Source organism: Lepus europaeus, chromosome 20 (assembly GCF_033115175.1).
Source record: "Lepus europaeus isolate LE1 chromosome 20, mLepTim1.pri, whole genome shotgun sequence".
Taxonomy (NCBI): domain Eukaryota; kingdom Metazoa; phylum Chordata; class Mammalia; order Lagomorpha; family Leporidae; genus Lepus; species Lepus europaeus.
In genome coordinates, this window is record NC_084846.1 from 2,058,668 (window position 1) to 2,189,566 (window position 130,899).

At 40.5% G+C, this 130,899-nt stretch overlaps 3 protein-coding genes and 1 pseudogene across 3 annotated transcripts; 1 reads left to right on the forward strand and 3 right to left on the reverse strand.

Annotated features, from left to right (window-relative positions):
• Nucleotides 1-18,199: 18,199 nt before the first annotated feature.
• LOC133749992 (vomeronasal type-2 receptor 116-like) lies at nt 18,200-39,053 on the reverse strand. The gene is made up of 9 exons (XM_062179365.1): nt 38,964-39,053; nt 38,751-38,846; nt 38,423-38,586; nt 35,155-35,440; nt 33,980-34,786; nt 33,068-33,295; nt 32,604-32,727; nt 31,649-31,651; nt 18,200-19,134 (listed from the first exon to the last, which is right to left on the reverse strand). Exons 1-9 carry the CDS (start codon nt 39,051-39,053, stop codon nt 18,200-18,202), a joined length of 2,733 nt encoding a protein of 910 aa, XP_062035349.1.
• A 10,483-nt stretch (nt 39,054-49,536) lies between these two features.
• Nucleotides 49,537-50,248, forward strand: LOC133749221 (ADP-ribosylation factor-like protein 5A; annotated as a pseudogene).
• A 2,162-nt stretch (nt 50,249-52,410) lies between these two features.
• On the reverse strand, nt 52,411-59,335 carry LOC133749993 (vomeronasal type-2 receptor 116-like). The gene is made up of 5 exons (XM_062179366.1): nt 59,054-59,335; nt 57,912-58,718; nt 57,000-57,227; nt 56,536-56,659; nt 52,411-53,345 (listed from the first exon to the last, which is right to left on the reverse strand). The coding sequence occupies exons 1-5, from the start codon at nt 59,222-59,224 to the stop codon at nt 52,411-52,413; spliced, it is 2,265 nt and encodes a 754-aa protein (XP_062035350.1). The 5' UTR covers nt 59,225-59,335.
• Nucleotides 59,336-85,537: 26,202 nt separating this feature from the next.
• Nucleotides 85,538-101,087, reverse strand: LOC133749994 (vomeronasal type-2 receptor 116-like). Its single transcript, XM_062179367.1, has 6 exons — nt 100,774-101,087; nt 97,043-97,334; nt 93,806-94,612; nt 92,806-93,033; nt 91,611-91,742; nt 85,538-86,470 (listed from the first exon to the last, which is right to left on the reverse strand). The coding sequence occupies exons 1-6, from the start codon at nt 101,085-101,087 to the stop codon at nt 85,538-85,540; spliced, it is 2,706 nt and encodes a 901-aa protein (XP_062035351.1).
• Nucleotides 101,088-130,899: the final 29,812 nt, after the last annotated feature.

The following is a 130,899-nucleotide window of genomic DNA, read 5'->3' on the forward strand; positions in this document are numbered from 1 at the left end:
CAAACACCGGAAATCAATCCAAACATATACAGCCAACTTATATTTGGTCAGGGATCCAAAACCAATTCCTGGAGCAAGGACAGTCTATTCAACAAATGGTGCTGGGGAAACTGGATTTCCTCATGCAGAAGCATGAAGGAAGATCCATACCTTACACCTTACACAAAAATCCAATCAGCATGGATTAAAGATCTAAGTCTATGACCTGATACTAGCAAATTATAAGAGAACATCAGAAAAACCCTACAAGATATAGGCACAGGCAAAACTTCTTGGAAAAGACCCCAGAGGCACAGGGAGTCAAAGCCAAAGTTAAGAATTGGGATTACATCAAATGAGGAGTTTCTGTACTGCAAAAGAAACAGTCAGGAAAGTGAAGAGACAACCGACAGAATGGGAAAAAATATTTGCAAGCTATGCAACCAATAAAACTTTAATAAACAGAATCTACAAAAGAGATCAAGAAACTCCACAACAACAAAACAACCAACCCACTTAAGAGATGGGCCAAGGACCTCAATAGACATTTTTGAAAGAGGAAATCTAAATGGCCAACAGACACATGAAAAAAATGTTCAGGATCATTAGCTATCAGGGAACTGCAAATCAAAACCTCAATGAGGTTTCACCTCACCCCAGTGAGAATGGCTCACATTCAGAAATATACCAACAATAGATGCTGGAGAGGTTGTGGGGAAAAAGGGACACTAACTCACTGTTGGTGGGAATGCAAACTGGAAAAGCCACTGTGGAAGTCAGTCTGGAGATTCCTCAGAAACTTGAATATAACCCTACCATACAACCCCGCCAATAGCTAAGACCTGGAATCAACTTAAATGCCCATCAACAGTAGACTGGATAAAGAAATTATGGGATAAGAGAGATGGGGCAAGATGGCGGAATAGGCAGGGAGCACACTATTAGTCAGGGGGAGAGAGAGAGTGTAATATAAGTGGAGATACTGCAGGGTCAAGGAAGAGTAGGGGAAGAAACAGCAGAGGAAACTCTTCCGGAACTAGTGATTCACAGTGGACCTGCGTGGAGAGCGTGGAAGCCCAAGTTCGGTACACCTGCGGCAGACTCAACGCACCAGCGCTGGAACGCGAGGTGAGCCGAACCTCAATAGCCCGAGACACCAGCAGGCAAGCGGAAAGAGGAGGCTAGAGGGAACAAGGCTTGAAACTCCGTGGGGAAAAATTCACCAGGCTAACTAGAAGAGAGAGAGGAAAAAAAAAGTGACCGATACGGACACAAGTTTCTCTCTCTCCGCTCACCTCTCAAAGGCGAGCAAGACAAAGAGCAGGCGCCATTTTGGACATACGTCATAAGCAGGGCGACCTCAGGTCTGCACCGGCCCTGAGCCTAGCAGAAACACCTGACTCTGGGGGGAGGGGTGAAATAACAGGAGATTAGGATCTAACTTGTCAACCCAATGGGAGACTGCAGGAGAATTGGAGCCCACACTGAGGGCAGCAGAGATTCCCTGTGTGGTCCTTGGGAAAGAGCTTCCAATCTCTGGCTCCTGTAGGTATATCATTTGCCTGCTAACTACCTCCAATTACGTTCAGCTGTGCGGAATTACTTCCCTTTTGAATCAAAAAAAGAGAGATTTACCACGCCTAACCTGGGAGTGTCACCTTTGACACACCCTCAACCCTGAGGAACCAAACAGAGCTCTCAGTCCACACTCATCTCAAGCCTCTAAGGCTCCACCAAAAGCAGACAGTCCACTTAATATAGAGCCATAGTGTAACAAGAAAAAACACCACAGTGAAGAAACCAAATATCTCCAACATGCCAAACAACAAACGCAAAAACCAAGCTAACAAGAACAAGGAAGACACTATGACGCCCCCAAATGAAAAAGACACCCCAATTCAAGATTATGAAGATGATGAGATTGAAGAAATGCAAGAAGCAGATCTCAAAAAATTGCTAAGAACATTAAGAAGTTCTCAAAAACAAATTCTTGAACTACAGAAAGCCTTAATGGACAAGATAGAAAATCTCTCTCATGAAAATGAAATATTAAGGAGGAATCAAAATGAAATGAAACAACTAGTAGAACATGAAACTGTGATAGTGACGAGAAATCATAATGAAATGAAGAATTCAATAGATCAAATGACAAACACATTAGAGAGCCTTAGAAACAGAATGGGTGAAGCAGAAGAGAGAATATCAGAATTAGAAGACAGAGAACAGGAAAGGAAACAGGCAAACCAAAGAAAAGAAGAAGAAATTAGAAATCTAAAAAATATTGTCAGGAATCTACAGGATACTATTAAAAAACCTAACAATCGGGTTCTAGGAGTTCCTGAAGGCATGGAGAGGGAGAAAGGATTAGAAGGCATTTTCAGTGAGATCCTAGCAGAAAATTTCCCAGGTTTGGAGAAGGACAGAGGCATCTTAGTACAGGAAGCTTATAGAACCCCTAATAAACATGACCAAAAGAGATCCTCACCACGACATGTCGTAATTAAACTCACCACAGTGAAACATAAAGAAAAGATCCTAAAATGTGCAAGAGAGAAACGTCAGATTACTCTTAGAGGATCTCCAATTAGACTCGCAGCAGACTTCTCATCAGAAACCCTACAAGCTAGAAGGGAATGGCGAGACATAGCCCAGGTACTAAGAGAGAAAAACTGCCAGCCCAGAATACTATATCCTGCAAAGCTCTCATTTGTGAATGAAGGTGAAATTAAGACTTTTCATAGCAAACAGAAACTGAAAGCATTTGTTGCCACTCATCCTGCCCTGCAAAAGATGCTTAAAGATGTGTTACACACAGAAACACAGAAACATGGTCACCAATATGAAAGAAGGTAACGGAAGGAAACCTCACAGCAAAAGATCACAGGAAGCTCAATTTCTCTTTGACATAGAATTAAACTCTGATGCTCTGTTAAAGCAATGTGTTAAAGTAATCTCTTATGTTCTCTCAATGTCTGTTAAATTCTAATTGTTCAAAAACAGGTGAATTTTTATTAAGAGCTATGGGTTATTTAAATATGTGCTTATTTTCAAAGATTTGAATAATCACCTTGTAACAATGATCAAATTTGTTCTATGTTATTTCATGATTTTAAGGAATCTTATTTCAACCAGATATTTTGGATTTTGAGCCTTCTTGGCATTCTTGACAGGCATTCAGAAAATCAAAGTTTCAAACAATCTGGACTCTAAAATTTCCAGTAAATCCTGGGCTTTGGTTTTTCCAGATTGGGCCCAACTGAAAAAATCGAAGGACCTATGTCTCTCACCTTATAGAGACACCAACTAATCAGGCTATTTGGAGTATATTGGAAGTACTGTCAAGATGTGATGTGGTACCAAACTTTAAGTTTCTATAATGGAAAATGCTATTAATACAAATGTTTGAGAATTAAAAAGTCTAATGATCTTGTGTTACTAGACATGATAGTTATCTTAATGAGAAAGCCCCAGAGGCCTAAAGGGTTAAATACTTGTAAAATCCTACAGGTGCTTTCAAAAATACTGTGAAGTAAGCAAGTGAATCTTGTTGGTTGATGAGTTTATAATTTTAAACATGGCGACTTAAAGTCTTTTGTCATCCACAGTTATATAGAATTTGCTGCTCATAAAACTAAAGTGTTGTTGGTTCTGTGTTTAGCTGTCCTCCTATAGGTTCCTATGGACTTTTTCCAGCCACTTCTATTGTATTCAGTACTTTGGGATGGCTCTGTAAACAGATGAAGCCAATAATGTATTAACAGTACCAACTGAGAGAAAGTATGGTTAACTGAGGTTACTAAAAACAAAAAGCAATTCAAATCAATTGGCAATCGACAAAAAGAGTTAAAGATTTTAAAAGCTATTATTAAAATTGCTATATTGGTCTATTATGCTATGTTCTATGTGTGTACATATTGTATGTCCACATGGGGGAATTTTATTAAGAGTTTTGTTTTAAATGGCTTATAGATAAGATTGTCCATAAATTTAAGCTGCTAAAATCAATCAAAGATACATTTTAATTTGTGTGACCTGAATCTGTGTATCATATGTTTTAAACGTGTTGGTAGAAAGAAACTAAATACATTTTATATGGTTGTGCTTAAGTTTACTGGCTAAACAAACTACACCATGTTAGATATTTAAGAGGTGTTTTCAAATACATGATTCTTAAAATTTATAGAAGGCATTGGACCTTCTGGTAAATGTTTTCTTAAGTTGTTATCTAATGGTTGAAACGGTTTGCTAAGTATTCATGTAATATTGCTATTGTCAGCAAGCGATCTAGGACTTGCTCCCATATTTCTCTATTCTAAGCCCAACTTGTTCTTTTATTTCTCTATTCTCTTCAAGGTAGGAAACTAATTGTATTATGAAGGAATCTGTAGGACGCACAATTTAATCTTTAGACCTTATAAAAGAGATGGCTAACATTTTTCTGTAATAGCATAGCCAAATAAGAACTTAAATAATAACCTCCCTTAGGATGTACCCCATGTGAAGAGATAGATAGGTCTGGGCCTCTTAACTTACAAGGCCTAAAGCCCACCAGATTATTATCAAGCCCCTTCTTTCAGGTTCTATTTGCCTCTCAATCAGAAAAATTACTTGTAGCTTAGACAGCACCTTTCTTAGCTCCTCTAATAATGACTCTGTCCTTTGTTCTAGGCTCTGTCTAGTGCACTTGGGCCTCATTCCTTTTTAATCATAACCTCTACTCTACCACCAATGGCTCTACTCCCAACCTGTGTGTACTGATGGTCCTCTTCCCCACTTAATGCTGTATAATTGTTCAAACCTGGTAAATGCCACTCTTAGGATCATTGGTTACTATCCTCAGTCTGTCTTTTATGACCTTGTCTAAATATGATCAGAGTCGGCAAACTTGGAAGGCTTCCCTAGTCTTGGCAACTCATGACGATAGCCTAGGGTGGTTACTGGCACCATAAACTAGAGTGTCAATTTGTTGGGTCAACAACAGGAGCCACTGTGCACTTGCTCCTCATGTGGGATCTCTGTCCTTAATGTGCTGTACATTTTGATTTAATGCTATAACTAGTACTCAAACAGTATGTTTCACTTTGTGTTTCTATGTGGGTGCAAACTGTTGAAATCTTGATACTAAATTGATCTTCTGTACATAAAGAGAATTGAAAATGAATCTTGATGCAAATGGAAGGGGAAAGGGAGTGGGAGAGGGGAGGGTTGTGGGTGGGAGGAAAGTTATGGGAGGGGGAAGCCATTGTAATCCATAAGCTGTACACTGGAAATTTATATTCATTAAATAAAAGTTAAAAAAAATTATGGGATAAGTACTCTATAGAATACTATACAGCAGTAAAAAATGAAATCCGGTCATTTGCAACAAAATGGAAAGGAATCCGGAAAACATCATGCTGAGTGAAATAAGCCAGTCCCCAAGGGACAAATATCATATTTTCTCTCTGAAAGGTGATGACTAACTGAGCACCTGAAAGGAAAACTTTTGGAGTGAAATGGACTCTATGAGAAACAGTGTCGTTATCAGCCCTTGTCCTGACTGTTGAGGAACAATTTATTACTTTATTCTTTGAGGATTTTTTTTTGTTCTACTTAATAGCATTGAATGAACTCCTTAATTAACACACAATTAGTTTTAGGTGTTTAAATTTAACTGTAGCCTGGCGCCGTGGCCCAACAGGCTAATCCTCTGGTTAGTGGCACAGGCACACCAAATTCTAGTCCCTGTCAGGGCGCCGGTTTCTGTCCCAGTTGCCCCTCTTCCAGGCCAGCTCTCTGCTATGGCCCAGGAGTGCAGCAGAGTATTGCCCAAGTGCTTGGGCCCTGCACCCCGTGGGAGACCAGGATAAGCACCTGGCTCCTGCCTTTGGATCAGCTGGTGCACCGGCCACAGCGCGCCTGCCCTGGAGGGTGAACCAATGGCAAAGGAAAAACTTTCTCCCTGTCTCTCTCTCTCTCTCTCTCACTGTCCACTCTGTCTCAAAAATAAAAAAAAATAAATTTAACTGTAAAGAGGGAATAACAGTGGTAATAAGAAAGGGAGGAGATACACAGTTCAGCACATGCTCACTCAGACTTACCACTAATGGTAGAGTTCAAAACCTGCCAGGGGATTCCAATTCAATCCCATCAAGGTGGCATGTACCAACGCCATCTCACTAATCAGCGTGATCAATTTCAGTTCATAATTTATCATAATTATAGGACTAAGAGTCAAAGGGATCACATAAAGAAGACTAGTGTCTGCTAATACTAACTGATAGAATTTAAAAGGAGATAATGGGCCGGCGCTGCGGCTCACTAGGCTAATCCTCTGCCTTGCAGCACCGGCACACCAGGTTCTAGTCCTGGTCGGGGCACCGATCCTGTCCCGGTTGCCCCTCTTCCAGGCCAGCTCTCTGCTGTGGCCAGGGAGTGCAGTGGAGGATGGCCCAAGTGCTTGGGCCCTGCACCCGCATGGGAGACCAGGATAAGCACCTGGCTCCTGCCATCAGATCAGCGCGGTACGCTGGCCACAGCGCACTACCGCGGCGGCCATTGGAGGGTGAACCAACGGCAAAAGGAAGATCTTTCTCTCTGTCTCTCTCTCACTGTCCACTCTGCCTATCAAAAAGAAAAAAAAGATAATGATCCAACATGGGAAGCAGGATACACTGTAGACTCATAGAATGGCAGTTTCCTAAATAGCACTCTAGCCTCAGAATCAACCCTAAGGCATTCAGATCTGGCTAAAAATCCCATGAGAGTATTTCAGGCATGGAAAGCCAAGACACTCTGGCAAAAAAATGAGCTAAATGAAAGATCTCTGTGAGTGAGATCCCAGCGGAAAGAATGGGCCATCAAAGAAGGAGGTAACTATCTCTGAAGGGAGGACAGAACTTCCACTTTGACTATGGCCTTGTGTAAATAAGATAGGAGTTCGTGAACTCATGAGGCTTCAATAGCCTTGGCAGCTCATGACAAGAGCCTTGGGTGATTACTGACATCATAATTAAGAGTGTCAATTGTTAAATCAACAACAGGAGTCACTGTGTATTTATTCCCCAAGTAGGATCTCTGTCCTTAATATGTTATACTATGTGAATTAATGGTATAACTAGTACTCAAACTGTACTTTATACTTTGTGTTCCTGTGTGGGTGCAAAGTGTTCAAATCTTTACTTAGTATATACTAAATTGATCTTCTGTATATAAAGAGAATTGAAAATGAATCTTGATGTGAATGGGATGGGAGAGGGAGTGGGAGATGGGATGGTTGTGGGTTGGAGGCTGGTTATGGGGGAAAAAAGCCAATCTAATCCAAAAGTTGTAGTTTAGCACCCACATAGATTCATCATTTTTTTCCTTAAGTGTTTCTCTCATATTTACCACTTTTACCTTCTACATTCTTAATGCTGAATTTGATGGTTTCTTATAGCTTGTTGTGAATTCCCCAAATGTAGAACTTCAGTCTTATTATAGGGAAGTATATATTATATTTGCACAAAAGTATATAGAATCTGAGGTTATACATTTCTGTCTTAATTGAATTTTACCAACACACTCTTCTGAGATTTTTTATAATTTCTATATAACATCTAGCTTACTGTAAAGCAATTTCAAAAAATAAAAACATGTGGATATTTGAGTTGTTATGTACAGAGTTCTCTGTGTGTACAAGGAACACACACAAACACTTACACTCAGTCTGCATCGAGAACACTGTCTCCAATGGACTCTGTCCTGGACTCTCTTCTCAGGCTCAACACACATCAAATGAAATGTAGAAATAAATATAAGTGTGTTGTAGGATTAATGTCATAGCAAGCAGAAAAAAGCTAAGGAAATCCACAACACAGAGGTGATCTAGCATGTCAGCCCTCACCATATCAATTCTCAGTAACTCCAAATTAAATACGCTGGTATGTAAAGTCTACAATAGCACATTTTTATTATCCTTCCTGTATTTTGTCCCACCCAAGAAGCTCCACACCATCCATCTTCCAGCCATACAGAATCTTATGTAGCTTGTCTGAATATAACAGAAAATGAATTTTGCTAGTTTTGCCACATATGGTAATGTACCAAGAATCTGTTTCTACCATTATCCATCTAACCTAGGACTAATACTGCTGATTACTGGGAAGAATCCAAGATGGTTGAATAGGGAAGGGCTTACTGTTCCAGGCTAGGTGTAAACAGTAAAAGTGGAAGGAATACATTCTCAGGGGAGAATTAGAGTGAAAATTGCAGGGGGGATTCTATGGAAGGAAGATGCTGTGAATCGGCGTGGAAGGTGCAGACACGCAGTATGATCAAGGACACATCACAATCCCAGCAGCCAAGAGCCGGAGAAAGCATCAGCTTGGGAAGGGAGGGGAGACTACAGTGGCCTGGGCCACTGGTTACATAACTGGAAGGAGAGCTCTCAAGAGTCAAACACCTGATAGAAAATGGGAGACTATGGCTACATATCCTTCCAGATACATTTTACAACTTACATTTTAAAAAGCAGAAGGAAAAATAAAAATATCATCAAGAATGGGTATAGGAATTAAACAGACATTCCTGTACAAGTAGATGATGAAAAGGCATTACCAAGGGTGCTAATCCACAATGAACTTGGAATAGTATTCAAAGCCACACAGAGATAGCACCTCACATCTGCTCCATTGGCTACAATAGTTTTTGTTTTTAAAGATTTCATTTGAAAGGCAGAGTGAGAGAGTGAGAGAGTGAGTGAGGGAGAGAGAGAGAGGCAGAGAGAGAGAGAGAGAGAGAGAGAGAAAGTGTCTTCCATCCCCTGGATCACTCTCTAAATGGCCACAATGGCCAGAGTTGAACCAAACAAGTGCAGGAGCCTGGAGCTTCTTCCAGGTCTCCAATGAGGTGCAGGGTCCCAAGTTTTTGGGCCATCTTCTGCTGCTTACCAAGACCATAGCAGACCTAGATTGGAAATGGAACAGCCAGGACTGGAACCAGTGCCCATATGGGAGGCTGGCACTAGAGGCAGAGGCTTTACCTGTTAAACCACAACACCAGCCCAATAATAGTTTTTACATGAAGTCTGTATACCTTAAACTAAAAGATAAATAACAGAAAGTGAAAAAAGTAAAAATTTTTAAAACTTTAAGGGTACACGTCACGCAATGGAAACAGTTACCTGCCAGGAAGAAAACACCACCTTTGCCCCATTGCTCATGGCTGCATTTCTAACTCTTGTAGAAGCAGCTCACCTACAGTGTGGGCCACAGCATACACAGCATTGTCTATCCTGTAACCCCCATCACTCATGGTCATGTCAAAATCATGCCAAAGCATTCATTCCAAGGAGGCATTCAGTGGACAGTATTGCAAGGTGTTGCAGGATACCCCCAGAAACTGAGCAATGAAAAACATCAACCAGAATCTATTTGGAAGGGTTAGCTTTCTATAAAGTTTCAAAACCAGCAAATGAGTGGAACAGGAAATGGAATGGCATGAGCAGGAATTGGAATGAGTGGAGTAGGAAATGTGTTTCACTAGTGTCAAAATCCCACTGGGAAATGGGGACCCAGATTTTCCATGCCATTACATATTCTCATGTTTGAAAGTTCACGACTATCAGACATTTGCTGTCAACGCAAGATTAACCACATTTGATGATGAAGTCCTGATCAGTATATGACATGGCCAGGCTGTTGCATAATTTGTCTTTCCTTGAGGCAGGAAAAATGTTTTTGACAGACACTAACCTCATGTATCTTGATCCTAGTCCCTCAGCTTCAGCAATTCTGAAAAATAAATTCCTGTTGCTAAGTCACAAAGTCATGGTATGGTGTTATATGGAAACTGACTAACAACAATGAAATGGGGATGAATGCTAGTTAATTTCATTTGTGTCAACAGCTGGTTCTCCAAAGTCCTTGGAGTTTGTATTTGTAGCAAATGCCAGAAGAAGCTCTGGAATGTTCTGTCTAAATTTTATGCACCATGAGGAAAAGAAACTGATTTTCCAAGGAAAGCATGATGAAGTAAATACAAATCACTCTTGGTGAGTTTTTGCACACGTTCCATTCATGGGCCAAAAATGGTTATTTATATTAGAAAACATTAAATGACACCCTGAACAGCATCAACATGAACATGACTCAGAACAAGGTCACAAGAATGAATAATAACTCATCTGAAGGCTATGTGGCCAGCAAAGGCAGGATATCTAAGTGTGGAGAATGGTGGAACACAAGGCTTGGCATTTATAACAGTTAAGCCTCTCCCTTATCAAACCTGGGCATCAGCTCCCATCCCGAATCAGGAAACTAGCTCAAATTCAGAGCCTGAAAGTAGGAGAATCATGAAAATGCAAAACATTTAGAAGACTTCAGAATCACAAACTGGGGAGCTTCGAAGCACTATAGATCAAAAGGCACTGCACTAGTGAAGTTGAATGGCTGCCATCTATTTTAAATGGAAATCTGAAAAGTATGTTCAAATAAATAATTACTATTAGTTGTAGTTTTAAAACCAAATAGCTCTTATTCTTTGAATATTTCCTCCAGACCTGCATGCAACTCATCTTGAAGGCAAAGGAAAAACATCATGCATTTTTTTTGACAGGCAGAGTGGACAGTGAGAGAGAGAGACAGAGAGAAAGGTCTTCCTTTTGCGTTGGTTCACCGCCCCCCCCCAAATGACCGCTATGGACGGCACGCTGTGGCTGGTGCACCATGCTGATCCATAGCCAGGAGCCAGGTGCTTCTTCTGGTCTCCCATGCGGGCACAGGGCCCAAGGACTTGGGCCATCCTCCACTGCACTCCCGGGCCACAGCAGAGAGCTGGACAGGAAGAGGAGTGACCGGGACGGAATCCGGTGCCCCGACCGGGACTAGCACCTGGTGTGCCGCCACCACTGCAGGCAGAGGATTAGCCTATTGAGCCATGGCGCCGGCCAATATCACGCATTTCTACAGGCACTGACTCAAAATTCCTCAATGTTAGAACACAGGTGTCCCTTGTATTTCAGGTGTCCTGCGTGTTCAGTTGTGATGAACAGTCTACTTCATGTTGACGGCTTGTTCGTGATCTCTTTGTGCCTGACAGGAAGGTGCATCTTTCAATTGTTGGCACAGGATTTTAAATGTTTCCAACATATCAAATGGTAAACTTGTCTTTCCAAGTGTCTTTTTATTATTTATGTTGCTTTCTAGGTGAGAGAAGTTGAAAATTCTCCTTCTAAGCAAAAATGTAGTTTATGCTCTATATTCTTCCTCTTCTTTGTCATTCGTCCAGTTTTCCTCTGTTTGCTCTGTCCTCTTCATCTCCTCCTCCTCCTCTTCTCTAGACAGCTGAATATGATCTCTACCAAACAGGCTTTTGCTGACAGTTTCCATGTGGATAGGATATATCATTCCATCCTATATCTCTTTGAACAGGTAATCAGTAGTAAGAAGATAATCTGACACTGTGAATTCCAACAGTTGGGGGTTGAGTGTCTAAAGCAGTTATTTTAAACTTAATATTGCTTTATTCTGTTGTCATCAACAATGGTTTATTTTGCTGCACGAGTCTAATGAGGCTGCTTTTTAAGGCCCTTCTTGCATGATTTTTCACCTGTGAAGTACCTGTGTTCTTATCGTGGTGTTTTCCTCCAATTAAGAACTCTGTCAGCTGGCGCCACATCTCACTTGGCTAATCCTCCACGTGCAGCACCAGCACCGCAGGTTCGAGTCCCAGTTGGGGTGCCGAATTCTGTCCCGGTTGCTGCTCTTTCAGTCCAGCTCTCTGCTGTGGCCTGGAAGGCAGAGGAGGATGGCCCAAGTGTTTAGGCCCTACACCCACATGGGAGACTAGCAGGAAGCACCTGGTTCCTGGCTTCAGATCAGCACAACATGCCAGCCACTGTGCACCAGCCATAGCGGCCATTTGGGAGGTGAACCAATGGAAAAGGAAGACCTTTCTCTCTGTCTCTCTCTCTCACTAACTCTGCCTGTGGAAAAAAAAAATCTTCGTCAGTTTCTCCTGGTCATAGGATGATCCCATGTTGAGGGAATTCAGTTTTTCTCCATGACTCAGAGTTTATCTGTGATTCCAACTTTAAATTGCCAAAGTTTGATGGGGACCTACAGACCAATCTTCTCCTTTTAGGATAGCTCTTGGGCTTTGTCTGTTGTTGGTTCATGCAAAAATGTTCAAGAGTTTGCAATCCACTCCCTTTCTTCCCGGTATTTTCTCCTCAATCAAATTCAGCAAAGTAATCCAAATTATACTTTTTAAAAAGACCTTGAGGTTTTGTGGTAGAAACTCTCATGCTTTCTTTGCGAAGAGAGAGAAAGGTATTACAAATCAAAGAACTTGGATTTTTAGTAAATTAAGAATGGAAACCCGGAAACACAAGGAAGCAGAATTGGGCAGAGGCTCCTACTTAGCACATATGGAGCTGAATGCCATGGCCACCCCCAGGTCTACTATATAAGACCTCACAGAGTGCATCCCAACAGTCTCCCTGTTTCATGAAGTGCTGAAGGTGATTCTGAGGGTTGAAGAAACAAGGAAAACAAAGTAACTTCCTCTTGAAATGCTAGAGTCTCCGTGAGGTAAGACTTCCTATTCCAGAGTAAAAGAATTCCACAATATACTGCACGACTGAAGATGTAAATTTCCAGCCCAAGGGAGACAAGGTGCATTACATTACAGGATTACTAGGTTTCACCAAACTGGTGGGGAAGAAGCGGGAAGGACTCTCCCTACTCATGATACCTCAGGGGACCCCCACACTCAACCATCCCACTCCTCCCCAGGTCTCACAACTTGGGACAGAGCCTAGGAGGGCCTGTTGAGCTGCAGAGCAGTGAGGAGCCCACAGTGGGCAGTGGCATGAACACACTTTGCTCCTCTGCAGCTCAGCCCTCGGGGGCAGCACACATAAAGCCCCATATCCTCATATTCTGCACCAAAGAAGGAAGGTGGGGGGGGGGCTCTTCTCATTCCCTATGCCATGTGGCCCATATTCCTGTACAGGACATGTTTCCTGCCTCTGTCCTCTCATGAGAAACCTGTGCTCACAGTGCTGAGGCTCCTGACTTTGGCTGCAGATCAATGTGGGGATATTTAATGGCTGAGGTGTGGATCTCTGTGCACTTCAGCTTTCACTCTGGAGGAGCTGACCTGAGAGGTTCCACAAGACAGAGCCCTTGGGACCACTCCCAACCCCCTTAGGTGCATCCACTGCAGTCTTGCAGGCAAGGACACATCCATCCTCTGCCTCGGGCACCCTCTAGTGCCTGAGGGTGGTATTGACCCTGACTGAAAGGAAGGAAGACCTGGACATTCAGAGCATCTCCAAGTCAAGAGTGGGTGAACTGAGACATCCAAGAATAATGGAAGGGATCTCCATGGGAACACGAGATGGTCCTGCAGAAATAAATGTGTGTGTACAAAATGTCCCAAAGACAAATTATATAGGAGTTGCCTGTAAGCAATGGGAAGGCAGTTGGTTTTCCTTTATCCTTTTTTTTTTTTTGACAGGCAGAGTGGACAGTGAGAGAGAGAGACAGAGAGAAAGGTCTTCCTTTTGCCGTTGGTTCACCCTCCAATGGCCGCCGCAGTAGGCGCGCTGCGGCCAGCGCACCGCGCTGATCCGATGGCAGGAGCCAGGTGCTTCTCCTGGTCTCCCATGGGGTGCAGGGCCCAAGCACTTGGGCCATCCTCCACTTCACTCCCTGGCCACAGCAGAGAGCTGGCCTGGAAGAGGGGCAACCGGGACAGGATCGATGCCCCGACCGGGACTAGAACCCGGTGTGCCGGCGCCGCAAGGCGGAGGATTAGCCTAGTGAGCCATGGCGCCGGCCCCTTTATCCTTTTTTTTTTGTACAGGCAGAGTTAGACAGTGAGAAAGAGACACAGAGAGAAAGGTCTTTCTTCCATTGGTTCACTCCTCAAATGGCCACTACTGCCAGTGCAATGCACTGATCCAAATCCAGGACAAACCCGGCACCCCAACTGGGACTAGAACCCGGAGTTCCGGTCCCGCAGGCGGAGGATTAGCCTAGTGAGCCAGGGCATTGGCTGGTTTTACTTTATCCTTTGTATATACTTGGATTTATTTGCCTTAAGGATACTACTGAACAATAACTGGGAACAGGCCAATTTCACATTGATTGCAAAAATCAATGCAAATGCATTTCTTTTTAATCAAATAAACAAGCCTATTAAACAACAGACAACTCATGAAAGGCAAGTAAGGAAATAATATACTATTCAGATAATACATAAACATATGTTCTAGCTATGAATGATAGAAATTATAATCAGAGATATCATTGGCACATTAACTAAGGACATAGTTTTTGCATCTAAAAATAAAAACTTCAGTTCCAGTGATTTTACCTTTACACACACTCATACACACAATTGTTTTAAAATGCAAGGACTCAGTTACCAATTGACATGCATATTAGAAGACACACATGCTGGGACCGGTGCCATGGCTCACTTGGTTAATCCTCTACCTGCGACACCAGCATCCCATATGGGCGCTAGGTTCTAGTCCTGGTTGCTCCTCTTCCAGTCCAGCTCTCTGCTGTGGCCCAGGAGGGAAGTGGAGGATGACCCAAGTCCTTGGGCCCCTGAACCCACATGGGAAACCAGGAAGAAGAACCTGGATCCTGGCTTCAGATCGGCGCAGCGCCGGCCATGATGGCCATTTGGGGAGTGAACCAATGGAAGGAAGATCTTTCTCTCTGTTTCTCTCTCTCACTGTCTATAACTCTACCTGTCAAAAATAATAAAAAAGAAGACACACATGCTAATGGCTATTCATACACAATTGAGTATGACCCAGGAAGTGTTCCTATGTTCTGACACAACCACATAAAGTTATGATATCTCCCACCCAAGTGCTTCTCAGGCTAAAGACCCTGTTGGAGGCTTTGGGGAGAAATAAGTAATTCTATGCGTAACTTACTACTGAGTTCAAGAGGATGGGGACATTTAATTTAAGATGCCTCAACTGGGGACATGGCTCTCAAAAGGTGGTTGGAATCAGCGTGATCTGGTGCTTCTCCACTTTAAGAATACTGGAACCTGGAACAGGTATGTTAAGTTTCCACCTTGAGTGCTGGCATCCCACATGTCGATGGCTTGAGTCCTGGCTGCTCCGATCCAATCCAGTTCCCTATAAGAGCTAAAGGAACTGAACAACAACAAACTACACATCCAGTTAAGAAATGGGAAATGACTTCAACATGATTTTTCAAAAAGAAGAAACTGAAATGGCTGGCCAAAGGCACTTGAAAAATTCTCAGGATCACTAGCCTTCAGGGAAATGAAATCAAAACCACAATCAGGTTTCACTTCACCCATCAGAATGGCTCTCATACAGAAATCAACTAACAACCTGTGCTGGAGAGGATTTTGGGGAAAAGGCACCCTAATCCACAGGTGGTGAGAATGTAAACTGATGCAGCACTGTGGAAGACAGTATGGAAATCTCTAAGAGCTGAAAATAGATCTGCCATATGATCCAGCCAACTGACTCCTGGGAATTTATGCAAACAAAAGGAAATCAGCATTAAGAAGGGTGATATGTATCCCCATGTTCATTGCAGCTCAATTCAAAATAGCTAAAATATGGAATCAAGCCAGATATCCATCAACTGATGACTGGATATAGAAACCATGGCATATATACTAGGAATATTAATCAGTAGTAAAAAAAAAGAAATCCTGTATTTTGTGACAACATTGGTGGAACTGAAAACCATGATACTTAGAGAAAAGAGCCAGTATCATAAAAGTCATATACCATATGTGTTCTCTTATCTATCCTAACATGTGCCCAAAATGTATCATATTGGAGTGAAATTGATAATTTGTGAGTCCATGTTTACTTATAGCCTTTGTATCCATTTTTGTGGAATAGTGTTTGTTTCTTCATACCCTTTGTAGAACATGTTACATACGGTAGGGTTAATCTCATGAGTATAAAGTAAACTAGAATATAGTTCCTTGAGGGGCTGGCACCATGGCTCACTTGGTGAATCTTCCACCTGCAGCACTTGCATCCCATATGGGTGTCAGGTTCCAGTCCCAGTTGCTCCTCTTCCAGTCTAGCTCTCTGCTGTGGCCCGGGAGGGCAGTGGAGGATGGCCCAAGTGCTTGGACCCCTGCAATCACATGGGAGACCAGGAAGAAGCACATGGCTCCTGGCTTCAGATCGGTGCAGCACCAGCTGTAGCAGTCATTTGGGGAGTGAACCAATGGAAGGAAGACATTTCTGTCTGTCTCTCTCTCTCACTGTCTGTAACTCTACCTGTCAAATCAGAAAAAAATAGTTCCTTGCAAAAATTAAGAGTGGGGATAGGAGAGGGGGTTGGAAGAAGTGAGAGATTGTGAACACAAGGGAGTGTTAGGTGGGAGGCATTGCTATGTTACTACATCTGTACATATGTAATTCATGAGACGTGTACACCTTAACTAAAATTTGAAATATAAACATATTGAGTAACTTACAAATAAGAAAATATATTTTAAAATGCAGATGTACCATCAAAATATAAGTAGTTCATGAACAATGCAGATAGGATATAAGGGACATTTCTGCACAGATAAATATATGACCAGAGGGCATTACAAAGGATGCTAATCAGCAATAAGCATGGACAAACTATTCCACACCAGAAGGAGCCGCCACTTCACATCCACTCCATGGCTCAAATACATTTCAAACTTTTCAAAGTGATGGAGAAGCCATAGAGAATTTGGAACATTCAAACCATGATAGTGTTACTGTTACAACACATAGGGTATGGAAGACAGTTGTCACCTCCTTAGCAAATTCAACATAAAGTTCATTTATGACCAAAACATTTCATACCTAATAGTACATTCACAAATTATAAAATACATAAAAATCTTTGTACATTAGTGCTTGTCTCCACACAGCCAAGGTTGGAAACAACACACAAGTGAGTATATGGTTAACTGGAGACACATAACTCAATGAATTAAGACAAGGAATTATCAGCCTGTCGTGAAAAATGTAGATACCTGAAATAATGTGGATTCCCCATGAAAAGGCCATGCAAAATGAAAGGTTGCCTAAAACCACAGAATCCAATACTTAATTTATAAAAAAGCCTGCAGGACCATAAAATCTATAGAAACAGAAACAGATTGGGGGTTGTGTGACAGGCAAGAGAAGGAACTGCAAGTAACCATAAATGGATAAGGAATTTGATTTGTAGTGATAAAATATTTTAAAATATGACATAGATGATTGTCACACAAAAGAGTGAAATGTCTAAATGAAATTAGTTCAGTTTAAAAATGTTACTTTGTTGAATTATTTTCTGCTCAAGATTAAAAATCATTTTCTTAGGTTTGGTATTGGCAAAAGTAAATCTAAAGCCAAAATCAATAATAAACAGAAATGAACAGGTGGAAAAGAAGTTTGCAGAATCCTTCTACCTACATATAATGAAAACTTGGTGTGTGATTATCACATCATTTCAAATCAATATGAAATGATATATAATTAAGGAATGTCTGGACAATGTGTTATACACATTAAAATGATTTAACATGTCTAATGGTTGCACTGAAAATATTCCAACTCTATTATAAAGCCCACATGAATATAGACTCTAATGAATGAAAACAGTAAACAAACTTATAATTCATTTTATTAAAATATGAATATTACAGTGTTGACTAGCTGACAATGCAAATAAAGAAATACAATTTTCATGTAGAGCCTTTATCTGAGCTGTGCTGTGTTTGTGAACATAAAACCCAGGCTAAGAAATTTATACACAGCATTATTTTTGAAGAGGAGGATTGGGGCCAGTGTGAGGGTATAGTGGATATAACCATCACCTGTAACCCCGACATCCCATGTGGGTGCCAGTTCATAACCTGACAGTTCCACTTGCAATCCAGGTCCCTGTTGATGATCAAGAGAAAGCAGTGGAAGATGGCCTACACATTTCCATCCCTGACACTCACAGGGAAACCTGAATTGATCTACGTGCTTTGGCATGAACCATCATTAGGCCACTGCAGATATCTTCAGAGTCTATCACAACATGCAAGGTTTCTTCCACTCTCCCTTTCTTTTCTGTGAATTGGTTCTTCAGAACAAAAATATTTTAAGAGAAGTATAAATTGTTCATAAGGAGGTTACATTCTGCAAGTTATTTTATAACATCAGAATGCAAAATTGGCTTTATAAATCTTACTTTCTCTCCATTGAAAGCTGAGAGCCTTACGAGCTACTCTTCAGAACTTCTGATTCCTTGGGAACTATTCTATCCCTTAATCCTTTCAAAGCATTCTTCTCAGGTCTGCAGAGAATAACGTAGCACTTGGGGAGAAAGATGCAGCCCAGGAGCCCTGCACTGGAGGCCAAGATGGAGAAGACCTCCACAGCCACCATGACCTTCCCCTTGGTGCTGTGGTAGACAGGCAGGAAGGTCACCCAGACACTGCAGAACACCAGCATGCTGAACGTCAGGAACTTGGCTTCATTGAACGTGTCAGGCAGATTCCTGGCTAGGAAAGCCACAGTGAAGCTGGCCAGGGCCAAGGAGCCCAGGTAGCCCAGGACACAGTAGAAGGCAGTGACTGAGCCCTTGTTGCACAGCAGGATGATGTGGCCATGCTCAGAGTGTGCATCTGTGTCAACAAAGGGAGGAGAAGTCCCAAGCCAGATGGCACAGAGAGCCAGTTGGATCAGGGAGCAGATGGGAATAATGGAGTTAGGTGCCCCTGATAGCAGCCAGTGTCTCATTCTTCTCCCTGGGGCAGTGACCTTGAAGGCCAGAACCACAGTGATAGTTTTCGCTAAGACAGTGGAAACAGCCACAGTGAACACCACTCCAAACGTGGTCTGCTGGAGGACACAGGTGGCTGTACTGGGACGACCAATGAACAGTAAGGAGCAGAGGAAGCAGAAGATGAGGGCGATGAGCAGGATGTAGCTGAGACAGCGATTGTTGGCCTTGACTATGGGAGTGTCTCGGTGCTTCACAAAGACCCCAAGAACAACAGTGGTGAGGACAGAGAAGCACAGAGCTGTGCAGACCAGGGTCATTCCTAAGGGGTCATCATAAGTCAGGAAGGCCACAGCTTTGTGCAGGCAGCGGTCTCGCTCTGTGTTGGCATATTGATGATCCAGACACTTCACACACTGGTGCATATCTGGTGAAAAATTGCATAATAACATCATCCAAAGTTCAGTTATTTCTGATTCACAAAGTCCTTCTGGAATTCCCAACTAGCTATTTCATTTTTATTTTTTTCAACTTTATTTAAGAAATACAAATTTCCAAAGTACAACTTTTGGATTATAGTGGCTTTCCCCCCCATAACCTCCCTCCCTCCTTCAACCATCATATCTCCCACTCCCTTTCCCATCATATTCTTCTTCAAGATTCATTTTCAATTATCTTTACATACAGAAGATCAAGTTAGTATAGTTTAGGCAGATAGTCCTTATTTGATGTTTAAGACAGCTTACAAAAATGACATCTAGGACATTACCGGCCATTATTAATGCCCACCTTCCTCCTGTGAGCCAGAGTTATTACTTCCTATCCCTAAGTGCCTTCCATACTGATGAGTACATGCTGTTTTTGTCCTAACAAAGACCTAAGGCTTACTCCCTGAACTTACTCATGGTGCTTTAAAAACATACCTTAACATGTTTCATATTAACACCACAAATTCCTTCATCATGGTTTCTTCAGATTGGGAAGTAGGGATCAAGATGCCAGGGGATTCCATGTGTGGTGAGGGCTACTCTGCCCTTTACATGGCACATTCTTGCTGCATCCTCACTTTGAACAAGAGCAAGCTGCAGACCTTGTTTTTTTATTTTTAAATTTTTATTTAACATATGCATTTTTTCATAGATAGAACGTTAGGAATATAGTGATTCTTCCCCCCCCCATAACTTCCCTCCCACCCGCAACCCTCCACTTTCCCACTCGCTCTCCCCTTCCATTCCCATCAAGATTCATTTTCAATTCTCTTTATATACAGAAAATCAGTTTAGTATATATAAAGATTTCAACAGTTTGCCCTCACAGAGCAACACAAAGTGAAAAAATACTGTTGGAGTACTAGTTATAGCATTAAATAACAGTGTACAGCACATTAATGACAGAGATCCTACATGATATTTTTTAAAACAATTGATTAATTTTCTATGCAATTTCTAATTTAACACCAAGTTTTTTTTTTCATTTTAAATTATCTTTTTATACAGAAGATCGATTCAGTATATACTAAGTAAAGATTTCAGCAGTTTGCACCCACACATAAACACAAAGTGTAAAAATACTGTTTCAGTACTAGCTATATCATTACTTCACATTGGAAAACCCATTAAGGACAGATCCCACATGCGACGTAAGTACACAGTGACTCTTGATTTTTTTTAACTTTTATTTAATGAATATAAATTTCCAATGTACAGCTTATGGATTACAATGGCTTCCCCCTCCCATAACTTCCCTCCTACCCGCAACCCTCCCCTCTCCCACTCCCTCTCCCCTTCCATTCACAGACTCTTGATGTTGATTTAACAATTTAACACTCTTGTTCATGGCGTCAGTAATCTCCCTAGGCTCTAGTCATGAGTTGCCAAGGCTATGGAAGCCTTTAGGGTTCGCTGACTTCAATCTTATTCCGACAGGGTCATAGTCAAAGTGGAAGTTCTCTCCTCCATTCAGAGAAAGGTACCTCCTACTTGATGGCCCCGTTCATTCCACTGGGATCATACTCGCTGAGATCCTTCATTTAGGTCTTCTTCTTCTTTTTTTTTCCCAGAGTGTCTTGTCTTTCCATGCCTAAAATACTCTCATAGGCGCTTCAGCCATATCGGAATGCCTTAAGGGCTTATTCTGAGGCCAGAGTGCTATTTAGGACATCTGCCATTCTATGAGTCTGCTGTGTCTCCCCGTTCCCATGTTGGATTGTTCTCTCCCTTTTTGATTTTTTTTTGACAGGTGGAGTGGATAGCGAAAGAGAGAGAAACAGAGAGAAAGGTCTTCCTTTTTGCTGTTGGTTCACTCTCCAATGGTCGCTGTGGCCGGCGCATCTCCTGATCCGAAGCCAGGAGCCATGTGCTTCTCCTGGTCTCCCATGCGGGTGCAGGGCCCCAGGACTTGGGCCATCCTACACTGCCTTCCCGGGTCATAGCAGAGAGCTGGCCTGGAAGAGGGGCAACCATGATAGAATCCAGCGCCCCAACCAGGACTAGAACCTGGTGTGCCGGCGATGCAAGGTGGAGGATTAGCCTGTTAAGCCAAGGCACCGGCCCCTTTTTGATTTTATCAGTTAGTATTAGCAGACATTATTCTTGTTCGTGTGATCCCTTTGACTCTTAGATCTATCAGTGTCATCAATTGTGAACTGAAATTGATCACTTGGACTAGTGAGATGGCACTGGTACATGCCACCTTTATGGGATTGTATTGGAATCCCCTGGCACATTTCTAACTCCATCATTTGGGGCAAGTCCGATTGAGCATGTCTCCAATTGTACACCTCCTCCCTCTCTTTTTCTCATTCTTATATTTAACCAGGTTCAATTTTCAGTTAAGATTTAAACACCTAAGAATAATTGTGTATTAATTACAGAGTTCAACCACTAGTACTAGAACAAAAAATACTAAAATGGATAAAGTATTACATTGTACATCAAGAGTCAGGACAAGAGCTGATAAGTCAATGAATCTCATAGTGTCCATTTCACTTCAACAGGTTTCCCCTTTGGTGCTCAGTTGTCACCGATCAGGGAAATCAAATGATATTTGTCTCTTTGGGACTGGCTTAATTCACTCAGCATGATGTTTTCCAAATTCCTCCATCTTGTTGCAAATGACCGGGTTTCATTGCTTTTGACTGCTGTATAGTATTCTACAGAGCACATGTCCCATAATTTCTTTATCCAGTCTACTGTTGATGGGCACTTCAGTTGGTTCCAGGTCTTAGCTATTGTGAATTGAGCTGCAATAAACATTAATGTGCAGATGGCTTTTTTATTTCCCAATTTAATTTCCTTTGGGAAAATTCCAAGGAGTGGGATGGCTGGGTAGAATGGTAGGGTTATGTTCAGGTTTCTGAGGAATCTCCAGACTGACTTCCATAGTGGCTTAACCAGTTTGCATTCCCACCAACAGTGGGTTTTTTTCCCCCACATCCTCTCCAGCATCTGTTGTTGGTAGATTTCTGAATGTGAGCCATTCTCACCGGGGTGAGGTGAAACCTCATTGTGGTTTTGATTTGCATTTCTCTGATGGCTAGTGATCTTGAACATTTTTTCATGTGTCTGTTGGCCATTTGGATTTCCTCTTTCGAAATATGTCTGTTGAGGTCCTTGGCCCATCTCTTAAGTGGGTTGTTTGTTTTGATGTTGTGGATTTTCTTGATTTATTTGTAGATTCTTGTTATCAACCCTTTATCTGTTGCGTAGTTTGCAAATATTTTTTCCCATTCTGTCGGTTTCCAGGAAATTAGTGATTCTTTCCCCTACACCATCCTCGTTCATCCCAACTCCCATCCCATCTCCCTCTCCCTCTCCCAACTCCTACATTATGGTTCATTGTTAGTTTGATTTTATATACAGAGGCCCAACTCCATAGTAAGCAAAGCTTTCAACAGTTTGTATCCATGCAGACACAGAACATATAGAGTACAGTTTAGGGAAAAATTTGCAGTCGATTCTCATAGTATAACTCATTATGGATGGAGGTCCTACATGGGGAATAAGTGCACAGTGACTTCTGTTGTTCCTTTAGCAATTAACACTCTTATGTATGACATCACTGACCACCCGAGGATCTTGTCATGCATTGCAAAAGCTATGGGAGCCTGGGCGGAGCCAAGATGGCTGATAGTGAGGACATGCACCAATAGTCTGGGAAAATTTAGTTTCATAAAAGTGGAATTACTGTAGCCTCAGGAAAAGACTCAAGAAAAAAACTGCAGAGAAAACGCTTCCGGATCTAGTGGATGTGACACAGAGGACCTACAGGGAGCCCACTGCGTGGAAGCCCCACCGTGGGAGCCGAGCCGCAGAATCTCTCCAGTGCGGGAACCAGAGGTAAGACAAAGACATCAGAAACCCAAGACATTGGTGGGGAAAGACAGAGGCCTCTCTCTTCACTTGAGCAAAAAAAGAGCAGGCACCATTTTACATATGTAAAGCGGCGATGAGTACACAAACTCAGTAACTTTGGGTCCATGGTGAAACTTGAGAACACATTGAGGGCTGCATAAACTCTTTGTGTGGTCCCAGGGGTAGATCAAACGAATACTCACAGAGGCCAGATTTCAACTACCCTCAATTCCACTCAGCCATTTGGAATTACTTCCCAACTGAGTCAAAGGGAGAGAGAGAGAGAGAGAGAGAGAGAGAGAGAGAGAGAGAGAGATCCAGCAAGGAGCAACGGAGAGAACAATCTGGGTGAGTCACTTTTTGCACAGCCTTAAACCCGAAGAGTCAAGAAGATTTCTGGCCACACCCATCACAGCCTCTAAGGATCCATCAAAGTAGAGAGCCCAGTTAGAGGCATAATATAACGAGAAAAAAACACCACAGCAAAAAAAAAAAAAAAACCATAAATTATCTCCAACATGCCAAGCAACAAACGTAGAATCCGAGGTAACAAGAGCAAGGAAGACACTATGATGCCCCCAAAATGAACAAGACACCCCAATGCAAGATTATGACAATGAAGAGGTAGAAGAAATGCAAGAAGCGGATCTCAAAAAATTGCTAAGAACATTAAGAAGTTCTCAAAAACAAATTCTTGAACTACAGAAATCCTTAATGGACAAGATAGAAAATCTCTCCCGTGAAAATGAAATATTAAGGAGGAATCAAAATGAAATGAAACAACTAGTAGAACATGAAACAGTGATAGTGACAAGAAACCATAATGAAATGAAGAACTCAATAGATCAAATGACAAACGCACTAGAAAGCCTTAAAAACAGAATTGGTGAAGCAGAAGAGAGAATATCGGACTTAGAAGACAGAGAACAGGAAAGGAAACAGTCAAATCAAAGAAAAGAAGAAGAAATCAGAAATCTAAAAAATACTGTCAGGAATCTACAGGATACTCTTAAAAAAGCCAACATTCGGGTTCTATGAGATCCTGAGGGCATGGAGAGGGAGAAAGGATTAGAAGGCCTTTTTAGTGAGATACTAGCAGGAAATTTCCCAGGTTTGGAGAAGGACAGAGACATCCTAGTACAGGAAGCTCATAGAACCCCTAATAAACCTGACCAAAAGAGATCCCCACCACGACACATTGTAATTAAACTCACCACAGTGAGACATAAAGAAAAGATCTTAAAATGTGCAACAGAGAAACATCAGACCACTCTCAGAGGATCTCCAATTAGACTCACAGCTGACTTCTCATCAGAAACCTTACAAGCGAGGAGGGAATGGCGAGATATAGCCCAGGTACTAAGAGAGAAAACCTGCCAGCCCAGAATATTTTATCCTGCAAAGCTCTCATTTGTGAATGAAGGTGAAATTAAGACCTTTCACAGCAAACAGAAATTGAAAGAATTTGTCTCCACTCGTCCAGCCCTGCAAAAGATGCTTAAAGATGTGTTACATACAGAAAAACAGAAACACGGTCACCAATATGAAAGGAGGTAAAGGAAGGAAACCTCACAGCAAAAGATCACAGGAATCTCAAACCATATATTAGAAAAAATCTTTGGCAAATGACAGGGCAAATTTACTCCTTCTCAATAGTGACATTGAATGTTAATGGCCTGAACTGTCCAGTTAAAAGACACCAACTTGCTGACTGGGTTAAGGAACAAAACCCATGTTTTGCTGCTTACAAGAAACTCATCTTTCCAACAATGATGCATACAGACTTTAAAGTGAAAGGCTGGAAAAAGATATACCATGCCAACAGAAATGAAAAAAGAGCGGGCGTAGCCATCTTAATATCAGACAACATAAACTTTACCACAAAAACTGTTAGGAGAGACAAAGAGGGGCACTATATAATGATTAAGGGATCCATTCAACAGGAAGATATAATGATTATCAATGTATATGAAGCTAATCACAGGGCACCAGCTTATTTAAAAGACTTGTTAAGGGACTTAAAGGGAGACTTAGACACCAATACAATAGTTCTGGGGGACTTCAATACTCCACTCTCAGAGATAGACAGATCAATAGGACAGAAAATCAACAAGGAGACAATAGATTTAAATGACACTATAGCCCAAATGGATCTAACAGATATCTACAGAACATTTCATCCTACACAGAAAGCATTTACATTCTTCTCAGCAGTACATGGAACCTTCTCTAGGATTGACCACATACTAGGCCATAAAGCAAGTCTCAGCAAATTCAAAAGAATTAGAATCATACCATGCAGCTTCTCAGACCACAATGGAATGAAATTGGAAATTAGCAACTCGGGAATCCACAGAGCACGTGCAAACACATGGAGATTGAACAACATGCTCCTGAATGAACAATGGGTCATAGAAGAAATTAAAAGAGAAATCAAAAATTTTCTGGAAGTAAATGATGATAAAACCACAACATACCAAAACCTATGGGATACAACAAAAGCAGTGTTAAGAGGAAAGTTTGTATCAATAGGTGCCTACATCAAGAAATTGGAAAGGCACCAAATAGATGAGCTTTCAAGTCATCTCAAGGATCTAGAAAATCTGGAGCAAACCAAACCCAAACCCAGTAGGAGAAGAGAAATAATTAAAATCAAAGAAGAAATCAACAATTTGAATCCAAATAAACATTACAAAAAATCAGCCAAACGAGGAGCTGGTTTATAGAAAAAATAAACAAAATTGACAACCCATTGGCCCAACTCACTAAAAAAAGAAGAGAAAAGACCCAAATCAGTAGGATCAGAGATGAAAATGGAAACGTAACAACAGACACCACAGAAATAAAAAGAATCATCAGAAATTACTACAAGGACTTGTATGCCAGCAAACAGGGAAATCTATCAGAAATGGACAGATTCTTGGACACATACAACCTACCTAAATTGAGCCAGGAAAACATAGAAAACCTAAACAGACCCATAAATGACACAGAAATTGAAACGGAAATAAAGGCCCTCCCAACAAAGAAAAGCCCAAGGCCAGATGGATTCACTACTGAGTTCTACCAGACATTGAGAGAAGAACTAACTCCAATTCTTTTCAAGCTATTCAAAACAATCGTAAAAGAGGGACTCCTCCCAAATTCTTTCTATGAAGCCACCATCACCTTAATTCCTAAGCCGGAAAAAGATGCAGCAGAGAAAGAGAATTACAGACCAATATCCCTGATGAACATAGATGCAAAAATACTCAATAAAAGTCTGGCCAATAGAATGCAACAACACATCAGAAAGATCATCCACCCAGACCAAGTGGGATTTATCCCTGGCATGCAGGGATGGTTCAACATTTGCAAATCAATCAATGTGGTACACCACATTAACAGACTGCAGAAGAAAAACCACATGATTTTCTCAATAGACGCAGAGAAAGCATTTGACAAAATACAACACCCTTTCATGATGAAAACTCTAAGCAAGCTGGGTATGGAAGGAACATTCCTCAATACAATCAAAGCAATCTATGAAAAACCCACGGCCAAGATCCTATTGAATGGGGAAAAGTTGGAAGCATTTCCGCTGAGATCTGGCACCAGACAGGGATGCCCACTCTCACCACTGCTCTTCAATATAGTTCTGGAAGTTTTGGCCAGAGCTATTAGGCAAGAAGAAGAAATTAAAGGGATACAAATTTGGAAGGAAGAACTCAAACTATCCCTCTTTGTTGATGATATGATTCTTTATTTAGGGGACCCAAAGAACTCTACTAAGAGACTACTGGAACTCATCGAAGAGTTTGGCAAAGTAGCAGGATATAAAATCAATGCACAAAAATCAACACCCTTTGTATACACAGGAAATGCCACGGCTGAGGAAGAACTTCTAAAATCAATCCCATTCACAATAGCTACAAAAAACAATCAAATACCTTGGAATAAACTTAACCAAGGACGTTAAAGATCTCTACGATGAAAACTACAAAACCTTAAAGAAAGAAATAGAAGAGGATACCAAAAAATGGAGAAATCTTCCATGCTCATGGATTGGAAGAATCAATATCATCAAAATTGCTGTTCTTCAAAAGCAATTTATACATTCAATGCAATACCAATCAAGATACCGAAGACCTTCTTCTCAGATCTGGAAAAAACGATGCTGAAATTCATATGGAGACACAGAAGACCTCGAATAGCCAAAGCAATCTTGTACAACAAAAACAAAGCCAGAGGCATCACAATACCAGAATTCAGGTCATACTACAGGGCAATGGTTATCAAAACAGCATGGTTCTGGTACAGAAACAGATGGATAGACCAATGGAACAGAAGAGAAACACCAGAAATCAATCCAAACATCTACAGCCAACTTATATTTGATCAAAGATCCAAAACTAATCCCTGAAATAAGGACAGCCTATTCAATAAATGGTGCTGGGAAAATTGGATTTCCACGTGCAGAAGCTTCAAGCAAGACCCATACCTTTCACCTTACACAAAAATTCACTCAACATGGATTAAAGACTTAAATCTACGACTTGATGCCATCAAATTATTAGAGAGCATTGGAGAAACCCTGCAAGATATAGGTACAGGCAAAGACTTCTTGGAAAAGACCCCAGGAGCACAGGCAGTCAAAACCAAAATTAACATTTGGGATTGCATCAAATTGAAAAGTTTCTGTACTTCAAAAGAAACAGTCAGGAAAGTGAAGAGGCAACCGACAGAATGGGAAAAAATATTTGCAAACTATACTACAGATAAAGGGTTGATAACCAGAATCTACAAAGAAATCAAGAAAATCCACAACAACAGAACAATCCACTTAAGAGATGGGCCAAGGACCTCAATAGACATTTTTCGAAAGAGGAAATCCAAATGGCCAACAGACACATGAAAAAATGTTCAAGATCACTAGCCATCAGAGAAATGCAAATCAAAACCACAATGAGGTTTCACCTCACCCCGGTGAGAATGGCTCACATTCAGAAATCTACCAACAACAGATGCTGGAGAGGATGTGGGGGAAAACAGACACTAACCCACTGTTGGTGGGAATGCAAACTGGTTAAGCCACTATGGAAGTCAGTCTGGAGATTCCTCAGAAACCTGAACATAAACCTACCATACAACCCAGCCATCCCACTCCTTGGAATTTACCCAAAGGGAATTAATTTGGCAAATAAAAAAGCCATCTGCACATTAATGTTTATTGCAGCTCAATTCACAATAGCTAAGACCTGGAACCAACTGAAGTGCCCATCAACAGTAGACTGGATAAAGAAATTATGGGACATGTACTCCATAGAATACTATACAGCATTAAGAAACAATGAAACCCAGTCATTTGCAACAAGACGGAGGAATCTGGAAAACTTCATGCTGAGTGAATTAAGCCAGTCCCAAAGAGACAAATATCATTTGTTTTCCCTGATCGGTGACAACTGAGCACCAAAGGGGAAACCTGTTGAAGTGAAATGGACACTATAAGAAACAATGACCTGATCAGCTCTTGTCCTGACTCTAGATGTACAATGTAATACTTTATAATTTTTTAGTATTTGTTGTTGTTGTTTTTCTAGTACTAGTGGTTGAACACTGTAATTAACACACAATTATTCTTAGGTGTTTATTTTTAACTGAAAAGTGATCCCTGTTAAATGTAAGAGTGAAAAAGAAAGGGAGAAGATGTACAATTTGGGACATGCTCAATAGGACTTGCCTCAAATGGTGGAGTTAGAAATACGCCAAGGAATTCCAATACAATCCCATCAAGGTGGCATGTACCAATGCCATCTCACTAGTCCAAGTGATCAATTTCCGTTCACATTCGATGGCCTGGATAGGTCTACGAGTCAAAGGGATCACACAAGCAAGACAAGTGTCTGCTAATACTAACTGATAGAATCAAAAATGGAGAGAAAGATCCAACATGGGAAGCGGGATACACAGCAGACTCATAGAATGACAGATGTTCTTAACAACACTCTGGCCTCAGAATCAGCCCTTAAGGCATTCGGATCTGGCTGAAGATCCCATGAGAGTATTGTAGGCATGGAAAGCCAAGATTCCATGGAAAAGAAAAAAAAGAAGAAGACCTAAATGAAAGATCTCTGTGAGTGAGATCCCAGTGGAAAGAACGGGACCATCAAAGAAGGAGGTACCTTTCTCTGAAGGAAGGAGAGAACTTCCACTTTGACTATGACCCTTTCAGAATTAGACCAAAGTCAGCGAACTCTAAAGGCTTCCATAGCCCTGGCAACTCATGACTAGAGCCTAGGGAGATTACTGATGCCATGAATAGGAGTGTCAAATTGTTAAGTCAGCAACAGGAGTCACTGTGTACTTACATCCCATGTGGGATCTGTCCTTAGTGTGTTGTCTAATGTGCAGTGATGCTATAACTAGTACTGAAACAGTATTTTTACACTTTGTGTTTCTGCGTGGGTACAAACTGATGTGATCTTTACTAATTATATACTGAATCGATCTTCTGTATATAAAGATATTTGGAAATTAAAAAAAAAACCTGGTGTTAAATTGGAAATGGCATAGAAAATTAATTAATTTTTTAAAAAAATATTATGTAGGATCTCTGTCTTTAATGTGCTGTACTCTGTCATTTAATGCTATAACTAGTACTCCAACAGTATTTTTTTCATTTCGTGTTGCTATGTGGGGGAAACTGTTGAAATCTTTACCTAATATATACTAAACTGATCTTCTGTATATAAAGAGAATTGAAAATGAATCATGATGTGATTGGAAGGGGAGAGGGAGCGGGAAAGGGGAGGGTTGCGAATGGGAGAGAAGTTATGGGAGGCGGGAAGCCATTGTAACCCATAAGCTATACTTTGGAAATTTGTATTCATTAAATAAAAGTTTAATAAATGAAAAAAAAGCTATGGAAGCCTTTTGTGAACATAGACCAAGTCAGTATTTTGACATGGCCATAAGCAAAGTGGATGCTCTCTCTGCCCTCAGAGGAGGGAATATCTTTGTTAGATGACACTTTCTTTCCTTTGAGGTCTCACAGAGATCCTCAGCATAGGCTTTTTTTGTTGCAGAGTGCTCTACTTAACTCAATTTTGATTCACTAATGTCATTATACCAACCCAGTAGCAGCTGAAAATTATGCCACTTGTATATCTTCCTTTTTAGTAAGTTGCATATCTTTCTTTTTTGATAATGCGCACAGAGCAGTAATTTCCTGCAGAAGTTACATTCTTTCTTCAACTTTATATCTAATCTTCAACCATAAGTTCCATGGTTTTTAGCATTCTAAAATACTCTTTTTTAAAAACATTTATTTAATGAATATAAATTTCCAAAGTTCAGCTTATGGATTACAATGGCTTTCCCCCCACAACTTCCCTCCCACCCGCAACCCTCCCCTTACCCGCTCCCTCTCCCCTTCCATTTACATCAACATTCATTTTCATTTCTCTTATATACAGAAGATCAGTTTAGTATATATCAAGTAAAGATTTCAAGAGTTTGCACCCACATAGAAACACAAAGTGAAACATACTGTTTGAGTACTAGTTATAGCATTAAATCACAATGTACAGCCCATTAAGGACAGAGATCATACATGGGGAGTAAGTGCACAGTGACTCCTGTTGTTGACTTAACAATTTGACACTCTTGTTTATGGCATCAGTAATCTCCCTAGGCTCCAGTCATGAGTTGTCAAGGCTATGGAAGCCTTTTGAGTTCACTGACTCTTATCATATTTAGCCAAGGTCATAGTCAAAGTGGAAGTTCTCTCCTCCCTTCAGAGAAAGGTACCTCCTTCTTTGATGACCCATTCTTTCCACTGGGATCTCACTCACGGAGATCTTTCATTTAGGTCATAAAATACTCTTTAGGGTTAAAAACTGATCCTTCTTATTGGCATTTTTGAGTTGTTTTGTTCTTTGTTTACAATTCTTAGATGACTTAGATTTTATTAAATGTTTTTCTTCAGTTATGCTAATTCTTATTACTATTTGTCAGGGACTATAAACTGAATTACATTGCATGCAAAGCTTGGGGAATGATGTAACCTATTTAAAAAAATACTGTCAAATTTACCTTGTTGAGATTTCAAATGTGTGAATTTATTTCAACAATAGTGTCTTACAATTTAATTTTGCTCAACTATCTGGCAGTATTTGATCAAACAAGTTAAGATGATGCTGTAGAAAAAACAGAATTTTTGCACTCACCTGTTCCCTACAGGAATTCAAACCAGATTTCGTTTCCTATGTGAATGTTTGGCAAAAGTCATCTGAAATTTTTTTTTATCACAATAAAAGTATTGGGAATTATTTTAATAACTGTGAGGATATTTGGATTTTTCAAATATTTCTCAATATATTTCATAATATTCCTATCTGGAAATTTCTGAATTTCTTTGGTATCCTTCAATGTATCACCATTAAATAATTAATATGTTTTAATATTAGTATTTTTTACATCTGCAGAGACTTCCTCAGCTCTCTTTGTTCATACACACAACACACACACACACACACACAAAGCGTAATCTTGTTTTTCGTACTGTTCCTTCTTGCTGAGGTTCATAAAATTTGCTTGTTTTTTGATTACCAACTTTAAATTCTTCCAATTTTTATTTACTTCAGTTTCCTATAATGTCCACATCCTATCTTTAAGGACTTGTGTTGAATTTGCTGTCATTGACCTATCTTGCTATGCATACTTTTTACCATGGATGTCAGCCTGTGTTCCTTTGAAATAGATTTTATACATGTGTACATGTCTGTAAGCATATGAATGTTCTTGAGGATTCATATTTTGAGCAGCAATGGTTTTTCTCAAAGGCTAAGGGTAGCCCCATTTAGGATATTTTATGAGTATTGTCCCTTGTGACATAATGTCTGATTTCTAAGATCATTCTGCACATAACACATAGTACATTAGAGTTGTGCTTTCTCACTCCAAGCATGCTGCACCTCAATTTGGTGAAAGCACTTTTATCTATACATGAACAAGAAACACAGACATGAATTTACCTATACTGAATTAGCACATATACCACACTACTGCCAGGGATTGTACTCTGTTGACAGAATCTGTCACTTTCACCACTAAGATTAAAAAATTAGAATGATACTAAAAATTTGGTGAAAATAACTACACATGCAACACAAGCAAAAATTGAAAATCTTCATGATACATGTGATGATAGCCTATTCCAGCTTCATGGAACAAATCTGAGAAATCCTACACTGCTTTATGGGGTGAATATTCTCCAACATTGGTTTCATTCATTTTTTACTATAAGTATCATCCTGAACTCCAACATGGTCAGCCTTCCAGGGACACTTAGTCTTTCATATGATTTCACAAACACTACATGAAGTAGAGTGTAGTGTGGGAAGTTTTATTCTTTTGAGGATTATTACTGATTATAAGGATTAATTTCTACTGAAGGAGGGAAGGATTTTCTCAGCAGTCATATTCCACATTTTATATTTCCATGGAGAATTGGAAATTCTAAGAAACAGGTGTTAACTTCTCCACGAGGGTCGCACTGACTTACCTGTCTGATTGGAAATCTCATTCTCAAGACAAGGTGTGCAATCAAAACAACAGGTAGGCTTTCCCTCCAGAGGGGCTTTCCTGAATCCAGGGCTGCAACTCACACTGCATACTGAGCGTGGAGTCTGAGCAAAATCAGATGAGCATTGGTCAGAGTTGGGACTGTTTCTTAAGTTCCAAGTAGAGGGTTTTCAAGTCCTGCACAACCTATTCACTTAAACTGTAAACACCGATTTCTGACACAATGACAGCATGCAATTTGATTTTCTAAAATAAATGGAATCAAAATATGTGGAGGAATAAGTGTGTGTACTGTCCATCCGCAGACATAAGAAAGTATTTATATTGGAAGAGGAGTGGTTAAGGTCTCTAAATGTCTAATTAATAAGCCATGTTGCATAAATCCCCATACCAGTTTGGGGGTAACAATGTGCATTGTGAACCTTATGATCAGATCCAACTTACCTCTGTAATTCCTGTGGCCCACTCTATCAAATTCTCAGAGAGAGACAACTGTTGGCTCTGTGGAACATATGGGGAAAATTTTCCTACTGTAACCTTATGTCCAACACCATACGGAAAATTCCAAAAGTTGAGAATGTCGTATTCAGCTTCCAAATTTCTCTTTTGATTCAAATTCACTAGGTCACCAGCAGAATTGGTAAATTGGAGGTTCTTCAGAAATGGGTGCAACTGAAAAAATGCATCATATTCTCATGAAGACTGCCCAAGTGAGAACACACCAAACCCAGGTTAGAGAAAGCCTCTCTTTGTCTGTGATCACAAATAAACAAAGGAACCTTTTTAGAGCCTCCCAACAAAATAAAATAAAATAAACCTGATGAGAACTACATCAAAGTAAGTATGACTTCACTCATTTTCATCCAAAAACAAGGGCAATCAAAAATATCGAGCTGTGAGATTCAGACCATTTCCAACTGTGGAGTCCAAGCTACCAACACTCACTTATTTTCTCAGTGTACCTAGGACAACCATCTGTAATAAAGTTAGCAGAATAAAAAATTGTGCAAATTATATGAGATCTATTCATTGTAGATGAACATCCTCAGCAACAATGGACACTAAAATATAATTATTATACTGCTGACATTGAAAACAGAATGACACTGTCTAGGTATTTCAAATCCAAATTTAATTGACAGGATGGGTGAGTACTCTTTAACACAGCATTAATGCTTATCCAAGTTACTTTCCCACTTGTCAATGGAACCCTGTTTTTAATGACATATAACAGGCACAGGCTCATTTATATCTTGTGACTGCAGAAAGGATCCTAAGCTACTTGGTTTGAGCACCTGCAGAAGCTCTTAAGGGGATCACTTCAGGAGTACATGTCAAGCAATGGAAAAAAATTACCTGCCAGGGAGAAAATGCCACCTTTGCCCTCTTGTTCCCTGGCTGTAATTCTAACTCTTGTAGAAGCATCTCATGTACACTGTGGGCCACAGCATACACAGCATTGTATATGTTGTAACTCCCATCACTCATGGTCATATCAAAATGATGAAGAGCCAATGATTCCAAGGAGGCATTCAGTGGACAGTTCTGCAAAGTTTTGCAGGACGCCCCAGAAACTGAGCAACCAAAAGCCAATGACCAGAATCTAGAGAGGTAAATGTCTTCTGGGTATTTGGAAGGGTTGGCTGTCCGAAGAAAGTTTTTGAAACCAGAGATCTCACTACGGTGGTGTGAAAAGATCAGAGTCCCATGGAATGAGTGGAGCAGGAAATGTTCCTCAGAATTGGCAAAATCCCATTGTGAGGTTGTGACCCAAACTTTCCATGTCATTAAACGTTCCCATGTTTGAAAGCTGACGCCTATGAGTGAATCAGTTTCACAGAAAAGAATCACCGCATTTGCTGATGATTTTATGATTTGGATGTGATACGGCCAGCGAAATGAAGAACGTGACTTCTCAGTGGCTGGGATCAATTCCACAAAGTCCACACAGATGCCATTCTTCTGCAACTCGACTTTCAAATCAGACATAAACTGAATACCTTTGGGGAGGTCTGAGATGGCCAAACCCACCCAGGTCCAGCCAAAATGAAGCATCAAGGAGACCATGCCAAGGGCCAGAGAAGTGTCTTTGGGTGCCATCTGATAGAGGGAAGGAAACTGACCACTGTCACTCAGAAGAGGTTCAAAAGACCCAAGAGTCAGCTAAAGGAAAATGCAAGAAATCTGTGTAAGGTTATTGCGATAGTGTGTAATCTTATTCTTGAAAAAATCAAGCAGATGATGGGAGTGTCAGAAGATTTTAGAATATTTCATTTTTCTCATCCCTCCTGCATGATAACTTCCTAGTTCCCAAGACAGTAGATTCACAGCTTGAGGGAAACATTTCTCCTTTTCACTCACCCACACCTCTGCTTCAGAACAAATGTGGCTAATCCATCTATCCTCTGCATTCCTTCTGTTTAGATCACCCACTGTGGCAAATGTATAAGGTCACTGTCGCTTAAATGTTTGGGTTAAATAAGTCACCTTAGTTGATGTTCTTTTTCCCTCTCTTTTCCTTACACACTCACCTGTGGAACTTTGTAGAGTTCCAGCAGTGTCCCCATTTGGACAGCAATGCTGGTTCCTGATATTACGGCTACAGACTTGCTCTGTTTCCTACATGTGTAATTAGGAACGTCCTTTTCCAGGCCCGCAAGCCAGATGAAGGGATTCTCTATCACCCTCATGTCACTGTGCATGACATTATAGAGATCAAATCCCAAGGTCATGTTGGGTAAAAGATGAGGGTTCTTGTTGATCTCCTCAATAGCAAAAACCAAGGCCAGAACATACTGGTAGTTTTTGGACTGAAACCTGCATGAAGGGCACAAGGATCTTTAAGGGAGAAGCCTCAAATCCAGATTATCATCAATTCTACTGCATTTACTGTGACCGATGGATTGGTCATGGCAAAACATTCATATGTTCTAATCCTTATCTGTACATTTGCTGAGGACAGCGTGTTAAGAGTGTCATATTTGCAGGAAACGTGTCCTCACCAGAACAAAGGCTGCTACTCCCTTGATCCCGGTCTCCCAGCCTAAACAATTCTGAAAAATAAGATTTGCTTTTACACTATAATGCCTTTGGTGTGATATCACATGGCTGTCCATGCAGCCAAAAAATATGATATTTTTTAATACAAACCTCATCAATTTAAATCATATCTGGCAACACATACCTCTTCTAAGTTTGATATTTGATATCTAAAGTAAGTACTATGATAGGCTCTGAATGCCCTTTTCAAAGTTCATGCACTCCCAGAAAGAACATTCAAGTTGTCAAAGAAAGCTTGACAAGTAAGGCACATCATCTTTAGCACTGCCTCTACAAATATTCCTATGTTCACAAACTACAATGCTGCTTCATCTTATCACATCATTAAATGCTTCTTCAAATAGGAATCCTATGATCCTAAGGCTGCAGATTGTAATGGGCAAAGAGAGTAACTCAACTGAAGGCTATGTGATCAGAAAGAGGAAGAATGTCAGAGTACTGAGAATGGTAGATGGAAGTCTGGATTTTATCCTGAAAAATCTCTTCCCCATCAAACTCACCCATCAACTACCATCCCAAGCCAGGAAAATGAAATCAGATTCAGAGCTTGAAAGAAGGAAAACAGTGGAAAGGGAGGAGCACTTTAGAGAAGCCTGAAATACTCCCTGGGTGGAATTGAAAGGCTTTATAATTAAGACAGTCATGCATTTATTTAGAACACTAGGTATATATTAAAGTAAATCATTATCAGTGGTATAAGTATGTACTCCAAACTGACCTTATTCACCCAATTGTCCCTACAGAACCAAACATAAATAGCCTTCCATGCAAAGAACATGATGCATTTCTACTTTCTGGGATCTGACATTTCACAAAGAATGTAAATGAGGAGCCCCTTGTATGTATTTCAGATGGCCTGTGTGTTGAGTGTCCATGAATAGACTGGGTCATATACGCTGCTTGTTAAGGGTCACTGTGTAATCCAGAGGAAGTGACAGTTTTTCATTCCTTGGTTCATGTTGCAACATAATATATATGTATGCATGCATATTATATACATATTCTCTCCATATATTTATGTATAGGTGTTCCATTACCATGTAAAAAGTAGCTCAATATCTATTGTTTTACATATATCTAATGTCTTACAATATTTGTTATCCAAATGTCATTCATACTTTGCATGTAGAATGAAGAAATTTAAAAATTCTTGCTGAAAGTATCAAATAATATTCTGTTTTGTAGTTCACATTTCTCCGTTCCTTTCCTCATTCTTCTACATTTCCATCAATTCCCCATTCTCTCATTTCTTTCTCTAGCTCTCATTGGTAGCAAAAGGTCTAAAAGGTTTTTTGAGACACTGGGCATTTGTGAGAGTTGCCCTTTCAATCTGTTTTATGTTGTGTTCCTTATCTTTAAGAACAGTTTATCAGAAAGTATTATATATTTAAAGTCGCTGAATCTTATATTGGAGGGTATAGTGTCTAAATCTATTGATAGCTAAATACTACTTGTATTCCCAAGTATCATTAACACAGGTATTTTCTCCTGGGTTTGCTAAGATTTGATTATGATCTCTGGTTTGCATAGTATACATCTTGGAGGAACCTGGGCTCTATTCATAAAATCTATTCCTGCCACTGGAAATTTACACTCTTCTGGTCTCCATCATTTAGGGTACACTTAAAGGATGTACTACATGAATAGCCATGCATACCACTACTACTAATAAATATTTCATGATTGGGATGCCATGTGCGCATATCAAATTAGGCAAATTTATAAAAATCATGTGAAGTGAATAAGATCATTATACCAAGCTAGTATCCATTAGATTTTTTTCTGGATAGAATTTAGGACAAATGCCTAAAATACTTGATCAGTTGCCTCACCTTGGTGGCACCAACTATACTTCTCAAATCCATTAGCTTTAATGATACTGCAATGATCTATGTCCTAATATCTACCTTCTATCAAAGATCTATGTATCATCAACTTAAAGCTTGTAGCATTACAGTAGAAAGCAATTAGAAATTACCACCAAAACAAACAGATGTCAGGAAAACAATTTCACTGTCCTACAAGATACTATATTCTATAAGCATGACATTTTCATATATAAATGTATATTAAACATTTATACTTAGGTACAGGTAGAAAGTATCTTAAAGAGGGGCAGAAGCAGAGTAATCCCCCTTCTGAAATGTATTTTCCCAGAAAAAGAATGAGGGGCACATCCTCAGTGTTGTAGATTCAATCCAATAACATTCTTATGGGTATATTCATCAATAAAATATAATTATTATTATACTTGTGGCCTGAGATTACTTTTACTTAGCAAAATCTTACTTTCTTGAATATCTTTTCTCCTTTTTGACTGTAGAAGAAATGAAGTGAGCTCATGGCCCCAAATCTAATACAGAGCAGAAAAGTTTGTGAACACATGTGGAAGAGCTCATGTAACTCAGGTTTGTTCATTACAGTGCATGGGTTCTGTAAGAACCTGCTACTGAGGCACAATAGGGCCCTGAGCTGATGAACGTGGACAGGGACGGACAGGAAGATCCTAACCAGACTCTCCTTGCTCCTATGATGAGATAGCATTTCCCTGAACAATGCAATGTGCCAAGCAGAAAGCAATGTCTTCCACATGCCCCGAATTAATTACAAGAACTTTTTAGGTGGGACAGAAATGGAAAGGGCAGGGATACACAATGCATATGTTTATCCACCTGTAGACGCAATAATAAGCATCTATTACGTAAATCAAGGAAAATGATTATTGCAAAGAGAACTTACTGTGTGAATGTGAAAGATTTTTTGATAATATTTATCATAATGTCAACGAGGTGTATGTAAATAGGGAAAAAGGCAGCAATCTCAATATCTCCATCCTTGTAATAACTCCGTTCCATCTGGAGAAAGCAGATCTGATCATCATGACAAGTCACAAGGAGATACAGCTGCAAAAAGAGCAACAGAAAAATCAAAGGAAACATCTTCAAAGTCTGTTAAAAACCTAGGACACAACCGCAGAGGAACATGAAGGGTCTTGCAGGTGCATACAAATACCGTGTGTGTGTGTGTGTGCCTGTGTGTGATTCCTTGAATTAAGCCAATTTAATACTGCTTGATCTGATTTCTTTCCACTAGCTGTCCATTCATCCTTTTGGGGATCTGGAACCCTTTCTGCCCTGAGGCTCTGCAGCTCAGGGCTTCTGTCCTGGTGAAAAACACAGAAGGAAAACATGTTTGTGAATCATCCTCTTCACCCCAGGTGCCAGTATTTCCTCCAAGTCCAGGGATACAAAGACTCAAGGGCATAACTCCTATTAGTTACTTTTGGTCCATGGGCTTTGTCAATAAACTTCTCCATGAACTTTTGGCAAATATGCACCTGGATTGCATCAGAGTGCACGAAGGAAGGCATCAGGTGAGTTTCTCAGTAAGGTTTCAGACCAGAAAAGTCCAATGTAACACACTTCCAAGACCCAAAGAGCAATGAGGCAGCCTCCACACTCCGTGTTCTGGTGAGCCACCCATCGCCTTGATGCCACACAGACCCAAAGCAAATCCTGTTTACAGTGACACCCAATAGGCCTTGTGGGTCTCAATCACTGTGGAACCAGTAATCACCCTGAATTCAGAGGTTTCATTCTGTATGTCAAATCATCACATCTTCAGTTGTAAAATATGAATCCTTCCACATTGCTGTTATCCATGGTAATCTCATGGTAATCTGTTTTCACACCTACAACCTTGGTTAATGCTCTCATGAGAACTAGGGACTATTTGAGGATTCCTCACTTTTTACTATAAGGCAGACAGTATCAGCCAGAAGTCACCACTTTACTCCCACCACTACAAACACCAAGGGCAGGATGATGCATGCAGACACTTGTACTTCTTGAACACAAGTGACTTTAAGGACTCATGTAGGACACCATCAGAGCAGCTATGGACTTTTAACACTTTGCAAAACCAACAGACTGCACAACACGACTGAACAAAATGGATAGCATGTCTTGTAAGCCATAAGGATGATCAACACTGACTAATCATTTGTGCTGGCATATCAGTGTGAGGTATTGCTAATGGAGTAAATCTAATGAGGAGGGAAACAAGAGAGCATGGAAGAGAACTCTATTATTCCACTCCAAAGTTTTCTAAACTCAAACTGCTATCATTGAGATGCTTACTATTTTAAGCAAAACACATTTTCCATTGCCTAGTCTGATGCCATTAGTGAGATTTTGAATGGCGGCTCCTGCAAATTGAGATGAAGTATCCACACAAAACACACAGAATTCACTGACTTGCATAAAAATGAAATATAATGTCTTGATGAGTTAGATTTATTACCAGTGCAATGATGAAACTCGTTGTCTATTTAGTTAAACAAGAAAAGTAAATCTAAGTCAGACAGCAAACATCTCCTGTTCTCTCTAATGTGTAGAAACTAAGAGTAGAGTCAATTTGAATGCACAAGAATCACTGAACAAAGGTTGGGAATGGAAAGGATGAACTCCATGCAATGAGAAATCTTTGAAAATTTATTGAAAATGTGTGTTATGAAACATTATGCATGAATTTCAAAAAAATTTGCACCCAGTTCTATTCATTTTTTGCTTAAATGTTTCTCTCCTATTTATCATTTATTTCCTATGTTCTTTTTTCACAGAAAACTTTTATTTAATAAATGTAACTTTCAAGAGTACAACTTTTGGATTACAGTGGTTCTTCCTCCCATAACAAACCTCCCACCCCCAAACCATCCCATTTCTTACTCCTTTTCTCATCCCATTCTTCATTCAGATTCATTTTATTACCTTTGTATACAGAAGATCAACTCTCTACTAAGTAAAACTTCAACAGTTGGCATCCACACAGACACACAAAGTATAAAATACTGTTTGAAGATTAGTTTTACCATTAATTCCATAGTACAACACATTAAGTACAGAGGTCCTATATGGGAGCAAGTGTACAGTGACTCCTGTTGTTGATTTAACAATTGACACTTATTTATGATGTCAGCAATCACCCGAGGCTTTTGTGATGAGCTGCCAAGGCTATGGAAGGCTCTTGAGTTCACAAACTCCAACCTTATTTAGACAAGGCCATAATCAAAATGGGAGATGTCTCCTTGCTTCAGAAAAAGGTACTTCCTTCTTTGATGGCCCATTCTTTCTGATGGGATTTCACTCACAGAGATCTTCCTATCAGGCATTTTTTTGCCACAGTGTCTTGGCTTTCAATGCCTCAATTCCTCTCATGGGCTTTTCAGCCAAATCTAAATGCCTTAAGGGCTGATTCTGAGGCCAAAGTGCTTTTTAGGGCTTTTGTAATTCTATGAGTCTGCTGTGTATCCAGCATCTTATGTTGGATTGTTCTCTCCTTTATAATTCTATAATTATTATTAGAAGACACTGGTCTTATTTATGTGATCCTCTTGACACTTAATCCTACATTCATGATCAATTATGAACTTAAACTGATCACTTTAACTAGTAAGATGGTATTTGTACCTGCCAACTTAATGGGATTTGGAGTCCCATGGCACGTTTTTAGCTTTACCAGTAGGGATAAGTCCAAGAGAGTGTGTGCCGAACCGTGCGTCTTCTCCCTCTCTTATCTCACTCTTATATTTTTTGAAAGACTTATTTTATTTATTTGAAAGACAGAGTTACAGAGAGAGGTAGAGAAAGAGAGAAAGGCTTTCCATCCACTGGTTCACTCCCCAGATAGCTGCAATTGCCAGAGCTGCACCAATCAGAAGCCAGGAGCCAGGAGCTTCTTCCAGGTCTCCCACATGGGTTTAGGGGCCCAATGACTTGGGCCATCTTCTACTGCTATCCAAGGCCATAGCATAGAGCTGGATCCAAAGAGGAACAACCGGGACTCAAACTGGTGTCCATATGGGATGCCGGCACTTCAGGCCATGGCTTTAACCTGCTGTGCCACAGAGCTGGCCCCTCCCACTATTATGTTTTACAGGGATCAATTTTCAGTTAACTTTTTTTTAAAGTTTTATTTAATGAATATAAATTTCCAAAGTACAGCTTATGGATTACAATGGCTCCCCCCCCCCATAACTTCCCTCCCACCTGCAACCCTCCCCTTTCCTGCTCCCTCTCCCCTTCCATTCACATCAAGATACATTTTCAATTCTCTTTATATACAGAAGATCAGTTTAGTATATATTAAGTAAAGATTTCAACAGTTTGCCCTGACATAGCAACACCAAGAATTTTCAGTTAACTTTAAACACCTAAGGATAATTCAATGTTAATTCAAGAGTTCCACTAATGGTATTAAGTAGAAAAAGAAAATACTAAAAAGGTCAGGACAAGCACTGATCAAGTCATTGCTTCTCGTAGTGTCAGTTTCACTTCTACAGGTTTTCTTTTAGGTGCTCAGTTAGTTGTGACAGATCAGGGAGAACATAGGATATTTGTCCCTTTGGGACTGCCTTATTTCACTCAGCATGATGTTTTCCAGATTCCTACATTTTGTTGCAAATAACCAGATTTCATTTTTTGTTTTTACCACTGTGTATTATTCAAAAGAGCTCATAACCCTAGTTTCTTTATCCAGTCTTTCATTGATGGGCATTTAGGTTGATTTCACCTCATCTGTCAGAATGGCTCTCCTACAGAAATCAACGACCTGTGCTTGAGAGGATTTGGGGGAAAATGTACCCTAATACACAGGTTGTGGAAAAGTAAACTGATGCAGTCATTGTGGAAGACAGTATAGAAATCTCTGAGAGCTGAAAATAGATCTGCCATATGACCCATCCAACTGACTCCTAGGAATCTACCCAAACAAAATGAAATCAGCATGAAAAAGAGTCATCTATACCCTCATGTTCATTGCAGCTCAATTCAAAATAGCTAAGAAATGGAATCAAACCAGATATCCATCAATAGCTGACTGGATAAAGAAACCATGGTATATATACTCTAAGATTAGTAATCAGCAGTAAAGAAAGAAAAGAAATCCTGTCTTTTTAAAAATACTTTTATTTAATGAATATAAATTTCCAGTGTACAGCTTATGGATTACAATGCCTTCCCCCTCCCATAACTTCCCTCCCACCCACAACCCTCCCCTCTCCCGCTCCCTCTCTTCTTCCATTCACATCAAGATTCATTTTCAATTCTCTTTATATACAGAAGATCAATTTAGTATACATTAAGTAAAGATTTCAACAGTTTGCACCCACATAGAAACACAAACTGAAACATACTGTTTGAGTAATAGTTATAGCATTAAATCAAAATGTGCAGCACATTAAGGACAGAGATCCCACATGAGAAGCAAGTGCACAGTGACTCCTGTTGTTGACCCAACAAATTGACACTCTAGTTTATGGCACCAGTAACCACCCTAGGCTGTCCTCATGAGTTGCCAACGCTATGGAAGCCTTCCAAGTTTGCCGACTCTGATCATATTTAGACAAGGTCATAAAAGACAGGGTGAGAATAGTAATCAATGATCCTAAGAGTGGCATTAACCAGGTCTGAACAATTATACAGCATTAAGTGGGGAAGAGGACCATCAGTACACACAGGTTGGGAGTAGAGCCATTGGAGGTTGAGTAGAGCTTATGATTACAAAGGAATGAAGCCCAAGTGCACTAGACAGGGTCTAGAACAAAGGACAGAGTCATTATTAGAGGAGCTAAGAAAGGTGCTGTCTAAGCTACAATTAAGTTTTCTGACTGAGAGGCAAATAGAACCTGATAGAAGGGGCTTGATAATAATCTGTTGGGCTTTAGGCCTTGTAAGTTAAGAGGCCCAGACCTATCTATCTCTTCACATGGGGTACATCCTTTTTTTTTTAAATTTTTTTTTGGACAGGCAGAGGACAGTAGAGGGAGATAGAGAGAAAGGTCTTCCTTTTTGCCGTTGGTTCACCCTCCAATGGCCGCCGCGGTAGGCGCGCTGCGCTGTTCTGATGGCAGGAGCTAGGTGCTTTTCCTGGTCTCCCATCGGGTGCAGGGCCCAAGCACTTGGGCCTTCCTCCACTGCACTCCCTGGTCACAGCAGAGAGGTGGCCTGGAAGAGGGGCAACTGGGACAGGATCGATGCCCCAACCAGGACTAGAACCCGGTGTGCCGGCGCCGCAAGGCGGAGGATTAGCCAGTTAAGCCACGGCGCCGGCTAAAACATGGGGTACATCCTAAGGGAGGTGTGAACCTCCTAGGGGAAAGCACTCTGTTGACTTTCATTACTTGGCTGGCCTGGGAGGAGAGCTGGCCAGGTAAAGGCAGGTGGCATCTCTAACAAGAAATTTACAGTTCTGCCTGCAATGTTGCTGACCCTACTTGACCATCCTCTCAGCTGCAGTGGTCCATTTGGAAGTTGGGCTGAGTGAAGGGCTTTTCAGTTTAGAGCCAATAAGATCTGTGGCTCTGACCTGGGCATCCTTTGACTCCAGGGCAGGTCCATTTCCAGTGATCCAACTCTTGGCAGAGCTGCCAGGGCTCTTCACAAGCTGACTTCTGCTGAAGCCCAGGCTTACCTCATTGAAAGCCACTTCAGTGGACTGGCCTGTTGGGTCTCCTTGAGGGCAGATCACTGTACAGATCAGCCAGTAATAGGCCTGCCACCCATTGCTTCTGATGCCTAGCTTTCTTTTCCTCCCGGTTTGTGTTAAAGCAGACCAGAGGATGCAAGTCAAGGGAGTGCCCAAGTCCCATCTCTAATCTTCGGTGGCCTGAACTACAAGTCTGTAGTCACAGGCATGTTCTGTAGCAGTTTTTCTAAGGTAGACAATGCCCATGAGGAAAATTATATTCTCACTTAAAAACTTTCTTTCCCTTTGGTCTGAAAGGGAGGTTTTTTTCTACTTACTGTATACTTCGCTGAAGGCAAAGTAAATCTAGCTATGGGATTATTATTTAAGCTCTTATTTTGGCTATGCTATTACAGAAAAATGTTAGCCATCTCTTTTATAAGGCCTAAAGATTAAATTGTGCATCCTACAGATTCCTTCATAATAGAATTAGTTTCCTACCTTGAAGAGAATAGAGAAACAAAAGAACAAGTTGGGCTTAGAATAGAGAAATGAGGGAGCAAGTCCTAGATCGCTTGCTGAAAATAGCAATATTTCATGAATACTTATCAAACCGTTTCAACCATTAGATAACAACTTAAGAAAACATTTACCCAGAAGGTCCAATGCCTTCTATAAATTTTACGAATCATGTATTTGGAAACACCTCTTAAATATCTAACATGGTGTAGTTTGTTTAACCAGTAAACTTAAGCACAACCATATAAAATGTTTTTAGTTTCTACCAACAAGTATAAAACATATGATACACAGATTCAGGTCACACGAATTAAAATGTATCTTTGATTAATTTTAGCAGCTTCAATTTATGGACAATCTTATCTATAAGCCAATTAAAATAAAACTCTTAATAAAATTTTCCCATGTGGACATACAATATGTACACATGTGTAACATAACATAATAGACCAATATAGCAATTTTAATACTAGCTTTTAAAATCTTTAACTCTTTTTGTACATTGCCAATGGATTTGAATTGCTTTTTGTTTTTAGTAACCTCAGTTAACCATACTTTCTCTCAGTTGGTACTGTTAATACATTATTGGCTTCATCTGTTTACAGAGCCATCCCAAAGTACTGAATACAATAGAAGTGGCTGGAAAAAGCCCATAGGAACCTATAGGAGGACAGCTAAACACAGAACCAACAACGCTTTAGTTTTATGAGCAGCACATCCTATATAACTGTGGATGACAAAAGACTTTAAGTCGCCATGTTTAAAATTCTAAACTCATCAACCAACAAGAGGCACTTGCTTACTTCACAGTATTTTTGAAAGCACCTGTAGGATTTTGCAAGTATTTAACCCTTTAGGCCTCTGGGGCTTTCTCACTAAGATAACTATCATGTCTAGTAACACAAAATGATTAGACTTTTTAATTCTCAAACATTTGTATTAATAGCATTTTCCATTATAGAAACTTAAAATTTGGTACCACATCACATCTTGACATTACTTCTAATAAAATCCAAATAGCCTGATTATTTGTTGTCTCTATAAGATGAGAGACATAGGTCCTTCGATTTTTTCAGTTGGGCTCAAAATGCAAAAACCAAAGTCCAGGATTTACTGGAAATTTTAGAGTCCAGGTTGTTTGAAACTTTGATTTTTGAATGCCTGTCAAGAATGCCAAGAAGGCTCAAAATCCAAAATAACTGGTTGAAATAAGATTCCTTAAAATCATGAAATAACATAGAACAAATTTGATCATTGTTACAAGGTGATTATTCAAATCTTTGAAAATAAGCACATATTTAAATAACCCATAGCTCTTAATAAAAATTCAGCTGTTTTTGAACAATTAGAATTTAACAGACATCAAGAGAACATAATAGATTACTTTAACACATTGCTTTAACAGAACATCAGAGTTTAATTCTATGTCAAAGAGAAATTGAGCTTCCTGTGATCTTTTGCTGTGAGGTTTCCTTCCTTTACCTTTTTTCAAATTGATGACCATGTTTCTGTGTTTCTGTGTGTAACACATTTTTAAGCATCTTTTGCAGGGCAGGATGAGTGGCAACAAATTCTTTCAGTTTCCGTTTGCTATGAGAAGTCTTTATTTCACCTTCATTCACAAATGAGAGCTTCACAGGATATAATATTCTGGGCTGGCAGTTTTTCTCTCTTAGTACCTGGGCTATGTCTCGCCATTCCCTTCTAGCTTGTAGGGTTTCTGATGAGAAGTCTGCTGTGAGTCTAATTGGAGATCCTCTGAGAGTAATCTGGCGTTTCTCTCTTGCACATTTTAGGATCTTTTCTTTATGTTTCACTGTGGTGAGTTTGATTACAACGTGTCGTGGTGAGGATCTCCTTGGTCATGTTTATTATGGGTTCTATAAGCTTCCTGTACTAAGATGCCTCTGTCCTTCTCCAAACCTGGGAAATTTTCTGCTAGTATCTCACTGAAAATGCCTTCTAATCCTTTCTTCCTCTCCATGCCTTCAGGAACTCCCAGAACCCGATTGTTAGGTTTTTTAATAGTATCCTGTAGATTCTCGACAATATTTTTTAGATTTCTAATTTCCTCTTCTTTTCTTTGGTATGCATATTTCCTTTCCTGTTCTTCATCTTCTAAGTTGATATTCTCTCTTCTGCTTCGCCCATTCTGTTTTTAAGGCTCTCTAATGTGTTTGTCATTTGATCTATTGAATTCTTCATTTCATTATGATTTCGCATCACTATCACAGTTTCTTGTTTTACTAGTTGTTTCATTTCATTTTGATTCCTCCTTAATATTTCATTTTCACGATAGAGATTTTCTATCTTGTCCATTAAGGATTTCTGTGGTTCAAGAATTTGTTTTTGAGAACTTCTTAATGTTCTTATCAATTTTTTGAGATCCGCCTCTTGCATTTCTTCTATCTCATCATCTTCATAATCTTGAATTGGGGTGTCTTTTTCATTTGGGGGCGTCATAGTGTCTTCCTTGTTCTTGTTACCTCGGTTTTTGCGTTTGTTGTATGGCATGTTGGAGATATTTGGTTTCTTCACTGTGGTGTTTTTTCTTGTTATACTATAGCTCTATGTTAACTGGACTGTCTGCTTTTGGTGGAGCCTTAGAGGCTTGAGATGAGTGTGGCCTGAGAGCTCTGTTTGGTTCCTCAGGGTTGAGGGTGTGTCAAAGGTGACACTCCCAGATTAGGCATGGTAAATCTCTTTCTTTCATTGTTTTTTTTTATTCAAAAGGGAAGTAATTCTGCACAGCTGTACGGAATTGGAGGTAGTTAGCAGGCGAATGATATACCCACAGGAGCCAGTGATCGGAAGCTCTTCCCCAAGGACCACACAGGGAATCTCTGCTGCCCTCAGTGTGGGCTCCAATTCTCCTGCAGTCTCCCACTGGGTTGCCAAGTTAGATCCTAATCTCCTGTTATTTCACACCCCCCAGAGTCATGTTTTTCTGCTAGGCTCAGGGCCGGTGCAGACCTGAGGTCGCCCTGCTTATGACGTATGTCCAAAATGGCTCCTGCTCTTTGTCTTGCTCGCCTTTGAGAGTTGAGTGGAGAGAGAGAAACTCGTGTCCGTATCGGTCACTTTTTTTTTCCCTCTCTCTCTTCTAGTTAGCCTGGTGAACTTTTCCTCATGGAGTTTCAAGCCTCGTTCCCTTTAGTCTCCTCTTTCCGCTTGCCCACTGGTGTCTCGGGCTATTGACATTTGGCTCACCTCACATTCCAGTGCTGGTGTGTTGAGTCTGCTACTGGTGTCCCACCTTGGGCTCCCACGCTCTCCATGCAGGTCCACTGTGAATCACTAGTTCCAGAAGAGTTTCCTCTGCTGTTTCTTCCCCTACTCTTCCCTGAACCTGCAGTATCTCCACTTTGTTAAACTGTCTCTTCCCAGACTATCCGTGTGCTCCCTTCCTATTCTGCCATCTTGCCGCTCTCAGAAATCCTGTCTATTGCAAAAAAATTGATGCAGCTGGAAACCATGATACTTAAGAGAAATCAGCCAGTATCAAAAACAGACATAAACCCTATGTATTCTCTTACCCTTCATTACAAATGCCTGAAAGCAACATTGGAGTCAAATTGACAATTTGAGATTCCATGTTTTTTTTATAGCCTTTGTCTTTATTTTGAAGAATAGCTTGGTTTCTTCATACCATTTGTAGAACACATTACATACGGTAAGGTTAATCTCTTGAGTTAAAGTAAACTAGAAAGCAGTTCTTTGCAAAAATTAAGAGTGGGTATAGGAGAGTGAGGAGGAAGAAGCATAAGTTTGGGGCCAGCGCTGTGGAGCAGTGGTTTAATGCCCTGGTCTGAAGTGCCAGCATCCCATATGGGCACTGGTTCAAGACCCAGCTATTCCAATTCATGTCTGGCTCTCTGCTGTGGCCTGGGAAGGCAGTGGAGGATGGTCCAAGTCATGGGAGACCTGGAAGGAGCTCTTGGCTTTGAATCTGCACAGCTCTGGCCATTACGGCCAATTGGGGAGTGAATCATCAGATGGAAGACCTCTCTCTCTCTCTCTCTCTCTCCCCCCTCCCTCTCCCTCTCTCTCTCCCTATGCCTGCCTCTCCTCTCTCTGTTTAACTCTGACTTTCAAATAAAATAAATAAGTCTTTTTTTAAAAAAAGCTTAAGATTGTGGCCAGGATGAATGGGTAGGTGGGAAGTATCTCTGTGCTCCTAAAACTGTATATATGAAATTCATGAAACTTATATACATCAACAAAATTTGAAATATAAACACATTGAGTAACTTACAAACAAGAAAATATATTTTTTAAAAAGCAGAAGTAACAACAAAATATAATTCATGAACAATGGGAATATAATATGATGGATATTTCTGTACAGAAAAATAAATGACCTAAGGGCATTACAAACAATGCTAATCAGAAATAAGCATGGACAAACCATTCCACACCAGAAGGAGCCTCTACTTCACAAACACTAACTGGCTACAAAAAATTTCAAAGTTTTTAGGTGTCGGAGGTGCCATAGGGAATTTGGAACCTTCAAACCATGCTAGAAAGTTACAACACACACAGTATGGAAGAGTTGTCACCTCCTTAGCAAATTCAACATAAAATTCATTTATGACCAAAATGTTCTACATCTAATAGTACACTACAAAATTAGAAAATATGCAAAAATCTCGGCCACCGCAGCCGCCGGAGAGGAGCTGGGGGAGGACGGTGGCCCGCGAGGCTCGCCGCAGACAACGCGGTGGCGATGTCCGTGAGCCAGGCGAGTGCCGGGCGGTAGCGGCGGGGCCTCGCGTGCGGCAGGAAGGCCTGGGCTTCGGCCTCCCTCCGGTTCCCTGGAAGCGGGCCGGCGGCCAGCGCGGGAGCAGCAGCAGAGGCGGAGGCTCCAGGGCGTCTCTCTGCCCCTCCGCCTGAGCCCGGGGAGGCCAGGCGCCCCGGGCGGCTGGAGGGGCTCCGCTGCCCGAGAATGGAAATTCTCTTCACCAGGATGTGGAGACTGTTCAATCACCAGGAGCACAAAGTTATAATTGTTGGGCTGGATAATGCAGGGAAAACTACCATCCTTTACCAATTTTCTATGAAGGAAGTTGTACACACATCCCCTACGTTAGGAAGTAATGTAGACGAGATAGTGATTAATAACACACGTTTCCTAATGTGAGATATTGGTGGCCAAGAATCTCTTCGTTCTTCCTGGAACACTTACTATACTAACACAGAGTTTGTAATAGTTGTTGTGGACAGTACAGACAGAGAGAGGATTTCTGTAACTAGAGAAGAACTCTATAAAATGTTAGCACATGAGGACTTAAGGAAAGCTGGATTGCTGATTTTTGCTAATAAACAAGATGTTAAAGAATGCATGACTGTAGCAGAAATCTCTCAGTTTTTGAAGCTGACTTCTATCAAAGATCACCAGTGGCATATCCAGGCCTGCTGTGCTCTTACTGGAGAGGGATTATGTCAAGGACTTGAATGGATGATGTCCCGACTTAAGATTAGATGATCTCTACTGACCTCGTCTTACAGACTTTGTGTAAACAGTGTGCTGGACTTCACCTGAAAGCTGCAAAATTTAATGGTTTAGGTATATTTATAATAAACTGATTTAAAGATTTTCTATAAGAAGAAAAATTCAGACCACTTGTTTGAAAACAAAGATGAAGTCTCACCTTCCATTTTACTTTCTCATTATTCCTTCCAAAGTAAGTTATGAAAGCTGTGATTGACATTTTTCTCATAATGAATGCTCTCAGGACATTGTGTAGCCTGTGGTAAGTACAAAGGGAGAGGAATGCATTTTGAACTTCTAAGAGCTTTAGTATCAGTATAACCCTCCCTTGTTGAATGTTGTTATTTTCTTGTTCCATTTAGTCAAACTGCAAATCACAGATACTAGGTTTCCAATATTTTAAAATGTAACATTACTTACGAAAAGTATTTTGTGTATGTATTGTATATATACCTCAAGTCAAGTTAATGGCTTTGGTTTATGTGCTAAAGAAAAGCAAGTAACACACAAATTAATAATATTCTTGGTTATAACCATAATGAGATGAGCACTGGCATTGGTAGTAAGTGCCATTTTGTATGTTTCCTCTTTGTTCTCTGTATTGTACTAACCAGCCCCCAAATCATGGAGCTACTTTAAAAAAAAAAGGAAAAGTAAAAAAAAAATCTCTTGTACATCAGTGTGTGTCTCCAAATAGCCAAAGTGGGAAATAACACACAAGTCAGTGTATGGTTCACTGGAGACACAGAACTCAATGACTTACTACAAGGAATTATCAGTTTGTCATGAAAAATGTAGATACCCGCAATAATGTGGATGCCCATGGAAAACACCACGCAGAATGAAAGGTCACCTAAACCCACAGAGTCCAATGTTTCATTTATACAAAACACTCAGGACCGTTAAATCCATGGAAACAGAAACAGACTGGTGGTTGAGTGACTGGCAAGAGAAGGAACTGAGAGTGACCATTAATGGATAAGGAACTTGATTTGTAGCAATGAAAATATTTTTAAAATATGACAGAGGTAACAGTTGCACAAGAGAGTGAATGGTCCAAATGCCATTACTTCACTTTAAAATTGTTACTTTTTGTTGAATTATTTTCAGGTTGAGATGTAAAATTACTTTCTTATATCTGGTGTTGGCAAAAGTCAATCTAAAGCCAAATTGATAATAAACAGAAATGAGCAGATGGAAAAGAAGTTTGCAGAATCAGCTACATATAATGAAAACTTGGTGTGTGATTATCACATCATTTCAAATCTATATGAAATGATATATAATAAAGGATTTCCTGGATAATGCATATACATATTAAAATGATTTAACATGTCCAATGATTGCATGAAAATAGTCCAACTATATGACAAAGCCGAAATTAATAGACTCTAGTGAATGAATGAAAACAGCAAACATGTAATTCATTTTATTAAAATACAAATATTACAACGTTGACCAGTTGACAATGAAAATGCAGAAATGAAAACTTTCAAGCAGAGCCGTAATCTGAGATGGGTTTTATTTGTGAACATAAAATCCAGGCTAAGAAATTTGTACACAGTATTATTTTGAAGAAGAGAGGAGGATTGCAGCCTGTGTTGGGGTGTAGTGGATATAACCAACACCTGCAACCCCGACATCCTATGTCGGTGCCAGGCCATGTACCGGCTGTCCACTTGCAATCCAGCTCCCTGCTAATGATCCAGAAAAAGCAGTGGAAGATGGCCTCTTGCCATCCCTGACACCACATGGAAACCTAACTGAGCTCATTTCTTTGGCCTGAACTAGCATTGCACCACTGTGGATATCTTCAGAGTATATCACCAGATGGATGCTTTTCCCCCCCACTAGCTCTGTTTGTTGATTGGTATTTGAGAATTAAAAAAGTTTTTAAGAGAAATGTAAGTTGTTCATGAGGTGATTAAAATGTTCAATTTATTTTATAGCATCAGAATGCAAAATTCAGTTTTGTAAATACTAGTTTCAAATCCTTGAAACTGCAAGAGCCTCAAGAGCTTCTCTTTAGAACCAAAGCTGGACCACTATAGATATCTTCAGCATCTATCAGCAGATGGAAGGTTTCCCCCACTCTCCCTTTCTTTTCTGTGAATTGGTGCTTCAGAATGAAAACATTTTAAGAGAAGTATAAATTGTTCATAAGGCGGTTATATTCTGCAAGTTATTTTATAATATCAGAATGCAAAACCATTTTTTGAATTTTAGTTTCTAACTATGGAAAACTGAGAGAGCCTTAAGAGCTACTCTTCAGAACATCTGATTCCTTGGAAGCTATTCTATCCCTTAATCCTTTCAAAGCATTGTTCTCAGGTCTTAGGAGAATAATGTAGCACTTGGGAACAAAGATGCAGCTCAGGAGCCCTGCACTGGAGGCCAAGATGGAGAAGACCTCCACAGCCACCATGACCTTCCCCTTGGTGCTGTGGTAGACAGGCAGGAAGGTCACCCAGACACTGCAGAACACCAGCATGCTGAAGGTCAGGAACTTGGCTTCATTGAACGTGTCAGGCAGATTCCTGGCTAGGAAAGCCACAGTGAAGCTGGCCAGGGCCAAGGAGCCCAGGTAACCCAGGACACAGTAGAAGGCAGTGACTGAGCCCTTGTTGCACAGCAGGATGATGTGGCCATGCTCAGAGTGTGCATCTGTGTCAACAAAGGGAGGAGAAGTCCCAAGCCAGATGGCACAGAGAGCCAGTTGGATCAGGGAGCAGATGGGAATAATGGAGTTAGGTGCCCCTGATAGCAGCCACTGTCTCATCCTTCTCCCTGGGGCAGTGACCTTGAAGGCCAGAACCACAGTGATAGTTTTGGCCAGGACTGTGGAAACAGCCACGGTGAACACCACTCCAAACGTGATCTGCTGGAGGACACAGGTGGTTGTGTTAGGACGACCAATAAACAGTAAGGAGCAGAGGAAGCAGAAGATGAGGGCGATGAGCAGGATGTAGCTGAGACAACGATTGTTGGCCTTGACTATGGGAGTGTCTCGGTGCTTCACAAAGACCCCAAGAACCACAGCGGTGAGGACAGAGAAGCACAGAGCTGTGCAGACCAGAGTCATTCCTAAGGGGTCATCATAAGCCAGGAAGGCCACAGCTTTGTGCAGGCAGCAGTCTCGCTCTGTGCTCGCATATTGATGATCCGGACACTTCACACACTGGTCCATATCTGGTGAGAAATGTACAGTAACATCATCCCACGTTCAGTTATTTCTGACTCACAAGGACCTTCTAGAATACCTGAGTCCATGTAGGTAAATACTCCTTATTTCTTGTTGAAGACAACATATAAAAATGACATCTAGGACATTTTTGGCAATTATTCTTGCTCTTCAGGGACTGGCTAGTGGCTCAGTAGGTTAATCCCTTGTGGGTGCTGGTTCTATTCCCAGCTGCTCTTCCAATCCAGCTCCCTGTTATGGCCTGGGAAAGCAGCAGATTATGGTCCCAGTCCTTGAGCCCCTGAACCACTGTGGAGATGGGAAGAAGTGCCTAGCCCCTGGCTTTGAATTGGCACAGCTCCAGCCATTGTGGCATTTGGGGCATAAACCAAGAGATGGAAGAACTTTCTGTCTCTCCTTCTCACTGTCCGTCTCTCAAATAAATAAAATTTTTTAAAAATTAAAAATAAAAAATAAAATTTCATGCCCATCTACCTCATGTTAATCAGTTATTTACTCTCCCTAAGTACCTTACATACTGATGAGTACATTCTCTTTTTCTAAGAACAGAGCCCTAAGACCTACTCTCTGAACCTATTCATGTTGCTTTAAAAACATCTTAACCTGTGTCATTTTAACACCACAAACTCATTCTTCATGGCTTCTTAGGATTGAGAAGTGATGATCAAGGTACCAGAGGATTCCATGTGTGGTGAGGACTACTCTGCCCTTATACATGACACATTCTTGCTGCGTCCTCACTTTGAACAAGAGCAAGCAGCAGCCCTTGTTTTAAGGGTTCTATTCACTCAATAATATCATGACCTAATCAACCAGTCAAGGTTCCTTGTGTTTGTTTTTAATGAAAGTTATTTTAACTATTTTTAATTACATGAAAGCAGAGTTACAGAAATAGGAGAAGTAGAAGGAGGAAAGAAGAGGGAGAGTGACAGGGGGAGGAGGAGGAGAAGGGAGAAAGAGAGAGAGGAAGAGAGAGAAAGGGAGAGAAAATCTTTCACCTGGTGGTTCATACCCCAAATGAGTGCAATGGCTGGAGCTGGGCTAATCTGGAACCAGTAACCAGGAGTTTCTTCTGGATTTCCCAAGTGGGTGTGGGCCCAAAAACGTGGACCATCTTCTGCTGCTTTCCCAAGCATCAGCAGAGAGCTGCATTGTAAGTGAAGCAGCTGGGACTGAAACTGGTGCCATTTGTGATGCCTGCATCACAGGTAGAGGCTTAACCTGCTATGCCACAGTGCCAGCCCCAGGTTCCCACTCTTAATATCATGGACTGGAAATTTGCGAATTCTGGGTGTATAGAAAGCACCCGATGATCTCCCTGAAGCATAACTCTCTGTGGTAGGATCTGGAAGTCATTCTAAAGGCAAGCTTGATTGAGAGACTACCATTAGCAAGGCTATGGGTTAAATTCTAGAGAAACATGAAGAGCTGTACACTTGATATCAGGTGGATTAGTTGCCACTCTTGAGCAACTTCCCATCAATGAACACACTGGGATGCTGCCTGTAATCCAAGTCAGTCTGTAGATCACCTTGAACCCTACTGGCATATTTCCACTTTCCTTTTTATCCTTGAAAATGAATTTTCTCTCCACTGTGTCAGTATCCTCTTCTTTTCTATATATTGCTCCAACAATGTCCCATGTCTCAACTTGCAGATGTCTTCCAATATTTAGTTAGTTTCACCTTTGGATATCTCATACATTTCACATATTATACATGCCATCTTTCAAAGCTTCATTTTCCAGAACTGCTAAGTGACAATAACTTTTCTGTGTGTTTAACCTTGTATTCCAGCACTACCTAATCAATCACTGATACACTGATTTAATTACACAATCCCATTATCATTTTAAAACAAGGCCACTTTTATATCTTCATTTCCAGTAAGTTCCATGTCTTTATATTTGGATAACATGCAAAGCTGAAAATTGTTTACCACAATAAAAGTATTGGGAATTATTTTAATAACCATGAGTGTATTTGTGTTTTTAATATATTTCTTAATATGCTTCATAATATTTCTCTCTCAATCTTTGAATTTCTTCTGTATTCTTCAGTGTATCACCATTAAGTGATTATATTCTGCTATTAGTATGTCTTACATATGTGCAGAACCCCTTCCGCTTTCTTTGTAAACACACACACACAGTAACCATGTTTTTCTTATTGATCAATCTTGCTGAGTTTCATGAAGTTTCCTTGTTTTATATGATAATCAACTTTAAATAATTCTAAATTATTCTATTTTAGTTACTTCTTTTTCCTTATAATATCCACATCCTATCTTTGAGGGTTTGTGTTGAATTTGCTTTCATTGACCTATTGCTATGCATATTTATCACTGTGAATGTCAGCCTGTGCTCTTTCAATATAAATTATATACATGAGTCTATGTCTGTATGCATATGAGTGTTCCTAGAGATTTATATTTTGAGAAGCACTGATTTTTCTCTAAGGCAAAGGTTAGCCCCATTTATGATATCTGATGAGTATTATCCTCAGGTTGATATACTGAATAATTTCTAATATAGTTTTCCATTGAACACACAGCTTGTTTAGCGGTGTGCTTCCTCACTTCAAGCATGCTACATGTGAATTAGGTGAAAGCACTTTTATTTACACATGCATAAGAAACACAGATACAAAGTTACCTACAATGAAGTTGCACATAGCACATCTTACACAGATTGTACTCTGTTGCCAGAATCTATCACTATTATCACTAATTTTCAAATTGGAATGATACCAAATATATGGTGAAAACAACTAATCATCCAACACAAACAGAAATTGGAAAATCTTCATGATACATGTGATGATGGCATATTACTGCTAAGTGGAATAAATCAGAGAAGTCCCACATTGATTTATGGGGTGAATATTTTCAATGTTGGTTTCTATTCATATTTTACAACATATATCATCCTGAACTCCAACATGGTCAGCCTTCCAATGACAATCAGTCTTTCATACGCTTTCTCAAATAATTCATGAAGTAGAGTGTAGTGTGAAAACTTTTATCCTTGTGAAAATTATTATTGGCTATAAGGATTAATTACTACCTGAAGGTGAGAATTTTCTCAGCAGTCACATTCCACATCTTTTATTTCTATAGAGAAGTGGAAAATTATAAGAAACAGCTGTTAAGTTCTCCATGAGGTAGGCATTGACTTACTTGTCTGATTGGAAATCTCTTTCTCTGTACAAGGTGTGCAGTGAAAACAACAGATAGGCTTTCCCTCTAGAGGGGTTTTCCTGAATCCAGGGCTGCAACTCACACTGCATACCGAGTGTGGAGTCTGAGAAAAATCAGATGAGCATTGGTCATAGTTGGGACTATTACTGAAATTCCAAGAAGAGTGTTTTAGATTCATGGACAACCTATGCACTTAAATTGTAAATTGTAATACACTGACTGCATGCAATTTGACTGTTTCCCATGAAACAGATTCAAAACATGTAGAGGAAGAAGTGTGTGTACTGTCCATGCTGAGACAGAAAACACAAAAAATACTTAAATTGGAAGGGGAGTAGTTTAATGTCTCTAAGTGTCTTTTTAATAAGCCATATTGCACAAATCCCCATACCACTTGGGGGTAAACATGTGTACTGTGAATCATATGATCAGACACAACTTACCTCTGTGATTCCCGTGGCCCACTCTATCAAATTCTCAGAGAGAGACAACTGTTGGCCATGAGGAACATATGGGGAAAACTGTCCTACTTTAACCTTATATCTAACACCATCTGGAAAATTCCAAAAGTTGAGAATGTCATATTCAGCTTCCAATTTTCTCTTTTGATTCAAATTCACTAGGTCACCCACAGGATTCGTAAATTGGAGGTTCTTGAGAATTGAGTGTAGCTGAAAAAAGGCATAATATTCACATGAAGACTGCCTAAGTGATAACACATAAAACTCCTATAGATTAAGGTTCTCATCATGTGTAAATCACAAATAAACAAAGAAAACTTATTATAGTCAACCAACGAATTAAAACAACCTGATAGAGAATTACATCAAAGTAAGCATGATTTCAGTCATTTTCATCTAAAAACAAGGGCAATCAAAATATCTAGCTGCAAGATTCAGACAATTTTAAACTGTGAATGCAAAGCTACCAACACTCACTTATTTTTTCAGTGTAACTAGCACAACCACATGTAATACGAAGCTACCTAAGAAAATTTGTGCAACTTATATGAGATCAATTATGTTCACTGTGGATAAGCATCCTCAGCATAATCTGACACCAAGAAGCAATTATTGTACTGCTGAGGTTGAAAACAGGATGACACAGTTTAGGTATTTCAAATGTCAAAATTAAGTGGACAGGATGAGAGAATGCTTTTTAACACACAACTCTGATGCTTATCCAAGTAACTTTCCCACTTGTTAATGGAATCTGGTATCTGATGACAAATTAAATGTAGGGGCTCATTTACATCTTGTATTTTGGAGGAAGGGTGCCAAACTACCTGAATATTTGCAGAAGCTCTTAAGGGGATCACTTCAGGAGTACATGTCATGCGATGGAAAAAAAATTACCTGCCAGGGAGAAAATGCCACCTTTGCCCCGTTATTCACTGGTTGCATTTCTACCTCTTGTAGAAGTATCTCATGTACGCTGTGGGCCACAGCATACACAGCATTGTATATGTTGTAACTCCCATCACTCATGGCCATATCAAAATGATGCGGAGGCAACGATTCCAAGGAGGCATTCAGTGGACAGTTCTGCAAAGTTTTGCAGGATGCCCCAGAAACTTTGCAACCAAAAGCCAATAACCAGAATCTAGAGAGGTAAATGTCTTCTGGGTATTTGGAAGGGTTAGCTGTCCGAAGAAAGTTTCTGAAACCAGAGATCTCACTACGGTGGTGTGAAAAGATCAGAGTCCCATGGAATGAGTGGAGCAGCATATGTTTCTCTCCACTGGCAAAATCCCATTGTGAGGTTGTGACCCAAACTTTCCACGTCATTAAACGTACCCATGTTGCAAAGCTGACACCTATGAGTGAATCAGTGTCACAGAAAAGAATCACCACATTTGCTGATGATTTTATGATCTGGTTGTGATATGGCCAGCGAAATGAAGAACGTGACTTCTCAGTGGCTGGGATGAGCTCTACAAAGTCTACACAGATGCCATTCTTCTGCAACTCGACTATCAAATTGGACATAAACTGAATACCTTTGGGGAGGTCTGAGATGGCCAAACCCACCCAGGTCCAGCTGAAATGAAGCATCAAGGAGACCATGCCAAGGGCCAGAAAAGTGTCTTTGGGTGCCATCTGATAGAGGGAAGGAAACTGACCACTGTCACTCAGAAGCGGTTCAAAAGACCCAAGAGTCAGCTAAAGGAAAATGCAAGAAATCTGTGTAAAAATTAAGCATATAATGGAAGTGTCCGAAGACATTAGAATATTCATTTTACTCATGTCTACTACATCAGGACTCCCTAGTTCATGAGGCATTATACTCAGAAGTCAAGGAAAACATTTCACGTTTTAACTCACCCACATCTCTACTTTAGAAGAAATGTGGCTACTCCAACAAATTCCTGCACATCTCCTCTTTACATTACACACTTTGGTAAATGCATAATGTCTTGGTCTTTTCACCTTTTGGGATATAACTAAGGCACCTAATGTGATGTGCTTTTATCCCTCTCTTTCCCTTACACACTCACCTGTGGAATTTTGTAGAGTTCCAGCAGTGTCCCCATTTGGACAGAAAAGCTTGTTCCAGATATTACTGCTACAGACTTGCTCTGTTTCCTACATGTGTAATTAGGAACGTCCTTTTCCAGGCCTGCAAGCCAGATGAAGGTATTCTCCATCATCCTCACTTCACTATGCATGAAATTATAGAGATCAAATCCCAAGGTAATGTTGGGTAAAAGATGGGGGTTCTTGTTGATCTCCTCAATGGCAAAAACCAAGGCCAGAACGTACTGGTAGTTGTTGGACTGAAACCTACATGAAAGGCACAGGGATTTTTAAAGGAAAACATCCAGTCCAGATTATCATCAATTCTACTCGCATACTGATATAAACTAGACTGTCAAGGACAAAAATTCATGTTCTAATCCTTCCCAGTACTATGACTATTATATCATTGTGAGGTAATTAAGTAACATAGATTCTTTATTATACATCTCCTATGAATGAGATTAGTGTCCAAACGGGAATGCGGACAGAGTTTGCTCCCTCTCTTCTGGTGAAGCCTGTCATATTTGTAGCAGTGCACACGCCCTCACCAAAACAAAAATTGCTACTACCTTGATCCTGGACTTTCAGTCTAAACAATTCTGAAATATAAAATCCACTTTTACACCATAGCGTCTTGAACATATTATCACATGGGAGTCCATGCTGCCAAAGAACATAATCTTATTTTTGGATTCATAGCTCATCAATTCATCTATGGCAAAAGCTACGTCCTCTAAATTATTTGATTTAATTCTAAAGTAAATATTACAACAGGCTCTCAATGTCCTGTCAAAAATCTTCACACTTAGAAAGAAGATCCAAGTTGTAAAAGAAAGCATGAACAAAGAAAAGGCACACCATCTTTAGCACTGTCTCTATAAATGTTTCCTATATTCACAATCTACAATGATTCTTCATCTTATCACATCATTAAATGCTTTTTGAAATAGGAGCCATATGATCAGAAGGCTGCAGGCTGTAATAAGAAAAGAGAGTAACTATGTGATCAGAAAGAGGGATGATGTCAGAGCACTAGAATGGTAGATGGAAGTCTGCAATTTATCCAGAAAAGTCTCTTCCCCATCAAATTTACCATCAACAACCATCACAAGCCAGAAAAATAAAATCACATTCAGAGCTTGAAAGGAGAACAGTGATAAGCGAAGAACACTTTAGAAAAGCCTGAAATACTCACTGAGTGGACTTGAAACACTAGACTGCAAGATCCGTAACACTTTTTTTAAAAAAGATTTATTTTATTTATTTGAAAGACAGAGATACAGAGAGGTAGAGACAGACAGAGAGGTCTTTCATCAGTCAGTTCACACCCCAGATGGCCACAATGGCTGGAGCTGAGCTGATCTGAAGCCAGGAGCCAGGAGATTCTTCTGGGTCTCCCACACTGGTACAAGGGGCCAAGCACTTGAGCCATCTTCTGCTGCTTTCTCAGGCCATAGCAGAGAGCTGGATCCGAAGAGAAGCAGCCCAGGCTAGAACTGGCACCCATATGGGATGCCAGTGTTTCAGGCCAGGGCATTAGCCCACTATGCCACAGTGATGGCCCCGAGACCCATAGCACTTTACAATTTTGACAGTCATCCATTTATTTAGAACACTAAGCATATGTTAAAATAAAACATTACCATTGGTATCGGTATTTACTTCCAACTAGCCTTTCTCACTCAATTTTTCCTATAGAATTGAACATAGTCTCCCATGCAAAGAACTCAATGCATATCTATATCTGAGGTCTGACATTTGAGCAAGAACCAAGATGAGAAGCCCCTTTCAGTTTTTCAGAGGCCCTGTGTGTTGAGTATTGAAGAGTAGACTAGGTCATGTTGACTGCTTGTTATTGGTCACTGTGTGCTAGAGAAGTGACAGATTTTCATTTTTTAGTCCATTCGTTTTGCTGTATAAGTATGTATGTATGTATACATATCTTATTTATAAATAGTTGTCTATAACCATGTACAGTTGCTATATATAGCTATATATATAGTTACTATAAATATTTGTTTTCCAAATATCTGATGCATAGTTTTTATGTTGAATGAGAACATTTGAAAATCCTTGCTAAAAGGATCAAATAATATTCAGTTTTGTACTTCATATTTCCCAGTTCCTCTCCTCATTCTTCTACTCTTCCCTCAATTCCTCATTCTCTTTATTTCTTCCTCCAGCTCCCCTCTGGAAACAAAAGGTCTATAAGCCTTTTGGCACACTGGGTATTTGTGGGAGTTGCCCTTTTGTTCTGTTTTATAATGTCTTCCTTATATCTAGGAACAGTTTATCAGTAATTATTGTATATTCTCAAGTTGGTGAATCTAACAGTGGTGGGTATAGTGTGTAAATGTATTTTTAGTTCAATCTTATTGCTTTTTCAAATGTCATGAACACAGTTGTTTTCTCCTGGGTTTGCTGAGACTTGACTATGAGCTCCAGTTTGCATGTCATTCATGTGGGAGGAACCTGGGCTCTATTCATACAAGCTTTTCCTGCTACTGAAAATTCACTATCTCCTGGTCTCCATCATTGCAGGGTACACTTAAATGATGTACTGCATGCATAACCATGAGGAATGCTACTACTACTACTAAATAAGTGTTTCATAAATGGGATGCTGTGCACATATCAAATTAGGCCAATTTATAAAAATCAATGTGAAGAGAATAATATTGTTATATTGAGCTGGTACCCATTAGATTATTTCTGGAGAGATCTTTGGACACATGCCTCAAATACTTAATCAGCGGCATCACCTTGGTGGCACCAGCTATACTTCTCAAATCCACTGTCTTTAATGATACCACAATGATCTATTATCTAATATCTACCTAATATCTACCTTCTATCAAAGATCTACACTGGGTCAACCTGCTTACTGCATCCTACTTACTGTAGCATTACGGGAGAAGCAAATTAGAAAATTAGCACCTTCCAAAAAAGATGTTCAAACAACAATTACGCCATCCTACCAGATACAATATGCTGTAGGCATGAAATTTTCGTGTGTGTGTGTGTGTGCGCGCGCGAAACATTTATATTTAGCTACAAAAAGAAAATCTATTAAGGAGAGGGCTATAAAAAAATCCCCCTTCTGAAATGTCTACTTTTGTCGAGAAAAAGAAAGATACAGGGACTCAACCTGAACTTTGTATTTTGGAACCATTAGAGTCACATGGGTCACGTCCACCATTAAAATATATATTTAATATTATATTTTTCCAGAGGTGTTGCCCTATGATTACTAACTAGTAAAAAATTTACTTTATTAAGTATCTTTTCTTCTTCAGGACTATAGGAGAAATAAAGCATTCTCATGGCCCCAAATCTAGTACATAGCAGAAAAGTTTGTGAGCACATGTGGAAGAGCTCATGTTAACCCAGGTTTCTCATTCATTTCAGTGCACGAGTTATAAAAGTCTTCTGATGAGCACAATAGGCCTGTAAACTGAAGAACATGGACAGGGGGGACAGGAAGAACACCAACGAGACTCTCCTCTCCTCCTCTGATGAGACAACTTTGCCTGACCCATTCATGTGCCAGGAAAGAAAGAAAATGTCTTCATCATTCCCCAAATTAATTATCAGCAGTTTCTAGGAGAGACCAAAGATGGACAAGGCAGGGACACAGAACACACTTTTCCAACCATCTGCAGACCATATAAGAGACCATATAAAAAGCTAATATGTAAATCAAGGAAAATGATTAAAACAAAGAGAACTTACCCTTCAAATATGAGATTCTTTTTGAAAACATTCATCATTGCATCAGTGAGGTAGCTGTAAATGGGGAAAAATGCAGCAATCACAGTATCCCCATCCTTGTAAAAACTGCGTTCCATCTTGAGAAAGCAGTTGGGATCATCGTGACAAGTCACAAGGAAAAATACCAGTAGGAAGAGCAACAGAAAAATCAAAGGAAACATCTTAGAATTTTGTGAAAAGCCCTAGGACACAATGGCAGTGGAACATGCAGTGCTAGGCGGGAGTATACATGCAGCATCTGTCTGGGTGTGTGTGCCTGTGTGGTGTATGCTCTCATCATATGTGTGTGTGACTGAGTCAAAGCTACTTTAATACTGCTCCATCTGACTTCTTTCAACCAGCTGTCCATCCGTCCATGGGGTTTCTGGAACCCTTTCTGCCCTGAGGCTCTGCAGCTGAGGTCTGCTGTCCAGGTGAAAAATAAGGAAAACATGTTTGGAAATCATCCTCTTCACCCTCAGGGGCATAATTACCTACAAGTTCATGAATACAAAGACCCAAGTGAGGAGCTCCTATTAGTTACATTTGGTCCAAAGGCATTGTCAATAAACCTCTCCAGGAAAACTTTTTCCAATTATGCACGTGGATTACCACAGAAGCACTATGGAAGGCATCAGGTGAAGATCTGTGATGGCCCATCTCAGTCAGGATTCAGACAAGAAAACTCCAGTATCACACACCCCAAAGGCCCAAAGAGGAATGCAGCATCCTCCCACACCCAGGGTTCAGGGCAGCACACACTGCCTTAATGTACACAGACCCCAAACCAATCCTGTTTACAAAGATACAAGTACGTGTGGGTCAGCAGAGTCCTAGGATGACATTCACAGTAAATAACACTCTGACATCAGAATTAACCTTTAAGGCTTCCTGGTCAGGCTGAAAGGCCTGCGAGAGCATCTGAGGCATGAAAAGCCAAGACTCTATGACAAAAAATATCTTGCACAGAGGATCTCTGTGAGACCTCAGAGGAAAGAAAGTGTCATCAAAGAAGGAGACACTCTTCTCTGAAGGGAGGAGAGAACACCCACTGTGCTTATGGCCGTGTCCAAAGACCAATGGAGTCTATGGTCACAGAAGGCTTCCATAGCCTTGGCAGCCCATGACAAGAGCCTCAGATGATCACTGACATCATAAAAAAGGGTGTTAATTGTTTAAGGAACAACAGTAGTCACTGTGAACTTGCTCCCCATGTAGGACCCCTGTTCCTATTGAATTGTAATATGAGAACTGACTGCAAGTTCTCTTCCCAAACTGCACTCTATATGTTGTGTGTGTGTGTAGGTGAAAATTGTTGAAGTCTATGATTAGCATGGAGTTAGTCTTCTGTATATAAAGTCATACTAAAAATGAACCATAATGAAGAAGGAGATGGGAGAGGAAGAGGGAGATGGGATGGGAGCTGGAGGGAGGAATGGGGGAAAGAACCACTATATTCCTAAAGTTGTATCTATGTAAAAATGCATTCATTAAATAAAAATTTAAAAAAAAGAAGTATGTGTGGGTATTAATTACTGTGGAACCAATAATCACCCTGAATTCCAAAGTTCCCAATCAGTATGTCAAATCATTGCTCCTTCAGTTCTAAAACACAAAAAGTTTCCATACTGCTGTTACCCATGCTAACATTTGTTCTTGTACCTACAACCTTAATGTATGCTCTTATGAGAACTCTAGACTACTTGAGGAACTCTTCTTTTTACTGTAAATCAAAAATGACAGCTAGAAGGGACTTTATTCTCACCACCATAAATACCAAGGGCAGAATGGTGCCTAAGGATATCTGCATTCTTCAATGCAAGTGATTTTCAGGACTACTATGTAGGACATAATCATGGCAACTACACGTACTATGAAACCTTTGTCAAAACCCATGGTGAACACAATGTATACTATGTTCTGTAGGCAAGAATGATAATCAATATTGATTAATCATTTGTGCTACCTAGCCTACCAGTATGAGATGTTGCTAATGGAGAACAACCTAACAAAGAGGGAGATGGGAGGCAATATGAGAACTCTACTATTCTATTCACAATTTTTCTCAACTCAAACTGCTGGAAATGACATGTCTAATAATTTTAAGCAAAACACATTTTCCATTGCCTAGCCAATGCCACTACTGAGCATTTGAATAGTGTCTAGTGCAAATAGAGATACAGTGTAGGCACAAAATGCATACCAGAATTCAACAACTTCCACAAAAATGAAAAGATAATGTCATGAAAACATGATTTAGATTACTAATACAAGGAAGAAAAATATTATCTATTCAGTTGAATAGCAGAAGTAATTCTAAATCAGAGAGTGTGTATCACCTGTTCTTGCTAATGCGTAGAAACTCTAGAGTCAGTCTGAATGTACACGATGCATTGAGCAAATACTTGGAAGGGAGAGGACGAACTGCATGCACATAAGGAATCCTCAGAAAATTCATGGAAAATAGGTATTATGAAAAATTATGCACAGATTTCAAAATATTTTGCACCCAGATACACTCATCATTAATATCCATTTCCATAGTTTCTGATGTCCTCTGTACACACTCTGCACATGACTGAAATATCACAGCACAATTACTGAGTGTTAATCAGAACTTAATACATGTGTTTTGAAGGGGTTGGCACTGTGGCATAGTGGGCTAGTTCTCCTCCTGTGGCACCAGCATTCCATATGGGCACCCACTCTTGCTCCAGCCGCTCCTCTTCCATTCTAGATCTCTGCTTACAGCCTGGGAAGGCAGTGGAGGATGGCCCAAGTGCTTGTGCCCCTGAGCTTGTGTGGGAAACACAGGGAAGCTCCATGACTTCAAATCCACTTTGCTGCAGCTACTGCAACCATTTGGGGGTGGAATCGTGGATGGAAGACCATTGTCTCTGTTTCTTCCTCTTTCTGTCTGTAACTCTGCCTCTCACATAAGTAAATGTAAAAAATCTCTGTAAAACATGTGTAAGGAGATAATAATGCTAACTTGATTTAACCATCTGCTAAACACACGCATGTCATGTTTTTCCATGACTGAAGTGGTTGTTTCTGTTCATTTAGGAAGTAAGTTCACCGATTTAGACTATACAAACCTAATTTGGTCATGGCATATACTTTTTATAGAACATACCTGGAGATGAAATAGGATATATGAATTTCATTCAGGAAAGGAAACAGTGAGTCAATTTTGTCTTGTAATCAAGTGGTGGGATATGGATAGCAAAGTTCAGCTATTTTCATGAAAGGAATGTATTTCTTAAAAAAAGATTCATTTATTTATTTGAAAGGCAGACATAGAGAGTGAGGGAATGATCTTCCATCTGCTGGATTGGAAGTGGAACAACTGAGACTTGGAGTGGCACCCACATGGGACTCTCATGTCACACACTGTGGCTTATCTCACTATGCCACAACACTCTCCCATCAAAGGAATTAATTATAACTATTTTTCCTATGAATTTTAATTTAATGAACATGAAACTTCCTTTAGTATTTGATAGAATTATCCATAGGAGTTAACAATCACCATGAAAACTGTTGTAAACTTTTTAACTGGGAACTGATTTTCTTTAATTCACACAGAAACACTGGATTTTGAGTGAGCATTACGGCACAGTGGGTACAGGCAACATCTAAGATGCTGGCGTCCCATGCAGGTGCCTGTTTGAGTCCAAGCTGCTCCACGAAGCACAGAAGCACACTTCTTTGCTAAAAGCCATCAGAGAAGAAAATCAACTAGAATTTCCACAAATGCCTAAAAATAAATGAAAATTCAGAAAAAATAAGGAAGACAACATGCGCAACCCAAAATAAAAACAATATTGAAACATGAATATGAAGAGATTGAAAAAGTGCGTGAAACGAAATTCAAAATATAATCCATAGGATTACTCAGAAGCAGTAAGCAGATTCATGAATTAAAGAAATCTATATATGACATGAATAAGTTTCCCATAAAACAAATTCAGAAGAGAAATAACAATGAACTCTTAGAAGTGAAGAATTCAATATGTCAAAAAAGAACTACAGTGGAAAGCCTTAAAAGCAATCTTGATGAAGAAGTAGAACGTACACCTGATCTAGAGCACAAAACTTTTAAATTTTTCTGGGGGGAAGAAAAAGGAAGAAAATACAAAAATTAAAAGTGTTGGAAATTTATAGGACACTATTAAATGACTGAATACGGATCTTAGGAGCTGAGAGGCGGCTGTGAGAGTAACGCCGCGCCCTCCCCGCGGCTGGGCCAGCCCGGCTGACCGAGGTCCTTGTGATGCAGCCTCGAGACCAGAGGAGGCCACGCCGGGCGGCGCCATTTCCCGCTGCCACAGCCACCTGCTCTGCACGCGTTTCCTGCCTCTCTTCTCTCCTGAGAAGACTTCAGCGCCTCCCAAGGCTTCTGGCGTTGGCTGAAGAACCAAATAGGGGATAGTGACGGCCGGTGTGCGGATGTCTGCTAATTCCCAGCGTGGCAGGGAGAAGCCAACTTGAGAGGCTCCACAGCAAAGAGCCCCTGGGGTTGCCCCCTTCAGGCGCGTTCCTGCAGTCGCGGGACCAGGTTCCAACCCAGCACCATGGGCGCCCTCTGGCGGCTGCGGACGGCACTGACCCCGACGGAAAGGCAGAAAGGCGGGAACAGGCCTGGCTGAGGCAGAGGTCAGAACTGCAGGAACGTTGCCCTCAGCTGGCGCCATTTGTCCCATTTCAGTCAGGTGGCTCCTCGGCACCGCTGCGGGCCCCTGACGAGGAGGTGATTCTGAGCAGGACACCTCTGACAGAGGACTGTGTTGGGAGCGCCTTAGCAGTAGGATTGTGGTGGTTTTCCTCTACAAATGCATCGATTTGGATTTAGTTGCCCTGTGCTGCTACTTGCATGACAAAGGCAGGAAAGTGAATTCCACACGGAAAACAAAATAAATGTCTGTTTTCTTTTAAAGACAGGTGCAGGCCTGTGGTAAATGTGAAAAATGATGCGAGACAATGCATTGAAGAATATATTCTTCAGATAATGCATAAACACCGACACCCAACTAACAATACTAAATAATATATCATCAAGGAGATACCATTTGCATGTCAAGTCAAGACATTGTTTAAAAAGATCAATGTGAAGGGAATAGCATTGTTATCCCCAGGTAGTATCAATTTCCAGTATATTTCCAGAGGGTTCCATGAACACTGCACCTAACAACTGTTATCATATGCATTGCCTTACATCCACACATTGTATTTCTTAGGATCTGTCTGCTTTAATGCTGATGCAAATATCTGTATACTAATATGTATCTTCCATCAAGATCTATATACTCAGGGCCAGCGCTGTGGTGTAGCGAGTAAAACCACCAGCTATACTGCCAGCATCCCAAATGGGTGCTGGTTTGAGACAGCTGCTCCACTTCCCATCCAGCTCCCTGCTATGGCCTGGGAAAGTAGAAGATGACTCAAGTGTGTGGGCCCCTGCACCTCTGTGGGAGACCCAGAACAATCTCCTGGCTCCTGGCTTTGGATCAGCACAACTCCAGCCATTTTGGCCAACTGGGGAATTAACCAGTAGATGGTTAACTCCCCCTCTCCATCTCCCTCTCCCTCTCCCTCCCCCTTTCCCCTCCATCTCCCTTAGTTCCACTGCCTTTCTATAGCTCAGCCATTCAGATAAAAAATAAATCTTTTTAAAAAAAGATTTAGTTGTATTCTTCCCTAGACTTAATTTTTTAAAAAATCTGTATACTCTGCTCCTACTTCATGTAACCTGCAAGGAGAAGCCAATCTGAAAATTGGCATCCTTGAAAAATTGATGTATGCATCAAATTATACTAGACTTACAGGATATAATACTCTGTAGGCCTGAAATCATCATATACCTATTTACATAGAGAAATATTTAGGATGTTTTGCTATGGAAGGAGAATATATTAAAGAGGGTTGGAAAGAGGATAATTCCACTTTTGAAATATTTTTTGTAATTATGTGTAGAATAAGATATGGTCCACACCTTGAAATTTGTACATGTGAACCATTAATGTGCACCTGGGCTACATCCATCATAAAAGTCTATTGAGCATTAGATTTTTGCACAGGTGGTGGTACAAAGACATGTTTTAGCCTTACTGAGTAATACTTCTTCTCTTTGGGAAATTCTTTTATTTTATTTCTATATGATTTTAGAAGATATAAACAATTCTCACATACCACTGAACTTTGCAGAAAGTAGGGCAGCACATATAGAAGAGCTTATCCAAGTGCACCTGTTTAAGTGCATAGGCTTGGAGAGAGCCCTTTGCAAAGGCACAGTAGTCTTCTGTGCTTAAGAACAAGGAGGGCCGGTGCCGTGGCTCAACAGTCTAATCCTCTGCCTAGTAGTGCTGGCACACCAGGTTCTAGTCCCGGTTGGGGTGCCAGATTCTGTCCCGGTTGCCCCTCTTCCAGGCCAGCTCTCTGCTTTGGCCCAGGAGGGCAGTGGAGGATGGCCCAAGTGCTTGGGCCCTGCACCCGCTTGGGAGACCAGGAGAAGCACCTGGCTCCTGGCTTTGGATCAGCATGGTGTGCCCTTTCTCTCTCTCTCACTGTCCACTCTGCCTGTCAAAACAAACAAACAAAAAAAAAGGAGATTGAGGCTGCAATTGTGGTGTAGTGGGTAAAGATGCTGCCTGTGATGCCAACATTCCAAATGGGCGCCAGTCTGTGTGCCGGCTGCTCCAGTTCCAATCCATCTCCCTACTAGTGGCCTGGATAAAGCAGTGAATGATGGCCCAAGTGTTTCAGCCACTGCCATCCATATGTGAGACTCAGATGAAGTCCCTGGCATTAGTCTGCCCCAGTGCTGGCCACTGTAGATGGCTCAGGAGTTAACTAGCAGATAGTAGAACTCTCCCTCTCTGTCTTTCCCTCTTTCTCATTAACTCAGACTTTCAAATAAAATCTAAGAACTTTTTTAAACATTTAGTTATTTATTTGAAAGTCAGAGTTATACAGAGAGAGAAGAGGCAGAGAGAAAGGTCTTCCATCTGCTGGTTCACTCCCCAATTGAAGACAATGGCCAGAGCCCCACTGATCTAAAGCCAGGAGCCCAGGAGCCTCCTTTGGGTCTCCCAGGCAGGTGCTGATCCAAAGCCAGGAGCCAAGACTCCCATGTGGGTGCAGGAGCCCAAGGACCTGGGCCATCTTCTACTGCTTCCCCAGGCCACAGCAGAGAGCTGGAAATAAGTGGAGCAGCCAGGACATGAAGCAGCACCCATATGGGATGCCAGCACTGCAGGCGGTGGCTTTACCTGCTATATCACAGTGTCTGCCACAAGAACTTTTTTTATTTAAATAATAAGGAGATTGAAAGACAAGAAGAGATCAGACAGACTGTCCTCTCATGAGAGTCACTCACTCACTCCACCATTGAGAGAGTGAGGCTAAAAGCCCATGAGAGTATTCAGGCATGGAAAGCCAAGACACTGTGGACAAAAATGACCTAAATGAAAGCTCTCTGTGAGATCCCGGGGGAAAGAATGGGCCATCAAAGAAGGAGGTACCTTTCTCTGAAGGGAGGAGAGAACTTCCACTTTGATTATGGTCTTGTCTAAATAAGGTCTGAGTTTGTGAACTCAAGAACCTTCGGTAACCTTGGCCACTCATGACAAGAGCCTCGGGTGATTACTGACATCATAAATAAGAGTGTCAATTGTTAAATCAGCAACAGGAGTCACTGTGCACTTACTCCCCAAGTAGAATATCTGTACTTAATGTGTTGTACAATGAGAACTAACGGTAAAACTAGTACTCAAACAGTACTTTATACTTTGTGTGTCTGTGTGGATGCGAACTGTTGAAATCTTTACTTAGTATAGAGTTAATCTTCTATATATAAAGATAATTAAAAATGAATCTTAATGAAGAATGAGATGGGAGAGGGAGTAGGAGATGGGATAGTTTGGGGGTGGGAGGATGGATATGGGAAGAAGAACCACTATGAGCCAAAAGTCATACATTCAAAATTTATATTTATTAAATATAAGTTTTCTATGAAAAACATAAAAAATTGGAATATTCTAAAGTGATCTTCTGTATATAAAGAGAATTGAAAATGAATCTTGATGTGAATAGAATGGGAGAGGGAATGGGAGATGGGAGGGTTGCAGGTGGGAGGGAAGTTATGGAGGGCAATAAGCCATTGTAATCCATAAGCTGTACTTTGGAAATTTATATTTACTAAATAAAAGTTTAAAAAAAGCATTTGTGTTCACTTTTAAGGACTGTTTCTTTCATTTTATAAACATTGCAATGCTCATTTGAATGATCTGGGTAATTTTTGCCTTCTATATCATGAAACAGTCAAAACTTATCTTTTCCTTACATTCACCATAAAACATTCAGGAGTCCTACTATTTCCATTCCGGAAGTCTTGCAGTTTACTGTTTTATTTGACAGTATTAAGTGGCTTTGTATTTTGATTTTTATGTTATTTGTGAATAGTGATTGTGGCATGTTTGGGGAGTTATTTTAATATTCCATGATACTGAAGTTTTAATAAAAAAATGTTCTGGAAGAAAGAGATATATGCTGTAATGGTAAATAGGCCCACTATGGCTTTTCATATGTATAAGTTGATTTTATGTTAAAACCTGTAGCCTAACAAACTGCTTCTATTTCCAACTGATAGACATGTATTAATATTGTAGTTTGAAGGTTATAAATATTATGTGAAATTAAAAAAATTCTCTTTATTCTTGATCAATCTTCTAGGGTTTAAGCAATTTTGCTTCTTTACTAGAACCAACATTAGCGTTGCTTATCCTGTTTGATTTGTATTATATTTTCCTTTCATATTTATCATTTTTATCTTCTAGTTTCTTTGCATTTAATGTACTATTATATATAGCTTGTTTCAGGATCTCCCCCTCCGGGAACTGGCCAGGTTGTTGCGAAGGAAGAGTCGAGGAGACTGAGGAAGGTCAAGCTAAACACACTTTATTGGTACTCTAGGCGACTAGGAGGAGAGATCGCTCAAGCCAACTCCTGCGGGCACTAGGCACTATGGACCAAGAGCTTCTCCCTGTGGGCACAAGGCACTACGGACCGGGGAGAGAGGCTGAGCAACCTCTGGTTTAGAGCATCTGAGGGTCCTCTTATATACAGTTTCTAGAGGCTAGCCCTGGCCACATGCCGACCTCCCATGGTCCTGTAGTCATGGCAACGACAGATTGTGGTTTGTGGTTAGGCCATCTAGTTAGGCCGTCCCGTTTCAAATCTTTTTTTTTTTTAACTTTTATTTAATGAATATAAATTTCCAAAGTACAGCTTATGGGTTACAATGGCTTCCCCCCTCCCATAACTTCCCTCCCACCCACAACCCTCCCCTTTCCCACTCCCTCTCCCCTTCCATTCACATCAAGATTCATTTTCAATTCTCTTTATATACAGAAGATCAGTTTAGTATATATTAAGTAAAGATTTCAACAGGTTGCCCCCACATAGCAACACAAAGTGAAAAAATACTGTTTGAGTACTAGTTATAGCATTAAATAACAGTGTACAGCACATTGAAGACAGAGATCCTATGTGATTTTTTTTAAAATTAATTTTCTATGCAATTTCCAATTTAACACCAGGTTTTTTTTTCATTTTCAATTATCTTTATATACAGAAGATCGATTCAGTATATACTAAGTAAAGACTTCATCAGTTTGCACCAACACAGAAACACAAAGTGTAAAAATACTGCTTTAGTACTAGTTATAGCATCACTTCACATTAGACAACACATTAAGGACAGATCCCACGTGAGATGTAAGTACACAGTGACTCCTGTTGTTGACTTAACAATTTGACACTCTTGTTTATGGCATCAGTAATCTCCCTAGGCTCTACTCATGAGTTGCCAAGGCTATGGAAGCCTTTAGAGTTCACCGACTTTGATCTTATTCCAATATGGTCATAGTCAAAGTGGAAGTTCTCTCCTCCCTTCAGAGAAAGGTACCTCCATCTTTGATGGCCCTGTTCTTTCCACTGGGATCTCACTCGAAGAGATCTTTCATTTAGGTCTTCTTTTTTTTATACTTACCCTGCAAGGGAGACTCCATGATAAGGCAGGTGGTTCTCCCAGGGTGAGGCTCGGCCGTTGCACTGTGGCTGTGGTGACCCTTTTCAAATCTTACAAGCTAGTGTGGTTACTTTTGTACTGCGCAGTTACTTTCTTTCAAACCGTGCTACAGTTACTTTCTCTGTGAATGGCTCCCTAATTGTCCTCCCTTTTGTTTTCTTTAAATGCTCTCATAGCCCTGTAAAGCCCGTTGAGCCGCTGGGCCAAGGTGATGAATATTCTTGAGGATATCCCGAATTAATTTACAGATTCGGGATCTCCTTTTTCTTCTTCTTCTATTTCTGGTGGGCTGGGTTCCTTTCAGAGGGCTAGGTATCCCTTTGCAAAATTCCATCCAATTGAGAAGAGGTGCTGTAAGATAGGCAAGCATACAAGAACTATACAAAATATTGCTCCTATTTTAAACCATTTCCAGGATGGGAGCCAAGAGGAAACTGTGTCAGTCAGAGTATTTATTGTCTGTTCCACTGTTTTGACTTGACCTATCTTAAATGCTGCTATATTTTTAAGCTGTATTATCTGTAGAGCTCTCTTAGTAATGTTAGCCTCAAGGTGAGCAGTTGCATTTACCCACTCTAGCCAGATAGAATGGTTGTATTTGAACATATCAGCTAGTTGCGTTACATTAGGAATGGAAAGATTGTTCCATGGAATGGTGGTAATGCAAACTCTTCCAATCGCTTCACACTTGAGTTCTCTTTCCAAAGCTAGTGTGGTAATTACCTGTTCTATTTGTACCATGCGTGATTCGAGCATTGGGAGCCCCATAGCATGTGTCTTAAGCAGTGCTGACTGGTCACCTAGCTGAGCCCGCTGCTCCTAAATTATCTTCAGGAGGGACTCCACAGCATCTCCGTCTAGTTGGGTAGTGCTTAGACCCAGTGCTCCAGTCACAGCAGCAGCTACCATGGCTGCTGACACCGCTATAGAGACAATAGCTGCTGTTACTACAAAGTCTCTTTTTTTGCACACCAGTTTGATTGGTATAGTCAAATCAGACATATTTACTGGTACATATGTGAAGGGAGTTGCCTTTACCACCATATATGGAGCCAAGAATGTTATCATTCTCTCTTCCCAGTCCAAGTCCCTTATATAGCAACTGATCTCCTTTTTAGAATCTGATGGGTGTGTGCATCTAGCATATAATACCTCCCCTTTGGTCCTGTATATCTAATTTCCTGGGTCTTCCCTTACTGGAGTTTTTACAAAACGTTTGTGAAACATTTCATATCCTGCCTGCCAAAAACAATGTGTTGACTGATTATTACTTGGAGGTCTGCATCTAATATATCTATGCTCTGAGCCATTTTTACAAATAAAAGAGACAGAAAACTCATCTCGAATTGTTGACCATTGTATTTTATATGTCTCATTCATATACATGCTATATCCAAACCATGGTTTCTACTAAGCCTAACACTGTTCTTCTGTGTTTTTTTTTTTTTGACAGGCAGAGTGGATAGTGAGTGAGAGAGAGAGAGAGAGAGAGAGAGAGAAAGGTCTTCCTTTTTGCCATTGGTTCACCCTCCAATGGCTGCCGCAGCTGGCACGCTGCAGCTGGCCCATCGCGCTGATCCGAAGGCAGGAGCCAGGTGCTTCTCCTGGTCTCCCATGGGGTGCAGGGCCCAAGCACTTGGGCCATCCTCCACTGCCTTCCCGGGCCATAGCAGAGAGCTGGCCTGGAAGAGGGGCAACCGGGACAGAATCCGGTGCCCCGACCGGGACAAGAACCCAGTGAGCTGGTGTTGCAGTGGAGGATTAGCCTATTGAGCCATGGCACTGGCCATGTTCTTCTGTTTTTACACTTGGCAATATCATTATCATACCATAAGTTCTGAGCAAATCTTTCCCACATCTTATTAAGTTACCTAATACTTTAAATCATTTAAGCACTTGCTTATCTTCAATTAACTTACCTTTATCTGGGTCCCATCTCTTCAATTCTTCTTTTACCTGTTGTAGATGTGCTTGTTGTTGGGCTGCTAATTCATCTTGTTGGTCCTCAAGCAATCTCTCAAAAGGGTTTACAAATGGTGGATTTTCTTCCTCACTTAATTAAGTGCATACTGTTCATAGAGTTCTTTTGCTTCTCTTCCTTTAATGTACTTTTCTCCATTTGCTGCTGCTGTTGCCATTTCTGGAGTTCTTTAATCCTAGCTCTGGAATATGAAATCCCTAATTCTTTCTGTAAAAAGCACAACTGACAGTGGTATCTACATTTCTTACAAACACATGAGTTCTTTTGACAGGATAATTGTAATTGATATTCCATTAGTGCCTAATTGGAAATTCCCAAATCCTGAGGTCCTGGGGCTGGAACCATCCTAACATGTCTTTGGGGCAAGCTAATCATCCCCCTTTCAGGTGTGTCGATCACTACTGCTCCTTCTCCTTTCCAAAGGATGGTAGTGGGCCCTTTCCAGTCTTTACTGTTTGGTAATCTATAAAAGCAAAAGAGTTTTCTTGTCTTTAAGTTTCTGGAGTTAGAGCGTTTGCTCTAGTTCTTGCCATCTCTGATGGATATATCTTTCCGTAGGAGTATAGCCCCCTATCCCTCCCCTTTTCTTTTGACTAAGGGCTATAAGAGCCAATTGTAGCCGTGCTTCAATGGTTTGAACCACATTAGCAAATTTATCCATTTCTTGTTTTAAGGATTGATTAGCTCTCTCAACCATTCCCTGCGACTGTGGATTATAGGGTGTGCCTATGGTATGATCAATATTTAAATATCGGCACAATTCTGTGACCTTTTCTGCTGTGAAGTTAGGGCCATTATCTGTATGGCGTGCTTGGATATGAAATAGGTTCTGTAGTTCTAATATTCCCCATACTGTTTCCTGAGCAGTTTCCTTAGGAATTAGCTTAGCCCATAGAAGGCCAGTAGATGTCTCAATGGCTACCAGAATTAGCCGGGCCTCATAGTGGGTCACATCCATTTGCCACAGTCCTGGCCCTGATCTACTAATATGAGGAGTAGTTCCTCCTTTATGCACACACTTGGGGCAGTTCTTTATTATTTGTTCTGCTACAATTTTTGGTGAGCTGAATTGTTGTCTCAAGTATGACACGTCACTATGCCATTTAGCATGATCGTCCGTGGCTGTCTCAATATGTTCTAGAAAAAAGATGTTTGGTGCCTTACTTATGTCATGGAGGACAGACATTAAAATTAACTGAACTATTAGTTGTCCTGTTTTTACATATACTATTTTTGGGATAGGTTGACCAATCTTATCTTTAGAGGATTTTGGTCTCCTGGGCTGATGAAACCTCCAACTACCCTTACTTTGGCCTCAGTCATCTCTGATGTTTCTGTTATCCACCCCCCCCACTGTCCTGGGATTATGATAATTTGTGTTTGTAGGTTAAGGGTCTCTATTACGTTTGGCATAAGTACTAGATCTTTTGGGGCACTTATGGAGTATCCAATCTGTTCTGGTTCTTTTTCCTTAATGTGACCACCTTGTACTACCAGGTTTATTTGAGTTGTATTTATCTGAAACTAATTTGTCAATATTTTCAATGCCTGGGATTCCCTTATGTCCAGGCACCCATTGGGTGTAAATTTCTTCTTTACTTTCTAACCATACTAGCTTCTAGTATGGTTCTAAGCAAGGGTTCTTCAATATTTACAGGTAGGGGTCTGGACTCAGTTAATGTATATACATATTGGGAATCTGTAACTATATTCATTATCAGGAGTCCTTCTTGAAGGGCTAGTAGCATGGCTCTTTTTACGAATTCTTGATTACTTCCCTCACTCTCCTTAACTAGTTTAACTCCATCTGATCTCCAAAAGCCATATTTTCCTTGCCCCTGTTTGCTTCCTCCATCAACACAGTAAGTAGGTCCTGGCATGGGATGACCTTGAAGACTGCTTAGTGCTCTTCTAAGCATTAAAGGTGCATGGATACATTCAATCTGCAGTACCCAATGCAAGTAGGGGTCTTCCTGAATCATAACGTTAAATCCTCTTTTTTATAGGTAACCTATATATAGGTTCTTGCCCTATTCATATAATACATTCTTGTCTGATTTTATGTAGACATTTTAGGGCTCTAGTTAGAGGAGATGCTGCCAATACCTTTGGAAATTCCTGTCTACCTACCCAAAGGATATCAGATCCTTGGTGCACTTTATAATTTATGGTGTTACCTCCCATCATAACGGTACAGTAAACTTCCTTGCTGGGGTCCCAGTAGTTTAAAGGTTTGTGTTCTTGTAATAGCCTCTTTATAATCCATAACTCCTGTCTTGCTTCGGGGGTCAACTCCCTTATACTATTTAACTCTTGGTTTCCCTTCATCATAAGAGTAAAAGGTTTTGTCTTAATTCCGGGAACAGCTTGGGTCATCCAATTAAGGAGTCCAACTAACTTTTGTAGTTCATTTAGGGTAAGCTTCTCTGGAAGTTCTGGCAACTCTAGTTTTTGCAATGTACATTTATTCGGGTGCAACAAGTACCCCATCCATGAATAAGGATATTGTTCTTGTAATTTCTCATTCAGAGTCTCGAATCCCTTTTAAAGCATTTTTCTGAGTTTTTCTACAATCAGTTTGGGATATTTTGGAGAATGATTGGACCCAATATATATATCATCCATATATTGATAAAGATCTACCTCTGGATGTTGTTGTCTCAAGGGCTTTAGTATATCCTTTAGTGTACTTTGGTAAATCAAGGGACTTAATACAAAAGCTTGTAGGAGGCAATTCCAAACATACCTATGGCCTGGAACTTGATTATTAACTTCTGGGATGGTAAAGGCAGTGTACGGCCTGAAGTCCTTATCCAGAGGGATGGTGAAATAAGCATCCCCTATATCCAAAACAGTGACCTGCTTTCTTCTTTGTAATCCTCCAGGGTGTGGATTACCTAACTGAACTTCTCTTCCCTTATCTACTAACTTATTAAGTTCTCTAAAATCTATTAACATTTACCATTTACCTAATTTTTTCCTTATCACAAATACTGGGGTGTTCCAGGGATTATCTGGGTCTGCTGGAGATATCTTCCCTTCCTCTAGCAGTCTTTTTGTTATTTCCTGAATTCCTTCTAATTTTTCTTTGGTTAAAGGCCATTGGGGAATCAAGGGACCTTTATTAGGTCCCTTTATCTTTATTGGGGTAATTTGGGTAGAGAGCTGCACCATAATTAGGGCTACTCCTAACTTTGTTAAGATATCCCTTCCGAATATATTGATGGGAATATCTGGGGATATTAGAATGGATGTCTTTGTCTTCCTTCCCTTTTTGTCTTTCAGTGTAACCTGTGATTTTTTTTTTGTAATTTAGAGCACCCTCCCACCCCCTCTATATTTTGCCATCCTTCTGTTATCCCTTCTTTTATTCCTTTAGTCTCTTGTTCCCTTATTATAGTTAAATCGGCCCCTGTATCTAACAGCCCTATTATATCATTTCCCCCTAGGTTTACCTTTAAGGTAGGTCTTTGTTTTAATTCTATTTAGGTAGTTTCAGGTAGATCCCTGTTGCAGGGGCTTCTGTCTGTGTTTCCCCCAGGGGCGGGGCAGACAGTGGGATAGATGACTGAATATTCTGGGCAGATGCCATCATGGTCCGGGGGCATTGCCCCCCACTTTCCTGTTTTTTGGCTGTCTACATACTTTTGCCATATGTCCAGTTCTCCCACAATTATAGCATTTTAGCAGAGTTTTTTCTCCACTCCTACAATTTCTTGCCATATGCCCCCTTTTTCCACACCTGTAACAATTTCCCTGAAAACTTCTTGACCCTTGCTATCTATCTCCAGCCTTTGAGGCTTCTGCCAGCATGGCCATCTTATAGGAGGTGGATCCAAATTCTCTACAGGCATACACTTTTTCTTCTAACGAATCTCCTGGTCTTAAATTTCTAAGCAACTTTCTACATTCTTCATTAGCATTTTGAAGGCTCATGGTGTCCTGTAAATATGTTCTCAAATCCTCTCTAGATGTTTCCATGTCAATCTGAGTAAATAATCATTCAATAAACTCAGGGTAGGGTTCCTTGGGCCCTTGTCTGATGCTGATTGCTTTAGGGGCCCCACTGATAGTTCTCTGGCAATCTTGAAGCGCCTCAAGAACCCATGTTTTATAGAGGGTTCTGGCATCAGTGAATCCAGGGCCAGCTGCTTCTTCTGGTGATAATCCAATTCCCCTAATCTGATCTGCTGTTAGTGGCACTGGTCCAGCTGCGTCGGGAGGGGGATGCATCTCATCCCATGCTATCACCTTCTCTTTTATCTTGTCTATGACTAGCTGTTTCTCTGCTGCAAAGCCAGGAGTTACGTTCAGTAGAATACTGATGTCTACTGATGTAAAGTTTACTGAAATTACCCCAAAGTAAGTGATGGTAGCTGAGTATGTGAAACCATGTTCCTGCACTTGTTTAAGCCAAGCGGCTATTGGTCCAGGTCCCACAGGCTCATATTCTCGTCTACCACCTCTTAACATTATTGGGTAAGCTGACTGTTCTTTTGTTTTTTCTTCCTTGCTTAACTCTCTGGGAACAACCTGAAGGTTTTACCTACATTCTGTTATGGCATCATACAGCTTACAGGTGTCTCCTGTATTTTTTGGATTTAATCCTTTGCCACAACAAATTAACACCTTAAGGGTGTCTGCTGCACATTTATAATCTTTCCCTGTCGTGGCACCTTCTCCTCTTTGTAGACATTCCTCCAAGAGGGTTTCTACTTCTTCCAAGGTCTGCAGATCTTGGAGGTCCCGTCCTGTACAAGCAGCTGCCAGCTTACAAGCCCATGTTACATTTCCTGGTGAGTAGCAATTCACTTTCTTACCTCTTGGTGCCTGGCCTGGAAGGACCTTCACCTTCTCTATACTCACTAGTGCCTGTCTATATTCTTTTGACTGGGACATCCCACCCATAGTGGTCTCTTTCAACCACTGCTACTCACCTTTTTGACGAGCCCTCAAAGGCTCGTCTCCTCGCCGTCTGACTTCAGGTCCCTGTTTGGGTGCCAGCTGTCAGGATCTCCCCCTCCGGGAATTGGCCAGGTTGTTGCGAAGGAAGAGTCGAGGAGACTGAGGAAGGTCAAGCTAAACACACTTTATTGGTACTCTAGGTGACTAGGAGGAGAGATCGCTCAAGCCAACTCCTGCGGGCACTAGGCGCTATGGACCAAGAGCTTCTCCCTGTGGGCACAAGGCACTACGGACCGAGGAGAGAGGCTCAGCAACCTCTGGTTTACAGTGTCTGAGGGTCCCCTTATATACAGTTTTTAGAGGCTAGCCCCACCCACATGCCAACCTCCCAAGGTCCTGTAGTCATGGCAATGGCAGTTTGTGGTTTGTGGTTAGGCCATCTAGTTAGGCTGTCCGTTTTCAAATCTTACAAGGTAGCAGGGTTACTTTTCTACTGCGCAGTTACTTTCTTTCAAACAGCACTATAGTTACTTTCTCTGTGAATGGTTCCCTAACAGCCTGTAATAATTCAAATGTAGAATTTCAGTTATTTCTTATTGAGATCTATAGATAAGGTTGTATACAGGTTTATAGAATCTGGGATTGTACATCTGTCTACAGGGAATTTTAGCAACATCCCCACAAAATTTGATGATGTTTTTTCTATTTGAGACATCAAAAATTCCTATTGAAGACCAGTTTCTTTAACATTTGGGTTATTGTAAAGAATATTTCTTAAAATAAAAGCATGTGGAGGCTGAAGTTGGTAGGTGCAGCATTGTCTATCTGTGCACATGGAAGGCACACATGAACTTAACTTACACTCAGCGTGCATGGACAGCACTGACTCCAACTGTCTCTATGCTGGACAATCTTGTCGAGCTCAATGTATTTCAAAACAAAAGAATACAGCACTGTAAGTACATTGTAAAATTAATGTCATATCAAATAGAAAAAGAAAAAAAAGGAAAATCCAGAATACAAAGGTGGTTCTAGTGTGTCACCATTTACCATTACCAATCTCAGAATTCCAAATGGGTTATGCTGATATGCAAAGTCTACAATACTGGTTTTCTGTTAACTGTCTGCATCATGTCTCACCCCAACAGCATTACATTTTCCGTGTTCCAGTCACGCTGAATCTTATTTACTCTGAATAAAATACAACTTGGCAATTTGCTACTTTTGCCATTTATAAATATTCTAACAAGAATTTGTTCTATGATTCTGCATCTAACCTAAGGCTATTACTGAAAAAATACATTAACACCCTCTGAAAATGTAGACCTGGCTCATTTAATATGAACTCTAAAAATGTAGAGCTGGTTTATTTGACACAAACTCTTTTTTTTTTGGACAGGCAGCGTTAGACAGTGAGAGAGACAGAGATAAAGGTCTTCCTTCCATTGGTTCACCCCCACAATGGCTGTTACGGCCGGTGTGCTATGCTGATCCAAAGGCAGGAGCCAGGTGCTTCCTCCTGGTCTCTCATGTGGGTGCAGGGCCCAAGGACTTGGGCCACCATCCACTGCCTTCCCAGGTCACAGCAGAGAGCTGGACTGGGAGAGGAGCAACCAGGACAGAATCCGGCGCCCCAACTGGGACTAGAACCCGGGGTACCGGTGCTGCAGGCTGAGGATTAGCCTATTGAGCCATGGCAACAGTCCTTGACACAAACTCTTAAAACAATGAGATTTACCCTACCTCATGCTTTACCCAAAATTTAACTCATGTTGATTCAACAGCCTGAATGAAAGTGCATTTTTAAAACTTCTTAGAAGAAAAAAAGGGTAGATCATGGCTCTGGATAAAATAATGTATTCTATGATACAATAGGAAAAGCACAAGCAACCATAGAAGAAAAGGTGAATAAGGTTTGAACAAAATTAAAAAAGATTTGTACAAGAAAGGACAGAATCAATAAAGAGCAAAGATATGATAGAAAATGGAAGAATATGGCTGCAAATCCTCCAGGTAAGTGTCTAGTATCAAATACATATTCTAAAAAGCAGAAAGGAACAACAAAAATACAAACAGAATCAACATAATGGGACTTTGAATTGAAGAGACATTTTTTGCACAGAGAGACATGTGACCAAAAAGCATTGCAAAGGATGCTCATCGGAGCCTGCACTGTATCGCAGTGGGTTAAAGCCCTGGTCTACAGCATCAGCAGCCCAAATAGGCAGTAGTTCAAATCCCGGCTGCTCTACTTATGATTCAGCTGTCTGCTGTGGCCTGGGAAAGCAGTACAAGATGGCCCAAGTCCTTGGTCCCCTAGACAAGCATGGAAGACCAGGAGAAGACTCCTGGATCCTAGTTTTGCATCAGCCCGGCTCCAGCTGTTGTAGCCATGTGGGGAGTGAACCAGCAGATGGAAGAACTCTCCCTCCCCCTCCCTCTCCTTCTCTCTGTAACTCTTTCAAATAAATAAATAAAGCTTTTTTTTAAAAAAAAAGAATTCATACATAATCAAACCATTCCACTCCTAGGAGTAAAATCAACAAAACTGAAAACACACAAACAACTCCTTGTACATCAGTGTTCACAGTTGTCTATTCCAAACAAAGTTTGTAACAAATCATGTTCTATCTCTGAAATAAAATTCAGTGAATTTGGGGCCAGTGCTGTGGTGAAGCAGGTAAAGCTGCCACTTGTAGCACCAGCATCTCATATGGGTACCAGTTCAGGTCCCAGCTGTTCCACTTCCAATCTAGCACCCTGCAAAGGTGCTTGGGAAATATCACAGAATTGACCAAGTCTTTGGGCCCCTGCACCCACTTGAGAGACCCAGAAGAGGCTCCTGGCATCAGATTGGGCCAACTCCAGCCACTTTAGCCATTTGGAGTGAACCAATGAATATAAGCCCTCTCTCTGTATTGCTCCAAATCTGCCTTTCAAATTAAAAAAAAAATCTTTTAAAAATTCAATGAATCAAATCAAAGAAATAATAGTTTGTCATGAACAGAGTGAATACCAACTATAATTTGGATGATGCTTGAAAACACTATGCTAAGTGAAAAAAGGTCACCAAACCAGTCTGCACAGTGCAGGATTTCATTTGTATGGAACACTCAGCATTGTCAAATCCAGAAACACAAAGCAGAGGGTGGCTGTTTGATTGTGAGGAGCAGGAAGTGAGCGACCACTGAATAAAGAATTTGATTTTGGGTGATGAAAGTATTTTAGAACTTGACAAAAATGATGGTTGCAGAAAACAGTGAATGCCATGCATGTCATTAGTTCACTCTAAAATGGTTACTCTTTTGTTGTTATTAATTTCACCTCAAAAATAAAAGCCAATTTTTAAGTCTGGAATTGGCAACAGAAAACCTAAAGCCAAAGAGAAACAGTGACTTGATCACTCTTGTCCTGACTGCTGATGTACAGTGTAATACTTTATCCTTTTTAGTATTTTTTTGTTTTGTTCTAGTACTAGTGGTTGACCTCTGTAATTAACACACAATTATTCTTAGGTGTTTAAATTTTAACTGAAAAGTGATCCCTGTTAAATAAAAGAGTGGGAAAGAGAGAGGGAGGAGATGTACAATTTGGGACATGCTCAATCGGACTTGCCCCAAATGGTGGAGTTAGAAACATGCCAGTGGATTCCAATGCAATCCCATCAAGGTGGCATGTACCAATGCCATCTCACTAGTCCAAGTGATCATCTTCAGTTCACAGTTGATCACACTGATAGGCCTAAGAGTCAAAGGGATCACACAAACAAGACTAGTGTCTGCTAATACTAACTGATAGAATCAAAAAGGGAGAGAACGATCCAACATGGGAAACAGGATACACAGCAGACTCATAGAATGACAGATGTCCTAAATAGCACTCTGGCCTCAGAATCAGCACTTAAGGCATTTGGATCTGACTGAAGAGCCTATGAGAGTACTTTAGGCATGGAAAGCCAAGACACTCTGGAAAAAAAAAAAAGAAGATCTAAATGAAAGATCTCTGCGAGTGAGATTCCAGTGGAAAGAACGGGCCATCAAAGAAGGAGGTACCTTTCTCTGAAGGGAGGAGAGAACTTCCACTTTGACTATGACCCTGTCAGAATAAGATCGGAGTCAGCGAACTCTAAAGGCTTCCATAGCCCTGGCAACTCATGACTAGAGCCTAGGGAAATTACTGACGCCACAAACAAGAGTGCCAATTTGTTAAGTCAACAACAGGAAGTACACATGTGTACTTCCGTCCCATGTGGGATCTGTCCTTAATGTGTTGTACAATGTGAAGTAATGCTATAGGTAGTATTCAAACAGTATTTTACACTTTGTGTTTCTGTGTGGGTGCAAACTGATGAAATCTTTACTTAATATATACTAAATCGATCTCCTGTATATAAAGATAATTGCAAATGAATCTTGATGTGAATAGAATGGGAGAGGGAGTGGGCGATGGGAGGGGTGCGGGTAGGAGGGAAATTATGGTGGGGGAAGCCACTGTAATCCATAAACTGTACTTTGAAAATTTATATTTACTAAATAAAAATAAATTAAAAAAAGAAAACCTAAAGCCAAAATAAATAAAAAACAATAAACAAATTGAATACAAGTTTGTATACTCTGTTACATTTAAAAAATTGATGTGCAATTATTACAGCATTTCAAATAAGAAAGTGATACATAATTAAGGGTTTTGTGACAATGTTGTAAACACATGAAAAATGATTTAACATGACCAATTACAGCACTGCAAAAATTCCAACTATTTTTTTTTGACAGGCAGAGTGTACAGTGAGAGAGAGAGACAAAGAGAAAGGTCTTCCTTTTCCATTGGTTCACCCTCCAATGGTCACTGAGGCCGGCCCACTGCGGCCGGTGCACCACGCTAATCTAAAACCAGGAGCCAGTTGCTTCTCCTGGTCTCCCATGTGGGTGCAGGGCCCAAGGACTTGGGCCATCCTCCACAGCAGAGAGCTGGACAGGAAGAGGAGTGACCGGGACAGAATACGGCACCGCGACTGGGACTAGAACCTGGTTTGCCAGCACCGCAGGTGGAGGATTAGCCAATTGAGCCACGGCGCCAGCCAATTCCAACTATATTATAAATCTTTTTAATGTAAACTCTAAAGGAGGAAAAATGAAACAGGAAACAATCTTGTAAATTCATTTTATCAAAATATAAATATTTAAGTGTCTACTAGTTTACAAGCAAAATGTAGAAACTAGTAGAAGTGAAGTTTCAAGAGTCTTTACCTGAGATGGGGTTTGAACAGAGTATTATTTTTAAAAAGAGAGATAAATTATGGTAAGTGTTGTGGAGTGGTGGGAAATTGCCACCTACAACGCCAGCATCCCAAACAGGCACCAGTTAATGGCCCTGTTGCTCCACCTCTGATCCAGCTCTCTGCCAAAGACCTGGAGAAAGCAGCAAAAGATGGCTTAAGATGTTTGGGTCCCTGACACCCATGGGGCAGACTCAGATGAAGCTCCTGGCTTTGGCCTGGCCCAATGCTGGAACACTGCAGTCATATGGGGAGTGAAGCACTGGAGGGAAGGTCTCTCTATCTCTCCCCCTTCTCTAACTCTGCCTTTCAATGTGTGTGTGTGTGTGTGTATAATAAATCTTTTTTAACAGAGAAGTGGATGCTGTTCATAAGGAGGTTAAGCTAGATCAGTTAATTTATAACATGGAATGCAAAATCAGAGTTTTATCAATTTTGGTCTGAAATCCTAAATATGTGAACTAATGAACTAATGAACTAATCTTTAAACACCCATTTCCCTTGGAATCTGCTGTATCCTTCAATCCTTTTGAAGTGTTCTTCTCAGGTCTGAAGAGAATAATGTAGCACTTGGGGACAAAGATGCAGCCCAGGAGCCCTGCACTGGAGGCCAAGATGGAGAAGACCTCCATGGCCACCATGATCTTCCCCTTGGTGCTGTGGTAGACAGGCAGGAAGGTCATCCAGACACTGCAGAACACCAGCATGCTGAATGTTAGGAACTTGGCTTCATTGAACGTGTCAGGCAGGTTCCTGGCTAGGAAAGCCACAGTGAAGCTGGCCAGGGCCAAAGAACCCAGGTAGCCCAGGACACAGTAGAAGGCAGTGACTGAGCCCTTGTTGCACACCAAGATGATGTGGCCATGCTCAGAGTGTGCATCTGTGTCAATAAATGGAGGAGAGGTCCCCAACCAGATGCCACAAAGAACCAGTTGGATCAAGGAGCAGATGGGAATAATGGAGTTAGGTGCCCCTGATAGCAGCCACTGTCTCATCCTTCTCCCTGGGGCAGTGACCTTGAAGGCCAGAACCACAGTGATAGTTTTGGCCAGGACAGTGGAAACAGCCACAGTGAACACCACTCCAAACGTGGTCTGCTGGAGGACACAGGTGGTTGTGTTGGGATGACCAATGAACAATAAGGAGCAGAGGAAGCAGAAGATGAGGGCGATCAGCAGGATGTAGCTGAGACAACGATTGTTGGCCTTGACTATGGGAGTGTCTCGGTGCTTCACAAAGACCCCAAGAACCACAGCGGTGAGGACAGAAAAGCACAGCGCTGTGCAGACCAGGGTCATTCCTAAGGGGTCATCATAAGCCAGGAAGGCCACAGCTTTGTGCAGGCAGCGGTCTCGCTGTGTGTTGGCATACTGCTGCTCTGGACACTTCACACATTGATCCATATCTGCTAAGACAAGCAAAGTGCACCAGCCCAGCTCCAGCAGTGCTTAGTGTTATGTTCCCCAACTTCCAAAAGCACACAGAATAAGCTGTGGGAAGCATGTATCAGAATAATGTATAGGGAATGATTCCTGATTAATATCACTCATCTAAATTATGGCTAAGACACAACACTATTATTTCTTCTTCATATTCATGTGATCTTATTTTTTTTCCCACAACAACAACTGACTGACTCAGGACACTTTGTTGTAATCATCAAATGCCCTCTATTTTTATTTATTTTTTGACAGAATTAGTGAGAGAGAGACAGAGAGAAAGTTCATCCTTCCATTGGTTCACTCTCTAAATGGCCACTACGGCTAGCATGCTGCACCGATCCAAAGCCAGGAGCCAGGTGCTTCCTCCTGGCTTCCCATGCAGGTGCAGAGCCCAAGCACTTGTGCCATCCTCCACTGCCTTCCCGGGCCACAGCAGAGAACTGGACTGGAAGATGAGCAACCAGGACAGAATCCAGCACCCCAACTGGGACTAAAACCCAGGGTACCAGCGCTGCAGGTGGAGGATTAGCCTAGTGAGCCACGGCGCTGGCCCCAAATGCCCTATTTTATCCTGGTTAATTTATGACAGCATAAATCACTACTCATGTTTCTGGAGACTCAATCATTCAAGACCAAGGATCCTGCTGTAGTGTTTAGTGTAGGGTATCTAAATCATTTAATGAGGCTGGAACCTATGACTCAAGACACCACTGAAGAAGACCCTGCAATGTACTGTCACCTTCAAGGCAAATTTTCAAAATGTGAAACACCTACCTATCTCATTTATTTATGTCTCTAAAAGAAAACTCTTGGTTTCATTTTTTCAATACTGAGGCCCCTTATTGAGAAAGCATCAGGAACATGACAATTTACAAAATTTAAAGGACAGCCGGTGCTGTGGTGCAGCGGGTTAATGACCTGGCCTGAAGTGCTGACATTGTATATGTGCACCGGTTCAAAACCTGGCTGCTCCACTTCCGATCCAGCTTTCTGCTATGGCCTGGGTAAGCAGAAGATGGCCCAAGTCCTTGGGCCCTTGCCCCCACGTGGGAGACTGGGAAGAAGCTCCTGGCTCCTGGCTTCGGATCAGCACAGCTCTGGCCATTGTGGCCAATTGGGGAATGAACCATCAAATGGCAGACCTCTCTCTATTTCTCTCTCTGCCTCTCCTCTCTCTGTGTAACTCTGACTTGCAAATAAATAAATCTTTAAAAAATAAATAAAAACAGTATCAAGGACAGAGAGGACTAATAGTAACTGATACCAGGTGGAATACATCCTCACATCCTGTCATGAGTTATAATTTCCACTACAGAATATCTTGCAATGTAGATTGCAAATCATTGAATCAGGAGCTCATCTTTGGTAGTCCCCAAATCTTTCCAATTGAGTCTCTCCAACTATGAGCGTACTGTGTCCGCCTATGTCAGTCTTTCATTTTTGAAAATTATGTTCTGTAAATTTATGGTCAAGACTCTTACCTTTACTTCTAGATATTTTTACTTGTCAGATGTTATAAACGCTCAAATCTTTCATTTTCAAATGCTTTGTGGCCGGTATATAAAAATAAAGTAAGTTTTTGGATGTTATCCTTATATCCAGTCACTGTTATAGTCAATTACTAAGCTTATTTATGTGGGCTTTATATTTATACAAAATATAATCTGAACATGATTTTTATTTCTTCTTTTCCAATTTTTTTCTCTTTTGAAAATATTCACTAGACAGGATGTGCAGCCTAATACTTAGTCAGATGTGGTTGTGTTGAATGTTCTTAATTTATTCTATCAATACTGCCTCAAAACTATGGTGTGATTATGCAAATACTCTTTATGAAGAAAATTCTGTCCTACTCATAATTTGGGAAAAATTGTTCTTTGTTATTTATATAACATGAATAGATGTTGATTTTATTATTTTTTGCCATCATTGGGATTTTTATTTCTTCCTTTGAGGTACTAGTGTATTGTTTTACATTGTGCAAAGCAATTTTAATATGAAACAGCCTCTTTATAAAATATGGCTTGACTTACTGCTTTTTTCTAAGATACACAGGTTTACTTCAAGAAGCAAAATAGCAGGGCCAGTGCTGTGAAGTAGCAGGTAAAGCCACCACCTGCAGTGCTGGCATACCATTTGGGTGCCAGTTCTAGTCCCAGCTGATCCACTTCCAATCCAGCTCTCTGCTTTGGCCTGGGAAAGCAGTACAAGATGGCCCAAGTCCTTGGGCCCCTGCATCCATGTGGGAGACCCAGAAGAAGCTCCTGGCTCTTGGCTTTGGATCAGCACAGCTCCAGCCATTGTGGCCAACTGGGAAGTGAACTGCAGGTGGAATACCTCTCACTTTCCTTCTCCCCTCCCCCCTCCTCCTCCCCTCCTCTTACCATCTCCTTTCTCTTCCCTCTCCCCCTCCCCTCTTCCCTCCCCTCTATCTCTCTCCTTCTCTCTCTGTGTAACTCTGACTTCCAAATAAATAAATAAATCTTTTAAAAAAAGAAGCAAAATGGCTATAAATTTCCTCTTTTGGGGGTGGTGCCATGGTTCAGTAGGTTAATCCTCCGCCTGTGGTGCCGGCATCCCATATGGGCACCAGTTCTAGTCTCAGCTGCTCCTCTTCCAATCCAGGTCTCTGCTATGGCCTGGGAAAGCAGTAGAAGATGGCCCAAGTCCTTGGTCCCCTGCACCCATGTGAGAGACCAGGAAGAAGCACCTGGCTCCTGGCTCAAGATCAGTGCAGCTCTGGCCGTTACAGCCATTTGGGGAGTGAATTAATGGAAGGAGGACCTTTCTCTTTGTCTCTCTCTTGCACTGTCTGTAACTCTACCTCTCAAATAAATAAAAATCTTTTAAAAAGTTCCTCTTTTTGAAATGACTTTGTAATACTGGGGAGCCAAAGTTAGGCCATTTTCAAGGAATTCACTAAAATTTCCTTTTCTCTGAACAGAGCTTAGTAAATAATTGTTCCTTCTTTTATGAAGGTTTGATAAATCCCCCCCAAAAGAAGCTGTTGTAGATAATAAAAACATATGGGGACTTTTTAAAAATTCCTCACTTAATGTTATTTATGCTTTGAGGATGGCTCTGACAAATCCTACTGACATGAGAATTTGTGAACTACACGTGAGGTTTCCAAAGTGTTAACAAGAATCATTTATAATATGTTTTCACTATGTTAACTTTTTTGGGAGATCTATATAGATGACCTACTTTCAGCCTTAGTATCTCTTATTTCCTGCATTTTTCCTGCTTCTTCTTGATCAATTTATTTGTTTTATACAAGAAACAACTTTTCTTATCCTGTTTATGTTTGTATTTTATTTTCTTATATTTATCATTTCCTATATTCTCCTTTGTGTTTAATTTAGTGTTCTTTTTCTGATACTCGATTTATTCTTAGAAATGATAAGTTCAGCTTTTAATATACATTATACATAAATATATAAAATTTAGAATTATAAATTTCATTGGAATTATACGTTTCACTCTAACTGGACACCAGATTTAATAAACAGTGTTTCTAAATGGAAATATACATCTTGTTCATTCTATAACCCATGAGTAGTTTAGTGGTGTATTTATAATTTCCAAGGCTATCGGAATTCAAGCTGGTGTATGATGCGCTCTCCATTACTGCACGTGGAACACATATGAACTTATGCCCAATGTGTACACACAAAGTGCCTTTACCAAGTCAGTGATATGTAGACCATAACAACAATCTCCTACATTTCTAATAAACTGAGTTAATGCTACATCATTGTAATATTAAACAACACACCAATCACAAATTCAATCTTAGAAAATCCCCACTCTATATAAGTGACTTCATGTTCCAAGCAAGTGTAAGGAAGGGTAGGCTAAGCTATGATATTTAGGCTGGGTGTAACAGATGGATTTTCAGCTTTAAAAAAGAAATGATTTCAGTATAACACCATTAAATACTGTAAGTCTGAAACATTCCAAAGTGATAATTATGGAAAATCCAATATACAAATATTCAGTCCATTTCCCGTATCATCTCCCAACCCCATTCACATATTCTCTGAGTTTTACCAATTAAACCTTTTTCTTAGGTTCTCTGCATGTTGCGTCAACTGGCAATTCCCCAAATTCAGCCACTTCTAATAATTCTACCAAGAATTTACTCTCCATTTAATTCATAATATTAATACTAACATCTATTGGATGAGATCCACAACATCACCTCAAAAAATGCAGATACCACCACGTAATACATCCTATAGACAACTGTGTTGTGCATACTTTCATTGCAGTCAATACTACTACTCTGATTGCATATCTCTTTTTTTTCTTACCTGTGAACTACAGAAGAGCATAAAATACAATCTCCTCACTTGGAATATGGTATATCATAAACATGTTGCACACAACCGTAATGCATACCAGTACATCAAGCACACCCTTTCTAAGTACCTGCTACACTGAAAAACAGTGCCAGGTCCTGGGAAAATAAGGATTTGTAGTATCTATGTCTTCGATGTGATCTAAATGTAGTTTCACAGAAAATGAAAAGTAGATACATATACCTGTATTCACTCCATGATGGATATGGAACTTAGGAGACTGAGCAGTGGTCAAGAGGAGTTTTATAAAGACACTAATGTCTGCTGTAAGTGTAAAATAATGCCTGAAAACACACATGTCACTGAGTGAATGTGTAGACTACTGGTGAAGACACGCATGTCCCACATTTAAGTAACTGGGTTTGACTCCCAGATATGGCTCCTGTTCCAGTTTTCTGTCATTGAGGACCCTGGAAGGGAAGTGGCAGGGTTCCTAACACACACATGAGAGCTTTGGACTCAGCTCTCAGCTCCTGATTCCAGGAATGGTCCAGCCCTGACCACTGCAAACATTTTGGAACTGGACCAAAGTGAAGAGTTTTGTTTCTATCTGCCTGTCTTGTTCAAGGCAGATGCAGAGTAACATTAATAGGGTAAATATTTATTATAATACATTATTAACTTAAAAGTGGAGATTCTTGTCTTGGCAGTTCTCCTCTAGGCCCTTTCCAGTTCCTTGGATGGATGGGGGAGAATAAAGGAGAAATGAAGAATTTCTCCTAATAGGTACACTTACTTGTCTGATTGGAAATCTCATTCTCTGGACACAGAGCGCAATCAAAACAACAGGCAGCCATTCCCTCTCGAGGGGTCTTCCTGAATCCAGGGCTACAACTCGCACTGCATATGGAATGGGGAGGCTGAGGACAATCAGATATGTGTTGGTCACTACTGAGAGTACCACCCATTCTTCTACCAAGTAGGGTGTTTTACAATACTGAAATCAAAATAAACTTAACTTGCACATACATCTACATCTAATTTTATGGACTGAATGCCATTTTTATTGTATGCTGTGAAATGTATGAGAATTGGGAAATATGATTGAATAGCTGTGTTCCCTTCATATCCAACAGAAATACAGCAAGAAAAATCTCTTAGTTGGGAAGGTGAGTTGTTAAATGGCATAAATAGCCATTTACTGTGCTATGAGTAAACAGAAACCTCCACAACAAGATTAATCATTTGGGGCTAGCGATGTAGCATAGTAGGTTAAGCTTCCGCCTGCAGTGCCAGCATCCAATATGGGTGCCAGTTCACATCCCTGCTGCTTCTCTTCCAATCCAGCTCCCTGATAATGGCCTGGGAAAGCAGTGGAAGTTGGCCCAAGTCCTTGGGCCCCTGCATCTACATGGGAAACCTGGAAGAAGCTCCTGGTTCCTGCCTTCAAATAGACCCAGCTCTGGTCATTGTGGCCATTTGGGGAGTGAACCAGTGATTGGAAGAACTCCCTCTGTCTCTCCCTCTTTCTCTCTCTAACTCTGCTTCTCAAATAAATAAATCTTTTAAAAAGATATTTTAAAATATCTTATTATTTTATTTACTTATCTTATTTATTTATTTGAAAGGCAGAATTAGAGAGAGGCAGAGGCAGAGACAGGTCTTCCATCCACTGTTCACTCCCCAGATGGCTGCAATGGCTGGAGCTGTGCCGATCTGAAGCCAGGAGCCAGGAGCTTCTTCCCAGTCTCCCACATGGGTGTGGGGTCCAAGGACTTGGGACATCTTCTACTGCTTTCCCAGGCCATAGCAGAGAGCTGGATCAGAAGTGGAGCAGCTGGGACTCGAACCAACACCCATATGGGATGCTGTCACTACAGATGGCAGCTTTACCCACTATGCCTCAGCACTGGCCCCAATAAATTTTTTTGAAGATTGGCTATTTATGAGTATAGCAAAGAATTATTATTAGTTCCAACACACCTGTTCAATTTTTGTGTCCCACTCTATCAAATCTTCATATAAAGAGAGGTGTTGACCATGTGGAGCATATGGAGAAAACTTCCCTACTTTCACCTTAATTCCAACACCATCTGGGAAATTCCAATAGTTGAGGATGTCATACTCTCCATTCAATCTGTGCTCCTTTTTGAAATTCACTGTGTCACCAGCAGAATTGTTAAACTGGAGGTTCTTCAGAAAACGGTGCAGCTAAAAGAGATGCATCCTCTGATGATAAAGGGCATCCCAGGGTTAAGACACAAAGCCTAAATTACTGAAAGTCTCTTATCATCTGAAATGCCTTGCTGAAGATGTCAATGTATCACAGGCACACAATGGAGTAACAGAAATGAAAGGTCACAGAAAACTAATCATAATGTTTCTAAAATATCAGTAAGAATCAAGAGAAAACTCCCAAACATGCACACCTACACAGTAAGGAGGCTGACTGCTCAAATCTCAGCTGTTGAGTCAAACCCACACCCTTTTCCTACTGAAGTATCCAGAACATCAATCTGCAAAGTGAGGTTATCAGTGAATGAAGTTGCTGCTTAGTTATATTATATGATAAGGCTCAACATCTTTTATGAACTTCAAGAACTAATCCTCTTCCTGTTGGGAGAGAAGTATGGCTATATTTTTAGAACTCTATGATAAATACCTGAAATCTGTTCTCTGAAAACTTTTAAAAAGAACTTCACAGGAAACCTCTAGATTTCTCCTATAGAAAGCAGTAGAAGGGCAGGCTGTTGAGGCCTTATATAAAATAAAGCATCAGTCTAGATTCACAATGCCTTTCTGCTTGCCCACTTGGCTCCATGCTCTTGACAATCACTTATACCCAAGTCTACATTTATGTCCTGGCCAATAAATACAAGTCATATTCCCCAGTGCTTTTGGAGAAGCATTATAAATTATCTGGTTTGCTTAAAACATCTTGACACAAGTGACAGTATGTAACATCCAATGGCAGAGCCATTACCTGCCAAGGAGAAAACACCAGTCCTTTTCCATTTCCTCCTGGTGACATTTCTACTTGTTGAAGAATCATCTCATGTATGGCGTGAGCCACAGCATACACAGCATTGTATATATTGTAACTCTCTTCTGTCATGGTCATGTCAAAATGGTGCCAAGGCAACCATTCCAAGGATGCACTGGGTGGACAGTTCTCCAAAGTTTTACAGTCAAGTTTAGAAATTGAGCAATTAAAATATGTCAACCACAGGTCAGCAAGGAAAGGATCCTCTGGGTATCTGGATGGATTGGCTGTTCGGATAAAATCTGTGAAACCAGAGATTTCACCATGGTGATGTGAGAAAATGAGTGTCCCATGGAATGAGTCAAGTAGGAAATGTCTCCTCCCAGTGGTGACATCCCATTGTGAGGTGGTGACCCACACTTTCCACATCATTATATGTTCCCACTTTCCAAAGGTCAGGCCTAAAAAAGATTCATTGTCACCAAAAATAACAACAACATTTGCTGATGATTTCATGATCTGCCAGTGATACAATGAGGTTCTTGAGTAATATAGCAACACAGTAACAGGGATCATTTTTAAAAAGGCTACACAAACTCCATTCCTGTCCATCTCTGCTCTCAATTCTGAGAGAAATTGCATGCCTTTCTCATCGTCTGAGATGGCCAACCCCACCCATGTCCAACCGAAATGAAGCATCAGAGCCACCATGCCATGAACCAGAGACATCTCCTTGGGAGCCATCTGATAGAGGGAAGGAAACTTGCCATTGTCACTCAGAATAGGATCAAAAGGGCCAGAAGTTAGCTAAAGGGAAAATAAAATATGAAGCAACATGAGGAACAGGCTTTCCAAAAATCATAATCTCAGTTCTGACAGGCATTAATCAAAAGCTGGTCAGAGGGGGCCGGCGCTGTGGTGCAGCGGGTTAATGCCCTGCCCTGAAGCACCATCACATATGGGCACTGGTTCGAGACTTGGCTGCTCCACTTCCAATCCAGCTTTCTGCTGTGGCCCAGGAAAGCAGCAGAAGATGCCCAAGTCCTTGGGCCCTTGCACCCACATGGGAGATCCAGAAGAAGCTCCTGGCTCCTGGCTTCAGATCAGCGAAGTTCCAGCCATTGCAGCCAATTGGGGAGTGAACCACTGGATGAAAGACTTCTCTCTCTCTCTCTCTCTCTCTCTCTCTCTCTCTCTCTCTCTCATGCCCTGCCTCTCCTCTCTCTGTTTACCTCTGACTTGCAAATAAATAAGTAAATCTTTTTAAAAAGCTGATCATAACTCTTTAATTAACACACAATTATTCTTAGGTGTTTAAATTTTAACTGAAAAGTGATCCCTGTTAATATAAGAGTGGGAATAAGAGAGGGAGGAGATGTACAATTTGGACATGCTCAATTGGACATGCCCCAAATGGTAGAGTTAGAAACGTGCCAGGGGGTTCCAATTCAATCCCATCAAGGTGGCATGTACCTATGCCATCTCACCAGTCAAAGTGATCAGTTTCAGTTCACAATTGATCATAATGATAGGATCAAGAGTCAAAGGGATCACATAAACAAGACTAGTGTCTGCTAATACTATCTGATAGAATTAAAAAGGAAAGAACGATGCAACACGGGAAGTGGGATACACAGCAGACTCATAGAATGACAGATGTCCTAAATAGCACTCTGGCCCCAGAATCAGCCTGTAAGGCATTCGGATCTGGCTGAAGAGCCTATGAGAGGATTTAGGCATGGAAAGCCAAGACACTCTGGCAAAAAAAGAAAAAAACAAAAACAAAAACAAAAACAAAAAAACAACTAAATGAAAGATCTCAGCGAGTGAGATCCCAGTGGAAAGGATGGGCCATCAAAGAAGGAGGTACCTTTCTCTGAAGGGATGAGAGAACTTCCACTTTGACTATGACGTTGTCTAAATAAGATCGGAGTCAGCAAACTCAAATACCTCCCATAGCCTTGGCGACTCATGACAAGAGCCTAGGGAGATTATTGACACCATAAACAAGAGCGTCAATTTGTTAAGTCAACAGCAGGAGTCACTGTGCACTTATTCCTCATGTAGGATCTCTGTCCTTAATGTGTTGTACAATGTGAATTAATGCTATAACTAGTACTCATACATACTTTACACTTTGTTTCTGTGTGGGTTCAAACTGTTGAAATCTTTAATGTATATTAACTGATCTTCTGTATATAAGAGAAATGAAAATGAATCTTAATGTGAATGGAAGGGGAGAGGGAGCGGGTAAGGGGAGGGTTGTGGGTGGGAGGGAAGTCAATGTGGGGGAAGCCACTGTAATCCATAAGCTGTACTTTGGAAATTCATGTTTGTTAAATAAATGTAAAAAAAAAAGCTGGTCATAGGAAAAAATCAATCATTTATTTTTCTTTTGCTTCTTTTTGGGGGGGCATATTGGTTTTTATTAACATTTATAGCTGAACTAAAATTACCTGATCAAAATGCAATAGAATTCGTTCATTGCTAATAACTGGTTATATTGTATGATTTTTTTTAAATTAAAGATTAACCATTATGTTCACAAATATTTTCCTTTCTTTCAGATTCCATTGATACTTTTTTTTTAATTTTTGACAGGCAGAGTGGACAGCAGAGGGAGACAGAGAGAAATGTCTTCCTTTTTGCTGTTGGTTCACCCTCCAATGGCCGCCGCGGTAGGCGCGCTGCGGCCGGCACACCGCACTGTTCCGATGGCAGGAGCCAGGTGCTTATCCTGGTCTCCCATGGGGTGCAGGGCCCAAGAACTTGGGCCATCCTCCACTGCACTCCCTGGCCACAGCAGAGAGCTGGCCTGGAAGAGGGGCAACCGGGACAGGATCGGTGCCCCGACCGGGACTAGAACCCGATGTGCCGGCACCACAAGGCGGAGGATTAGCCTACTGAGCCACGGCGCCGGCCCCCATTGATTTTTTTTTAACTTTCATTTAACTAATCATTTCTTTTTCTATTCATCCTCACTCCTTTAGAACATTCTAGGGAAAAATTAACAATGTAATAGTTCCAGGAAAAAAACTCTCTCTCCCTCTCTCTCTCTATCTCTTCCTGAATTTCAAAAAGAAAATATGGTTTCTCCACCACTTTTCTGAGTATTTGCCCTTTTAAATTATGTACTTTAACAGATGCTTAAATCCAGTCTCCTCCTCTCACCCTTCAAAGCACCAGAGATTGGCATCAGCCAAAAACAGCTCTCTCTCCTCATGACAGCCCGCTCACCTGTGGAAACTTGTAGAGTCCCAGCAGTGTCCCAATTTGGGCAGAAGTTGCCGACGTTGTCCCTGTCAGTACTGCTGCAGACCTGCTCTCTCTTCCACAAGTGTAATTTGGGATGCTCTCAACCATCCCTGAGAGCCAAAGGAAGGGAGTCTGTAAGATTCTTCGATTACTGTGTAGGACACTGAAGACATCATATCCCAGAGACACGTTGGGTAGAAGATGTGGGCTCCTGTTGATCTCTTCAATGGCGAAAACCAAAGCCAGAACATGCTGATAGTTCTTAGACTCCAACCTGCATACAGGGCACAGGAGTCCTTAGGGAAAAGACTCCAATTATGACTGGCTTCAAATCCAATTCATTGACTGCTGTGGCCTGAAAGTTTGTAATATTCTTTTCCAAATACATCATGTTTGAAAGTTTTCAGTTTGCTGTTTGCTTTTAATTCCATCTTTGCGTTTATGTGGTCTATTTCTATCTATCTATCTATCTATCTATCTATATTTATATTCTGAGGTGAGTACATTAAGTGCTGCAGGTTTAGAGGTATAATTCTATTTTTTTTTACTTTAATACCATTTAATTTACTGACTCTTAAATTTTAAAGAGCTCAGAAAATTAGTGAATATTATTCAGAACAATCATAAGGGGAGAATACAACTTTCCAAGGGGAAGAAAACAACAGCAACTACTTCTTATGTGCAACATTTTAAACAGATTGGCAATGGTTCCAGAAAACACAGACAAATTGGAACAGAACAGCAAATAGAGTTTGATCTCTGTGTTTATATAAAAGTTTCATACATCATTAAGGTAGTATTGAAAAATAAGTAGAAAAATAAGAAATTATTCTAATAATAGTGAAAGTAAACTATCAGGAATGAAAAACTGAGGGAATAAACTTGTATTTGATGAGAAAATAAATTCCAGAGGCTCCAAATAGTTTATAATGAAGTTGAGTCCAGGAATTAACATATGGAGCCAACACAGGGCGATATAGACTTATGGATTGCAAAACAAACCCTGGCAAAAAGGCAGAAAGACGAGGACACAGATGATTGCATTTTGCTCTTCTTTAAAGTTCATGCTTGTTTCTACTGTAAAGATCCCACACTCAACAATATTTCAGCAGCAACTTCATAAGAATATTTCACAAAGTTCTTTAAAAAGGAAATAACAAGTTAAAAATTAAGATAAAAAGAGCAAGAAATCAAATAATATATGAAGACATGAGGTATACATATCATCAACCTATCTATACCTATCTATCCATAAAAATACTAACATTAACAATGAGAAACCACTGTCCATGGACAACCAGGGATAAATCCCTCTTTTAAAAGTCAACATGAGGGGTTGAGACTATGGCATAACAGGTAAAGCAGCCACTTGCAGTGCCAGCATCCCACATGGGTGCTAAGTCAAGTCCTGGTGGGTCCATTTCTGATCCGGCTTTCTGCTATGGCCTGGGATAACAGTGGAAGATGGCCCAAGTCCTTCAGCCCCTGCACACGTGTGGGAGACCTGGAGGAAGCTCCAGGCTCCTGGCTTCAGATCAGACCAGCTCTGATCATCGCAGCCATTTGGGGAGTGAACAAGCAGATGAAAGACCTCTTTCTCCCTCTGCCTCTGCCTCTCTGTAACTCTGCCTTTCAGATAAATAAAATCTTTTTAAAAAGGAAACATGAAGTGGTAATTCTCTTCTGTATAGTTTTTGAAACAGGATATTTCCCTGGGTCAGGGCCAGGGCCAGGGCCAGGGCCAGGGCCAGGGGGTTCTTAGAGTATATTCCTCTAACAGCTTTACAATATAGATAACTCTGACTGCAAACAGTGAAAATTGTTGCAGATTAATTAACTTGAATTAATCATTCTCCACAGAGTGCGTCACTTTTTACTCTTTAAAATATTAAATTCTAATTTTTCCGTGTATAATAAAGTAAAACTAAATATAAATAGCAATGTACTCAGCTAGTTTCCATCTCATCAATTCATTAGTTTTCAAAATATACTGTAGATCTCTTTATTATAATCGATCTTCTATCAAAGATCTTTCTACTGGAGCAGGTCTTTATCAAAGCAATTAGGACAATACTTGAGACACCCACATCCCAAATTGGAGTGCCTCGGTTTCAGTTTGCTCTACTTCAGTATCTAGTTTCCTTCTAAGGTACACGCTAGGAGGCAGTAGGTGTTGGCTCAAACACTTGGGTTCCTGCCACCCGTGCCCATGGGAGACCTGGATGGAATTTCTGGTTCCTTCATTTGGCCTGGCCCAGATCTCACTGTGTTGGCAATTTGGGGAGTGAACCAGCAGAGGGGTGATCTCCTTCTCTGTCTCTCTGCTTCTCATATAAAATACCTAATTACAGTACTCCTAATTATAGTATCACAAACTGGGAATCCAACTAGAAAATTTAGAAGCACCCAAAAATTGGTGAGAAGCTAAAATTATGCTAGCTCTACAAGGTAAAATAATAATAGGTATAAGATACAATTATGAAAATTTTTATATAAAATATTTATGGTATTTTGTAACACAAGGAAAATGAGCTAGGAGGAGTCAAGGTCGAATGATCCCACTTTGTCATGTCTTCTCATATTTACATGAAGAAATAGAAAGCATAAGCTCAGGGCGATATGATGGTCTTGTGGAACTGAGGCATTTACATTTAGGTAGGCCTCTTTCTCCAAAAAAGACAAATTGAAAATTTCACTTCGCAAAAGTATTGAACTAAAGACATAAATGTTAATTCTGCACATGGAAACATCCTCCCTGTCAAAAAATCCTTTTGTTCCCCTATTTGAATTATAAGGTAATGCATTCTCATGGGCCCATAAAGGCTTCTAGCTATCGGATAACTTGGTGCGACCAGGAGGACCTTATGTAACTTCAAATATATGCACTTCAGGCATGGATAGGGCATCCAGCACATGGTTCTGGAGAGAAACACTGGCCCAGGCACCTCGGGCCCCTGAGCTGCGGACAGAGAAAATCAGAGGACAAGAAGAGCAGGAGGTTCACCGTGGCTATGATGAGAGACAAGCGCCCTCCCCAGCACCTGAGGAAACCCTGCCTTCTGCCCTGGCCAAGATTCATTTCATCAAATTTGACTCAGCCTCCCCTGAATTGTTTTCATTTTACTATTTATTTTTATTAATATCAAGAGAACAGATTTAATATAGTTTATAGATAAAATTCTAATATGATACTTCTCACTTCCTTCCTCCCTTCCTCCCTTCCTCTCCATCCCTGTTGCTTGTCTTTTTTTATTTTTGTGATAACATTTTTAATTAATTGTACAGTACATGAGGTATAAATAGCGGTTTCTATAGGGATATTAGGAATTGCACACTTGGTGGAAACAGTCTCAAGATGCTGTGGAAAGAACACGTCTCTGTTCCTCTTAGAAATGAATGTATGCAAATAGACTGCATTGTCATCCTAAGGGACTTGGTTTGACCTCTGGCAGTGGTGGAGGGTCTAGATGATAGGGGAAGGTGTAGAGTGATTGCTCACTCAGGCCCCAGCCCTACAAATGGGGAAAAACAAAGTATTCTGCCACCTCCTTTTAAAGGTGGAAACACAGTCTGCAGAGGGAGAGAGAGAATACATTATGCACAGGTGCTCGAGAGAAGGGCACCAACAGCACTCTTCTATCTATGCACACAGCCTCTGGACATGACTCACATCATGGCTAGACAGAAGACACTCAAGTGAAACAGTCACTTACTGCAGATTCAGAAGTTTACTGTTAGCTGCTTTGATCTCCTGGGAAGGCTGAAATGTGTAAAGGGAGAAGAAAGCACCGATCATCATGTCTCCATCCTTGTGTAGGTTGTGTTTGCTTCCCTGGAAACAGCTGGGGGAGGCCACACTGGACCACAGGAAGGGAAGCTGCAGGAACATGGGCATGAATGCCCAAGGAAACATCATGGAAGAGTCTGCAAGCCCCAGGTGTGAGGGGAGGTAAACCTGCAGTATAAAGCAGTCGCACATATATCGTGTGGGTGTGTGCGCATTACTGTTGCTGGATGGAGAGGCCATGATATTGCCCCTGACTCCTTTCAGTCAAGTCTCCCCCTTCTCTGGAGGAATCCTGAGTGCTTTCTGCCCTGGGGCTTTGCAGCTGCGCTCCTGCATCCAGGTGAAAAACACAAGTTGGAAAACATTTCTGAGGTCATCCTTCCAGTGCCAAGTCAAACAGCAAGGCCCTGGGGAGGAACTCCTCATGGACTGATCTAGTATGAAGCCTTCATCAATAATCTATTTGCATGCATGCCATCTGAGAAGATGAAAATTGACTGCCTCAGAGGAACAACGTAACATGTTGGGTGCTAGGATCAGAAAGGGTCCATGCTTGGCGGGGCTCAGCCAAAGACATTCTGGTATCAAGCTGTCCAATGTTCAGGACAGAGGGGCTGCCTGACACACCTGGTTCCAGGACAGCCACAGGACCTGCCCTGTGTGGACCATGCAGCATGCTTACTAATCCAAAGTGCGTGTGTTCCTCTCTGCCTGGGGACTTCACACTCACACTGAGTTTAGAAACTCCCCTCAGTGCCTCAGCAGAAATCACACTTCATGTTTCAGTTCTAAACTCTGACCCCCTTGCCTCTTCCTGGTATCCATGATGATCCATCTCTATGTCTCTAACATTGGGTTTCTCCATTATTTACACTTCTGTGAGAACATGGGAGTATGTGGGAAGCTAATTTTCACCCTAAAGAACAGGTTATCTGAAAGAAGCTCTACATTTTCTTTGTAAATTCTACTCCATTTTCCCAGTAAGAAACTGATATGTTTTGCTGTGTTACAGAAGAGATTGGCTAATGGAATAATGTGTAGATGAGGGTGATATGAGAAGGCAAGACTCCTTAAACTGAGATAGGACAGTGGGGCATTGTGCAAAGGTCAAGTCTACACTGGTCTAGTGGGTGGCAGCTCTTAGAATTGAAAATGAGAGACCAACATCTTGGGTGATTCTGCATCTGGCTTAGCATTCCAAAAATAATTCAGCATTTGTCTAAATGTTATTGCTAGGATGGAGTCTTTTGAAATATTTATTTATTTAAAAGGAATAGGAGGATCTTCAACCTGCTGGTTCACTTCAGAGAGCAAAAGACATCTTCTGTCAGTAGATTCATTCTCCAAGGGGTCTCAAGAACTACAGCTGCTCCAGGCTGAAGCCAGGAGCCAGGAACTCCAACAGACTCTTCCATGTTGGGAGCAAGAACTGAAGTATTGAGCTCTTATCTGCTGCCTCCTAGGTGCACTATCAAGGAGCTGGATCAGTAGCAGAGTAGCCCAGACTCAAGCTGGCATTCCAATATGGGGAGACAGAGTCCCAGGTAGCAGCTTAACCTGCTGCACCATAACACCCATGCCAGGAATGGAGTTTTTGGGAGGCTAGTTCAGGATGGACCCAAAATTGCTAAATATGAGGGCTAAGTCATGAGAGGAAGGAGAAAATCCTTTACTCAAGATAGCAAATTATAATTAGAGTACATATTAATAAAAATTAATAACAGTAAGAAAAGCCCAGCCATAAATAGTTGGGTGTGAATTCCCTTAGTAAAAAATGTGAAACAGCTGTGCAATAATTTTACCTAATATGTCCATACATTATCATGTCTAAAAATTAATAATTAGGAACATCATCACACATCCAATTCATATTCCCACTTAACCACTGTCTCACCTTTTTTAAGACAGTTTTGTTTGTATTGGAACTCCAGACAGAGTCTGCCTATCACACTGGGTTCTTATTTTTTAAATCTCTGTTATTTTTTTGGTTTGTTCTTCTCATTGTTTTTCTCTTTGATGAATATTTTGAAGAACTCACATGGTTTGTCTGGAAGATTTTTTTGGTTACTTATCCATTTTCTTTCTTGCTTTAATTAACACATAATAAATGTATATATTTTGAGGCATGGTGGGATCATCCAATACAATGACCAAGTCAGAGTAATCAGCAACTCAATTTCCTTTTCATTTCTTTATGTTTAGGGTCTCATGGATCCTCTCTTCTAGTTCTTCATAAATATACAATAGCTTAGTGCAATTATAGGGAACTTCAGTGGGTGAAAAATGAAATTAAAAGATTTATTTTCATGCAAAAACCTTTGAAACCTATGCACAGTTTATTCACATTATATATTTTCCATGAATGTTTTGACCCCTAGGCTGCCATAAAACAAAAAAAGAGCTGGGAGCCAAGAACTCAATCCAGGTCTCCCACTGAGACCCTGCATCCCACATTAGGCATGCCTGTTCAAGTCCTAGCTGCTCCGATTCCAATCCAGCTTCCTGATAATGCATCTTGAAAGACAACTGATGATGGCTCAAATGCCTGGGATCCTTCCACCCATGTGGGAGACTCAAAAGGAGTTCCTCACTCTTGGCTTCAGCCTGGCCCAGTCTTGGCTATGTAGACATTTGGGGAGTGAAGCAATAGATTACTATATAAATATATGCCTATGGACAGAGATATAGATCTTTTTCTCTCTCATTCAACCTTTCAAGTAGATGAAAAAATAAGTAATTCAAAAAGAACCTGCTAGGGACTCCTGCATCCCACACTGAAGTGTCTAGATTTATGTCCTGGTTCTACTCAATTCCAGCTTCCTGCTAATGCCCACCCTGGGAGGCAGTGGTGATGGCTCAAGTAGTTGGATTGCTACCAGTCATGTGGGAGACCTCAACTGAGCTCCCTTTCACACTAGCTCAGATACACCTGATTTGGGTATTTGGAGAGTGAGACAACAGTTGAGATCACTCTATATTCTCTCCTCTCTCTCTCTCTAATCTCATTCTCTCTCTCTCTCTCTCTCTCTCTCTCTCTCTCTCTTTCTCTCTCTCTCATAAATAAAGAACAATTAGAGGGGCTGGAACTGTGGCACAGTGGGTTAATGCCCTAGCCTGAAATGCCGGCATCCCATATGGGTGCCGGTTCGAAATGCAGCAGATCCACTTCCAACCCAGCTCTCTGCTATGGCCTGGGAAAGCAGTAGAAGATGGCCCAAGTCCTTGGGCCCCTGCACCCGTGTGAGAACCCAGAAGAAGCTCCTGGCACCTGGCTTCAAATCAGCACAGCTCTGGCTTTTGTGTCCGATTGGGCAGTGAACCATCAGATGGAATACTTCTCTCTTTCTCTCTCTATGTCTCTGTCTCTGTCTCTCCACTCTCTGTGTAACTCTGCCTTTCAGATAAATAAATTAATCTTTAAAAAATAAAAAAATTAAAAAAGAACAATCAGGATAAAAGGAGTTAACCTATAATATCTGGTCTCTCCACACAATTTGGTAGATTGTAGTCAAAACTACTCTACATCTAGGGAAAGGTGTTAGAGATCTGGCATTCTGATCATCTTCTATCTCCAGTCAAACCCTTACAGCACTGGGCTCACCTTGCACATTACCCATCCTGGGAGCTGCTGAAGGCTGATAATGGCCACTGACTTTGGAAGCAGTAAAGCCAAGGATTCTGGACAATGAAACACCTTGAAATTTACTCATTGTAACTATTTACTGCAATGTGTTCTCCCTCAGAATCCTTCCTATTTTCTTCTCTTGATTCCACCGTTTTCCCCTCCCAATTTAAGAAAACTCTTTGTGGTGCCTTTTAATCTTAGTTCCTTGGCAAAGGAGATCACAAAACCTAATTCAGAGTCCTTCCTCTGAAAATAGAAAATTGTCACAGAAAGACAGCCATCATTGTAAAATAATGAGAAGGCAGAAAATCCCCCCAGAAGAAGTGCAAAAGAAACCTGTAGCAAACAATAGAAATATTTATGAAAAAATGGCAGGGTCAAGTCATTACTTATCAATAGTCACCTTGAATATAAATGTCCACAACACTCCAGTTAAGAGATACAGACTGGGGGCTGGAACTCTGGCATATAGGGCTAGGCCTCTGCCTGTGGTGCTGACATCCCATAAGGGCAGCAGTTCTACTCCCAGCTGCACCTTTTCCAATCAAGCTCTATGGCCTGGAAAAGCAATGGAAAATGGCCCCAGTGCTTGTGTGTCTGCACCCACACAGGAGACCTGGAAGAAGTTCCTGGCTCCTGGCTCCTGGCTTCAGATTGGCTCAGCTCTGACCACTGCAGCCATTTGGGGAGTGAAGCAGCAGATGTAAAACCTTTCTTGCTGTCTCTGTCTGTAACTCTACCTCTCAAATCAATAAATGAAATTTTTAACTGCTCATGAAGTTAAAACATTGTTGGTTCTGTTTAAATGTGTCATTTCAGATTCCAAAGGACCACTTTTTCCTTGATCTCTATTGTGTTCAATACTCTGGGACAGTTCTGTAAGTAGATAAAACCAGTAATGTTCTACAGCTTCCAACTTAAACTATGGTTAATTCAGATTACTAAGGGCAGAAAGTAATTCTAGTTGATTGATGGTAATTAAAAAACAGTTACAGATTTAGAAAACTGTTACTGAAGCTGCTCTATTGTTCTATCTTGTATGCCATGTTACACATGTTCACATATTGTATGTCTACATGGGAAAATTTATTACGAGTTCTGTTTCAATTGGCTTATAGATAAAATATCGCTCATAAATTCAAACTGCTAAGGTAATGAGAGATATCTTTTTGGTTCGTGTGACCTAAATTTCTGTACTTGAAATTTATAGAAAGCATTGGACCTTCAGGTAAATGTTTCCATAAGTTGTTACTTAACAGTTTAAATTGTTTGCTAGTTTTCATTTGATACTGTTATTGTCAGTAGGCAATCTTGGAAGCCTAACTTGTTCCCTCATTTCTCTATTCACTTCGAAATAGGAAGCTAATTCTATTCTGAAGAACTTTCTAGAATGTACACTTTGATCTTTAGACCTTATAAAAGGGATGGCTAACACTTTTATGTAATAATAGCATAGTCAAAATGAGAGCTTAAATTATGATTCCATAGCTAGATTTACTTTGCCATTGGCACAGAAAATAGGCAAAGCCTCCCTTTTTTAACCAAACAAAGGGAGTTTTACTAATGACTTAAAATTTAAAAAATAAAGTATTCATCATTTTTGACATAGCTTTCTCATGGGCATTGTCTACCTCAAAGAAAACCATTATCAGAACATGCCTGTGACTAATGATTTCTAGTTTAGGCCACCAAAGATTAGGGTCAGAGCACCACCTTGATTTGCATTCTCTTAAACATTTCTTCAGGTCTGGGTTAAAAAAACAAGGAGGAAGAGGAAGCTAGGCTACAGAAGCAACAAAAAGATAGGTGGCAGGTCAATTATCGGCTGCTTTACAAAGTGATCTGCCATCAAGGAGACCCAACAGACCAGCCCACTGCTTTGGTTTTCAATGTGGAAAGCCAGGGCTTCAGAAGAAGTCAGCTTATGTAGAGCCCTGGTAGCTATGCCAGCCAAGAGTTGGGTCACTAGAAACAGACCTGCCCTGGAGTTGAAGAGCCACAGGCCTTATTCACTCTAAGCTGAAAAGCCAAGCCCTTCACTCACTGCAGCTTCCAAAGTAACCACTGCTGTCAAGGGGATGACCAAGTAGGGTCAACAACATTGCAGGCAGAACTGTGTATTAATGAATAAATGTTTTACTTTTGGAAATGCTACCTACCTTCTCTTTGAGCCAGTTTTCCTTCCAGGCCAGCTAGGTAATGGAAGTCAACAGGTTGCCTCCCTTATGATGTACCACATGTGAAGAGATACAAATAGGTCTGAGCCTAATAACAGACAAGGCCTTAAGCCCGCCTGATTATTTTCAAGCCCTTTCTGTAAGTTTGCATTTGCCTCACAATGAAAAAACTTGCTCATGGTTTTGACACTTTTCTTAGGGCCTCTAATAATGACTCTATTCTTGGTTTTTAGATCCTGTAATTTTAGATCCTGTGAGTTTAAACTGCTTGTTAGATTCATTTCCTATGGACTTAAAAAAGCACAAGTCTAGGTGGCCATGCACATGAAACCTCTGATGGAAGCAGTTTCTGCAAGCTGGCACTGCACACCCTTGGAGAAGCCAACTACTGCTGAGCAGCCACCTCCTGCTGCAACCCTGTCTTGACTCCCCTTCCCAAAGATGCCCCTTACCAGGATGTAGCAGCCAGAGTGATCATCACCCAGTTGCCACTAACAGATGTTAGGGCTTCCATCTCCAGGAGGAGGGAATGTGAGGAGTCAGCAATGAAACTTGGGGTGTAAAATATTTGCTTCCTTCCCCAAAACATTATCTTTAGAAAGAACAAACAGGCTGCCCTCCTTCCTTTGAAATCTCCAAATTTACCATAAGAATAGCAAGGGAGCTTCTCCAGAGTTCACAGCTTATTGTGAAAGCAAATTAACTATGGCAGCTTTAGCAGGCCAGAAAGGACAGAAAATTGTAAATGGGGTCTTTTGATAATTTTTGTTCCAGCCTGGTAACCAAATGCCAATCTGATTGAGTATTTTTTTTCTTTGAAATTGTACTTAAAGCTGCCACCAGTCCCCTTTGGATTTTCTTCTCTTGGAAGCCCCCTTCCATGCCACTCTAATTGATTATTGATTCTAATAAATACTTTTAAGTCTCAAAAAAATCTTTTTTTAAAAAAGATACAGACTGGCTGAATGGATTAAAAAACAAAACCCACCTATTTACTGCTTACAAGAAACACATCTCACCAGCAAAGATACCTGCAGACTGAAAGTGAAAGGATGGAAAAAGATATTCCATGCTATCAGAAACCAAAAATGAGCTGGTGTTGCCACCCTAACATCAAACAAAATAGACTACCATAAAAACAGATAAAAGAGCCAAAGGGGCACTATGTAATGATTAAGGGATCAACAGGAACATGTTACTATAATAAATGTATATGCACTCAATTACAGGGTGCCTGCTTTTGAAAAGAAATGTTAATGGACCTAAATGGAGACATATACTACAATACAATCATAACAGGGGACGTCAAATTCCTACCTTCAGCAATGGACCAATCAATCAGACAGAAAATCGGCAAGAAAGCAACAGAGTTAATCAATACTATAGACCAAATGGACCTAACAGATATCTGTAGAACCTGTCACCCCACAGGAGCAGAATACACATTCTTTGCATCAGTGCATGGAACTTTCTCTAGGACAGATCATATGCTAGGCCACAAAGCAAGTATCAGCAAATTCAAAAATATCAAAATTATTCACGCATATTCTCTGACCACAATTGAATAAAGCTGGAAATCAACAACTCAAGAATCTCTAGATCATATGCAAACACTTGAAGAATGAACAACAAGCTCCTGAACAACTAATGGGCCATAGAAGAAATCTAAACAATAGCAAAAAATTTCTGGAAATAGATGAAGATGACAATCCATATCAAAACGTATGGGATACAGCAAAAGCAGTGTTAAGAGGGAAGTTTATAGCAGTCCTGCCTACAGGAAGAAACTAGAAAGCTACCAAAAAAGAAGCTATCAATGCATCTCAAGGACCTAGAAAAACAACAAACCAAATCAGAAATTAATAAGAGGAAAGGTTTAAACTTAGAGAATAAACAAAATTGAATAAAAATACAAAAAATCAGTGAAATGAAGAGCTGGATTTTGAAAAAAATAAAAAAATGATATACTGTTGCCACAACTAACCAATGAGAAGAAGGAAAACCACCCAAATTATTAAAATCAGAGATGAAAAGGGAAATGTAACAGCAGAACCACAGAGATAAAAGAATTATCATGAATTGCTACAAAGACCTGTATGACAACAAATTAAGAAACCTCAGAGAAATGGTTAGGTTCCTGGAAACATAAAACGAACAAAATTGAGTCATAAAAATATAGAAAGCCTAAACAGACCAATAACCAAAGCGGAAACTGAATCAGTAATAAACATCCCCGGGTCAAAGAAAACCCCAGGACCAGATAGATGGCTTCACTGCAGAATTCTACCAGACATTTTGTTAAAGATTTATTTATTTATTTGAAAGTCAGAGTTATGTAGAGAGAGGAGAAGCAGAAAGAGAGAAATCTTCCATCTACTGGTTCACTTCCCAATTGACAGAGAGGTCAGAACTGTGACAGTCTGAAGCCAGGATCCAGGAGCTTCTTCCAGGTTACAATGTGAGTGCATGGGCCCAAGGACCTGGGCCATTTTCCACTGCTTTCTCAGGCCATGGCAGAGAGCTAGACCAAAAGTGGAGCAGCTGAGACTCGAACCAGCGCCCATATGGGATGCCAGCACCACAGGCAGAGGCTTAGCCCACTTGTGCCACAGCATCAGCCCCTCTACCAGACATTTAAAGAACTCCAATCCTTCACAAGTTATTCAAAACAACTGAAATGGAGGTACTTCTCTCAAACTCCTATGAAGCAGGCATCTCCTTAATTCCTAAACATGAAAAAGTTGCAACAGAGAAAGAGAACTATAGAACAATATGCCTCATGAACATAGATGAAAAAATCCTAACTAATCAAATCCAACATGTCAGAAACATCATTTACCCAAAGTGGGCTTTATCCGTGGGATGCAGGGATGCATTCAATGTTCACAAATCAATCAATGTGATATATCACCATAACAAACTGAAGATAAAAACCATACGATTATCTCAATAGATGCAGAGAAAGCATTTGATAAAACACAATACCACTTGATGATGAAAACCTTAAGCAAATTGGGTATAGAACATTCCCCAACACAATCAAGGTAATGTATGACACACCAAGGGCCAGCATCCTGCTGAATGGGGAAAAGCTGGAAGCATTCATCCTAATATCTGGAACTAGACAAGGATGCCCACTCTCACCATTGCTATTTAATATAGTCCTGGAAGTTTTAGCCAGAGCCACAATGGAAGAAAAAAAAAACAAATTGAAAGGTAGGAAATCAAACAATCTCCATTTGCAGATGACATTATATAGATAGGGAATCCAAAAGACTCCACCAAGAGACTATTATAACAGCCTAGTACTGGCACAAAAGCAAATGGATAGACCAATGGAACAGAACAGAAACACCAGAAATCAACCTACACAACTACGGCTAATTATATCTGACAAAGAAGCTAAAATCAATCCATGGAGCAAGGACAGTCTCTAACAAATGGTGCTGGGAAAACCAGATTTCCACATGCAGAAGTATGAAACTAGACACCTACCTTACACCTTACATAAAAATCCACTCAAAATGGGAAAAAAGTCCTAACTCTATGACCCAATACCACTACATCATTAGGGAACATGGGGGAAACTCTACAAGACATTGGCACAGGCAAAGACTTCTTGTAAAAGACCCCAAAATTTTGGAAATCAAAGCCAAAATTGACAAATGGGATTATATCAAGCTGAGAAGTTCTACACTGCAAGAGAAACATTCACCAAAGAGAAGAGACAAGCAACAGAATGGGAGAAAATATTTGCAAACTATACAACTGATAAAGGGTTAACATCCAGAATATATAAAGAGAGCACAAGGGGTCCGCACTGTGGTGCAGCAGATTAAAAGCCCTGGCCTGAAGTGCTGGCATCCCATATGGGTGCTGTTTCTAATCCCGGCTGCTCCTCTTCCGATCCGGCTCTCTGCTATGGCCTGGGAAAGCAGTAGAAAATGGCCCAAGTCTTTGGGCTGCTGCACCCACATGGGAGACCAGGAAGAGACTCCTGGCTTGTGGCTCCTGGCTTCAGATTGGTGCAGCTCTAGCCTTTGCAGCCATCTGGAGAGTGAATCAGCAGATGGAAGACCTCTCTCTCTCTCTTTCTGTCTCTACCTCTATCTGTAACTCTGTCTTTTGAATAATAAAATAAATCTTTTTTAAAAAGAGTACCTGATATTCAACAACAACAAAAAAAAACCCAGTGAAAAAATGGGCAAAACCTAATATACACTAAACTGATCTTCTGTATATAAAGAGAATTGAAAATGAATCTTGTGAATGGAAGGGGAGAGGGAGCGGGAAAGGGGAGGGTTGCGGGCGGGAGGGAAGTTATGGGAGAGGGGAAGCCATTGTAACCCATAAGCTGTACTTTGGAAATTTATATTCATTAAATAAAAGTTTAATAAATGAAAAAAAAAGACTTATACAGACATTTTTCAAGAGTGGAAATTAAAATGGCCAACAGGCACTTGCAAAAATGCTCAGGATCACTAGCCATCAAGGGAATGCAAATCAAAACCACAGTGAGGTTTCACCTCACTCCAGATCATTTTTACATTGATTTGTTTTTAGTATACTTAATGATCATATAGTTAGCCTACTCTAAAGGAGTTCAACAAATAGTATGAAGAGAAGGGAAGCAAAACAAAACACTGTTCCCCAGTGGAAGAGACAAGGGCTATAAACAATCATTTATTCTCAAAATGCCTATTTCACTCTAGTACATTACATTTCAAATAATCTACTAGTTACATCAGATCAGGGAAAACATATGATTTCTGTCTGCTGGGAACTGGCTTGTTTCATTAAGTGTTTTGGTTTTCAGTTGTACAACCATATTGCAAAAGACAGGCTTTCATTTTTTTTAACAGCTGAGCAGTACTCCATAGTGTATATATAGCATAATTTCTTCATCTAGTCAACCATTGATGGACATCTGGGTTGATTCCATATCCTTTTTATTGTAAACTGTGCTGCGATGAACATGGGGGACAGATAACTCTCATATACTGATTTCATTTCCTTTTGATAAATTCTTAGGAGTGGGATGGCTGGATCATATGGCAGGTCTACATTCAGATTTCTGAGATAGCGCCATATTGTCTTCTAGTGGCTTACCAGTTTACATCCCCACTAACAGAGTATTAAAGTATCCTTATCCCCACATCCTTACCAGCATTTGTTGTTTGTTGATTTCTGTTGAGGGCCATTCTAATGAGGGTGAGGTGAAACCTTTTTGTGGTTTTGATTTGCATTTCCCTGATTGCTAGCGATATATTTGTGTGTGTGTGTGTGTATCCATTCTTTGTCCATTTCTTGACTAGGTTGTTAGTTTTGTGGTTGTTTAGTTTCTGGAGCTGTTTATAGATTCTGGAAGTTAATTCTTTGTCAGTTTCATAGTTTGCAAATATTTTCTCCCATTCTGTCAGTTGCCCCTTCACTCTGCTGAGTGCTTCTTTTGCAGCACAGATGCTTCTTATTTCAATGTAATCCCAGTTGTTAATTTTGGCTTTGATTGCTTGTGCTTCTGGGGTCTTTTCCAAGAAGTCTTTCCCTATGCCAATGTCTTCTAGGGTTTCCACAATGTTCTCTAGTCATTTGATGGTATCATGTTGTATCTGTAGGTCTTTGATCCATTTTGAGTGGATTTTTGTGTAAGGTATAAAGTAGGAGTCTTGTTTCATACTACTGCATGCATAGAGATCTAGTTTTCCAAGCACCATTTGTTGAAGAGAGACTGTCTTGGATCCAGGGGTTGAATTTTGCTCCTTTGTCAAAGGTAAATTGGTTATAGATGTGTGGATTAATTTCTGAAGTTTCTATTCTGTTCCAATGGTGGTCTCTCTGATCTGTGGTAATTAATAGAGTACCTAAAATGTGATCTATAGGAGTAAAACTGACACTTTGAGATGCATTGATTTGGAACAGCCCCTGCCTTGACAGTTAAGGAACAATTTTTTTTTGTTTGTCTGTTTTGGTTTTTTCTTCATACTAATTGGTGACCTCTAGTTAGTGTAGAGTTAATTTTATGAGTATAAAAATTAACTGAAAAATTGATCTCTGTAAAAAATAATAACTGGAAAGGAAGAAAACGAAGGAAGAAAGGAGAGAGTATGGGTGGGGGCAGGTGGAGAATAATCATCATGTTCCAAAATCTGTATATATTAAATGCATAAAGTTGTATTTCTTAAACAAAATAAAATTTTTTAAAGTTCATTGATATGCATAGTAAGAATATATGCATGGATTTCAAATTCTTATGCACCAAAATAAACATCTTTTCACTCCATTTGTCATTAAACTTTTTTTTTTTTTAATTAAACTTTTATTTAATGAATATAAATTTCCAAAGTATAGCTTGTGGGTTACAATGGCTTCCCCCCTCCCATAACCTCCCTCCCGCCCGCAACCCTCCCCCCTCCCGCTCCCTTTCTCCCTCCATTCGTGTAAAGATTCATTTTCAATTTTTTTTGTATACAGAAGATCAGTTTAGTATATATTAGGTAAAGATTTCAACATTTTGCCCATATAGCAACATCAAGTGAAAAAACTACCATTGGATTACTAATTATAGCATAAAATAGCAATGTACAGCACATTAAAGACAGAGATCCTACATAATTTTTTTTCAAAATAATTAATTTTCTATGCCATTTCCATTTTAACACCAGGTTGTTTTTTTTTTTTTTCATTTCCAATTCTCTTTATATACAGAAGATCACTTCAGTATATAATTAGCAAAGACCTCATCAGTCTGCGCCCACACAGAAACGCAAAGTATAAAAATACTGTTTCAGTACCAGTCGTAGCATCACTTGGCTTTAGACGACACATTGGGGACAGATCCCGCATGGGGTGTAAGTACACAGTGACTCCTGTTGCTGACTTAACAATTTGACACTCCTGTTCATGGCGTCAGTAATCTCCCTGGGCTCTAGTCATGAGTTGCAAGGGCTATGGAAGCCTTTAGGGTTCGCTGACTTTGATCTTATTCCGATAGGGTCATAGTCAAAGTGGATGTTCTCTCCTCCCTTCGGAGAAGGGTACCTCCTTCTTTGATGGCCCCGTTCTTTCCACTGGGATCTCACTCACAGAGATCATTCACTTAGGTCTTTTTTTTTTTTCCCATGGTATCTTGGCTTTCCATGCCTGCTATACTCTCATGGGCTCTTCAGCCAGATCTGAATGCCTTGAGGGCTGATTCTGAGGCCGGAGTGTTGTTTAGGACATCTGCCATCCTATGAGTCTGCTGTGTATCCCACTTCCCATGTTGGATCTTTCTCTCCCTTTTTGATTCTATCAGTATTAGCAGATACTTATCTTGTTTGTGTGATCTCTTTGACTCTTAGACCTATCAGAGCTATCAATTGTGAGCTGAAATTGATCACTTGGACTAGTGCGATGGCATTGGTACATGCCATCTTGATGGAATTGTGTTGGAATCCCCTGTACATTTCTAACTCCCCCATTTGCAGCCAGTCCGATTGAGCATGTTCCTAATTGTTTACCTCCTCCCTCTCTTTTTCCACTCTTAGATTTAACAGGGATCACTTTTCAGTTAAAATTTAAACACCTGAGAATAATTGTGTGTTAATTACTGAGTTCAACCAATAGTACTAGAACAACAACAACAACAACGAATACTAAAAAGGATAGAGTATTACATTGTACATCTAAAGTCAGGACAGGAGCTGATCAGTTCATTGTTGCTTATAGTGTCCATTTCACTTAACAGGTTTTCTCTTTGGCGCTCAGTTGTCACCGATCAGGGAAAACAAATGAAATTTGTCTCTTTGGGACTGGCTTAATTCACTCAGCATGATGTTTTCCAGATTGCTCCATCTTGTTGCAAATGACTGGGTTTCATTGTTTCTTACTGCTGTATAGTATTCTATGGAGTACATGTCCCATAATTTCTTTATCCAGTCTACTGTTGATGGGCATTTGGGTTGGTTCCAGGTCTTAGCTATTGTGAATTGAGCTGCAATAAACATTAATGTGCAGATGGCTTTTTTATTTGCCAAATTAAATTCCTTTGGGTAAATTCCAAGGAGTGGGATGGCTGGGTTGTATGGTAGGGTTATATTCAGGTTTCTGAGGAATCTCCAGACAGACTTCCATAGTGGCTTAACCAGTTTGCATTCCCACCAACAGTGGGTTAGTGTCCCTTTTTCCCCACATCCTCTCCAGCATCTGTTGTTGGTAGATTTCTGAATGTGAGCTATTCTCACCGGGGTGAGATGGAACCTCATTGTGGTTTTGATTTGCATTTCTCTGATTGCTAGTGATCTTGAACATTTTTTCATGTGTCTGTTGGCCATTTGGATTTCCTCTTTCGAAAAATGTCTATTGAGGTCCTTGGCCCATCTCTTAAGTGGGTTGTTTGTTTTGTTGTTGTGGTTTTTCTTGATTTCTTTGTAGATTCTGGTTATCAATCCTTTATCTGTAGTATAATTTGCGAATATTTTTTCCCATTCTGTTGGTTGCCTCTTCACTTTCCTGACTGTTTCTTTCGAGGTACAGAAGCTTCTCAATTTGATGCAATCCCAAATGTTAATTTTGGTTTTGACTGCCTGTGCTTTTGGAGTATTTTCCAGGAAGTCTTTGCCTGTGCCTATATCTTGCAGGGTTTCTCCAATGCTCTCTAATAATTTGATGGTTTCGGGTCGTAGATTTAAGTCTTTAATCCATGTTGAATGAATTTTTGTGTAAGGTGATAGGTATGGGTCTTGCTTCAAGCTTCTGCACGTGGAAATCCAATTTTCCCAGCACCATTTATTGAATAGACTGTCCTTATTCCAGGGATTAGATTTGGATCTTTGGTCAAATATAAGTTGGCTGTAGATGTTTGGATTGATTTCTGGTGTTTCTATTCTGTTCCATTGGTCTATCCATCTGTTTCTGTACCAGTACCATGCTGTTTTGATAACAACTGCCCTGTAGTATGTCCTAAAATCAGGTATTGTGATGCCTCCGGCTTTGTTTTTGTTGTACAGGATTGCTTTGGCTATTCGAGGTCTTCTGTGTTTCCATATGAATTTCAGCATCATTTTTTCTAGATCTGTGAAGAAGGTCTTCGGGATCTTGATGGGTATTGCATTGAATGTATAAATTGCTTTTGGGAGGATAGACATTTTGATGATGTTGATTCTTCCAATCCATGAGCATGGAAGATTTCTCCATTTTTTGGTATCCTCTTCTATTTCTTTCTGTAAGGTTTTGTAGTTTTCATCGTAGAGATCTTTAACGTCTTTGGTTAAGTTTATTCCAAGGTATTTGATTGTTTTTGTAGCTATTGTGAATGGGATTGATTTTAGAAGTTCTTCCTCAGCCGTGGCATTGCCTGTGTATACAAAGGCTGTTGATTTTTGTGCATTGATTTTATATCCTGCTACTTTGCCAAACTCTTCGATGAGTTCCAGCAGTCTCTTAGTAGAGTTCTTTGGGTCCCCTAAATAAAGAATCATATCATCTGCAAAGAGGGATAGTTTGAGTTCTTCCTTCCCAATTTGTATCCCTTTAATTTCTTTTTCTTGCCTAATAGCTCTGGCCAAAACTTCCAGAACTATATTGAATAGCAGTGGTGAGAGAGGGCATCCCTGTCTGGTACCAGATTTCAGTGGAAATGCTTCCAACCTTTCCCCGTTCAATAGGATGTTGGCCGTGGGTTTTTCATATATTGCTTTGATTGTATTAAGGAATGTTCCTTCCATACCCAGTTTGCTTAGAGTTTTCATCATGAAAGGGTGTTGTATTTTATCAAATGCTTTCTCTGCGTCTATTGAGAGAATCATATGGTTTTTCTTCTGCAGTCTGTTAATGTAGTGTATTACGTTGATTGTTTTGCGAATGTTGAACCATCCCTGCATACCGGGGATGAATCCCACTTGGTCTGGGTGGATGATCTTTCTGATGTGTTGTTGCATTCTATTGGCCAGAATTTTATTGAGAATTTTTGCATCTATGTTCATCAGGGATATTGGTCTGTAATTCTCTTTCAGTGTTGCGTCTCTTTCTGGCTTAGGAATTAAGGTGATGGTGGCTTCATAGAAGGAATTTGGGAGGATTCCCTCTTTTTCGATTGCTCTGAATAGTTTGAGAAGAATTGGAGTTAGTTCTTCTCTAAATGTCTGGTAGAACTCCGCAGTGAATCCATCTGGCCCTGGGCTTTTCTTTGTTGGGAGGGCCTTTATTACTGTTTCAATTTCTGTGTCAGTTATTGGTCTGTTTAGGTTTTCTATGTCTTCCTGGCTCAATTTAGGGAGGTTGTATGTGTCCAAGAATCTGTCCATGTCTGATAGATTTTCTTGTTTGCTGGCATACAAGTCCTTGTAGTAATTTCTGATGATTCTTTTTATTTCTGTGGCGTCTGTTGTTACGTTTCCCATTTCATCTCTGATCCTATTGATTTGGGTCTTTTCTCTTCTTTTTTTAGTTAGTTGGGCCAATGGGGTGTCAATTTTGTTTATTTTTTCAAAAAACCAGCTCCTCGTTTGGCTGATTTTTTGTAATGTTTTTTTGGATTCAATCTTGTTGATTTCTTCTCGGATTTTAATTATTTCTCTTCTCCTACTGGGTTTGGGTTTGGTTTGCTGCAGATTTTCTAGATCCTTGAGGTGACTTGAAAGCTCATCTATTTGGTGCCTTTCCAATTTCTTGATGTAGGCACCTATTGATATAAACTTTCCTCTTAACACTGCTTTTGTTGTATCCCATAGGTTTTGGTATGTTGTGCTGTTATCCTCATTTACTTCCAGAAAATTTTTGATTTCTCTTTTAATTTCTTCTATGACCCATTGTTCATTCAGGAGCATGTTGTTCAATCTCCATGTGTTTGCACGTGCTCTAGGGATTCCTGAGTTGCCAATTTCCAATTTCATTCCTTTGTGGTCTGAGAAGCTGCATGGTATGATTCTAATTCTTTTGAATTTGCTGAGACTTGCTTTATGGCCTAGTATGTGGTCAATCCTAGAGAGGGTTCCATGTACTGCTGAGAAGAATGTAAAGTCCTTAGATGTAGGATGAAATGTTCTGTAGATGTCTGTTAGATCCATTTGGGCTATAGTGTCATTTAAATCTACTGTCTCCTTGTTGATCTTCTGTCCTGTTGATCTGTCTATCTCTGAGAGTGGAGTATTGAAGTCCCCCAGTACTATTGTATTAGGGTCTAAGTCTCCCTTTAAGTCCCTTAACAAGTCTTTTAAATAGGCTGGTGCCCTGTAATTAGGTGCATATACGTTGATAATCGTTATATCTTCCTGTTGAATGGATCCCTTAATCATTATATAGTGCCCCTCTTTGTCTCTCCTAACAGTTTTTGTGGTAAAGTTTATGTTGTCCGATATTAAGATGGCTGCGCCCGCTCTCTTTTCATTTCTGTTGGCGTGGTATATCTTTTTCCAGCCTTTCACTCTCAGCTTGTATGGATCATTGTTGGATAGATGGGTTTCTTGTAAGCAGCAAAAGGATGGGTTTTGGTCCTTAACCCAATCGGCCAATCGGTGTCTTTTAACTGGACAGTTCAAGCCATTAACATTCAATGTGACTATTGAAAAGGAGTAACTTTGCCCTGCCATTTGCCAAAGATATTTTCTAATATCTGGTTTGAGCTTCTTGTGATCTTTTGCTGTGAGGTTTCCTTCCTTTACCTTCTTTCATATAGGTGACCGTGTTTCTGTGTTTCTGTATGTAACACATCTTTAAGCATCTTTTGCAGGGCTGGACGAGTGGCGACAAATTCTTTCAATTTCTGTTTGCTGTGAAAGGTCTTAATTTCACCTTCATTCACAAATGAGAGCTTTGCAGGATATAATATTCTGGGCTGGCAGTTTTTCTCTCTTAGTACCTGGGCTATATCTCGCCATTCTCTCCTGGCTTGTAGGGTTTCTGATGAGAAATCAGCTGTAAGTCTAATTGGAGATCCTCTGAGAGTAATCTGGCGTTTCTCTCTTGCACATTTTAGGATCTTTTCTTTGTGTTTCACTGTGGTGAGTTTGATTACGACGTGTCTTGGTGAGGATCTCTTTTGATCATGTTTATTAGGGGTTCTCTGAGCTTCCTGTACTAGGATGTCTCTGTCCTTCTCCAAACCTGGGAAATTTTCTGCTAGTATCTCACTAAAAAGGCCTTCTAATCCTTTCTCCCTTTCCATGCCTTCAGGAACTCCTAGAACCCGAATGTTGGGTTTTTTAATAGTATCCTGTAGATTCCTAACAGTATTTTTTAGATTACTGATTTCTTCTTCTTTTTTTTGATTTGACTGTTTCCTTTCCTGTTCTCTGTCTTCTAATTCCGATATTCTCTCTTCTGCTTCATCCATTCTGTTTTTAAGGCTCTCTAATGTGTTTGCCATTTGATCTATTGAGTTCTTCATTTCATTGAGATTTTTTGCCAGTACTGCAGTTTCCTGTTCCACTAATTTTTTCATTTCATTTTGATTCCTCCTTAATATTTCATTTTCACGGGAGAGATTTTCTATCTTGTCCATTAAGGATTTCTGTAGTTCAAGAATTTGTTTTTGAGAACTTCTTAATGTTCTTATGAAATTTTTGCCATCTGCTTCGTGCATTTGCTCTAACTGTTCCTCTTCATAATCTTGCATTGGCGTGTCTTGTTCACTTGGGGGCGTCATAGTGCCTTCCTTATCTTTGGTACCTCCGCTTCTACGTTTCTTGCTTGGCATGTTAGAGATAGTTTGTGGTGTTTTTGTTTTTGTTTTTGTTTTTGTTTTTGTTTTTTTCTCTCGTTATACTGTGCCTCTGAGTGAGCTGTCTGTTTTGTTGCAGCCTTAGGGGCTGTGATGGGTGTGGCTAGAGAGCTATGCTTGTTTCTTGAGGTTTAAGGCTGTGTAAAGAGCGACTCTCCCGGATTACTTGCTCCTTGCTGGGACGCTCTCTCTCTCTCTCTCTCTCTTTTTTTTTTTTTTTTTTCTTTTGACTCAGTTGGGTGTGGAGTTGAGGGTAGTTGAAATCTAGCCTCTGTGGGTATTCGTTTGATTTATGCCTGGGAACATACACAGGGTTTATGCAGCCCTCAATGTGTTCTCCAGTTTCGCTAAAGATACTGAGTTTGGCTGAGCTTTACATATGTAAAATCGCGGTGCTCTTTGTTTTGCTTGGTGAGTGAAGGGAGAGGCCTCTGTTCCCCCTCCCCCCAGTGTCTCGGACTTCTCAGGTCTTTGTCTTACCGACCTCCGTTCCCGCGCTGGCGAGATTCTGTGGCTCTGGCTCCTCTCCCGCTCGACTCGTCTCGGTTGGTTTTCCACGCGGTGGGTTCCCTGTAAGTCCTCCGTGTCTCATCCACAAGATCCGGAAGCGTCTCTCTGCAGTTTTTTTTTTTTGAGTCTTTTCCTGAGGCTACAGTAATTCCACTTTTATGAGGGTTTATTTTCCCAAACTAAGGCACACGTCCTCACTATCCGCCATCTTGGCTCCGCCCCCTGTCATTAAACTTTTTTAAAGCACTCTTATTTATCCATTCTCCTTTAGATGAGCACTTGGTTGACTTTCTTGCAATTTCATTGCAGAGATCAGCATCTTACTTCATTAAATCTTCTCCTAGGTACTTTTCCCCTAGCTGTTTTAAATGAGATTGTCTTATTGATTTCTTTTTGAGAAAATTATTTTTGGTATATAATGCTAATGATTTTGTCTGTTTATTTCGTACCCTGCAAATTTCCTAATTTGCTTGAACTCTAACAAAGCTTTTTTGGATAAGTCTTCAGATTTTTCTGTGTATGGAATCATATTATTTGCCAACAGAAATAATTTGATTTTTCTGTTTCCTGTCAGTATGCCTTTTGCTTCCTTCTCTTGCCAAACTGCTATGGCTAACACTACTAGTTTGAATTTTAATAAAAATAATTAAAATGGAAATCTTTCTTTTGTTTCAGATTTAGAGAAGATGCTTCCAAGCTTCACCTCATTCAGGACAATGTTGGAATGGGTGCATCACAGGTAATCTCCAGCCTATTGTGATATACATTTATGTCTAATTTATTAATCACAAAACAATGTTGAATTTCATTGAATAACTTTTTATAAGTATAGAGATGTTCATAGGATTTCTATCTTTCATTCTGTCTATATAATATATTAAGTTTCTTGATTTACATAGATAGAAACATCTTTGCATAACTAGGATAAATCCCACTTAAGTACGATATATAACCTTTTGATGGGCTCTTTCATTCAGCTTCCTAGTATTTTCTTAAGATTTTTTGGATGTTTGCCCATCAAAGATATTGGTCTATAATTTTCTTTTTATGACTTTGCTATCCAGATCACAGAATGAGTTTGGAAGAATGCCCTCCAAGGTTTCAAAATAATTTGAGAAAATGAGTGTGAGTTCTTCTTTGCAAGGCCTCAGTGAGTTGATACACTCAGGAGACTTCTCGGCATTCTGGCAAGCTTAGCCACTCAGAGTGGGCTGCAGATAGCTAACCAAGGCTACTGAGGGGGAAGTGGGGCATCCGGCTGTTTGGCAGAGCTTTAGGAGAGTTGGAAGGGCACAGATGTGTACACAATGTGGCCATGCCACTTTCTGAAGACGTGACATGGTGGTTTCAGCCATTGAGGCTGGAATAGTGCTTTACACAGCTGCTGAAGGGACAGTGGGTAGCCTGGCAGTGGGGGAGGGTTAGTGAGGCTGCTCATTCCATGGGCTGCACTTAAGTGGATGGGGTGGTCAAGCCTCTGGAGCAACTGTTCAGCTGCTTCCAAGTTTGTGACAGGCAAGGTCCCAAGATGGCACTGTACCACAGGAACCTGGGTGTGGGTGTAGATGGAAGGGCACAATAATAACTTTGAAAGGCAGAGTTTCAGAGAGAGAAGGAAAGACAGAGAGTGATCTTCCATCCAGTGGTTCACTCCCCAAATAGTTGCAATGACCGGAGCTAGGCCAGGCCAAAAGAAAGTATCAAGAGCTTCTTCCAGGTCTCCCATGTGAGTGCAGAGGCCCAGGACTTTGGCATCTTCCACTGCTTTTCCAGGTGCATTCATACAAAAGAATACATGTATTAATGCTACAAAGTATAATTCACCGTCTAATTCCTATTTTTTCTCACAACAATAACATACGCTATACTACTTCATGCTTGTTTAGAGTCGACTCTTACCAGGTAGGTGATTTTGCCAGGATGGTTTCAATGATGTGATGATGTCTTATTTAGAATGCTTTTATTACAGGTAACTATATTCTAAGCTAAAGCTGCTTAGAGAATAATAGATTGATTATTTCCCACAACTGACTGTCATGTGACCCAAAATATCAAAGGTCAGCAAACTGTACTTAAAATCTCTATAGAATCAACAGTTTGGAATTTTTAGGTTTGAGTACAGATTGCTCTCTACAAATATAAAAAATAATCACACTGTTACCTGAAGAAAAGTTTTGAAAGAAGAGGTGGGGAGGGGGAAGTTCTCCCCCTTTTTAAATATATTGAAGTATGACTGATATACCAAACATTACACACTTTTGATGAGTCTAGACATACCCATACATTCATGATGTCATCACACAATCAAGAAATTAAGCAGGGATTGGTGCTGTGGTATAGTGGGTAATGCGATTGCCACCTGCAGTGCTGGCATCCCATATGGGTGCCAGTTCTAGTCTCAGTTGCTCCTCTTCTGTTCCAGCTCTCTGCTATGGCCTGAGAAATCAGTAGAAGATGGCTGAAGTCCTTGGACCCTTGCACCCATGTGGGAAACCCAAAAGAAGCTCCTGGCTTCGAAATGGTGCAACTCCAGCCACTGCAGCCAATTGGGGAGTGAACCAGTGGATGAAAGACCTCTCTCTCTCCCCTTCTCCCCCCTCTCCCCTTCTCCTTCTCTGTGTAACTCTGACTTTCAAGTTAATAAATAAATCTTTTAAAAATGAAAGGAAGGAAGGGAAGGAGGAAAGAAAGAAGGGAGGGGTAGAGGGAGGGATGGAAGGAGGGGGGAAGGAAGCAAAAATTAAGCAGGGGCTGGTATTGCAGAATAGCTGGTAAAGCTGCCGCCTTCAGTGCCAGCATCCTATGTGGGCGCCAGTTCGAGTCACAGCTGCTCCACTTCCAATCCAGCTCTCTGCTATGGCCTGGGAAATCAGTAGAAGATGCCACAAATTCTTGGTCTCCTGCACCGGTGTGGGAAGACATGGAGGAAGCTCCTGGCTTCAGAATGGCACAGCTCCAGCCATTGCGGCCAAATGGGGGGTGAACCAGCAAATGGAAGACCTCTCTCACTTTTTCCCTTTCATTCTTTCTCTGTGTATCTCTGACTTTCAAACAAACCTTTAAAAAAAGAAAAATTAAACATATGATCTATGTTAACTCTCTTCAGAAGTACACATGTAAGGTTCTATGAAGACCCAAAGAGCCCCAATTAGCCAGGATTGCAGCACAGCCCATGCCTCAGCCATGTTCTCTACAATAACCCAGAATATTTATGGTTAGATTCAATTATTCCTTCAGAGTTTTCATGAGAAGAGATCCTCTTACTTGAAGCCATGAGATGATGACCATCCAAAGTAAAGTAAGTCTCTGGCAAAAAGAAAACCTCAGAGTCAGGGGGGAGAAAAAATAAGATTGTTACATATGAACTTTCAACCAGTGATTTGAATGTATTCCTCATTTCTGTATTATGCCTGCCGTCTAGCTCCATCCATTCATAAGGACACTCCAATTTACAAACAACACTGGGGACCACATATCCTTAGATGAACAAGAAAACATATGTCACAGTATGATATCCAGAATGTTTTAAATTTCCCAGTTGGTCTTGGATTTCTGGTTAAAGTTTGAGAGTTGTCCTCTAAAAGTCCATATAAGCAAGCCTTACTAATTAGTGAAGGCATGACAGAATGGCTTATTGCATTCATGCCAGATGGTGCCGGGATCCACCCCGGGGCAGGTAGAAGTGCCCAGAACTGCAGAAAAAGAATAGAACAAAGAACCAGTGGTAGGACAACTGCCACTGCCTCTGTGAGTGCCACCAATGCCACTGCCATTGCTGCCTCTGACCCACTCTGGGACGGACAGGTGAGGCATACACACGATTGAGTGGGGAAGGAAATCAAAACAAAGTGAATAGCACTTGCAGGAAGAGGGCGTGATCCAAGGGGATGAACAGAGAGATTGAACATGCCAGGATCCCTCGGTGCTCCCCCCCCCAACCAGAGCTGCAGCAGGCAGAGAGCAGCCATCTTGTTCGTTTACATTCAGGCTTGAAAGAGGGCAAGTTCTTCTTTTGCCTCCCCAATGTGCAAACTTCAGTGGCAGGGATCATCCCACGTAGAGAATAAGGACCACAGCGGGTCAAAGCAACTCCCCACTTGTCGCACAGAGGGCACAACAATGGGGGCTAAACAACGGAGGCCCAGGAGCTTTCAGGCAAACAAAGGAACAAGGATACCAGTGCCAGGGGGTGGAGCTAGGTACCTCAAAGCCCTGGCACCAGCCTACTCAAGTTACCAGAAATAAACAAATGCTAGAAGGTGGAGCTGCCTGCTTACACTGGCTATTGGTACAGACCCATAGCAGCCCATAGCCAAGGGAAATCAACCTAAAAATTAAACCAAACAGAAAAGCCGAAGAACAAAGGAAAAATCCTGAATAAGAATATAGAAGAACCTATGAACTCACCAATGGAGCAGGCTAAACCACCAATAACAGAGGCTGAAGAAGAAGAATTTGAAGTCATGCCAGAATAAGAATTCAGAAAATTAATAATGAGATTACTTAGAAGTAATGAGAAACAGATTCAAGACCTGAAAGAAAAGCACGCCCAAGGATTAGAGATCCTAAAGAGAAGCCAGAATGAAATACTGGAAGTGAAAAACTCAATTGACCATATAAAAAACACTGTGGAATCCCTCAGAAATCAAACAGATGAAATAAAAGAGCGAATATCAGAACTCCAAGACAAACGTCCAAAAATAATACAGTCAGATCAAACACAGGAAGAAGAAATTAGAAAATTAAAAAATACGGTTGGAGACCTCCAAGATTCAATCAAGCATTGTAATGTCTGGATAATAGGAGCACCTGAGGGTGTGTAAAGATATAAAGGATTGGAAGGCATTTTCAATGAAATAATATCAGAAAACTTCCAACATAGACAGATTGAAAGAAACAACCAAATTCAACAAAAACGCAGGAGCCCCAACAAATTAGACCAGAAGAGAAAATCACCGCGACACTTTATGGCAACACTCAGAGCAGTGAAACACAAAGAACAAATACTAAAATGTGCCAGAGAGAAACGACAAATCACATTCAGAGGTAATTCAATCAGACTCACCCCAGACCTTTCCTCATGAACACTAAAGGCAAGGAAACAATGGCATGATATATTCCAAGTTTTAAATGATAAACAGTGCCAGCCCAGAATATTGTACCCTGCATAGCTGTCATTTATGAATAAAGGGGAAATAAAGATTTTCCACGACAAACAGAAAGTGAAAGAATTTGTATCCTCACGTCCAGCCCTACAACACTGGCTCAAAGATGTGCAGCACACAGAAATACAAAAACAATAACTTCACTAAAAAAAGACAAATGTAGAAAATGACCCAACTAAACTACAAACAAATCTCAAAATACATAAACAGCTCTTTTAAGGAAACATGACTGGAAAAAGACAGTATTTAACAATAGTTACATTGAATGTAAATGACTCCAACTCTACAACCAAGAGACACAGACTAGCTGAATGGATTAAGAAAGAAAACCCATCTATTTGCTGCCTTCAGGAAACACACCTTAGCAGCAAAGATGCACACAAACTGCAAGTGAAAGGATGGAAAAAGATATTACAAGCTAACAGAAACCAAAGAAGAGCCAGGATTGTCATCCTATATCAGAAAATAGACTTTAACACCAAAATTATTAAAAGAGACAAAGAAAGACATTATATAATGATTAAAGGATCAATCCAACACAAAGACATTACTATTATAAATGTATATGCACCTAATTACAGGGCACCTGGCTACTTGAAAGAATTACTAAAAGACTTAAAGGGAGACCACGAATAATTAAGGTAATCCTTTACAATAAAAACAAAGCCAGAGGCATCACAATTCCAGACTTCAAGACATACTACAGGGCAGTTATAATCAGAACTGCCTGGTACTGATACAAAAACAGATGGATAGGCCAATGGAACAGATTAGAAACACCGGAAATCAACCCAAACATCTATAACCAACTCATATTCGACAAAGGATCTAAAACCAACCCCTGGAACAGGGCCAGCCTCTTCAAAATAATGCTGGGAAAACTGGATGTCCACATGTCGAAGTATGAAACAAGACTCCTATCTTATACCATATACAAAAATCCACTCAACATGGATTAAATCTAAATTTACACCACAACACCATCAAATTAATTGAGAGCATGGGCAAACTTCAAGACATTGGAACAGGAAAAGAATTCCTGGAGAAGACCCCAGAGGCATGGGTAGTCAAAGCTAAAATGAACAATTGGGATTACCTCAAACTGAGAAGTTTATTTAAAGCAAAAGAAATAGGAAAGTGAAGAGACAACCAACAGGATGGGAGAAATTATTTGCAAACTACACAACTGATAAAGGATTAACAACTAGAATCTATAAAATGATCAAGTAACTCCACAGCAACAACATAAACAACCCAATAAAAAGATGGGCCAAGGACCATTTTTCAAAAGAGGAAGTCAAAATGGCCAAGAGATTCATGAAAAAATGCTCAGGATCACTAGCCATCTGGGAAATGCAAATCAAAACCACAATGAGGTTTCACATCACTCCAGTGAGAATGGCTCACATACAGAAATCTACCAACAACAGATGCTGGTGAGGATGTGGGGACAAAGGGACACTAACCCACTGTTGGTGGGAATGAAAATGGTAAAGCCACTATGGAAGACAGTTTGGAGATTCCTCAGAAACCTGAATATAGCCCTACCATACAACCCAGCCATCCCACTCCTTGGAATTTACCCAGAGGGAACTAAACTGGAAAATAAAGAGCTGTCTGCACCTTAATGTTTGTTGCAGCTCAACTCACAATAGCTAAGACCTGGAATCAACTTAAATGCCCATCAACAGAAGACTGGATGAAGAAATTATGGGATATGTACTCTATACTATACAGCAGCAAAAAAAATATGAAATCCAGCCATTTGCAACAAAATGGAGGAATCTGGAAAATATCATGCTGAGTGAAATAGGCCAGTCCCAAGGGGACAAATACTATATATTCTCTCTGATTGGTGACAACTAACTGAGCACCTAAAAGGAAACCTGTTGAAATGAAATGGACACTATGAGAAACAATGACTTGATCAGCCCTTGTCTTGCCTGTCAAGGAGCAACTTACTTGTGAGGAAATTAGTTACATGAAGCAATTCAAAGATGGTGCCCAAAGGAAGTGAGGTGGGCAGAACCCAAAGTTGTTTACCACTAAAACTAATTGGCTATGCAACATCAGGGGAGGTAACAAAACTAGTAACAAGTGTATAGACATATGGCTAATCCTATAGAAATCCCCCTGGAAGGTGATTTTTAAGTGATTGGTTGTTTTTTTTATTTTTTTTTAATGTTTATTTAATTTTTTTTAATTTTTTATTTCATAAATGTGAATTTACAAAGTGCAACTTTTGTATTGTTGTGGCTCTCCCCCAACCTCCCTCCCTCCCGTGGCCTTCCCCTCTTCCTCTCCCATCCCACCATTTATTGAGATTCATTTTTAATTACCTTCATTTACTGAAGATCAACTTAGTATATATTAAGCAAGGATTTCAACAGGCTGCACTCACACAACCGCACAAGGTATAGGGCATTGTTCGACTAGTAGTGTTTTTAAGTTTCATAGTAAAACACATTAAGGACAGAAATCCTACATGGGGAGCATGTACCCAGTGACTCCTGTTGTTGATTTAACAATTGGCACTCCTATTTATGACGTCAGCAATCACCCGAGGCTCTTGCCATGAGCTGTCTAGGCTATGGAAGTCCCTTGAGTTCACCGACTCTGAACTTGTTTAGTCAAGGCCGTGTCACAGTGGAGGTTCCTTCCTCCATTCAGAGAAAGGTGCCTCTCTCCTTGATGGCCTGTTCCTTCTGCTGGGGTCTTGTTCACCAGGGTCTTTCATTTAGATTGTTTTTTACCACCGTGTCATGGCTTTCCATGCCTGTGAGACTCTCATGGACCTTTTAGCCAGATCTGAATGTCCCAAGGGTTGATTCTGAGGCATGAGTGCTGTTTTGGGCATTTGCCATTCTATTAGTCTGCTGTGTGTCCTGCTTCCCCCACAGGATCATTCTCTCCCTTTTAATTCTATCCTTCATTATTTGCTTACACTGGTCTTATTTTTGAAATCTCTTTGACACATACCCTATCTTTTTGATCAGTTGTGTATTTATACTTATCACTTTACCAAGTGCGCTGGCATTGGTACCTGCCTCCTTGATAAGATTGATTTGAAATCCCCTGGCACATTTCTAGTTCCACCATTGGAGGTAAGTCCAAGTGAGCATGTGCCAACCTATATATCTCCTCCCTCTCTTATTCCCACTCCTATGTTTAACAGAGATCACTTTTCTGTAATTTTAAATGCCTAAGAATGATTGTGCATTGATTACAGAGTTCAACCAGTGGTCTTATGTAGAACAAACAGAGCAAAAACAACAACCACCACAACAAAAATACTAAAAGGAATAAAATAGTAAGTTGTTCCTCAACAGTCTAGACAACGGCTGATCCTGTCATTGTCTCTCATAGTGTCCATTTCATTTAGCAACAACAACAACAAAAGTACTAAAAGGAATAAAATAGTAAGTTGTTCCTCAACAGTCAAGACAAGGGCTGATCATGTCATTGTCTTTCATAGTGTCCATTTCACTTCAATGGGTATCATTTTAGATGCTCGTTTAGTTGCCATCGATCAGGGAGAACATATGATATTTGTCCCTTTTGGACTGGCTTATTTCACTCAGCATATTTTCCAGCTTCCTCCATTTTGTTGTAAATGCTCGGATTTCATTTTTTTTACTGCTGTATAGTGTTCCATAGAGTACATATCCCATAGTTTCTTTATCCAGTCATCCATTGATGGACATTTAGGTTGATTCCATGTCTTAGCTATTGTGAATTGAGCTGCAACAAATATCGAGGTGCAAATGGCTCTTTTTTTCTCCCCTTTAATTCCATTTGGGTAAATTCCAAGGAGTGGGATGGCTGGGTCCTGTGGTAGTGCTATATTCAGGTTTATGAGGACTCTCCAAACTGTCTTCCATAGTGGCTTTACCAGCTTGCATTCCCACCAACAGTGGATTAGTGTCCCTTTTTCCACCACATCCTCACCAGCATCTGTTGTTGGTTGATATCTGTATGTAAGCCAATCTAACTGGGGTGAGGTGAGACCTCATTGTGGTTTTGTTCTGCATTTCCTTGATGGCTAGGGATCCTGAACATTTTTTTCATGTGTCTGTTGGCCATTTGGATTTCCACTTTTGAAAAATGTCTGTTAAGGTCCTTGGCCCATTTTTTAAATTGGGTTGTTTGTTTTGATTCTGTGGTGTTTTTTGATCATTTTATAGATTCTAGTTGTTAATCCTTTATCTGTTGTGTAATTTGCGAATAACACCTCCCATTCTGTTGGTTGCCTCTTCACTTTCCTGACTGTTTCCTTCGCTGTAAAGAAACTCTTCAATTTGAGGTAATCCCATTTGTTTATTTTACCTCTGATTACCCGTGCCTCTGGGGTCTTCTCCAGGAATTCTTCGCCTGTTCCAATATCTTGAAGGGTTTCCCCTATGCTCTCAATTAGTTTCATGGTGTCGCGGTGCATCTCTAGTTCTTTGATCCATGTTGAGTGGATTTTTGTATAAGGTGTAAGATAGGGGTCTTGCTTCATACTTCGACATGTGGACATCCAGTTTTCCCAGCACCATTTGTTGAAGAGGCTGTCCTTGTTCCAGGGGTTGGTTTTAGGTCCTTTGTTGAAGATGAGTTGGTTATAGATATTTGGATTTATCTCCGGTGTTTCTATTCTGTTCCATTGTTCTATCCCTCTGTTTTTGTTCCAGTACCAGGCTGTTTTGATTATAACTGCCCTGTAGTATGTCTTGAAGTCTGGAATTGTGATGCCTCCGGCCTTATTTTTATTGTAAAGGATTGCTTTAGCTATTCTCGGTATCCTGTTTCGTTTCTCCATATGAATTTCAGCATCATTTTTTCTACATCTTTGAAGAATGACTTTAGTATTTTGATTGGTATTGCATTGAACTTGTAAATTGCTTTTGGGAGAATGAACATTTTGATGATATTGATTCTTCCAATCAATGAGCATGGCAGGTTTTTCCATTTTTTTGTGTCATCTTCTATATCTTTCTTCAGTGCTGTGTAATTTTCACCATAGAGGTCTTTGACATCCTTGGTTAAATTTATTCCAAGATACTTTATTGTTTTTGTAGCTATTGTGAATGGGATTGATCTTAGAAGTTCTTCCTCAGCCCTGGCATTATCTGTGTACACGAAGGCTGTTGATTTCTGAGCGTTGACTTTGTATCCTGCTACTTTACCAAACTCTTCTATGAGTTCCAATAGTCTCTTATAGGAGTTTATCGGGTCCCCTATATATAGTAACATGTCATCTGCAAATAAGGATAGTTTAACTTCCTCCTTTCCCATTTGTATCCCTTCAATTTCTTTTTCTTGCCTGATGGCCCTGGCTAACACTTCTAGGACTATATTGAACAGCAATGGTGAGAGTGGGCATCCCTGTCTGGTGCCAGTTTTCAATGGAAATGCCTCCAACTTTTCCCCATTCAATATGATGCTGGCCATTGGTTTATCATATACTGCCTTAATTGTGTTGAAGAATGTTCCTTCTAACTCCAATTTGCTTAGGGATTTCATCATGAAAGGGTGTTGTATTTTGTCGAATGCTTTCTCTGCATCTATTGAAATAATCATATTATTTTTGTTTCTCAATTTATTAATGTGATGTATTACACTGATTGACTTTTTCTATTTTTTTTAACTTTTATTTAATGAATATAAATTTCCAGTGTACAGCTTATGGATTACAATGGCTTCCCCCTCCCATAACTTCCCTCCCACCCGCAACCCTCCCCTCTCCCGCACCCTCTCCCCTTCCATTTGCATCAAGATACATTTTCACTTCTCTTTACATACAGAAGATCAATTTAGTATAAAGATTTCAACACTGTGCACCCACATAGAAACACAAAGTGAAACATACTGTTTGAGTACTAGTTATAGCATTAAA

What these genes read in the sequence shown, in the direction of transcription:
- LOC133749993 (XM_062179366.1), bottom strand. Translation starts at nt 59,224, where the DNA reads ATGCATAGTGAAGTGAGGATGATGGAGAATACCTTCATCTGGCTTGCA. An exon ending in TGGCATTTTCTCCCTGGCAG is followed by an intron (nt 57,228 to 57,911) that starts GTAATTTTTTTT and finishes GCCTTTTTTCAG; the next exon opens with CTACACTCAATTCTCAAGAA. An exon ending in AGAGATTTCCAATCAGACAA is followed by an intron (nt 53,346 to 56,535) that starts GTAAGTCAATGC and finishes ATTTCTCACCAG; the next exon opens with ATATGGACCAGTGTGTGAAG.
- LOC133749994 (XM_062179367.1), bottom strand. Translation starts at nt 101,087, where the DNA reads ATGGCCTCTCCATCCAGCAACAGTAATGCGCACACACCCACACGATAT. An exon ending in AGTAAACTTCTGAATCTGCA is followed by an intron (nt 97,335 to 100,773) that starts GTAAGTGACTGT and finishes CCCTGTATGCAG; the next exon opens with GTTGGAGTCTAAGAACTATC. An exon ending in GACTCTACAAGTTTCCACAG is followed by an intron (nt 94,613 to 97,042) that starts GTGAGCGGGCTG and finishes TTTTCCCTTTAG; the next exon opens with CTAACTTCTGGCCCTTTTGA.
- LOC133749992 (XM_062179365.1), bottom strand. Translation starts at nt 39,053, where the DNA reads ATGCCTTCCTTCGTGCACTCTGATGCAATCCAGGTGCATATTTGCCAA. An exon ending in ACAAAGCCCATGGACCAAAA is followed by an intron (nt 38,847 to 38,963) that starts GTAACTAATAGG and finishes GTTTTTCACCAG; the next exon opens with GACAGAAGCCCTGAGCTGCA. An exon ending in AACTCTACAAAGTTCCACAG is followed by an intron (nt 34,787 to 35,154) that starts GTGAGTGTGTAA and finishes ATTTTCCTTTAG; the next exon opens with CTGACTCTTGGGTCTTTTGA.